The 105,309-nt window shown below is 61.8% G+C and overlaps 3 protein-coding genes across 15 annotated transcripts; 1 reads left to right on the top strand and 2 right to left on the bottom strand.

Annotated features, from left to right (window-relative positions):
- Positions 1 to 477: 477 nt before the first annotated feature.
- Positions 478 to 38,521, top strand: AGRN (agrin). Of its 6 annotated transcripts, XM_007981083.3 has the most exons (38): positions 486 to 729; positions 2,565 to 2,826; positions 18,097 to 18,144; positions 23,497 to 23,712; positions 23,964 to 24,188; positions 24,269 to 24,493; positions 24,794 to 25,000; positions 26,107 to 26,325; positions 26,407 to 26,601; positions 26,692 to 26,892; positions 26,978 to 27,126; positions 27,202 to 27,307; positions 28,066 to 28,182; positions 28,264 to 28,428; positions 28,637 to 28,780; positions 28,868 to 28,992; positions 29,064 to 29,169; positions 29,300 to 29,638; positions 29,725 to 29,862; positions 30,231 to 30,358; positions 30,478 to 30,592; positions 30,681 to 30,800; positions 30,915 to 31,268; positions 31,778 to 31,970; positions 32,154 to 32,369; positions 32,490 to 32,719; positions 32,821 to 32,955; positions 33,152 to 33,248; positions 33,343 to 33,507; positions 33,643 to 33,754; positions 34,171 to 34,287; positions 34,369 to 34,561; positions 34,643 to 34,730; positions 34,887 to 34,910; positions 35,841 to 35,873; positions 36,134 to 36,358; positions 36,829 to 36,932; positions 37,221 to 38,521. In XM_007981083.3, exons 1-38 carry the CDS (start codon positions 532 to 534, stop codon positions 37,376 to 37,378), a joined length of 6,192 nt encoding a protein of 2,063 aa, XP_007979274.3. In that variant the 5' UTR covers positions 486 to 531; the 3' UTR covers positions 37,379 to 38,521. The 6 variants fall into 6 exon arrangements, 5 of the variants coding, with proteins under 5 accessions (XP_007979277.3, XP_007979274.3, XP_072864078.1 ...); XM_007981086.3 differs by lacking the exons at positions 34,887 to 34,910; positions 35,841 to 35,873 and having other exon boundaries at positions 478 to 729; XR_012089836.1 differs by lacking the exons at positions 34,887 to 34,910; positions 35,841 to 35,873 and having other exon boundaries at positions 36,106 to 36,358.
- Positions 38,522 to 55,752: 17,231 nt separating this feature from the next.
- RNF223 (ring finger protein 223) lies at positions 55,753 to 63,058 on the bottom strand. 5 transcript variants are annotated; one of them, XM_073007974.1, is made up of 4 exons: positions 62,889 to 63,058; positions 61,842 to 61,901; positions 58,787 to 61,676; positions 55,753 to 57,366 (listed from the first exon to the last, which is right to left on the bottom strand). In XM_073007974.1, the coding sequence occupies exon 4, from the start codon at positions 57,355 to 57,357 to the stop codon at positions 56,608 to 56,610; it is 750 nt and encodes a 249-aa protein (XP_072864075.1). In that variant the 5' UTR covers positions 57,358 to 57,366; positions 58,787 to 61,676; positions 61,842 to 61,901; positions 62,889 to 63,058; the 3' UTR covers positions 55,753 to 56,607. The 5 variants fall into 5 exon arrangements, with proteins under 5 accessions (XP_072864075.1, XP_072864072.1, XP_072864074.1 ...); XM_073007971.1 differs by having other exon boundaries at positions 58,787 to 61,171; positions 61,573 to 63,058; XM_073007973.1 differs by having other exon boundaries at positions 61,842 to 63,058.
- A 107-nt stretch (positions 63,059 to 63,165) lies between these two features.
- C20H1orf159 (chromosome 20 C1orf159 homolog) lies at positions 63,166 to 97,620 on the bottom strand. 4 transcript variants are annotated; one of them, XR_012089835.1, is made up of 11 exons: positions 97,546 to 97,620; positions 77,390 to 77,502; positions 76,889 to 76,982; positions 75,765 to 75,840; positions 70,532 to 70,627; positions 70,167 to 70,232; positions 67,175 to 67,309; positions 65,865 to 65,890; positions 65,737 to 65,767; positions 65,313 to 65,509; positions 64,287 to 64,392 (listed from the first exon to the last, which is right to left on the bottom strand). XR_012089835.1 is itself a non-coding variant. In XM_073007976.1 (11 exons), the coding sequence occupies exons 3-10, from the start codon at positions 76,958 to 76,960 to the stop codon at positions 65,364 to 65,366; spliced, it is 648 nt and encodes a 215-aa protein (XP_072864077.1). In that variant the 5' UTR covers positions 76,961 to 76,982; positions 77,390 to 77,502; positions 97,546 to 97,620; the 3' UTR covers positions 64,288 to 64,392; positions 65,322 to 65,363. The 4 variants fall into 4 exon arrangements, 3 of the variants coding, with proteins under 3 accessions (XP_037841172.2, XP_072864077.1, XP_072864076.1); XM_073007976.1 differs by having other exon boundaries at positions 64,288 to 64,392; positions 65,322 to 65,509; XM_037985244.2 differs by lacking the exon at positions 65,313 to 65,509 and having other exon boundaries at positions 63,166 to 64,392; positions 97,546 to 97,619.
- Between the last annotated feature and the right edge of the window lie 7,689 nt (positions 97,621 to 105,309).

Here is a 105,309-nt window from a genome sequence, read left to right as displayed (position 1 = left end):
CCCGCGCGGGAGGGGCGCAGCCTGCGGGGCGGTATCGGGCCCGGGTCTGGGGACCCTCCCGGCGGCCTGTAAGCACCGCCGCCCGGCTCGGCGCCGCCCGGAACCCCTCGGCAGTCCCGTCACGTCTCCTCCAGATTAGGCATTAACTCGGGTGCAGCCGCACTTCCGGGGGGCCGCGGCGGGGGAGGGGCGCCTGCGGGATCCAGACCCCCCCTTCCCTCCCCGCCCCCTCCCGGGCCGCCCCCTCCGCGCCCCACCGCCGCGCGGGGCGCCGCGTCCCGGGGCTTTGTTCGCGGCCGCCGCGGGTCGCAGGGCTCCGGGCGGGCCGGGGGAGGGGGGGGGAGGGAGGGAGGGGGAGGAGGAGGGCGCGGGGAGGGGTGGGGGCGGGGAGGAGGGAGGGGGAGGGGCGCCGCCGGGGCCCCGCCCCCGCCCGCCCGCCCGCGCTCCGCCGCCTCCGGAGCCGCGTCCCGTCCTGTCCAGTCCCGTCCCCGGCGCGGCCCGCGCGCTCCTCCGCCGCCTCTCGCCTGCGCCATGGCCGGCCCGTCCCGCCCGGGCCCGCTGCGGCCGCTGCTGCTGCTGGTGGTGGCCGCGTGCGTCCTGCCCGGAGCCGGCGGGACGTGCCCGGAGCGCGCGCTGGAGCGGCGCGAGGAGGAGGCGAACGTGGTGCTCACGGGGACGGTGGAGGAGATCCTCAACGTGGACCCGGTGCAGCACACGTACTCCTGCAAGGTGCGCCCACCCTGACCTCTGCCTCCCCTCGCGACGCCGGCCGCCCCGCCGGGACCCCCGCCCCAGGCCGTGGGAACCAGCCCCGGTCGCTCCGCAGCCCCCGCTCCGGCTCCCTTGGCGACCGCCAAGCCCCGGGAGGGGGGGTCGCCGGGTCCCGGGAAACTCGCGGGCGCCGGGGAAAGTTGCTGCACCGCCGCCGTCCTCCGCCCGCCGCCCCCTCCCTCCTCGCGGAGACAAGTGCACCTCGCCCCGGGACTGCGGCTGCCTCACGCCCTCCCCACCGGCCAAGGAGAAGGAGAGGGGCCTGGGGCAAGGGGCCTTTGCCCGGGCGGGGAGCGGGGGCTGGGCCTGGGGTCCGCTTGTCCCCCTCCCCAGAGGCCTTTCCCAGGGCTGGAGGGGGTGGTCAGGAGAGAGAAAGGGGCTCACAGCCTGAGCTCCCCAACCAGGAGCCAGGTGGGGGGTGCCGCAGTGGCGGGGGGGGGGGGCGTGCAGGAGCAGAGAAGTGGGCGGGGCCGTTGCCTGGCCTCGAGTGCTTGGGGGCAGGGCCGGTGCCCCATCGCGCTCCTGCGGGAACCGGGGCTCCCCAGCCTGGGGAGGGGAAGTTTGCCCGGCTTCTCCTTCAGGTGCTTGTGGGAGCCCCCGGGGTAGGTACGCCGGGTCCCCCACAATCTTCTAGTAAGGACTCGGGGAACCCAGACCCGGCTCCCCTGTACCCCCCAAACCACCTCCTGGGACCAGAAATCGGCTCGTTTCCCCTCCGTGGAGGTGGAGAAGGTGGCAGCTTCTTTCAGACTGGCCGGTGCGGGCTACAGCTGGGCTCCCCCGCCGGCCCCGTCTCCTCCACAACGGCCAGGGCACTTTGCCAGGTCCCTGCAGGATTTTCCCGACTTCCTCCCCGCTGCTCCTGGGTGTGGCTGGGGTGGGGGAAGGCGATGAAAGCCACCAGGCCCTCCCCCGGCCTGGGTCATCTGCCTCCTGGAGCCTGCTGTTGGGGGGCGTGGAGGAGGTCTGCCTAGGCAACTGGAGGGGGTCCCTGCGGATGCTGCAGTCCTGAGGCTCCCAGCAGGGGCTGCGCAGTGGACAGGCCAACCATTGTCTCTCCCCCCATCCGGCAGCCCCAGCCCCCCAGATCTCCTGAGGAAGGGGCTTCTTCTCCTGGCTTTGTTCTCAGGGGAGTGCGTGGGTCCCTGACCCTGTGAGGGCCACCAGGTTGGCTGTAGGTTTTACCACAGGCAGCCATCAGAGCAGCTGCCCTCAGGGCCCCAGGAGCCGAGAAGGTGGAGGGTGGGGCACCGTGCGCTGCCCAAACTTGATTTCGTGGTTCACAGGCTGCCCTGACTGCACAGACTATAGGAGCCCTAGGAAGGGGCATCTCAGCCCAGCCACAGGGCCGAAGGAGCCAAGCGGGCCCCTTACCCTGAAGCCCCGACCCCCTCCTCCACTGCCCAAGCTTGCCAGGAGGAGGGCCCTGAGCAGTGGGCCGGTGGGGAGAGGATGGGAACGTGGAAGGCAGGCACCCCAAGCCAGGTGGGCCCCCTTCCCAAATTCAGCCTTAACTGATAGGGACATTATTGGAGCTGGGGTGGCTGAAAATGGTGACTTGGGGGAGGGAACGTGTTTACAGGTGATGCATCTCTGAGCGTTCCTGCACGGGCCGTGGTGGCCAGCTTGTGCTTCCCCCGGCTTCCACCCAGCGGGCTGACCCAGAGGTCTCCCCACATCTCTGCCCAGGGCTTGAGTCTGCTGTGGACATTTGTCCTGAGCAGCTAAAGCCCCCAGTCTAGCCCCTTCGCCAGGAGAGGACTAATGACACCCTACCCCCATGTCCACCCCAGGTTCGGGTCTGGCGGTACTTGAAGGGCAAAGAGCTGGTGACCCGGGAGAGCCTGCTGGACGGCGGCAACAAGGTGGTGATCAGCGGCTTCGGAGACCCCCTCATCTGTGACAACCAGGTGTCCACTGGGGATACCAGGATCTTCTTTGTGAACCCTGCACCCCCATACCTGTGGCCAGCCCACAAGAACGAGCTGATGCTCAACTCCAGCCTCATGCGGATCACTCTGCGAAACCTGGAGGAGGTGGAGTTCTGTGTGGAAGGTGCGTGGTGGGGGGCTCACGTGGGGGCTGCTGGGGGTCAGGGCAGCGGCCAAGGTGGACAGGTTGTAGGGGTCGCTGTGAGGGGCCCTTTCGTGCTCTGCTGGGGGCTGCAGCACAGGGTGTCTTGTAGACTGACCTGTGGTCTGACTGTGTCCCACCTTATTCTCTGCTTGCCCCTCCCCGGCTCTCCAGCTGCATCTCCAAGCCCTCACATTAGACATCTTTGGCCCTCGAAAAGATGGGCCAAAGGCAAGTCCCAGCACTGCAAACGGATGGCCTCCTGCCTCCTCCCCTCCTCCCAGCTCTCCACACTTCCTCCTGGAGGCCCCTTCTAGGGAGAAGCTGGACAGGTGAATGTCCCCAGCTGTTTAAGCGCCTGTGTTGGCCCAGACCTCCGTCTAGATGGGCCCACGAATCCAGCACCCCTTGCCGTGGGGGTCAGGCGGGAGGGCGAGGCTGTGCGGTGAAGGTTTCTGCGGATTTGGAGGGTGTGTGATTTGCCATCGAGAGTTCTTGCTGGCTGTTCCCATGGCTCTGCCGAATGGCCGAGGAGTGGCCCTCCCTGACCCCAGCCTGGTGGGGGCAGAAGTCCCATGACAGCCCCCCCAGGACAAGTCCCAGTTGGGGACTGAGATTGTTGGCTGGGGAATGTGGCAGGGAAAATATAGGAGGTCCCCGTCGCCCCCACATCCTGTCTGCTCCCTCATGGCTGCCTGGGAAGGGATGTGTTGGTGGGGGGTCCGGAGAATGCTTCCTTCCCAAGGCAACGGCAAGGGTCCTGACTTCCTGTCTCTTCGATTTGCTCCGTTGGCCAGCAGGAAAGCGCAGGAAACTGCTGCCCTGACGCTAGCCTGGCTCTTGAGGGGTCCTTGCAGGGTTCTAGACTGTCTACTGCTCTTGCCTTCTGGGGGCTGTGCAGGGGGAGGGGCAGCACCCAAAATAGGGAGTGCTGCGGCCTCTTCCCCAGCCTGTGGTCAGTGGCCCCCAACCTGCCTTCAGGGTCCAGGCCGCAGTGGAGCACAGAGGAGGGTCCCCTGGGTCCTCCACTGGAAGGACACGATAACCTTGGCCCTTTTCTGGGCACTTGTGGTCTGGGGAAAAGATGGGGCATTGTGAAGTCAGGATAGGCTGTCGGGAGCTGAGGAGGGGCTGCAGAAGGAGGTTAGGGCGAGGACAGGTTCCTATCCAGGGAATCATTAACCCCACAGCCAGGCAGGTCTAGCCTGAGGGTCCATGACTTAGTAACCGAGGACTTGCTGTAAGGTCAGAGGGCATGCGGCAGGAGAGTCACCCTGGCAGAACGAGGCTCTGCGTCTTAGCAAAGCAGCTCTACGCATGCCAGGCCCTGGCTCTGGAGCGAGTGCCCAGGCTGAGCAGAGCCAAGCGCTGGGAGGAGGGTCCATGGGGAGCCCCTGCCAGGAGGGTGTGGCTTAGCCCAGCTGTGCACAGTCACGCTCAGGGACAAGCTCCAGGTGGAGAGCCTGGGACCCATAGCCAGTATGCAGTTTGGGGAGCACCTGGGAGGGGCTGTGGTCACCGAACCCCCCTGGGGTGGGGCTGGCGAGGGGAGGGTGGGCCAGGGAAGAATGTCATGGGAGGGGCCTTGCAGATGAGCCAGGGGCCGAGGGGAGCCTCAGGAGGGAAGCAGCATGAGGAGTGGGGTCCACTGGAAGGTGCCGGGGAGCCCAGGAGCTTCCAGTGGGACATGTGGGGCTCTGCTTTGGAAACAGACCAGGGATATCTCGGGGGGCTGGGAGCACTGGTGCCAGGACAGCGTAAATGCCTCCCAGAAGCCCTGGGTGACCCCTGAGGGACAAGGTCCCTGGAGCTGACCTGGGAAGGGACAATCCTGGGTACCTACCCCTCTTCTCACACTGGGTGGGGTGGGAGGTGGGTCCACCTCCTGTTCTGTAGGAGATAAGGGTATTGAACCCCACCGTGGGCCCTCTGGTAGCCAAGGCCTCACCCTAGTGAGGGGGATGGATGGAGGGGGCTTGAGGCTAGCTGACCTCTCCCTGTCAGACTCTGACCCCACCTCCCGGGGCACAGGATGATGTCTGGGCAGTCCCTAGTCTTCGGAAGCTACCCCTGAGGCCACTGGGTCCCACCTTTTATGGGGAACCCCATGCTGGGGTCAAAGTTCCCTCCTCGATCCCCGGGTGGGGGAGGGCACGTCCTCCCAGGCCACGCCCCTCACCACCCCTGCCCAGACACCGCCTGAGGTGCACCTGCTGCTGGACCACACCTGGACTCAGGTCTACTGAGGACTTCTTTCCTCAGTTTCTCACCTGGCCCTGCCGGGTCTTCCTGGCCCTGCCCAGCCGAGGCCCCTCCCCCAGTCGATAGCCCTCAGGAAAGGCTCCTCCCCCCTTCTCTGCCTAGGGAGCCACATTCCTGGCATAGCTAAGACAGGTATGTGTCCCTCCCTCTGCACCACCTTTGGGCGGGGGAGGCCCATGCTCCCTCCAGAAGGAGGCCCCCCCCCTCCTCCCCGGCTTTGTCAGGGAAGTGGCCTGGCCTCCGCAGTGCTAGCTGCCCAAGGCTGGTGGCTGAGCAGGCGACTCCTCCGGCCCTTGCCACCCTGTCCTGTCTGGGCACTGCCCATGCCCTCCCACCCACCCCACGAAGGCTGGTCCTAGAGCCTCCCTGAAGCCCCCAGGATGGACTCCTGGCTGAGGGCCGGCCAGGCCGCCTGGGGCCCATCCCTGCCTGCTAGGAGCCAGGAACAGAGAAAGGAAGTGTTGTCTGCCCCTGCCGGGGCCTGGCACAGGGACAGGGCAGGGGGCCAGGGTCGGAGTGAGTCTGGCGCCTTCCCAGCCCAGCCCTGCCCAGCTCTGAATCGCGGGGTCCCGGCGGCCTAGTCCTGGCCCTGCCTGTATTCCGGCCTGCGCGCCCTCCCTTCCTCTCTGCCTGGCCAGCTGTCTAGGCCTCAGGACGGCAGTCCTAGGGGAAGCCCAGAGTCCCATGGCCCCGGGGGCAGCATCAGTGCTGGGGTTGAGGGGCCCAGCAGCCCCAGACCAGGCTCCCCTCAGTGTGGGTCAGTCGAGGAGATGGGGGAGGTTTCTGGGGTGCAGGAGGACCTCCCATAGGGCTGGGCCCAGCCCCCTCTCCTGCCCAGGGCTCAGCTCCTGCCCCCAACTCCTCTGCCTTTCTCCCTCAGAGTGGGGAAGGGGCTTCTCTGTTCCTGCCACCCTCTCGTCCCCCCTCCTGACTCCAGGTTCTCATCCTGCCCCCTGGTTCCCCCACCCCCACCCCATGAGCCCCTCTTGGGCCCTCCCCCAGGCAGGTCTGGGCCTGAGGCAGCAGCCCCAATCTCCCTCCTGCAGCTGGGAGGGGTCTGCCGGGTGGGAGGGCCCACCTCTGTCCCTCCCCACTCATCCCTGCCCCTCCCACTCACCCCTGCCCCTCCCCACTCACCCTTGCCCCTCCCCACTCACCTCTGTCCCTCCCAACCCAGGGGTTCCTGGTGGGAAGTGGGGGCTCGGTGCTTCCCTCCTGCGTGAATGGACTTGTCCTGTCTCCGACTTCACCTGGGCTTGCCCCTGCCTTGGCCTGGGGGGGCTTTGCTGGCTGAAACCAAAGGGAGCAAGGTGGTGGGAGGGGTAGAGGAATTGGGCTGGTCAGTTCTGTGGAGGTGACCTCTTTGAGAGGGCCGGGCTGAGCTGGTGGAAAGAACTGTTGGCTTTTTCCAGACCCCACCCCACCCCCTCACTCCCCACCCAGAGAACAGCCCTGGCTCCATTGTTCCTGCAGACTGGAGAGGGAAGGTTGTTCTGGAACTGGGCTCCCTCCCGCTTGTCCACACTAGCCGCTCTGGTGGGGCCTCTGTGCGTGGCGGTGGGGATGGCACCTGCTGCAGCCTCCGGGCCGAGGTGGGGGAGAAGGAGGTTAGGGCAAGGACAGGTTCCTGTCCCTGCAAGATCAGGAGAGGGAATCATTAACCCCACAGCTGGCAGAAGGCAGGTTGGAGCTGCTCTAGAGAGGGGGTGCCTGTGCCTCGGGGCCACAGGTCTGGCCTGAGGTCATTCCAGCCAGGCCCGTGCAGCTTCCTTCCTGAAGGGTTGACTCTGGCCCCCATCACTGCAGGGGAGTGGAAAACAACTGCAGAAGCAGACGCCCCACCCCCAGGGCTTTGCTTCCACCTGTGGGACCCCAGTCCATAGCCCCACAAGCGGCCTGGGTGGGGCAGGAACGGACCCCTCCCTGCAGTCCTAGTTCTGGCACCCCCTCCCCACTTGTACTGGGCTCCCCAGGGCCCCCGAGGCCCAGCTGGGCTGGGGCTGCAGATGTAAACACAATGGTGGCCCACCCACCTGAGGATGGGGTCACCCGGGGTCCCAGGAGGTACCTGCCCCTCAGAGATGAGAAAGAGAAAGCGCGGGGCTGAGTGTCGCCCCACGGACAGTCGCCCGCTGGAGGAGGAGGCTCAGTGCCCGAGCCCCTCCTGCCTGTGGGGGACTGCACTGGGGCTCGGAGCAGTCCTGTGTGCCCCCCAGGCTGTGGCAAGATTGGCTGGGATCTAGGGGATGAGGCAGGTCTCTACTGGAGCCTCCAGCACGGAGGGAAGCTCCCCAGAAGGGGCCTCTCCCCCCAGCGCAGATCCTGGGAACTTCCTCTGAGGAAGGCCCCCTGCCAGGGGCAGCTCACAGCGGGACCTGGGAAAGGGAGATGGCCCCTCCCAGCCCCCTCCTCCTGCAGTCCCCCCACGGAGCAGAGGCGTGGGAGAAGGGGCACGCTCTGTCCTGCAGGCAGCCGGCTGTTTCCAGCTGTGTGGCCTGTGTGTGTGCACGTGTTTGTGTGTTTGTACACGCATGTGTGTGCATGTGCCTGCAGCCTCAGATGTACCAGCCTGTGCACTTCAGAATTCTGGCTGGAGCCTCTGCTAGTGGGCCATCGTTCTTGCCACCCTGTGTCCCTGGGCTCAGCCCGGGCCGGTGCTGCAGGTGTGGGGCTGGTGGTGGGTGACCGTGGCCTGTCCTGGGGGCCTTGGGAGCTGAGCTCTGCCTCTGTCCTTGTGCACGTGTCTTGCCTCAGCTTGCTGTTGGTTGTCCAGTCTCCTGCCCTCCGCTCGCTGCATCCAGTGGGCTGCCCCGTGTCTGGCAAAGGGCCCGGGACCTTCTGCAGGTGCTGCCTCTGAGATGACCAGTGTGGTTTCTGAAGGTTTGAGAGGAAGGGACATGCTGGGTCCCTTGGGGCTGCAGTGAGGACAGGAGAGGGTCCTGGGTCACAGTCCCCTCACATGTCTGCTGAACCTTGAGGCTGACACAGATGCCCACCCCTGCCCAGATGGGGCTCTGTCTGGGGGCGGTAGGGCAGTCTGGGAGTCAGACCAGGCATGGTCAAGTCGGGGTTGGGGCTCTGTCACTGGCCTGAGCCTCCCTGCCCTGCCCCTTGGCAGCCCACCTTGGCCACCTAGCACTGGGCCCTAGGAGAAGCCCCTGTGTGTCCGCAGGTGGGAGGCTCCCATGCACCCCCTGCTGGAGAAGCGCAAACCGATGATGGCTGGTGGGGAGGGGCTGTGCCCCCTTCTCTCCCCAGAGGAGGGTGGAGCGTGAGCAGGGCTCACCTTGGCCTTCACTGATTTGATCATCAGTACCTTCCCCATTCACACACTCACCGTTGGCACCTCCACAGGGCTTCCCAAGGAAGCCAGGAGTCAGCTGTGCATTGAGGGGTGAAGGTCTGTGCAGGGAACGGTGGGAGAAGGAGGCTGTGGACACAGGCAGGAGAGAGGTCTGGGACGCAGTCGTCAGCTGCCATGACCCCACAGCTGGGAGCAAGCTGATTCCTGCCTCGGAGCTGCCATCTCCCCTGCTGGCCATTCCCTCCCCCGTGGGGAAACGCTCCCCCGCACCTGGCTGGCAGCACCTGAGAGCACTGACCACTCCATGCCAGCTCTGTTTTCCTTGGTTAGAGTTGGGGGCACTGAGCGCTCGAGTGTGCGTGCATGTGCGGTGTGTGGGCCGACGGCACCCATACTCAGCCCAGCCTTTCCAAAGGAACTGAGCCCCAGCCCCTCTGGGGCCTGCCAATTGCCAGAGAGCCCCAGTGCTCCACCCTCTCCAGGCCCCAACCCCCACCTTCTGAGGGCAGGATAAGTACCTGCGGGTGCCCAACCAGAGTGTGCCTGTATCCATGCAGGAACATGTGTGGGGTGTGTGGGGAACATGCCTTCCCATTGTATGGGTGGGGGTTGAGGGACAAAATTCATGTTGCACAAAGATGTGGGACGCCCAGTATCTATTTGGGTAGGTAGGGGCACATTAGTGTCTACACAGGCAGGTGGGGGGGAGGTCATCAGTGTCTATGCAGGCAGGTGGGGGGGGTCATCAGTGTCTATGCAGGCAGGTGGGGGAACATCCAGTATCTATGCAGGCAGATTGGGGGGATGCCCAGTGTCTATGCAGGCAAGTGGAGGGCCATCAGTGTCTATGCAGGCAGGTGGGGGGTCATCAGTGTCTATGCAGGCAGGTGGGGGGTCATCAGTGTCTATGCAGGCAGGTGGAGGGCCATCAGTGTCTATGCGGGCAGGTGGGGGGTCATCAGTGTCTATGCAGGCAGGTGGGGGGTCATCAGTGTCTATGCAGGCAGGTGGGGGGCCATCAGTGTATCTGCAGAGAGGTGGGGGGATGCCCAGTATCTATGCAGGCAGGTGGGGGGCCATCAGTGTCTATGCAGGCAGGTGGGGGGATGCCCAGTGTCTATGCAGGCAGGTGGAGGGCCATCAGTGTCTATGCAGGCAGGTGGGGGGTCATCAGTGTCTATGCAGGCAGGTGAGGGGACATCCAGTGTCTATGCAGGCAGGTGGGGGGACGCCCAGTGTCTATGCAGGCAGGTGGGGGTACGTCAGTGTCTATGCAGGCAGGTGGGGGGACGCCCAGTGTCTATGCAGGCAGGTGGGGGTACGTCAGTGTCTATGCAGGCAGGTGGGGGGCCATCAGTGTCTATGCAGGCAGGTGGGGGGATGCCCAGTGTCTATGCAGGCAGGTGGAGGGATGCCCAGTGTCTATGCAGGCAGGTGGGGGTACGTCAGTGTCTATGCAGGCAGGTGGAGGGATGCCCAGTGTCTATGCAGGCAGGTGGGGGGACATCCAGTGTCTATGCAGGCAGGTGGAGGGATGCCCAGTGTCTATGCAGGCAGGTGGGGGTACGTCAGTGTCTATGCAGGCAGGTGGGGGACGCCCAGTGTCTGTGCAGGCAGGTGGGGGTACGTCAGTGTCTGTGCAGGCAGATGGGGAGTCATCAGTGTCTATGCAGGCAGGTGAGGGGCCATCAGTGTCTATGCAGGCAGGTGGGGGGACACCCAGTGTGTATGCAGGCAGGTGGGGGGCCATCAGTGTCTATGCAGGCAGGTGGGGGGACATCCAGTGTCTGTGCAGGCAGGTGGGGGTACGTCAGTGTCTATGCAGGCAGGTGGGGGGACATCCAGTGTCTATGCAGGCAGGTGGGGGGACATCCAGTGTCTATACAGGCAGGTGGGGGGCCATCAGTATCTATGCAGGCAGGTGGAGGGATGCCCAGTGTCTATGCAGGCAGGTGGGGGGACGCCCAGTGTCTATGCAGGCAGGTGGGGGACGCCCAGTGTCTGTGCAGGCAGGTGGGGGTACGTCAGTGTCTGTGCAGGCAGATGGGGAGTCATCAGTGTCTATGCAGGCAGGTGAGGGGCCATCAGTGTCTATGCAGGCAGGTGGGGGGACACCCAGTGTGTATGCAGGCAGGTGGGGGGCCATCAGTGTCTATGCAGGCAGGTGGGGGGACATCCAGTGTCTGTGCAGGCAGGTGGGGGTACGTCAGTGTCTATGCAGGCAGGTGGGGGGACATCCAGTGTCTATGCAGGCAGGTGAGGGGCCATCAGTGTCTATGCAGGCAGGTGGGGGGGGCCATCAGTGTCTATGCAGGCAGGTGGGGGGACATCCAGTGTCTATGCAGGCAGGTGGGGGGACATCCAGTGTCTATACAGGCAGGTGGGGGGCCATCAGTATCTATGCAGGCAGGTGGAGGGATGCCCAGTGTCTATGCAGGCAGGTGGGGGGACGCCCAGTGTCTATGCAGGCAGGTGGGGGGTCATCAGTATCTATGCAGGCAGGTGGGGGGGTCATCAGTGTCTATGCAGGCAGGTGGGGGGACATCCAGTGTCTATGCAGGCAGGTGGGGGACATCCAGTGTCTATGCAGGCAGGTGGGGGGACGCCCAGTGTCTATGCAAGCAGGTGGGGGTACGTCAGTGTCTATGCAGGCAGGTGGGGGGACGCCCAGTGTCTATGCAGGCAGGTGGGGGGACGCCCAGTGTCTATGCAGGCAGGTGGGGGGACGCCCAGTGTCTATGCAGGCAGGTGGGGGTACGTCAGTGTCTATGCAGGCAGGTGGGGGGCCATCAGTGTCTATGCAGGCAGGTGGGGGGACGCCCAGTGTCTATGCAGGCAGGTGGGGGTACGTCAGTGTCTATGCAGGCAGGTGGGGGTACGCCCAGTGTCTATGCAGGCAGGTGGGGGTACGTCAGTGTCTATGCAGGCAGGTAGGGGGACATCCAGTGTCTATGCAGGCAGGTGGGGGGACATCCAGTGTCTATACAGGCAGGTGGGGGGCCATCAGTATCTATGCAGGCAGGTGGAGGGATGCCCAGTGTCTATGCAGGCAGGTGGGGGGACGCCCAGTGTCTATGCAGGCAGGTGGGGGACGCCCAGTGTCTGTGCAGGCAGGTGGGGGTACGTCAGTGTCTGTGCAGGCAGATGGGGAGTCATCAGTGTCTATGCTGGCAGGTGAGGGGCCATCAGTGTCTATGCAGGCAGGTGGGGGGACACCCAGTGTGTATGCAGGCAGGTGGGGGGCCATCAGTGTCTATGCAGGCAGGTGGGGGGACATCCAGTGTCTGTGCAGGCAGGTGGGGGTACGTCAGTGTCTATGCAGGCAGGTGGGGGGACATCCAGTGTCTATGCAGGCAGGTGAGGGGCCATCAGTGTCTATGCAGGCAGGTGGGGGGGGCCATCAGTGTCTATGCAGGCAGGTGGGGGGACATCCAGTGTCTATGCAGGCAGGTGGGGGGACATCCAGTGTCTATACAGGCAGGTGGGGGGCCATCAGTATCTATGCAGGCAGGTGGAGGGACGCCCAGTGTCTATGCAGGCAGGTGGGGGGACGCCCAGTGTCTATGCAGGCAGGTGGGGGGTCATCAGTATCTATGCAGGCAGGTGGGGGGGTCATCAGTGTCTATGCAGGCAGGTGGGGGGACATCCAGTGTCTATGCAGGCAGGTGGGGGACATCCAGTGTCTATGCAGGCAGGTGGGGGGACGCCCAGTGTCTATGCAAGCAGGTGGGGGTACGTCAGTGTCTATGCAGGCAGGTGGGGGGACGCCCAGTGTCTATGCAGGCAGGTGGGGGGACGCCCAGTGTCTATGCAGGCAGGTGGGGGGACGCCCAGTGTCTATGCAGGCAGGTGGGGGTACGTCAGTGTCTATGCAGGCAGGTGGGGGGCCATCAGTGTCTATGCAGGCAGGTGGGGGGACGCCCAGTGTCTATGCAGGCAGGTGGGGGTACGTCAGTGTCTATGCAGGCAGGTGGGGGTACGCCCAGTGTCTATGCAGGCAGGTGGGGGTACGTCAGTGTCTATGCAGGCAGGTGGGGGGACATCCAGTGTCTATGCAGGCAGGTGGGGGGACATCCAGTGTCTATACAGGCAGGTGGGGGGCCATCAGTATCTATGCAGGCAGGTGGAGGGATGCCCAGTGTCTATGCAGGCAGGTGGGGGGACGCCCAGTGTCTATGCAGGCAGGTGGGGGACGCCCAGTGTCTATGCAGGCAGGTGGGGGTACGTCAGTGTCTGTGCAGGCAGATGGGGAGTCATCAGTGTCTATGCAGGCAGGTGAGGGGCCATCAGTGTCTATGCAGGCAGGTGGGGGGACACCCAGTGTGTATGCAGGCAGGTGGGGGGCCATCAGTGTCTATGCAGGCAGGTGGGGGGACATCCAGTGTCTGTGCAGGCAGGTGGGGGTACGTCAGTGTCTATGCAGGCAGGTGGGGGGACATCCAGTGTCTATGCAGGCAGGTGAGGGGCCATCAGTGTCTATGCAGGCAGGTGGGGGGGGCCATCAGTGTCTATGCAGGCAGGTGGGGGGACATCCAGTGTCTATGCAGGCAGGTGGGGGGATATCCAGTGTCTATACAGGCAGGTGGGGGGCCATCAGTATCTATGCAGGCAGGTGGAGGGACGCCCAGTGTCTATGCAGGCAGGTGGGGGGACGCCCAGTGTCTATGCAGGCAGGTGGGGGGTCATCAGTATCTATGCAGGCAGGTGGGGGGGTCATCAGTGTCTATGCAGGCAGGTGGGGGGACATCCAGTGTCTATGCAGGCAGGTGGGGGACATCCAGTGTCTATGCAGGCAGGTGGGGGGACGCCCAGTGTCTATGCAAGCAGGTGGGGGTACGTCAGTGTCTATGCAGGCAGGTGGGGGGACGCCCAGTGTCTATGCAGGCAGGTGGGGGGACGCCCAGTGTCTATGCAGGCAGGTGGGGGGACGCCCAGTGTCTATGCAGGCAGGTGGGGGTACGTCAGTGTCTATGCAGGCAGGTGGGGGGCCATCAGTGTCTATGCAGGCAGGTGGGGGGACGCCCAGTGTCTATGCAGGCAGGTGGGGGTACGTCAGTGTCTATGCAGGCAGGTGGGGGTACGCCCAGTGTCTATGCAGGCAGGTGGGGGTACGTCAGTGTCTATGCAGGCAGGTGGGGGGCCATCAGTGTCTATGCAGGCAGGTGGGGGGACGCCCAGTGTCTATGCAGGCAGGTGGGGGTACGTCAGTGTCTATGCAGGCAGGTGGGGGGACGCCCAGTGTCTATGCAGGCAGGTGGGGGGCCATCAGTGTCTATGCAGGCAGGTGGGGGGATGCCCAGTGTCTGTGCAGGCAGGTGGAGGGACGCCCAGTGTCTATGCAGGCAAGTGGGGGGACGCCCAGTGTCTATGCAGGCAGGTGGGGGGACGCCCAGTGTCTATGCAGGCAGATGGGGGGACATCCACTATCTGCAGGTGGGGGGGGAAGGGGGACATCCCGTATCTATGCGGGCAGGTGCGGGGGGAGGACTGAGGCTGGGGCTGGGGACAGCAGTGGGGCTGAAGAGGGGGCTGAGGGGGGTCAGGGAGCGGGTGTGGTGCTGGGCAGGCCTGGAATACCCGTTGTGTGGCCGTGTGTGTGTGCAGTGCATGGTGCTGTGAGTGTGAGCTCAGGGACCGGGGGCTCATGCCTGCCTCTTTCCCGCACATGAGCCTGCATGGGCTGGTCAGAGCTGAATGATTTTGTCTGAAGATCCCAAAATAGCTCATGTCGCCTGAGCTCCCCTCCCTGGCTGGGCCTGGGGCCTCAATGGCCCTTTGTCTTTCTGAAGGCATCTGGGCCTCTGTGGGGGGCTCAGACACTGACTGGGGCTGGGTGGAGCCAGGATGCCTGCCTGGTTCCCCTTCCCCCTGGGCCAGCCCAGGGGGCCCTAAGCCTCATTCCAGTGTTGGCCTGGGCCAGCCAGGCCCCCCCATGTGACTTTCAGCTTGTTGGGCCCCCTTTACTGGCAGATCCCACGGTCTCTGTGTGGAGGCAAACTTCCCAGGCAGTCTTTGAGGCCCCCTCTGCCAGCCTGTACCTGGGGCTCCCCCACCCCACATCGTGGTATCTGCATGTCCTCCTCCTGCAGAGCCCACCAAGAGATCCCATGGCTGAAGGTGGTGGCAGCAGGCAGTCTGGCGCGTGACCTGGTAGCACGGCCTGGGTTTGACCCTGGCACTGCCCCTGGGACTCTGAGCTGGGAGGTGAGAAATGGGGAATGTGTGTGAACCACCTGCCTCTGCACAACAAGTCCTGTTCTGGGTTTTCTCATCCCTGGGCCACACCCTGTGCTGGGGAGATAAAAAGTCAGATCCTGCCGGGGCACCCACAGTCAGTGCCACTGGGACACTGTCAGCCTGGTGTGGACAGTGCCAAAGTCCAGCGGGGTGGGTGGGGGGGTCGGGGTAGGAGCTCCCCTGAGGAGAGGGTGAGGCCAGCAGGGGTGCGTCTCCAAGTGGTTCCTTTGACAGCTGCTCTGGATGGGACGTGGCTTGCGGTGGGTGGGTGAGACCCCTTGGCTGAGTTTGGATTTTCCTGCAAGGTTTCATTAGAACACCAGGTTCCAGGGCCATAGAGATGTGGAGGCCTCCTGTCTGGGTGACGGGGCATGGTGCTGGTCCCTGGCTAGGGGGTGGAAAGGAGTCCTAGGAGAGGGAACTGGCAAGACAGGACTTTCCCAGCTAAGGTGGGGGTGGTGAGATTTGGCTGGGGCCCTTGGAGGAGCCTGACCAGGAGGGTGAGACAGGGCACCGGAGGGAAGGAGGCGTTGGGGAGAGTCCAGATGGAGGCCATGGGGTCAAGGGGCCCACAGGCCAGACTGTGGGACTGCAGGAAGGCAGGTGTGGGCAGTGGGTCCTCTGGGGTGGACTGAGGTGAGACCTGGGTGTGACCACGCGGTGGCACTGGTGACTGCTGGCAGCTGTTGTCTGCAGAGTGGGTGAGAGTGAGTGTGGCAGATGGCTTGGTCTGCGGTGCTGGAGGGGACTGGCGGAGCAGAAGCGCCCTGGCGCCGGGTCCTTCCTTTCCTGGAGCTGGGGCTTGGGGGATGGGGTAGGTCGTTGCAGGGACAGAGGGTAAGGCAGGGTAATGGGTGCGCAGGGGTCTTTTCCAAAGGCTGCTGGTGGCCAGGGGTGTGCGGGGGACCGAGGTGCGGCCGCCGAGGGATTCTGGCCTCCAGGGTGGACAGACCTGGCGTGGACTCTAGGGGTGGTGCACACAGCGGACCAGATGGGCCCCTCGCTGATCCCCGGATCCCCCAACTGGGCAGCGGACAGGGAGAGGGGCGACCTTCGGGGGCGGGTGTGGGGACGCCGGACTACCGCGTCAGGAGTCCCAGATGGGCCGAGACCCCCATCCCCCGCCCCGGGCCGCAGTGACGTCAGGGCCCCGACGTTCCTGGAACGGCCTCTCGGGGGCGTTCCTGGCCCGCGGGCCCGCAGGGAGTCCCCGCCGCAATTTGCATGGGGCTCATTTGCATGACTCCGCCCCGCGCGGGAGTCGGGGGCGCTGGTGACTGGAGGAGCCACTGTCAATCCCCAGGGGAAAGTGGGCGAGGCGATTTCTGGGCCGCTCACCTCACTCCACCCTCCCGCTCGCCCCGCACCTGGGGCCCTCCCCCACCTACCCCCCCCCAGGGTGGGGCCGCGGGCGCAGAAACACTCGCGGGCACACGCACGACGACGCGCACACGCGGGCGCACGCGGCCCCCTGGGCCCCCCTGCGGCGACTCCGATTCACCCCAGCGGGTGCGGGGCGCGGACCCGCCCGGCCCAGCTCCTGCTCCCTAGGCGCTTCCTCCTCCCGCGACCTGCCCCGGCCATACTCGCCTCCGCTCCAGCACCCGACCCTGCTCCCCCGGCCCAGCCCTACCGCCGACCCCGTCTCGGTCCAAGTTGAACGCCCCCAGCCCCAGCCCCAGCCTCGGCCCAGCCCCAGCGCCCCCAGTCCCAGCCCCAGCCTCAGCGCCCCCAGTCCCAGCCCCAGCCTCAGCTCCCCCAGCCCCAGTCCCACCCCCGGCCCAGCCCCAGCGCCCCCAGTCCCAGCCCCAGCCTCAGCTCCCCCAGCCCCAGTCCCAGCCCCGGCTCCAGCTTCAGCCTCAGCACCCCTAGGACCAGCCCCAGTCCCACCCCCAGCCCCAGCGCCTTCAGGCCCACCCCCGACCCCAGCCTCAGCCACCCCAGCCCCAGTCCCGGCCCCATCCAGGGCCCAGCCCCAGCCCCAGCCGAGCGCCCTCAGCTCCGCCGCCGGCCCCGCCTGCCCGGCGTTCGCTTTTGTGCAGCGCTCTCCCGTCCGCGTCGGCCCGATCCTCTGGAACTCCCCGCGGACGCCGGGGTCCCCGGAGGCGGCTTCCTTTGTCTCTGCTCCCGCCCTCCCTCCGCGGCGCCCTCGCCCCTCACTCACCTCCCCAGCCCCGCGAGGACGAGGGGAGCTGGCGGTGCTCGCCCAGTGGCGGGAGCCCAGGAGCCGGCGCGGCCTCCGCAGGCGGCGCTTTCTTCTCGTTCCCGACGCGGCCGCCCCTCCTGCCTGCCCGCTCCCATCGCCGCTCCCGCCTTTGCCGGGGACAGGAGCTGCCCAGGCTCTCGGCGCCTGGACCCCGCGCACCTGCCGCGCACACCGCCTCTCCGGCCTGCGGGGCTCCGGGGCTCCGGGAAGACCAAGCGCTGGCGGCCGGCCCGGGGAGGCTGTGGGCAGCAAGGGTGACCGCGGGCTCCCCGTCCCTCCTCCGCCTGCCTCGGAGCCCACATTTGGGATTTCTACTCCGGGAGAATTCTGCACTCCTCCCACGATGAGCCTGGAGGGCTGGAACCGGGACCTGGCACCCCCAGGGCTGTGACTGGGTGAACTCTGAGGGCACAGCTGCGGTCCGCCGCCCCCGGGGTCCCAGGATGGGGCTAGCAGCCCTGAAGAGGCCCAAGGGCACCCCGTGAGGAGCCCCCACACTCTGAGAGTGGGGCACAGAGCCGGAGCCCCGGGCCATGCCTCCGCTGCCGCTGGCGCGGGACACCCGGCAGCCGCGTGGCGCCTCCCTGCTCGTGCGAGGCTTCATGGTCCCGTGCAACGCCTGCTTGATCCTGCTGGCCACCGCCACGCTCGGCTTCGCGGTGCTGCTGTTCCTCAACAACTGTAGGTGGCCACGGGCGGGGCGCCGCACTGGCCAAGCCCCAACCCGAAGTCCCTGCACATACAGGCTGGAGGCCGCGGCGCCGCAGGCAGCTTTAGGGGGATGGGATGGGTCACTCTGTGGACCCCTTGGTCCCTGGAGGCCTGTCCTTGGGCTCTCAGTGGGCCTGGCCTTCTCCCAAACTGCAGAAACACTTCCTGCGGTAGCTGGGGAGGGAGGGGCACCCGGCTACACTGAGAGCCGGCAGCTGGGGTTAAGGTGGGGCTTGCAGTGGACTCTTCCAGGGCAGCGGGGCCTGCCTGCACCCCTGTGGCTGGGGCCCCATCTGACAGGAGTCAGGCCATGACCATTTGGCTGTAGGGGCAGAGGAAAGCAGGGGCCTCTGTCTCAGGCCTCAGCCAGCCCATGGGGTCAGGGCTGGACCCTTTGGCACCCCTGCCTGGATCGCATGGGGAGGGGAGGGAGGTGGGTGGGCAGGGGTGCCCCTTTCCAGGCTGGGCAAAGGGATGGGACAGGGAGGGGCCTGCTCAGAGGGGCCTAATTTGGGGGTTTGTTTTCTTCCAGATAAACCTGGGATCCACTTTACTCCAGTGCCTCCGACGCCTCCTGATGGTGAGTGGGGCTGAGTTTGGGGGACCTGGATGGACTGTGGCACGCTTGGGAGTCAAGGGCCATTTGGAGGTGTGCACCCCAGATGTGTGGAGTGTGTCTGGAGTGCGGAGGAGGCTGGACAAGGGCACCTGGGTCTGTCCTGGGAGTCTGCAGCGGTAGGCTGCAGTGGGAACTCGCAGTCTGGAGGCCCCGGCCTGGCGGCACTGGAGCACGACTCTCACTTCTCTGGGCCTCAGCCCCCTCAGCCTCAAAATTGGAAACAAGTCCTGGGACCCACGGGTGGTGAGGAGATGTCAGATGTGTGGGGCGGGGCCAGAGTCTGGTCAGGGGGCTCCGCTCCATTGTCCTTCCTTCTCTCTGTTGAGCAAGGGGTGGGGCTGGACAGAGGCTGGAAGTGGACAGGAGGTCAGAGGGGAGGCTGGGCTGGGGGAGGGCCCTGGCCTGATCAGTGACAGCTATCTGGGGAGGGGCCTGGAAGGCCGCAGTCTGTGCCTGGGACTCTGCAGGCTGTCATGGGGGGGCACAAGTGATGGAGGGGCGGGTTGACCTTGTTGATCTGCTTTGTGAGGTGGGGCTTGTCCTCCTCGGGGTGCTGCTGGTGTTTAGGCTACTGCCATCGGGGTGTATGAGGGGAAGAGAGGAAGCGGTCAGCGCCGCAGGGGAGCACGGAGAGGAGGACTGGTGACACCCTTGCCAAACCTGGGGTCCTCTCCAGCAGGTGGGGAGGGAGCACCCAGGTTTTCTCTCAGCACCTGCCCCATCAGTGGGTCTCACTTGCGTTCAGTCGCGTGTGCAGGACTGTCTGTGCAAGGGCTGCGCTGTGAGGCCTTCCTGATCAGGACACGGGGTGGGGAGGATGACCTGGGGAAATCCTGAGGTGACCTGAGGACAGGGCCTTGGCTGCATAGATTGTCTGGGCCACTTTCCAGGTCTTGGGAGTGGGGGATGATGGCTGGAGGAGGTGGCCTGGCCTGGGCAGGGGGCCCTGTGATACCCACCTGTGCTGAGAGGTGGGGGCAGCTTGGGGGTCTCAGTGGTCTGAAAGATAGGGTGGGGTCTTCCCTGGGAGTGTGGAGTTTGGGCACCTGGGAACCAGTGCTGGATTGAGGAGCATGAGATGGAGGCACTCTGCTTCCTCAGCCGCCGGCCAGGCTGGCGTGGCCTGTAGTCAGCTGTGCTTTGCTCCTGAAGCCGCGTACCAGCAAGTGGGCAGTGGTTCTTCCACACTGAGCTACTCAACTCCTGGTCCCAGAGACTCTGGGCTGGGGCAGCGCTGGGCCTGGGGTGAGGAGCTGGGCAGTGGGAATGGGGAATGGTGGCTGTGCAAACCAGTCCTACCCCTGGGTTCTAGCACTGCGTCCTGTCTGTTGGCCCCCAGCCCCTGATGGCCCTCCAACCCCCGCCCCCCAGAACGTTCCTGCGAGATCCCAAAGGCTCCTCAGAGTGCCAGACTCCTCTTGGACTGTGGGGAGAGGAGACCGGTCTGCATGGCCAAGGTGACTGAGGCCTCTGAGGGGCTCCTCCCAGTGGGGTTGCTGTTCCCCTTCTTGAGACTCAGGAGCCCTGTGGGACAGGGCAGCACAGCACCATGGGCGGTTTGTGACCTGAGGCATTTGACAGGACCTGGGCTGGTAGAGCAGGTAGGTGAGCAGCTGGCTTGTGCTGGAAGACCCTCTCCCTCCTGGTAGCCCCAGGACTGGGGGCAGGAGGGTATGGACTCAGAGAAGGACCCGAGTCTTGCAGGAAGGGGCCTAAACCCTCCCAGTGGGCTGTGTCCTGGGGAGGAGACAGGTCTGTGCTGGTGGCTGGGGCTGGGCAGGGCCAGGGCAAGAACTGAGTTTCCACCACCTGTGAGCCACAGGCCTGGAGCCATCTGGATTTAAAGATGTGCTCCGGTGGGAGGTCCCCTCTCAGCATCCTCAGCCTCCTCTCCTGACACCCAGAAGGCTGGGAGTGTCTCCTTTTCTTTACATACTGCTCCCTGCACCCAGCCACAGCCCGCCCTGCCACACAGTCACGGAGGGCTCCACGCCAAGGCCATCGTGACCCACGCGCTACCTCACTGCCGTCATAGTTACGGGCCATAGCTCACAGCAGGGCTGGGGCATCCTCTCCATCCCCCAGCCTACCCAGGACCAGGAAGGGAGTTAAATATACCCACTCCTATAAAAAGCACTGCCGCCTCCAGCATTACACATGGTGGGGGGACCCGTCACGCTGCGGGAGAGTGGGTGGGGAGGCCGAGTGGCCGGGGAGGGGCTCCTGCAGGAGGCGGAGCTAGGACAGACGTGGCAGGACCCCCAAAAATGACCCATCGGGAACACAGGGCTCACAGGGGCCTAGGTGTGTCACCTGCATCTATGAGGGGCCATGTGGGCAGGTGACCGGACCACGGATGCATCTGAGCCCAGCGCTGGCATTTCTAGCAATGTGGCCTTGTCAGGCGGCCTCAGCTATGTCTCACCTTCCTCCTGCCAGCTGGCTGGGGAGACGAGTGGCCTGACGTCTCGGGGTTTGCTGCTGTGATGCTCTGTGCCTGGTGGGTAGATGCGTGTGTGCCGTCACCACGTGCACCTGTCTTCAGGTGATCTCGTGTGGAGCCTCTATGATCCCCTAGGCCTGTGGGGAAGCAAGTTGTGAGGTGGACTCAGCACAGTGATGGGAGCTGCCCCTCACCTAAGCCTGCAGTGTGAGTGGAGAATGGGGTGTGGGGTTTCCCGGAGGTGGTGATTCCTGAGCTCACTCTTGAGAGGCAGATGTGTTTCCAGCCTGGATGGGGATAGGAGGGAGGGACCAGCACTGTGACCTTTAAACTCTGGGCTGGATGGCAGTGTCACACCATCAGATGCTATGAGGGAGATCCACCCCCACTCCACAGCTGGGGCCATATCCCAAGAGGAGCGGACTCTCTAAGGCCCTGGAGGCAGAGGGGTAGGGGCCAGAACCTGGCCCTGCACACCAGACGGGGATGGGGGGCCCAGTGCTCAGCGTGGCTTCAAGGTCCCCCCCAGGTACCCAGAGTCTCTCCACTGCCCTGCCACATTGGTCCAGCAGCTGGTCGCTCAGAGCCTGTCCCTAAGGTATCTCTAGGCTCCCACCCCAGAGCCTGCTCTCCGTGTACCTCCATGCCCCTGCAGGCAGCCCAGCCCGGCTCATCCTGGTGAGCTGCCATCATCACCTTCTTCCCCGAGACTCTGTCTTGGGACGCAGCAGGACTGACCTCGGGCTGGACTATGGAGGGAGCTGCAGGTCCTGGTGGATGAGGAGCATGCCCGCCATCCAGGAGCAGTGCCCTTGGCCGTGGTGTCGGGGCCTTGGGAGAGGTCTGGCTGGGCCAAGGTGACCAGAAGGGGAGAAAGGCTCAGGAACCCAGGTGTAGGGAGGTGACTGGGTCCTTGACCGTGGGGATGGGACCTGGGGGGAACCATTAGTCCACAGGTCCAGCTGAAGCCCAGGAGAACAGCTGGTCGGGCATTGGCAGGTGCCTGTTGGATTTGGACTGGGAGTCCCAGGGCCTTGGACATGGCAGGGCCAAAGGGAGAGGGAGGTGCTGAGAGGAAGGAAGGGGAGCCAGAAGGGAAGTGAAGGGGCCAGGGGTGCATGTGGTTTGAGTTTGGTTTGAGCCGGGACGGTGGGAGGCCAGTGGTGATGGCAGCCCTCATGACTGTACTTATGATGGCAGCAGACGGGCCACAGAGTGCTGTGTGCTGGGCACCCTCTAAGCTTTGCAGATACTGGCCCATTTAACCCCACAATCCTGGGAGGTAGGTCCTATTGCTCCTATTCACAGAAGGGGACACTGAGGCCCAGGCAGGTGAGAACCTGCCCACAGTCCCACAGTGGGTAATGCAGAACTGAGCAGCCTGGCTGCAGGACCTGAGGTGGGAGAGGAGCAGAAGAGGGGTGGCGGCACAGCCAAGGTTTGGGGAGGAGGACAGGGATAGGGGTGGGGAGCACGGGTAGGTTGCAAGGATGGCAGGCTGATGGCCCTCACTCAGCCTTCTGGGGTGGGGGCAGGGATACCCAGACACAGAGTGCCAGAGCCTGGGGTGGGCTGTTGCCGTGGCAACAGCTGGCTCCAGCTCCCGGTGCACCCACCCTCCTTGGAGACAGGGGCGGGGGGGTTTCCTCCTGCCCCATTTCGCGAGCCTGCTGGGAAGTGATGGGTGGTGGCCACCCCTCTGACATGACTTATTAATGATAATTGGACCCAATTAAACATTTATTAAATCCAGACAGCTGCAGCCCCTAATGGGCCCTTCCCTGATCCTGGGTGGGCCATGCTGGGGGGTGGGGGTGCTCAGGATGGGCTGCCGCAGGGGCTCTGGGTTTTAACGTGCCTGAGGCAGCTTTGTTGGCCACGTTGAGGTCTGGTGATGGGATGTGTGCCAGGCGCTGTGGTCTGCAACAATAAGAACTAAAATGAGCAACAGTTCCTGCACCTCCCGAAGAAGGAAGATCACTTTGACAGAGAGTGAGGGGGATGGAGGACGCAGGGGTGAGGTGGGGGGCAAGGGGGACGCCCAGGGAGGAGGGGGCGTGTGGGTGTCCCAGGGATCCCAGGGAGCGATGGGAGGCTGCAGAAGGGCACAGGCCTGCCGCGGGTCGGGGACTGGCCAGGAAGAATAGGAGATTAAAGTAGAGGCGGCGGCCAGGAATTTGCACTTCTCCAGGGAAGCTGGGGAAGAGTTGGGGAGAGGGAGGCCGCTGGAAGAAGATCCACCACCCATCTTGGGTACAGGGAGCGAGCAGTCAGGGAGGCGCCAGAGGTGGGTCAGAGCTGTGACCTGGCCTCACACCCGCCCCCGTGGGGCCGTCAGGCGCGACCCAGGCAGGAGGCGGCAGGGCTCAGGTGTGCTGGACGCTGCAGCAGCGCGGGAAGGGGCTCCCCGGGCTCCATGGGGTGAATCGGTGAGGTGCTCTGGTGCGGATGTGTAAGGGGCCCCTGAGCAGAACTGGGGCCTGGACGGCTTTTGCCCGAGTTGGTTTCCAGGCGACTCTGCTTTTCGCTGGGGGCGCACGAGGTGGGTGGGAAGTGGGTGCTCGTCCGTCGCAGAAACAGTCGGGTGCCCTCTGCAGGAGACGCCCCTCTCCGCGGCTGCAGGGGCAGGGTGGGGGAGAATGTTCCCCCCTGGAGAGGCCCGGGGCTAGCGGGAACCCTCGGGGGGCGGGATCTGCGAGGGGCAGGGCTGGTCCTTTGAGCGCATGCACGCGTGTCCGTGTCCATGGTGAACCCCCGATGTGGCGCAGGGGGGTGAAGGCGCGGGCCGCGAGCACGGCAAGGTCTCGCGGGCGTGTGGACGTGGGTACTGGCGCCCCGGCACCCTGAGCCTTCTCCCCCACCCGCCCCAGCGTGCCGGGGAATGCTGTGCGGCTTCGGCGCCGTGTGCGAGCCCAACGCGGAGGGGCCGGGCCGGGCGTCCTGCGTCTGCAAGAAGGGCCCGTGCCCCAGCGTGGTGGCGCCAGTGTGTGGCTCGGACGCCTCCACCTACAGCAACGAATGCGAGCTGCAGCGGGCGCAGTGCAGCCAGCAACGCCGCATCCGCCTGCTCAGCCGCGGGCCGTGCGGTGAGCGGGCCGGGGGCGGGGCGGGGCGGGGCTGGGAGGGGCCATGGAGATGTGGGGGCGGGGCCCTGTGGCATGGTTGGCGCCCGGCGGGAAGGAGCGGGGCTGGGAGGGGCCTGGGGGGGGGCGTAGCGGGTCGGAGAGGGCGGGGCGGGGCGGGGGCGGGGCCCGGCGGGAAGGGGCGGGGCGGGGCCTGGGGGGCGGGGCGGGGCGGGGCGGGGGCGGCTCGTCTGACCTGCCAGCCCTGCCCGCAGGCTCGCGCGACCCCTGCTCCAACGTGACTTGCAGCTTCGGCAGCACCTGTGCGCGCTCGGCCGACGGGTTGACGGCCTCCTGCCTGTGCCCCGCGACCTGTCGTGGCGCCCCCGAGGGGACCGTGTGCGGCAGCGACGGCGCCGACTACCCCGGCGAGTGCCAGCTCCTGCGCCGCGCCTGCGCCCGCCAGGAGAATGTCTTCAAGAAGTTCGACGGCCCCTGTGGTGAGCGCGGCGGCGGGCGCACGGCTCGACCTCTGTGGGCGCGCGGCGACAGCGTCCTGACTCCTGCCCTCGACCCCCAGACCCCTGCCAGGGCGCCCTCCCTGACCCGAGCCGCAGCTGCCGTGTGAACCCTCGCACGCGGCGCCCTGAGATGCTCCTACGGCCCGAGAGCTGTCCTGCCCGGCGGGCGCCAGTGTGTGGGGACGACGGAGTCACCTACGAAAACGACTGCGTCATGGGCAGATCGGGGGCCGCCCGGGGTCTCCTCCTGCAGAAAGTGCGCTCCGGCCAGTGCCAGAGTCGAGGTGGGTGGCTCCCCTGAGCGAGGACTCTGGCCAGTGCCAGGGTCGAGGTGGGTGGCTCCCTAGGGGGAGGGCTCCGGCCAGTGCCAGAGTCGAGGTGGGTGGCTCCCCTGAGGGAGGACTCCGGCCAGTGCCAGGGTCGAGGTGGGTGGCTCCCCTGAGGGAGGACTCCGGCCAGTGCCAGGGTCGAGGTGGGTGGCTCCCTAGGGGGAGGGCCACCTGCTCCCCTGCTCCCTGCACATCCCAGGGCAGGGATGGAGGGTGCTCCGGCTTCTCCATGATCCCCTCACCCCTGCACCCTAGACCAGTGCCCGGAGCCCTGCCGCTTCAATGCTGTGTGCCTGTCCCGCCGTGGCCGTCCCCGCTGCTCCTGTGACCGTGTCACCTGTGACGGGGCCTACAGGCCCGTGTGTGCCCAGGACGGGCACACGTATGACAGTGATTGCTGGCGCCAGCAGGCTGAGTGCCAGCAGCAGCGTGCCATCCCCAGCAAGCACCAGGGCCCGTGTGGTGAGCGCCCCGGGGTGGAGGCCAGGCGGGGTGGGCTGTTCCTGCGTCAGTTCCTGCCTGGACATCACATGCCATCTTCATCCGTCATGCTCCTCTTGGGGTCCTGGGAGTGGGCCGGTCCCTCTGGGAAGGCTCTGGGGAGGGTGGAGGCTGTGTGTGTGGAGGGTATCTGGACACCTGGGGGCTGGTGAGGCAGAGGCAGGGCCTTGTGTGGGCTCCCTGGTCCCTGCCCTCGGCCATGCCCTCCCCGGGAGTCCTCTGGCCTGTCCGCGTCTCCCCACTCCGTAAGCACAGACTGCTGGGGTGGGCAGGCTGGACGCGACACCAGGGTCCTCACTCTTGGGACATGGGCAGCCCTTTTGGAGTCAGTGTCAGGACTTGAAGAGCCAGGGGGAGGCAGTGGCCATCGTATCCCGGCGGGCATGGCGGGCATGGCTGCCATGGCTCTGCCTGCCTGTGTTCGTCTTGGTCAGTTCGCCCATCTTCTGGTCTTTCTCTCTGCGTCTGTCTCTTTTCCTTGGTCTCTCCTTCCCTGTCGGCTCCGCCTCTTGTGTCTTCCAGCCTGACCTGCTGGCAGGATGAGGTGCCGTGCCTGCCCGCCGGGAGCCCGCAGCCCGAGGTCTGCCCCCGTGCGGCAGGGGGGGGCTTGCTGCTGCCTGGCCTTGTGGTCCTCAGAGCAAGTGGACAGACACCTCCTCCCCCGTGCAGCCCTGGGCGTGACTAGGGGTGCAGGCTCCTCCTACCCACAGAGAGCCCCCCACATGCATGGGTGTCCTGGGGATGCTGGTGGTCCCCTGGGGGTCCGTGGCCTGGGCAGGCTGGGGAAGCTTGGCCCCTCCATAGCCCACCGTGGACAGTCAGGAAGCCCTGAGCTTGGGGGCAGCTCCGCCCACGGCCACTGGGGACTCCTGGGTGTGTCCCGCTCGCCTCTGCTGCGTGTCTGTCCCTTTCTCTGCCGTGTCTGCTGTGCATCTGGCCCTTCTCCTGTGTTCTCTCTTCCTCCACCATCCCCTCCCTGGGAGAGGGACTGCTGCGTGGGGCTGGGGGCTTTGCCTGTAGCTGGCGGGGGTGCTTGTGGGCCCACTGAGCACCTGTGTCCTCCCCAGGCCAGGCCCCGTCCCCGTGCCTCGGGGTGCAGTGTGCATTTGGGGCAACGTGTGCTGTGAAGAACGGGCAGGCGGCGTGTGAATGCCGGCAGGCATGCTCCAGCCTCTACGATCCTGTGTGTGGCAGCGACGGCATCACATACGGCAGCACGTGCGAGCTGGAGGCCACAGCCTGCACCCTTGGGCGGGAGATCCGGGTGGCACGCAAAGGACCCTGTGGTCAGTGGCGGACGAGGGGTCTGGTGGGGGTCGGGGAGAGGGAGGTTCCTGGTCGCCATGGTGATGGAGCCCCCTCCCCAGACCCCTGCGGGCAGTGCCGCTTTGGAGCCCTGTGTGAGGCCGAGACCGGGCGCTGCGTGTGCCCCTCTGAATGCGTGGCTTTGGCCCAGCCCGTGTGTGGCTCCGATGGGCACACGTACCCCAGCGAGTGCATGCTGCATGTGCACGCCTGCACACACCAGATCAGCCTGCACGTGGCCTCGACTGGACCCTGCGGTGAGTGAGGCTGTGGGGCTGGGCAGTCCGGGGTCCTGTGCCTCCCTCAGCCTGGGCCTGCCGACCCCTGCCTGGCTCTGTCTCCTGCAGAGACCTGTGGAGATGCCGTGTGTGCTTTTGGGGCTGTGTGCTCGGCAGGGCAGTGTGTGTGTCCCCGGTGTGAGCACCCCCCGCCCGGCCCCGTGTGTGGCAGTGACGGTGTCACCTATGGCAGTGTCTGCGAGCTACGGGAAGCCGCCTGCCGGCAGCAGACACAGATCGAGGAGGCCCGGGCAGGGCCATGCGAGCAGGGTAGGCCAGGGACAGCTGGCGAGAACTGCTGGGCTCCGGCCTTGGACAAGAAGCCCTTGGGTGACTCGGCTCCCCTTCCCTGCAGCTGAGTGTGGCTCCGGAGGCTCCGGCTCTGGGGAGGACAGTGATTGTGAGCAGGAGCTGTGCCGGCAGCGTGGTGGCATCTGGGATGAGGACTCAGAGGATGGGCCGTGTGTCTGTGACTTCAGCTGCCAGAGTGTCCTGGGCAGCCCGGTGAGCCCTGCGCCCCTGGTCTCGGTGGGCGGCGAGGACGTGGCTGCAGCCGCTCACACTGACACCACCCTCTAGGTGTGCGGCTCAGATGGGGTCACCTACAGCACCGAGTGTGAGCTGAAGAAGGCCAGGTGTGAGTCACGGCAAGAGCTCTCTGTAGCGGCACAAGGAGCCTGCCGAGGTGAGCCGGCTGCACGTTGGGTCTTGTGCACAGGCACGCCGGCCTCTGGGTGTCCGCGTCGGGCATGTGGGCGTGTCTGTGTGCTGTGGTGGGCCCCTGCCACAGGTGGGCCCCTGTGGACATGTGGTGGTGTAAGTGGTGGTGTAAGTGGTCCAGTGTTGGTGCATGTGCACATTTGTGCAGCTGCGTGTGTGGGCGTGTGTCCATCCGTCGTGGGCGTGCACCAGGCCAGGCCTCAGTGCTGGAAGGCAGCATGAACCATGTGAGGCGCCACCCAGTGGGCACTGTCTCTGGATATATCCATCCAGTCAGTGTATCACATTAATTAGGTAAAAGTGGTGCCCAGTGTGTGTGATGCACGTGCACAGATGTGTGTCCGCAGGGGGACGTTAACCGTACGGTTTGGAGGAATGTGGGTGAGAATACATGCTGACGTCTTCACAGGTTTTTCGATTTGCGAGGACACTCATCTGCGTGTGCACAGAGCTGCGTGTCCTTGATCTTTGGGTGCTCTGTGTGTTCTGTGTTTCTGGACTTGCATTTACAGACATGTCCTTGTGTATGATGTGGGAGCCTCACCTGTGTCCTCAGCCCCAGGCTCCAGGGCTTCTCTGGGAGCTGGGATTGGGAGGGCTGAGTGGTGATGGTGGGGGTAGGTGGAGGCAGAGTGGCTGGGCCCAGGGTGGGTGTCCAGCATCTGGATGACCCATGAAATGGGTCTGAGTCATGAAATCTGAGTCCCATACCCTTCCCTGCAGGCCCCACCTTCGCTCCACTGCTGCCCGTGGCCCCCTCACACTGTGCCCAGATGCCCTATGGCTGCTGCCAGGACAATATCACTGCAGCCCGGGGCGTGGGCCTGGCTGGCTGTCCCAGTGAGTACCTGAGCTCAGCTCTGACCTCGGGCCTGGTGCGGCTGTGCGGCCACGTGACCTTGTCCTGCGCTGACCTTGCAGGTGCCTGCCAGTGCAACCCCCATGGCTCCTACAGTGGCACCTGTGACCCAGTCACAGGCCAGTGCTCCTGCCGCCCAGGTGTGGGGGGCCTCAGGTGTGATCGCTGTGAGCCTGGTTTCTGGAACTTTCGAGGCATCGTCACCGATGGCCGGAGTGGCTGTACACGTGAGTGACAGGGCCCAGGACTGGCCACCGGCTATGCCCTCCTACCTGTCCACCCCCGTCACTGTGCCCCTTCTCACCTGCCCAGACCCTGACCTGACCCACACCTGGCTGGGGGCTAGGCAGGGCCAGGGTTGGGGACCAGGCTCTGGAGGAGGTGGGGAAGCCTGTCCAGGTGCAGACATCAGATTCCTCCCCGATTTCCCCCAAGCCTGCAGCTGTGATCCCCAGGGCGCCGTGCGGGATGACTGTGAGCAGATGACTGGGCTGTGCTCCTGTAAGCCCGGGGTGGCTGGACCCAAGTGTGGGCAGTGTCCAGATGGCCGTGCCCTGGGCCCCGCGGGCTGTGAAGCTGGTGAGTGAGGGCCAGCACTACCCTGGGGCTTCATGGTGTGGGGTGGGGCCACCCGAGCTACAGGGGTTTCCCGTGCCTGTGCCCCAGATGCTTCTGCGCCTGCAACCTGTGCGGAGATGCGCTGTGAATTCGGTGCACTGTGCGTGGAGGAGTCTGGCTCAGCCCACTGTGTCTGCCCAGTGCTCACCTGTCCAGAGGCCAATGTTACCAAGGTATGGGGTGTGGAATGTGAAGGGGAGTGGGGAGGAGGCCTTGCCCTGAGCACCCTTATTCTCTCCCCCAGGTCTGTGGGTCAGATGGAGTCACGTACGGCAATGAGTGTCAGCTGCAGACCATCGCCTGCCGCCAGGGCCTGCAAATCTCCATCCAGAGCCTGGGCCCGTGCCAGGGTGAGGCCTGACGGCCACTGCCCCAGAACTGACCAGGAAGGCCTGACGCTGCCCTAAATCCAGCCCTACCTGCCCTGAGCCACCTGACCCTGTCCCAACCGGTCCCCCGCCAACCTCCCTCTCCTTGCAGAGGCTGTTGCTCCCAGCACTCACCCGACATCTGCCTCCGTGACTGTGACCAGCCCAGGGCTCCTTCCCAGCCAGGCACTGCCGACTCCCCCCGGCGTCCCCCCCCCGGCTCCCAGCAGTACCGCACACAGCCAGACCACCCCTCTGCCCTCATCACAACCTCAGACCACCGCCAGCGTCCCCAGGACCACGGTGTGGCCCGTGCTGACCGCACCCCCCATGGCACCCTCCCCTGCACCCAGCCTGGTGGCGTCTGCCTTCGGTGAATCTGGCAGCGCTGATGGAAGTGGTGATGAGGAACTGAGCGGGGACCAGGAGGCCAGTGGGGGTGGCTCTGGGGGTAAGCAGGGATCAAGGACTTGGGGTGGGCGGGCAGGCACAGAGAGGTTCCACCCCAGAGCCTGGGCTCAGAGCATGTCTCCCCAGGGCTCGAGCCCTTCGAGGGCAGCAGCGTGGCAACCCCTGGGCCACCCATCGAGAGGGCTTCCTGCTACAACTCCCCTTTGGGCTGCTGCTCTGATGGGAAGACGCCCTCGCTGGACGCAGAGGGCTCCAACTGCCCTGGTGAGTGGACGGCTGGGCGAGGGGAGTGTGAGGACCAGCCTGGGCTCGGCCGGGGTGCTGCCCCCTCGCCTGGGCAGCAGGTCAGTGCCAGGGTTATGGTCTTGGGACTCGGCCCCCTCAAACACGTGCGTGCCCGGGACACCACTCCTAACCCGTCTCTCTCGTTGCAAGCCGGCGTGGCACACTGCTCCGAGGAGTCTGCCTGGTAACCGACACCAGCCCCACCCTGGGGTCCCCACTAACCTCATGACCATCTGACTAACATCCACATTCCCGTGCGCCCGTGTAGCTTGCTGCTGGGGCCTGTGCCCGGGCCAGCCTGGATCCAGGCAGATGCCAGGCAGGGCCTCACTGCACCTCCCCCACAGCCACCAAGGTGTTCCAGGGCGTCCTGGAGCTGGAGGGCGTCGAGGGCCAGGAGCTGTTCTACACGCCTGAGATGGCGGACCCCAAGTCAGAGCTGTTCGGGGAGACAGCCAGGAGTATTGAGAGCACTGTAAGATGGGGGGCACAGCCCCCGCCCAGCCACTGGCCCTCTTCCCCAGATACCCAGAGCAGCACCAGGGCAGCCTGGCTTGGGTGGCCCCCCAAGTCCTTGCCTACCCCCCGCCACAGCTGGACGACCTCTTCCGGAATTCAGACGTCAAGAAGGATTTTCGGAGTGTCCGCTTGCGGGACCTGGGGCCCGGCAAATCCGTCCGCGCCATTGTGGATGTGCACTTTGACCCCAGTGAGACCCCCACCCCGGACCCTTCCTGGGAGGCAGTGGGTGGGGAATGCCTGGGGCTCTGCCATGCTCAGAGCTCGCTCCTCCCCAGCCACAGCCTTCAGGGCACCCGACGTGGCCCGGGCCCTGCTCCGGCAGATCCAGGTGTCCAGGCGCCGGTCCTTGGGGGTGAGGCGGCCACTGCAGGAGCATGTGCGATTTATGGACTTTGGTGAGTGCCAGGCCGTGTGCCACGGCTTACCTGCCCCTCCTCTGCCCATGCCCACACCCCCACCCCTTCCTGGCCCTGCTCCCAGGAAACCCTCACAGCTCCCTGTGCCGGCAGACTGGTTTCCTGCGTTTTTCACGGGAGTCACGTCAGGAGCCATTGCTGCCGTCGCCACGGCCAGAGCCACCACGGCGTCCCGCCTGCCGTCCTCTGCTGTGACCCCTCGGTCCCTGCACCCCAGTCACACAAGCCAGCCTGTTGCCAAGACCACGGCAGTCCCCACCACACGTCGGCCCCCCACCACTGCCCCCAGCCGTGTGCCCGGACGTCGGCCCCCAGTCCCCCAGCAACCTCCAAAGCCATGTGACTCTCAGCCCTGCTTCCACGGGGGCACCTGCCAGGACTGGGTCTCTGGTGGGGGCTTTACCTGCAGCTGCCCGGCAGGCAGGGGAGGCGCCACCTGTGAGAAGGGTAAGGACGTCCGCTGCAGGGGAGGGCAGGGAGGCAGCAGGGTTGGGGCAAGGATTGAGGGTGGGGCGAAGCCACCATCAGGCTTTCAGTTGGGGGCAGGAGCCTGGATTAAGGGGGGATTCCGGCCAAGCGCAGTGGCTCACACCTGTAATCCCAGCACTCTGGGAGGCCGAGGCAGGCAGATCACCTGAGGTTGGGAGTTTGAGACCAGCCTGACCAACATGGAGAAACCTTGTCTCTACTAAAAATACAAAATTAGCCGGGCGTGGTGGTGGGCGCCTGTAATCCCAGCTACTCGTGAGGCTGAGGCAGGAGAATCGCTTGAACCCAGGAGGCGGAGGTTGCGGTGAGCCAGGATAGCACCATTGCACTCCAGCCGGGGCAAAAAAAGCGAAACTCCGTCTCAAAAAACAAAAACAAAAACAAAAAATGCGGGGAGGCGGTTTCAGGGATAAAAGTGGGGAATCCTCGGAGCTTTTCCAGCTGGCCTTCCCGGTTGCCCTTTGCAGGGCTTGGTGCCCCTGTGCCGGCCTTCGAGGGCCGCTCCTTCCTGGCCTTCCCCACCCTCCGCGCCTACCACACTCTGCGCCTGGCGCTAGAATTCCGGGCGCTGGAGCCTCAGGGGCTGCTGCTGTACAATGGCAACGCCAGGGGCAAGGACTTCCTGGCCTTGGCGCTGCTGGATGGCCGCGTGCAGCTCAGGTGGGCGGGGAGGGGGCGGGGCCGGGGTAGCTCAGGGGGCGGGGCGGGGCGGACCCGGGGTAGCTCAGGGGGCGGGGTCGCGTACAGCTCAGGGGGGCGGGGAGGGGGCGGGGCCAGGGTAGCTCAGGGGGCGGGGCAGGGGCGGGGCCGGGCGACCGTCCTGAGCACCTGCTTCACCCTCAGGTTTGACACGGGTTCGGGGCCCGCAGTGGTGACCAGTGCGGTGCCGGTAGAGCCGGGCCGGTGGCATCGCCTGGAGCTGTCGCGGCATTGGCGCCGGGGCACCCTCTCGGTGGATGGTGAGACCCCCGTTCTGGGCGAAAGCCCTAGTGGCACCGACGGTCTCAACCTGGACACAGACCTCTTTGTGGGCGGTGTACCCGAGGACCAGGCTGCCGTGTGAGTCCCCTGGAGGGTGGTGTGGCCCCGACCCCGGACCCGGCCCTCTGGGGTCCTGGTGTGCAAGGTGGTTTTGCCTGTGACCCCTGAGCCCTGACCCAGCATCCCTCCTGGTGGCAGGGCGCTGGAGCGGACCTTCGTGGGCACCGGCCTGAGGGGCTGCATCCGTTTGCTGGACGTCAACAACCAGCTCCTGGAGCTCGGCATTGGGCCGGGGGCTGCCACCCGAGGCTCCGGCGTGGGCGAGTGCGGGAGCCACCCCTGCCTGCCCAACCCCTGCCGTGGCGGGGCCCCGTGCCAGGCCCTGGAGGCTGGGAGGTTCCACTGCCAGTGCCCGCCCGGCCGCGTCGGTGAGAGTGGGGCTGGGGCAGGTGGGAGTGGGACCATGGGGCCTGTGGGCAGTACCCAACCGGCACCTCCTGGGACCTTGGTCTTGTCTTCCTCCATCCAGGACCAACCTGTGCCGATGAGAAGAGCCCCTGCCAGCCCAACCCCTGCCATGGGGCGGCTCCCTGCCGTGTGCTGCCTGAGGGTGGTGTCCAGTGCGAGTGCCCCCTGGGGCGTGGGGGCACCCTCTGTCAGACAGGTCGGGGGCGTGGGGCTCTCAGGGCAGGGGGTAGGGGTGGGGTCAAACGTTTGGGTGGGTACGGGTTCCAGGTAGCATTGCAGTTAGGATGCGGCTCAGTCTAGTTTGGGTTTTGAGTTAGGCTCCGCACGCGGCTGGCATGGGGCGCAAGAGGCCCTGGGGGTCAGGACTGAAGCCTTGGTGACTCTCCCTACAGCCTCGGGGCGAGACGGCTCTGGGCCCTTCGTGGCTGACTTCAACGGCTTCTCCCACCTGGAGCTGAGAGGCCTGCACACGTTTGCACGGGACCTGGGGTCGGTGGGGCAGGAGCGGGGAAGGGCCGGCCTCCACCTCTGTCTATCCCGTGGGGAGAGGACAGCGAGATACCCCGACTCCCCATGACCCCAGGGAGAAGATGGCGCTGGAGGTCGTGTTCCTGGCACGAGGCCCCAGTGGCCTTCTGCTCTACAACGGGCAAAAGACGGACGGCAAGGGAGACTTCGTGTCGCTGGCACTGCAGGACCGCCGCCTGGAGTTCCGCTACGACCTGGGCAAGGGGACGGCGGTCATCAGGTGGGCCGGCAAGGGTGGCTGTGGGAGGCCTGGGGCACTGGCCCGGGGCTGGGGCACCAACAGGTCGGTCGGGCCCTGGGCGGCTGGGTGGCCGGTGGCAACCAGAGCCCACTCACACTGACCCCTCCTCACCAGGAGCAAGGAGCCAGTCACCCTGGGAGCCTGGACCAGGGTCTCACTGGAGCGAAACGGCCGCAAGGGTGCCATGCGTGTGGGCGACGGCCCCCGCGTGTTGGGGGAGTCCCCGGTGAGTGCTCTGGGCCGTGAGGGGACTCCCGCTGCTGCCTGCTCTTCCTCCTTGGGCGGCAGCCCCGCCCCTGCCGGCGCTCACGGAGCTGTTTTTCTGTCCTGTTCTCTTGGCCGCCTGCCCTGTCCTCTGCCTCCTCTGCCTCCCTGCTCTCTGCTCTCGCTCTGCAACCCCACCCACTCTTCGGAGGCTAGAAGTCCCGCAAGGTACTGTCGGCCTCTCATCCGCTCCCGTCTCTGGCGCCTCCACCCCTGGGGTAGCTCCTCACCACTAAGGACCCTGCCATTTCTGTGTGATTAACACCGCCCCCTAGATAGGCAATGGGCGGCTGGGTAGGGGGGTGCGTGCAAGTGCCTGGGCCCTGGGTCTGCACCGTGGGTGGGCTCTGCACAGCCCCTCACCCACTGTCCCCGCAGGTTCCGCACACTGTCCTCAACCTGAAGGAGCCGCTCTATGTAGGGGGAGCTCCTGACTTCAGCAAGCTGGCCCGTGCTGCTGCCGTGTCCTCTGGCTTCAACGGTGCCATCCAGCTGGTATGTGGGGGTGGGGCGTCCCACCGGCCTCCAGGGTGGGCCGGGTGGCAGGCGGGACAAGGCTCTCACTCTGCCCTGCAGGTCTCCCTGGGAGGCCGCCAGCTGCTGACCCCGGAGCACGTACTGCGGCAGGTGGATGTCACATCCTTTGCAGATCACCCCTGCACCCGGGCCTCAGGCCACCCCTGCCTCAACGGGGCCTCCTGTGTCCCGAGGGAGGCTGCCTATGTGTGCCTGTGTCCCGGGGGGTTCTCAGGGCCACACTGCGAGAACGGTGAGCCTGGCACAGGGCAGGGGGTAGAGGCTGGACGGGCCCAGAGCCCACGAGGCCCACCCTCACCTGCCTGTCTCACAGGGCTGGTGGAGAAGTCGGCAGGGGGCGCGGATACCCTGGCCTTTGACGGGCGGACCTTCGTTGAGTACCTCAACGCTGTGACCGAGAGGTAACGTACCATCCTCTGCTGGCTGCTGGTCCCGTCTGTGCCCTCGGGGCGGGACACCAGACCCCCACACACCTTCGTTCCGAGGCCAGGAGGGGACGGCCCAGCGCTGCCACCTCTGTCCTCCCACCTCTCACTGTCTGTCTCTTTGTTTCCAAGCGAACTGGCCAATGAGATCCCCGTGTGAGTAGAGCTCAGCCCCCGCCTGCTCCCTCTCACTCCCACCCCTCCATCCGTCCTGGTGGGGAGCACAGTCCTGAGCCCCCCAGTCCGTCCCCCGTGGTGGAGGATGGGGGTCTGGCGCTGTTTTGTGGCAAGAGGCTGTTTCCTGCCTCAGAAGTGTAGTCGCCCCTCCCAGGGCACAGGCCGAGGGTCGCCCCACAGCCAGCCCCCACCACGGAGGCTATACACATGTGTGCGCACATGCATGTGTGTCTGTGTCCGTATGTGTCTGTGTCCGTGTGCACATCCGTGTGTGTGAACATGCAGGTGTCTGTAGGTGCGTGTCTATGTATATGGGGTGGATGTGCAGGTGTACGTGTGTGAATATACAGCCATGTGTGTGCATGGCCCCATGTATATGTGTGCGTGGGGGAGACATGCAGCTGTGTGTCCGTGTGTGTGTATGTGTGTGTGCATGGGTCCGTGTATGTGCGTGTATATATGGGGGTATATGTAGATGTGTGTGTGTGAACAGGTGTAAGTGGGGAGCATTCAGGTGTGTCTGTGTTCATGTACACGTGTGTATGCGTGTGGACATGCAGGTGCGTGTGTCCGTGTGTAGATCTGCATGCATGCACATACGCATGTGTGTACTGGGGCATCTGAGCCCCTGGTCTCCATTCCATGCCACCCTACGCCTGCCTCCTTGATCTCTGTGCCCAGCCTTGGCCGTGCTCCTGCTGTCTGCACGTGGGTGTCTGTGCCCTCGCGTGTCTGCACACGCGTGTCTAAGTGTCCTTGCTGGGGCTCTTTGGTGGGCAGGCCTATGATCCTCGAGGTCATGTGTGTCTTCTGTGGGTGCCTGCTCCTTGCAGCCCACAGTGTTGGGGAGGGTTTGCATTGGCCCACCTGTCCCCTGCTCACCTGCCTCCCTCTCTTCCTGCTTCTAAGCCCCGAAACTCTGGAGTCTGGGGCCCTTCACAGGTGAGCACGTGGCAGCAGCGCCTGCAGACCCCCGGCTGGCCCATCTGTCCTCCCACTTCTCTCTCTGATCTCTCTCTGCCAGGCTGCCCCTGTCTCCATCCCTCTTCTCCCTCCCACTGTCGGTGTCTGCCCACCAGCCACCCCTGGGTCCCATCACCAGCCCTTGTGGCCTCTGCCGCCGGGGCCCTTGTCCTTCCACCTCCCCCACCCTGTCCTGTTGCCACCTTCCTAGAGGCCCTGACCTGCCCTCTGCCCTCCAGCGAGAAGGCACTGCAGAGCAACCATTTTGAACTGAGCTTGCGCACCGAGGCCACGCAGGGGCTGGTGCTCTGGAGTGGCAAGGCCACGGAGCGGGCGGACTACGTGGCACTGGCCATTGTGGACGGCCACCTGCAGCTGAGCTACAACCTGGGCTCCCAGCCCGTGGTGCTGCGTTCCACCGTGCCCGTCAACACCAACCGCTGGTTGCGGGTCGTGGCACATAGGTGAGTAGGGAACCTAGCGTGCCGAGAATAGTGGTGAGGGCTGCCCACACTTGCCCAGCTGGGCTGTGTCCAGCCACTTATGGCCGGGGGTCAGGGAGGACACGCCTTGCGGCCTGAGCTGAGGTCGCTGCCAGTGGGAGGAGGAAGGGCCGAGAAGATGCAGGAGAAGCAGTGATGAGTTTCCAGGTCTGAAAGGCATCCCGGCCCTGCCCAGAGCCTGCTGGGGGTCGCTCTGGTCCGAGCCTGGCCGTCGCCTCCAGCAAAGCTTGAGCTGCGGGAATGTCCCCCGCCTTGGCTCCCAGTGCCCTCCTTGGGGTCAAGGCCGCCCCATCCTTGCCCCCAGGGGTGACACCTGGGAGGTCCCCCAGGCTGAGGCACCTGCAGGGCATAGGAAGGATGCAGGGTTTCCAGTCTAGAGGAGGCAGAGGGAGCTCTGGGCCCTGATGGTCTCCCCCTGCCTGTACCCCCAGGGAGCAGAGGGAAGGTTCCCTGCAGGTGGGTAACGAGGCCCCTGTGACCGGCTCCTCCCCGCTGGGCGCCACGCAGCTGGACACTGATGGAGCCCTGTGGCTTGGTGAGTATTTTGGGGAGACTAGGGAGGGATACCCAAGGGTCTCATAATATCAAGGGACAGACTCCACCCCCCAGGGCCCACCTTGAATCAGGCTGCATGTGAGCCGGCGGGCTGGGCTCTCTCTTCTCCCGCTGTAGCCCCTGCAGTTCCCAGTGCCGTGGGGCCAGGAGGCGGGGGCCCAGGTGTGGTCCCCCTGCTGGTCACTTGCTTGTTGGGGTGCCCGTGGGTCCCTCTGCCCATCAGCATCACTGAGTCACAGCCGGGTGACTCCCACTGTCTGTGCTGCAGGGGGCCTGCCGGAGCTGCCTGTGGGCCCAGCACTGCCCAAGGCCTACGGCACAGGCTTCGTGGGCTGCCTGCGGGACGTGGTGGTGGGCCAGCGCCCGCTGCACCTACTGGAGGACGCCATCACCAAACCAGAGCTGCGGCCCTGCCCCGCCCCATGAGCTGGCACCAGAGCCCCACGCCCACTGTAATTATTTTCTATTTTTGTAAACTTGTCGCTTTTTGATATGATTTTCTTGCCTGAGTGTTGGCCGGAGGGACTGCTGGCCCGGCCTCCCTTCCGTCCAGGCAGCCGTGCTGCAGACAGACCTGGTGCCGAGGGACGGACAGGAAAGGTGGCATCGTGGAGGGCTTGGCGTGGACGGCAGCCTCAGGACACACACCTCTGCCTCAGGGCGCTGAGCCCCCCCTTGCACTGCGACTCCCCCACGGTGTCCCCGCCAGGAAGCAGCCCCGGCCCCTGAATTACCCTCGCTCTGTCAGGTGGGGCTTGCGTCCCGGAGAGGAAGGGGTGGCTGAGGTCTGAGGGGGCCCTTCCTCCGGGTGCCCCCACAGGGCCTTTGCAAGCCCTCATTTGAGCTCCTCCTTCCTGTGTGTGCTGTGGGCCCTGCCTTGGCCTCCTATGCCAATACTGTGACTTCGAAACAATGTTACTGCTGGGCTGCTCTGCATCCCTCCCGGTGCTGCCTGAACCAGCCCCAGGCTGCTGAGAAGCAGAGGCCAGACCAGGGCCGGTCTAGGTGCCCTGACCCTCAGCTGGCCCTGCCCAGCCACCCTGGATGCGGCCGTGCCCCTCTGCCACACCCCAGGCCCTGTGAGGGGCTATCGAGGGGAACTCACTGTGGGGTGCAGTTGACCTCTGCTGCTTGCCTGGGTATCTGGGTCTGGCCACCGGCCGTGTTCTTCGTGTATTGATTTTATTTGACCCCTGGAGTGGTGGGTCTCATCTTTCCCGTCTCGCCTGAGAGCAGCTGAGGGCTGCCTCACTGCAAACCCTCCCCACAGCATCAGTGACAGTCATCCTTGTCTCAGAACGACCAGGGGCCAGCCAGTGTCTGACCAAGGTCAAGGGGCAGGTGCAGGGGTGGCAGGGATGGCTCCGAAGCCAGAAATGCCTTAAACTGCAACGTCCCGTCCCTTCCCCACCCCCATCCCATCCCCACCCCCAGCCCCAGCCCTCGCCCAGTCCTCCTAGGAGCAGGACCCGATGAAGCGGGCGGCAGGGAAGCTGGGCGCCCTGTTACTAACTCTAGTACATTTCTGTGTCGATCGCTGTGAAATAAAGTCTGAAAACTTTAAAAGCATTGCTTGTGTCCGTCCTCACCAGCGCCCTGGCCTGGCTTGTGTCCGTCCTCGCCAGCACCCTGGCCTGGTGGCTTCTTGCTCAGCTTTGTGGTGGGAGCACAGACTTGGAGCTCCCTTGGGTGGCCCTGGATGGAGCCAGGCCCTGCACAGGGGCTCCTTGTGGCTGATGAGGCCCTGAGTGGGGAGCACACACCGCGGAGCACTGTGGGGGGCGGGGCCGTGGAGGCAGGAGGCTCTCCAGCGTGCACGTGTGGGTGTGTGTGCCTGCACACGTAATTGGCCCACGTCTGTGTCAGAACACAGGGCTGGGAGGAGGCTGCATCCAGGGCTGGAAAGGCCTGGGGGAGCCAGGGTGTGTGGGGCTGCTGGGCAGCCTTTTCACTGGCCCAGGTGTGCAGCGCCAACCCTTGGCATTGCTGGCAGCCTATAACCCCCAGCGTAGTTTGGCTCCTGGACTCCCTCTAACCTGCTTCCTAAATTAGTGTGTGGGTGAGAGCCCTGCAGAAGCTGAATCTCAGTGAAGAGCGCCGTGGGTCACACCTGTAATCTTAGCACTTTGGGAGGCCGAGGCTGGAGGATCGCTTGAGGCCAGGAGTTTGAGACCAGCTTGGGCAACATAGTGAGATCACATCTCTGCAAAAAATTTTCTTTAATTAGCCAGGCGTGGTGGTACACACCTATAGCTCCAGCTACTCGGGAGGCTGAGGCAGGAGGATCACTTGAATCCAGGAGGTTGAGGCAGCAGTGAGCTGTGATTGCACCACTGCGCTCCAGCCTGGGTGACAGAGCGAGAACCTGTCTAAAAAACAAAGAGCTGGCATCCAGCACCGGCAGATGTGAGCCCTGGGGAGAAGCAGGGGAAGAAGGGGTGGGGTGTGTGACCAGCTGGGTGGCCTTTGCAAAGTGCTGGCTCTTATGAAAAATAACTAAGTGTACTTTTCTATTCTGTATTAATGATTAAAAAAAAAAAAAAAAGGCCGGGTGCGGTGGCTCACACCTTGTAATCCCAGCACTCTGGGAGGCCGAGGCGGGTGGATCACCTGAGGTCAGGAGTTCAAGACCAGCCTGGCCAACATGGTGAAACCCCATCTCTACTAAAAAACACAAAAATTAGCCGAGAGTGGTGGCGCATGCCTGTAATCCCAGCTACTCGGGAAGCTGAGGCACGAGAATCGCTTGAACCCGGGAGGCGGAGGTTGCAGTGAGCTGAGATCGTGCCACTGCACTCCATCGTGGGCGACAGAGCGTGACTCCATTTCAAAAAAAGAAAAAGAAGATAATGCAAGTTCCACACCCAGGCGGTCCCATGAGTCTGGGTGTTTGCTTTCTGAGCCTTTCCTCACTCGGTCCTCTGGGGACGCGCTGAACGACCCTGTGTGCCTGGCAGGTGTCAGGGAGGAGAAAGTCCAGGAGTGGTGGCCACACACAGGTCATTGACGGTGGGGGGCCAGGGTGGGGGCAGACCAACTTTGGGCTCCAGGAAAGGTCCAGGGAAAACATGCCCAAACCCAGACCCCAAGCATGAGCGGGGAAGGGCAGGTGAGGAGGCCCGAGGGGGGGCATGTGGTGCGGGTCCACTGGATGGTGTGCAGGGCCCTGTGTCTTGACGAAGGGAGCTTTCAGCAGAAGCGGAGGCGTAGGAGTGGCCAGAGGCCGGCGTGCAGGACAGAGGCCACAGATCAGAGCGGCAGGGGCTGGACGCAGATGGGCAGGGCAGGTCCAGCGGGGCTGCGTGGGCCTGGGGAAGAGGGCTGGGGGCGCTGCCTGATGAGATGTGGGAGGCTCCCGGAGGGCTCCAAGCAGGAGAACACCAGAATTCACGAGGACGCCGCCGGCTGGGACAGGGTGCTCGGCTGCAGGGGGAGCAGAGGGAGGGATTTGAGGGAGAATGGGTGGGTCGAGGGGGGTCAGAAGAGGCGCTCAGTGAGGTGGAGACGGAGCTGCAGGCACCGAAGCTTTGCTTGGATTCGCCCTGATGCGTCTGGAGGGAGGGCCACCCTGGGGAAGCTAGGGTACCCTGAGTGGGGTCCAGGGGGCCGAGGGGTGCCAGGCAGGGAGAGGCTGGGCTGAAGCCTGGCGCAGGTGCCCCTGCTGGGTGTTGCCTAGCAGGGGAGAAAAAGCTCCGACGCCAGAAATGAAGGAGGGAGGAGGACCTCGGAGGGGAGGAAGAGGAGGCGCAGAACCAGGAGACGGAGTTTTGGGGGAACAACCGCTGCGGAGCGCGCAGGACCCAGAGGACTCAAAGGGGACCTGGAGGGTGACGAGGCCTTCGTGGCCGGGGGAGGAAACGCGCGGGCGGAGAGGCGCTGGTGGGTCCCAGGCTGGAGGCTGTGGGTCTGAGAGGCTTCGGAAGCCCAGGGCAGCCCGGGGCCACGCCTGAAAACGAGGGCAGCTGAGCGCAGGCCAGGGAGAGGCGCCTGCGTCCGGGACCGGCCGCGGTGGGAGCTAGACTCGCGAAACCGGCGGGCCTGAGGCTGGGACCTGCGCGGGGGCGGACGCGGCACAGCCGGGGGGGCGGGTCCCGCGGGCCCCGCCCCGCCCCGCCCCGCCCCGCCACGCCACGCCACGCCCCCCAGCCTGGAGCCCCGGCCCCGGTCCGCAGAGGAGACGGCCCCGGAAAAACCAGAGGGTCTTGGAAGGGAGCGCGGGACGGAGTCGGCTGCAGCGTCCGCGACCCGCGACCCGCGACCTGCGACCCGGCTACCCGCGGACCCGGCTCTGAGGCGGGGACGACCGGAGCTTCCGCCCGCAGCCCAACCTCCCAGGCGCCCGGCAAGACTGGCTGGCGCGGACCCTTTAAGGAAGCCGGGGGCGTGGCGTCGGGGCGTGGCCCGGGGCGGGGATTCAGGGGCGGGGCCCGGGCGGGGCCTTCGCGAAGCTGCCAGAGGGTGCGGCCCCCGAGCGCCCGCGAGCGGGGCGGTGAGACATGGCCTCGTGCAGGTGAGTCTGGCGCGCGGCGGCCCAGAATCCTGGACCCCAGGAAAAGCGCCTACGGCCTCGACGGGTGGGCGTGGCGAGATGCCACCCGGGACCTCCTCGCGCTCCCAGCTGGGTCGCCCCTCAGACCTGGGGTCCCGGACTCCTGCCCTCCCCCACCCTCAGGCCCTGCCGGGACACTCTGGTCCCTAGCCCGCCAGGCCTGGCCTAACTCAGGCGGGTGGAAAGGGCTACAGAGGTTGGGCCTAGGTGAGGGTCAGCAGCACCCCTACCCGGGGGAAGGTGCCTTGCGGGTGGCGGGCACAGCCTCTCCCTCTGTCCTCTTACCCCGTGCCCTGCTCCAGACTCCCTTTTTGGCCACCGGAGATGCAGTCTGTTGAGGGGTACCCCGCTTTTCCTAGTCCTGAAACTGAGGCAGCAACACCAGGGGATCCTGGAGGTGAAGCCTTCTGCCCTCCCCACCCAGGCGTGGCCTGCCCACCTACCAGGACCAGGTTCTCTCTGGAGGACTCACTTCCCTTCCAGACCCCCCGCGGCCCAGTGTAGAGGGTGGATCCCGGTCTGGTCGCGGGGCTCAGGGCCGGGGGTGCGTCAGAGCTGGGACGGGCCACAGGTCGGGCCTGCTTCCTGCCTCCAGGGAGAGGGGTGGTACGTGTACGGCAGCCGGGCACTTCCTGCCCGTTCTGCTTGACCCCTGCACCCTCCGCGTCTGCCCATGCATGCAGGCTCACCCTGCAGCGTGCATTGGCGGTCAGCCGGGAGCTTCCGAGGTGACAGCCACTCGTCACCACTTCCCAGGTCCAGGCGCAGCACCCAGAGCCCCCTCCTCTGGAGCTTGGTGAACCTGGAGCTCACAGCAGTTGCTCTGTGACCCTGAGTGACCCCCACGTCCATGAAGGAACCAACAGGGCTCACAGGTCTTCTCTCGGCCTGAGTTCAAGGTCCATAACCCAAAGTAGAGACCCTTGACCCACCCTGCCCAGCAGTGGCCCAGCAGTCAGGGGCCGGGATCGCTAGGGCAGAGGCCCAGGTGTGTGGGGGGAACCCAGGCAGCCTCCAGCAGGGTCTTGGGCTTCTCAGGCGTAGGAACAGTGGACTGAGTTGGATCACTGAGAATCTCTCCGCCCAAAGCCCCATGCCTGTCATGTTTAGCGTCCAGCCGGAACCCAGGAAGGAGGAGGCTGCCTGTGTACTGTCCATTTCAGGCACTGGTTGGCAGGACCCCTGGGAAGAGTGCTGGTGCCCAGGGAGAGCCATGTGCCTGTCATTGGCCTGTGACCCGGGGCCTGCCTGGGAAAGCCTGGGGCTGGACTCCGCTGCAACCTGCCACCTGCTCCGCGCCCCGCCCTGGGACGGCCATTTGGACTGTCACTCCTCTGGCCCCTGAGACCCTGCCCACAACCCTATCAGGCCTGGGCAGTCCCAGCCAAATCCCGGGGTAGATCCACCACGCTGTCCCCAGCCCCCTCCTCGTGGTCTGCCACGTCAACGTCACCTCTGTGAACACCACTCGGCCCTGGGGCTCCTATGCAGCGTGGCGGGGCTGGAGGGGTTGTGCCCCGTGCGTGTCTTGCAGCAATGATGGTGTCTAGGTCCTGGGTCCCTCAGGGGTGGACCCGCCGAGCTCCTGGGTTTCCTGTGCTTCGGGGGCTGGGGAGGGAAACGTGACTGTGGCTGGTGTCGGGGGCAGAGCCCACCCTGGTTGTGGTTCCTCTGGGTCCTGAGGGGTCAGCCCTGGGGGCTGCAGGCGAGACCTGGAGGTTCTAGGGAGGGAGGTGGAACGGGCACTTCCCGTGCTCTGAGACCCTGTCCCTGGTCTGCACACCTGCCACCATCAAGATGCAGGTGTGGCCAGGCCCCGGCGTGGGGGAAAGCAGCCCCCATACCATGTGTGTGTGTTTGTGTTTTTGTGTGTGTGTGTATTTGTGTGTGTGTGTGTGTGTTTGTGTGTGTATATGCAGCCCCCATACCGTGTGTGTGTACATGTGTGTTTGTGGGTGTGTGTGTGTGTATGCGGCCCCCCGCATACCGTGTGTGTGTTTTTATGTGTGTGTGCGTGTGTGTGTATACCGCCCCCATACCGGGTGTGTGTGTGTGTGTGTGTATATGCAGCCCCCATACCGTGTGTGTGTACATGTGTGTTTGTGGGTGTGTGTGTGTGTGTATGCGGCCCCCCGCATACCGTGTGTGTGTTTTTATGTGTGTGTGCGTGTGTGTGTATACCGCCCCCATACCGGGTGTGTGTGTGTGTGTGTGTATATGCAGCCCCCATACCGTGTGTGTGTACATGTGTGTTTGTGGGTGTGTGTGTGTGTATGCGGCCCCCCCCATACCGTGTGTGTGTTTTTATGTGTGTGTGCGTGTGTGTGTATACCGCCCCCATACCGGGTGTGTGTGTGTGTGTGTGTATATGCAGCCCCCATACCGTGTGTGTGTACATGTGTGTTTGCGGGTGTGTGTGTGTGTGTGTGTGTATGCGGCCCCCCCATACCGTGTGTGTGTGTTTTTATGTGCGTGTGTGTATACCGCCCCCATACCGGGGGTGTGTGTGTGTGTTTGTGTGTTTATGTGTGTTTATGCCGCCCCCATACCGGGGGGGGGGGGTGTGTGTGTGTATGTACATTGACAAGCCATTCACGAACCCTGCAACCCACACTTCTCCTCAGGGGGAGTCCCAGTGTCCCAGGGCTGGAGCCATCCCCACTACGGATCAGACACGAAGACCAGGGTCATGCCGGTGGCCAGTCTGGGTCAGGGTGACCTCTTGGGTGACCTCATCTGTCTGTTCTCTTGGGTAACCTCATCTGTCTGGTGTCATTAGACCTGTTGGGGGACCTTGGGGGTCTGAAACCCAGTGTGTCCTGCCCACGGCCAGTCCCCTCGCCCCTCCTGCTGTGGGCCCTGTCACCAGGGTAGAGCTGAGCCACTGGCCCACCATGGAGCCAGGACCCCTTCGGCACAGAGGTGACCCTGGGCCCTCTAGAGAGGGTCCAGGCCTTCCAAACCTCTCCTGCCTGAGCAGCACCACGAGAGGGAGGGATGGGAGCTGGGAACCTGGGCCGCGCCCTCTTCCCCCACGCCTGATGGGCACCCAGCCCCACCTCCAGGCCCAGGTGTGAGGCCCACGCTCAGCCTGGGATTGCACTGGGCTGGCCGGGAGCGGGGAGTGAGGATGTGGTGATGCTGGGGGCGGTGGTGTGATCTGCTGCATCTCGGGGCCCTGCCCCTGGAGATTTCCACGCGACAGACTTGGTGGCAGCTTTCGGGCAGGAGGAGGGGTTGGAAAGTGTGATGGAGGGGTCACAGAAGGTCTCTCCCCGGCTCTGTGTCTCCACCCCTGTCCCTGCCTCCACACCCTGGGCGTCGCCCGTCTTGGGGTGGAGGCTGAGGCTGTGGGGCTGAGGAGGGGCAGCAGGTGTGGGATGTGGTTCAGCAGAGTGGGCAGCCCAGGCCGGGGGTTGAAGCTGCCTCCTGGGTTCCCATCCGTTCCCCCAGCCCCGAAGCATTTCAGTGCTGGCCTGGGGATGCGCTTACCCTTTCCCGGTGGCCTCACCTGCTCTTCTGTGACAGCACACACCTCCAGAGGGGCCCTCCCGGGCTGGCCCTGCCGCCCCATCCCTGTCCCTGCTTCTGCATTCAGCGCTGATAATGGCAGGCAGCACCCACATTTGCATTCACTCTCTCCCTGTGTCTTCGCCTCTAGACAAGAGCCCGTGAGGTCGGCCCCCTTCCAGCCTCATGGCGCCCCAGGGTCTGCACACTGGTTCAGGGAGGCTCAGGAGCTCAGATGATCTGTGCAGGGCTCCATCTATACCTGGCCTGTGGGGAAGGGGGGCTCGCCAGCCAGGCACGTCCTGGGCACTTGCTGGGCCTGTCGCCCTAAGCTCCTTCCCATGAAACTGGCTCCATGGGGGAGCCAGACCTGGGGGCAGTTCCCACTGAGTGGCCGTGGGGGAGGCTACCAGGTAAGGCTTCCTGGAGGAGGAGTGCCGTACCTCATGGGGCAGGCCAAGCTGGCTGGCCAGGCCGGGGTGGACAGAATTTTGCGTTTCCCGAGAGCCGTGGCTTGGCTATGGGGTCAGAGTCAGGCAGAACGGAACCAATAGTCCCAGCAGGCCGAGGCGGTGGGGGAGAAGTGGTCAGCTCTGGGCACCTTTTTTTTTTTTTTTTTTTTTTTTGAGATGGAGTCTCTCTGTGTTGCCCAGGCTCTAGTGCAGTGGCGTGATCTCGGCTCACTGCAACCTTCGCCCCCTTCGCCCCCGCCCGGGTTCACGCGATTCTCCTGCCTCAGCCTCCAGAGTAGCTGGGATTACAGGTGTGTGCCACCACACCTGGCTAATTTTTGTATTTTTAGTAGAGACGGAGTTTCACCATGTTGGCCAGACTGGTCTTGAATTCCTGACCTCGTGATCCACCCTGCTGGGATTACAGGTGTGAGCCACTGCATGTGGCCTCTGGGCACCTTTTGAAGGTAGGACGAGAGGAACTGATGGATCGGAGCCAGTGGGGAGTGCCGAGGAGGGCCGGAGGCAGGGCTGCCACCCTTGCCTGTGTGGGGAAGATGAAGAACAGGGTGTGGGGGGCGGGGACAAGATCAGGAGCTTTGGGTTTTGAAGACGGTAGGAACGAGGTGCTGCTGGCTTTCCAAACGGAGCTGCTGAAACCAGGTGTCTGAGTTTGGAGCTCAGAGCAGAGGTGGCGCTGGACGGGCAGAGGCTGTGCAGACAGAAGAGCCAGGGCCTGTGGGCTCCCATGGAGGAGGAGGAAGACAAACGGCCCTGGCCAGGGCAAGGTGGGAAGCCGGGAAACGCAGCCTCCGCACAGCCATGCAGAGAAGGCGCCGTTGGAAGGAGGTGGCACTGATGACCTTGGAGGCTGCTGAGGACCGGCTGGGCCCCAGGGTCCATGGGACCCTGAGAGCCAAGTCCTCCGTGGGCTTGGAGGGCGGGACACAGCTCTGGAGACACGGGAGAGGACTGGCCGTGCCGACCAGCACCACAGTGTTCCTGAGTGGCTGCAAAGTTGCTGTTGCTGGCTGGGCGCGGTGGCTCAAGCCTGTAATCCCAGCACTTTGGGAGGCCAAGACGGGCGGATCACGAGGTCAGGAGATCAAGACCATCCTGGCTAACACGGTGAAACCCCGTCTCTACTAAAAAAATACAAAAATCTAGCCGGGCGTGGTGGCGGGCGCCTGTAGTCCCAGCTACTCGGGAGGCTGAGGCAGGAGAATGGCGGGAACCTGGGAGGCGAAGCTTGCAGTGAGCTGAGGTCCGGCCACTGCACTCCAGCCTGGGCGACAGAGCGAGACTCCACCTCAAAAAAAAAAAAAAAAAAAACTTGCTGTTGCTGAATTTTATTATTATTAATTACTTTATTTATTTTTATTTTTTGAGACGGAGTTTTGCTCTTGTTGCCCAGGCTGGAGTGCAGTGGCGCGATCTCGGCTCACTGCAACCTCCGCCTCTCAGGTTCACGTGATTCTCCTGCCTCAGCCTCCCGAGTAGCTGGGATTACAGGCACCACCACGCCCAGCTAATTTTGTGTTTTTAGTAGAGACGGGGTTTTACCATGTTGGCCAGGCTGGTCTCGAACTCCTGACCTCAGGTGATCTGCCTGCCTCGGCCCGAAGTGCTGGGATTTCAGGCGTGAGCCACCACGCCCGGCCATGAATTTTAATTCATTCACATTTACAAATCACACAGCCATACATGCTTCTTCCGGGAGAAGCTGTGCTTGGAGGGGAGCAGAGGTGCAGGAGCTGCAAGGAGTGGAGGCAGGGCCCGAAGGAGGAGGAGGAGCTAGGGCCCCGGGAGAGGGACCTGGCCAGGGTGGGCTGAAGCCAGGGATGGGGTCCTTCTTATCCCCTTCCCTCCCTCCCTCCCTGCTTCCCTCCATCCCCTCCTTCTGTCCACCCCTTCCCTCCCTCCCTCCCTCAGTCACTCACTCTTTTTTGCTGACATTCTGGCCTCTGGGGCTGCCACCCGAGTACAGTGTAGTCCTGGGCTCTGGAGTCCAGTGCCTCGAAAGTAAGGAGCAGTTGTGATCTCGGATGTGGGCTCCAGGGCAGCCCTGACCTCGTGGGGGGCTGTGGACGAGGAGGGTCCTGGGAACAGGGTGGCTGTTCACCAGGAAGGGGCAGGGCTGCAGCCTCAGCCTCCCCTCCAGGTGCTGGCAGCACCAGCCTCTGCCTGTGTGGGGCCCTGAGGTTTGCAGAGCCAAGGTCCAGCTCCTCAGTGACACCCCCAAGCTTCCTGACCTGCCCCACCTGAGACACAGAGCGAGGCTCCCTGGGGCCGCATAGGCATCTGCCGGCCTCTTGCCCCCCTCCCTGTGCACCCACCCGTCCCTCTGTGGAGTGTCTCAGTCCCAGTGTTACGGCCCCGTCCCTCTGTGGAGTGTCTCAGTCCCAGTGTTATGGCCCCGTCCCTCTGTCGAGTGTCTCAGTCCCAGTGTTACGGCCCCGTCCCTCTGTCGAGTGTCTCAGTCCCAGTGTTACGGACCTGGGACGCTGCAGTGCGGGGAACAGCTTCTGCCCTCCGGGAGATGAGAACCTGTCATCAGGCAGCTGGTGCTGAAACAGTGACCATAAGCTGGGCGGGCAGGCAGCTCCTTCCCTCAGCTCTGGAAGCTGGAAGTCCGAGACCCTGGCCGTGGAGGTTGGGGGGTGGAGTGGACGGGGCTGCTGAGAGCCTCGGGTGCGTGTGGAGAAGGAGGGAGCCCCACTGGCCCCAGGCCCTGCCACTTGGGGGAGAATTCCAGCCCGTCCGTGTCCCTGGGACCCCACAGCCCCTGGCCAGTGACCATTCCTGGCTTTGAGCACAGTGGCCTCAAGCCACCATCGTGGGTGTTACCATGGAAACAATGAGGGAGGTTTGTGTGGGGCCAGACTCCTCCTCTGGGCACTGACCTGCTCTCCCCACTCCAGGTGGCTCCACCCCGAGGTCCGCGGTCCGCGGGGTGGAGGCGGAGCAGCTGTTCCTATCCAGGGGTCAGTGTGGGAACTTCCTTGCCAGGCCCAGCGAGAGCAGCCCCGGGGGCTCATGGTGTCCGTCAGGGCACGGACAGGCTCTGGTTGAAGGCCTCATGGGGTCTGGACGTCCTCAGCTGGGGGCCTGGGGCAATTCACACCTGGGTCCTCCTGGAGGGCCGGTGGGCAGCTTCCTGGACACAAGGCCTTGGTGCAGGGGGCCGATGCGCTGGGAAGGTTGTGAGAGTTGGACGTGGTGCTGGGCAGCCTCTGGGCGGGAAGGAACTATTTGGAGAGGCTTTTGGGGAGGCCTCATTGAGTCAGGGGCTCCGCACGACCCTTTCCCGCCTATGAGGGGCCTGGGGACAGGCAGGGCTTCTGGGGCTGTGACTGTGTTGCCAGAGCCTGGGGGTGCAGCTCCGGTGCCTGCTGGGCTGCCAGGACCCCACGTCGGAGTGGTGAGCCCTGGCCCAGCATCCATGTGTCTGTCAGCACATGTGCATGTGTGCGTTCGTGTGTTCGTGTGTGTTCATATGTGTGCGTATGTTCGGGTGTGTTCGTGTGTGTGGTCTTGTGTTCGTGTGTTCGTGTGTTCATGTGTGTGCATGTGTTTAGGTACGCGTGTTTGTGTGAGTGTGTGTGTGAGTGTGCATGTGTGTGTGTGCACGAGCCTGCATCCTGAGGGACGGCATCTGCTAAGCACTGGTTCAGGGCACGGCTGCAGCAAAGCAAGAGGGTGCAGGGTCCTGCACCTGTCTCCCCCAGGCCTCCTTCCTTCAGGTCTCAGGCACTGGAGTCCAGGGTGACTCAGGGGAGCCAGTCCCTGCCCTGGCCCCATCCCTGCCCTCCTGGCTGTTGCCCTGGGCTGAGCCGGTTCCTCCAGCCTCGGTTTCCCCACTGCAGGGTCCTGTATCTACAGGGAAGGAGGCCTGGTCTGGGGAGGCCGCCCGGCCCCTCCTTGCTGTGGACCAGGCTGCCACCTGGTGGCTGCCCACCCCTGCAGCGCCCGCCTGCCTCCTGCAGGCTCCTGGGTGGGCAAGGGCCAGAAAGGTGTGCAGAGCAGCTCTGGGGCCTGGGTGGGGGCGCTGCCTGGACCCCCAAGGTCTGCGTATGTCTCACTGAGCCTTCTGCCCCATCTGTGTGGGTCTCTCCCCCTCACCTGGCCAGGCCATGGCCTCCAGCCTCACCTGAGCTCCCCTATGCCTGGGCCAGGTAGTACCAGGGGAGCTTGTCTGGCAAGGAGGCTGAGAAACTGCTGCTGCAGAAGGGGCGTCCGGGCAGCTCCCTGGTGCACGAGAGTCAGAGCAATCCTGGGGACTTCCCGCTGTCAGTGCTGACGCAGCGGTGGGACAAGGCACAGGGCGTGGGCTGCCAGCCACGGGTCACCCACATCTTGATTTGCTTCCAAGTGGGAGGTGGCAGTGGGCTGGGGCGGCCTCTGGGAAGGGCAGGCGGCCTTGGCCAGGCCCCTCACCGCCGCCCCCACAGCCAGATGAGAAGTACGATGTGGGAGACAGGGAGCACTTGGATACCCTTGGAGACCCGGTGGAGCCTGACGATGGAGAAGGCAGGGGCTGTCGTGCACCTCAAGCAGGTAGGCCCCTCCACAGGCACCAGAGCCGAGGGCACAGCCTCACCCAGGAAGGCAGCTGGGGGTCCACTGGGGTCAGGGACTACCCCTACCAGGGGAGCCCCCAGGCGCCTGAATGGCCACGGGAAGGAGAATCTGCAAACCCCTCTGTGTGTCCTCCTGGCACATGGCGACCTCTGTGACCCGATGAGGGTGCAGGACCAGGCCAGGGTGGCCACGTGCAGGGGCACAGGGCCCAGGACAGGGTGACCAGATGCAGGGGTGCGGGTCTGGGCCAGGGTGGCCAGGTTGTTGGGGGGGCCTGGGGCAGCTGCCCTCGGTGGTGGGGGGTGTGGTGGGGTCTGCAGGTCCCCGGGGGGCTGTGGTGGGGGCTGCAGGGCCCCGGGGGGCTGTGGTGGGGTCTGCGGGGCCCTGGGTCCCCCTGAACTTAGATGCAGGCCTCTCCCTGGCAGCCCCTCAAGGCCACAAGGATCAGTGCTCGGAGCCTGGGGCGCTGTGTGCAGGAGCTTAGCAGGGCCACCGATGCCAGTGGGAAGGCCAGGCAGGGCTTCTGGGTGGAGTTCGAGGTGCGTCCTGACTTCTACGACCCTCAGACTCTGTCCCCTGGGGCTGGGAGCACAGGGTCCGGGACTGTAGGGTCCAGCCCTGTGGGGCTTAGCGGGTGTTCTCCCGGTTTGTGGAGACGAGAGATTGTAATAAATAAAGACACAAGACAGCGATAAAGAGAAAGCAGCTGGGCCCAGGGGACCACTGCCATCAAGACACGGAGACTGGTAGTGGCCCCGAATGGCTGGGGGCGCTGATATTTAATGGATACAAGACAAGGAGGCAGGGTAAGGAGGGTGAATCTTCTAAGTGATTGACAAGGGTTAGCAAATCAAATCATGTGATCACGGGACGGGGGCCCTTCCCTTTTAGGTATCAGAAGCAGAGAGTGAAGGCAGCATACGTCAGTGTTTTCTTCTCTGCACTTACAAGAAGGATCAAAGACTTTAAGACTTTCACTATTTCTTCTACTGCTGTCTACTACGAACTTCAAAGAGGAACCAGGAGTACGGGAGGAGCATGAAAGTGGACAAGGAGCGTGACCATTGAAGCACAGCACCACAGGGAGGGGTTTCGGCCTCCGGATGACTGCGGGCAGGCCTGGATGATATCCAGCCTTCCACAAGAAGCTGGTGGAGCAGAGCGTTCCCCGACTCCTCCAAGCAAAGGAGACTCCCTTTCGCCGTCTGCTAAGTAACAGGTGCCTTCCCAGACACTGGCGTTACCACTTGACCAAGGAGCCCTCAAGTGGCCCTTACGTGGGCGTGACAGAAGGCTCACCTCTTGCCTTCTAGGTCACTTCTCACAATGTCCCTTCAGCACCTGACCCTATATCCACCAGTGATTCCTAGGTTATATTAGTAATGCAACAAGGAGTAATATTAAAAGCTAATGATTAATAATGTTTATAATAATGATTGATAATTGCCCATGATCATCTCTATATCTAATCTGTATTATGACTATTCTTATTCTATTTTCTTTATTATACTGAAACAGTTTTTGCCTTTAGTCTCTTGCCTCAGCACCTAGGTCCTCTTCTGTCCACACAGGACAAGGTGGGGTTGGCCATCTAGGGCTCTGGGAAGGAGCCAGGGCTGTGAACTGAAGGCTCCATCACCTCCAGATGCTGTAGCAGCAGGAATGCCGGTTCCTGTATCCTGGAAAGGAGGGGCAGAGGGTAGAGAACAAGCCCAAGAATCACTGTGAGGGCAGAGGCCAGGGCGTCACCCGTCGGGCCTGGGGAAGGTGGGGGGCAGGCCAAGCATCTGCCACCACTGACCTGAGGCTTCCCCTCCCACACCCTGGACCCTCCATCTCTGCTCACCACGGGGTCCGCAGGCAAAGAGGCAGGGTTGGGCCCACGAGCTCTGCCCTGGAGAACTGAGCGGCACCTCCCTTCCCAGTTGACACCACCTGAGTCATCCTGCTCGACAAGAATGACAGTGGGCCTGGAGCCGACTACATCAGGGTGGGTGTGCGCAGGAGGTGGGCCTGGGCCCATTGCTCCTGGGGGGCCCAGGAAGAACCAGGGTCCCCAGGGGAGGGGTGGGCAGCAGTCCCCAAGGGGTCCTCAGAGAGGCTGGACTGGCATAGGTCCTCAGCCCCTTGCTGGCCTGGAGTGAGGAGTGTGTTTGAGCCACCAGAGCTCCTTTGCTTAATATTTGCATAATATTTGCATAGCATTTGCATGGACTTGTTTGTCCTCTGGAAACAGCAGCAGTTGGCCTCATCTCCTTTCAGACTGACCCTGAGGAGGAGCCAGGCCACGGCGGGGGCAGGGTGTACATCGCCACGCAGGGCTGTCTGCAGGCCGTGGTGCACCAGGAGAACACGCGTGGCATTGTCACTACCAGCAGGGAGGTGGAGCGAGGCCGGGTAGGGGCGCGGTGCCAGCACTCCCAGTGCCCATCCCACCCTGTGCATCTTCAGCTGCCCAAGGCCCTTCCCGACCAGGCCAAGGAGCCTGTGGGACGCTGTGGGAGTGGGGAGGCTCCCACAGAGCCCTGTGGCTGCACGTACACGCCTGCATCTCTGCAGGGCGCAGGGGTGGGGTGCTGGGGGGCTGCCGGCAAGGCTGATGCGAACCACTCCCCCCAGAACAAGTGTTTCCGGGACTGGCCCAGAGTTCGGCTGGGTGCATGTGGGCATCCTGGGTGAGGGCCAGGCCCAGGGCTACTGCGTGCAGGAGCTGCAGGTGTGGCAGCCGGGCCAGGTGAGCCTGGCAGCAGGGGAGCGTGCCTACCATGGACCTGCACTGGGAGACCCCCACACCTGCCTGCATCCAACCCCACTGCCTTTGGAGGCTTCCACACCCCTCAACCCAGGAGGTGCAGTCCAAGCCTGGGCAGGGGTCACTGAGGTGGCCACATTCTCAGCCCCAGGCTGGCGGCCGCTCCTCCCACACACCTCTCAAAACTGCAGCTTTGGGCCGGGCGCGGTGGCTCAAGCCTGTAATCCCAGCACTTTGGGAGGCCGAGACGGGCGGATCACGAGGTCAGGAGATCGAGACCATCCTGTCTAACATGGTGAAAACCCGTCTCTACTAAAAAAATACAAAAAACTAGCCGGGCGAGGTGGCGGGCGCCTGTCGTCCCAGCTACTCGGGAGGCTGAGGCAGGAGAATGGCGTGAACCCGGGAGGCGGAGCTTGCAGTGAGCTGAGATCCGGCCACAGCACTCCAACCTGGGCGACAGAGCGAGACTCCGTCAAAAAAAAAAACTGCAGCTTTGGTCTCCGTTGCATACCAGCGGCGCCCTTTTCTGTCCCGGGCAGATTACCTCCTGCTCCCCCCAGCCCCCGCCCAGTGTGTGTGAGGGGGTCCTCCAGGCCGCCATGGAGCCCTCGCATTTGGTTTTTCCTTATAGAATCACTGTGCTCACAGCCTGCTTCTCCTGCCCCAGCTTCCTCTTGCCTTCCCCAGGCACCTGAGCCACCTGGGGCCATCTCGGCGCCCCTCCCCGTTTCCTCCCTCCTCCTGCTCGCCGTGGCCCCCGCAGTCCCTCCACCTGGGCACTCCCGGCAAACCCAGCTGTGCCTCAGCCTCGTCCTCCCTCCGCCCCTCCCCCCCGGGGGGTCGCACTCATCGCCTGCTCCGCCCGGAGGAGCCACCGCACAGGGCGCGGCACTTCCAGTACTTCGGCGGGCCAGACTACGGCGTCCTCGGCTTCCGGGACGAGGTGAACCGGGCCCAGAGCAGCGAGCGGGGGGCCGGGCCCGTGGGGGTGCCCTTCAGGTGCGGCGGGGTGGGGCCACGCGGGTGGAGCCATCGGGTGGCGCGGGGCGCCCCCGCCCCCCACTCCCATCGAAGGCCGCCTGGTGTGTCTTCAGCGCGGGCATCATCGTGATTGACATCCTGGCAGACGTCATCCGCAGGCAGGTGAGCTCCTCCTCCCTGGGTGCCTCCACCCTGCCCGGCTATAGCCCCACCCCTCAGGACGACCCCACCCCTGCCAGCAAGCCCCGCCCCTCATCCGTAGCCCCTCCCTAAGCGCGCGTGTTCCCGGGGCTGGGCTGCGAGATCGACGTTCCTATCCAGCTGGTTCGGCGGCGGGGCTCGGGGATGGTGCAGAGGGAGGCTCAGGACAAGCTCGTGCACCTGGCGCTGCAGCGGTACATCCAGGGCGGGCGACTGCGCCTGCGCGAGCAGGCGGGGTCGGGGCCCTTGCGGGGCGGGGCCTTGCTGGCGTCGCCATGGTGACCGGCGGCCCCTCCCCAAAGCTCAAGCCGCCCCAGGAGCGCGAGAACCAAAAAGTGGGTACCGCCCCCCGCGAATCGGGTTGCGGCCCCCGGCCCGCGTCTCCCCGGGCGCCCGCAGTGTGAGTGGAGAGCCGGGGCCGGGCCGGGGTCCTCCGGGAGGGACTGGGACGTGCGGGGCGCCGAGCTGAGCCGCTGCTCCGCGCGCAGGACCCCGCAGCCCTGGATGCGAACCTGCAGAGCCGCGGGTGTTTGAGGAACCCGCGTGGGGCCGGAGCCGCGGGCCGGGACTGTGTCCGGGACGGAGCCACAAGCTGTCCCCAGCTCAGGGAGGCCCAGGGGCGGCAGAGGGAGCGGCAGGCGGCAAAGCCCACCCGTGACCACGTGTGAACCCGTGTGCGCCACCAGCTGAGCCACTCAGTGCGGGTCTGAGCGGCCAGGACACCAGGCTGCCCTCACCGCAGCTCCGGTCTGCCGGCCCTGCCTGCTCCCGTGGTCTGGGATGTGGCCCCATCAGTCACAAGGTGGATTTTTGTGGAGTGAGGTGGGTGTGACATATTCATGTGGCCACCCGTGCAGCGTCACGCGCCTGGCCCTGCCGATGACAAGGGTGTGGGCCTGCGTGGGCATGACCGTGTGTGTGACACAGAGTGATGTCGCTGTGACCTGTGGCTGCACTCCCCACATCACCGGCTTTGCAGCCTTCCTGTGAAGTGCTGTGTTCGTTCTCCCTTCTGTCTTTGTTGGGACCTGGGGCAAGGGTGGGTGTGGTGCCCACAGCCGGAGTCAGCTTCTGTGGGGCCTTCCTGAGCCCTTCCCATCCTGGATCAGAGGCCCAGCTGGTTGGAGCAGGAAGTACCTGGGCTCTGGGGTCAGGGATGAGAAGGCCGAGGAGGCCTGCGTGAGCTGGAACTGGCCTGGGTCCTCCTGGCCGTGCCTGCCTGGTGGTGCAGGATTCCTGGGGCTGATGACAGACGGGGTAGGGCTGGGGTTGGCAAGCCTCCTGCCGAGGCCTCACGAAGCTGCACTCTGCCTCTTCCCCAGCCAGGCTGGCCCGGGAGTTGCCAGAGGGTCTGTGGATCTGCAGACTGCCGGCTGTTACCTTTGCTTCTGGGTTCCCACAGGGGTCATGGGTTCTGTGGCTCTCCAGTCAGGGACCCTGGCAGGGCCATGGGCATGAATTCCTGGAGGTGTGGCCTAGTATGGCCACAGTGGGGGATGGGGGAAGAGAAAGGCCCCCTTTGTCAGCCACTGGGCTCTGAGCCAAGCTGAAGCCCTCCCCCTGGTCAGGCCCCAAGCGTCCCGGGGGAGCCTCACACTGGTGAGTCTCCAGCCAACTCCAGAAACCCCCAGCCTGTCTGTAGCCAGAGGGGCTGGGAGTTGGACCCCCTGGAACTTTGGGCCCACCTGACCCAGTGTCTGCCGGGAGTCTAATCCTGTCAGGGTATCATCTGGGTTGAGGCTGCAGCAGGTGCACCCAAGGTGAGGCCCTCTTACCAAAGATGGATACAAATAATTTATTTTAAAATGTACAAGGGCAGCTGGAAGTTTCTGTGGTTACCTTGCACTGGGGGGCTGCCCTGCCTCCACACTCTCCCCACAGTCAGAGGGCAAGACTGGCATCCCCACCCAACGGTGGGGCCAGCCCTGAGGCGGCCATGTCGGCATGGGTCGAAGCATGGCAAGGCCCCTTCCTTCTTGGCAAGGGGCTTCCCTGGCAGGCAATTCACACTGTGTGTGGGTGGCAGGAGTGCTGACCAGCTTCTCTCCTGGGCGCTTCCTGTAGGACCCTGGTTTTTGTTTTTGTTTTTTTTCAATTTAAGACAGGGTCCCGCTGTTTCACCCAGGCTGGATGCAGTGGTGCAATCTTGGCTCACTACAATCTCCACCTCCTGGGTTCAAGCAATTCTCCTGCCTCAGCCTCCCAAGTAACTAAGAGACACCTGCCACAATGCCCAGCTAATTTTTGTATTTTCAGTAGAGACAGGGTTTCAGCACGTTGGCCAGGCTGGTGTCGAACTCCCGACCTCAAGTGATCCTCCTGCCTCAGCCTCCCAAAGTGCTGGGATGACAGGCATGAGCCACTGCGCCCAGTGAGCCTGTGGTTCCCGGAGGCTTTGGGGACCCTCTTGTCCACCCCATCAGGGCCCAGCCTGGAGAGTGAGGGGTGGACAAGCTAAATGGAGCCTGGTCTTGGTGGGGCCCAGAAGGAGTCTTCAGAGACGCCAGGCTCCTTTTGCATCCTCGGGGATCGATTTCCAGTGGCTGCTGCGCCCTTGAGCCCACCAGTGGGGGACCCACCCATGGAGCTGGGTGAGGGCAGCTGACCTGTGCAAAGGCTGGTGGCCCTAGCTGTCAGTCAGAGGCCTGCGGGGGGAGGCGACTGTGGTGGTGGCCGGGGGCCTGGGGGGCAGCGGCAGGCAGCGCAGGTTCCCAGTCTTGAGCGCGCACTGCACCGGCCAAAGTGCCACGCAGAAGAGCACCAGCAGCAGGGCACAGACCAGTGCCATGCGCCTCCAGTCCCTGCAGCGCATCCAGCAGCGGGCCAGGCGGCCCCGGCGGGGGGCAGGGTCCTGGGCGGGTGCAGGCGGCTCGGCAGGCTTGCTCAAACCCACATCCACACATACAAAGCTGGGCTTGTGGCCAGGTGTGGTGGGCAGTGGTTGGCAGCACAGCTTGGTGCCCTCCAGCCACACGGGTTCCTCGCGCCGCAAATGCGCTGGCATCCGGGCCTGCAACTGGCGGCTGGTGCGCAGTGCGGGGGCTCCGGCAGGCGGCACGGTCGTGGGCTGCCTGCAGAAGGGGCAAGGTACAGCCTCACCGCCAGGGCGGCCCACAGGCTGAGCAGCCGCCAGCCGGGCCAGGCACTCCAGGCAGAAAACGTGGGTGCAGGAGAGCTCCTTGGGCGTCTTGAAGATGTTGTCATAGCCTGAGAAGCAGATGGAGCACTCCAGGGGGGAGGCCACCTTCTCCGAGCCAGGGGTGCCAGGGGACCTGGGGCTGCCAGCCGAGCTGGGGGACCTGGGCATCGAGGCTGTGGAGCTGCTCCGGTGATGGGGGGGCACGGCCGTGTGCCACACCTGCTGGCCTGACGACATGTCTCGGAGCTGTGGGACAGGGACCCTGCTGAGCAACCACAGGCCGCCCCTTTCTGGTGGTCTTTTACCTCCCCCTCCCCTCTCTTGCCCGGAGATCCCCGGGAAGGGCTCTGTTCCCCGTGCGCCACTCCAGAAAGTTCGTCCGGTGCCCCTGGAGGTCATTCTGCCCCACGTGCAATCCTGCCCTCTCCACCCCATCACGCGGCTGCACCGGGTGAGCCTCCCACGGGACCCCAGGCCGGCTCCGGGAACGCAGGCCGTGTGCACGGGGGTCTCGCCGACTGCTTGGCAGACACCTCCTGTCAGCCCTGCCTCACCTGGCTGGCCGACAATATTCTGCCTGGGCAGAAATAATGGTGAGGATGACGATAGCCACAGTGGTCAGTGTTTATGTCAGGGCTCTGCAAGGCTGGGCCCACGTCAGGGGACTCACAGTGTGGAAAAGGCTGCCCAGAGCATGGGTGACTCAGCCAGGGCCACCCCAAGGGAGCCAGCAGGCCCTGGACCCTGGAGGATACGGCTCTCAGGCAGGCCAGGGGCTCCGAGTCAAGTGAAGTGAGTTTGAATTTGGATCCCAGGATGGGTGCCTGGCTTGGGCAGTGCAGGCCCGATTTGCAGGCAGCTATGTGAGGGTGGGGTGTGGGGGTCTCTGGGTCTGGGGACTGGGCTGAGCCCCGGCGGCTTCGGGACGACAAGGAGGGCCCAGGCAGGGGCAGGGGTCAGTGCCCGAGGAAGGTGAGTGTCAGGCACAACCTGGGGCCTGCAGGGCCAGCTTGTCTGGCTGCTGAGGGTCTGATGTGCATGGCGGAGGACTGGGACTTGGCTAAGCCCAGCCATTCCCTCTGGGCCCACTGCCTGATGGTCAGGTGATGGTCAGGGCACCCTCAGCCGCCCACTGAGTGGGTGTTTCTTCTCTCTGACCCACTCCCACTTCATGGCAGGGGCCCTGGGGGGTGGACACTGGGGGACGCTGCTCTCCCCCTGGGCGTGGCTCAGGTGGGCATCTCAGCTGACCTGGGACCCTGCTCCACCTCCCGCCCCTCCCCTGCACCCAGGATCCCCTGCAGGGGTCCCAGCTGGAGGGAAGTGGGCAAGGGTGAGAGTGAGCCTCAAGGGCCTGGCTGTGCGTCCCCTTGGGGCCCAGGAGGATGCCCCAGAAGTGACTCCTGGCACTGCCCTGGCCCGCCCCTGACTTGCCAGTGAGTCCCAGACAGGCTGGCGGGATGACACAGGCCACTGTGACCACCTGAGTCACGTACCGTCACGGTGAGGCCGTGAGTGCCCCAGGCACCGGGACCTGGGGACTGTGCTCTGTGGCCTGTGCACCCCACAGAACCGGTTCCTTGGCACCAGGCCCCACCCCTCCACGATGGTGCCCCACCCTGAGCCTGTGCAGGTGAGGGGTGAACACAGGCTGAGCTGACCTTACCTGGTGGCCGGGGGTCAGCGGGTCCTGGGCATGGTCCTCCTCACTGGCCACGGTTGGGCTCCAAGGCCCTGGGCTGCCCTGCCCTGGCAGAGTTTCCTTCCTCGTCTCCGGGCCCAGCCCGGCCTGTGCTTCACCTGGCAGGTATCCCTCCCGGGGCCAATCACCAGTAGCTGTCCCGGTGGCACTGGTCTGGCAGGTGTGGCTTCTGCTCCGTCCAAGACAGGTGGGGACACAGGGAATGTGTGGGCCCTCGCCCGCGCAGAGCTCTGGTCTGAGGCAGGTGTGAGTTGCCGGGTGTGGGCGCCCAAGCAGGTCTATTTATACCCTATGGGTCGTGCTGGCCCAGGGTGTGGCCACAAGCCTCAGGGATTGGCTGGCTTCCTCCTCTCCTTGGCAGGCCAGGCAGCTGGAGGGCAGGGAGTGGGGTGAGGGTCGGAGCCAGGTGGGGGTCAGCACACTCGCTGCTGTCTGGGCGGGTCTGGGCTGGGGTGTGTGCGTGGACCAAGCCCTGTCTCCCTGTAGCCCCAGGAGGCTGAAGCAACCGCTGGAAGCTGCTCCGCCGGGTTCCAGGTCCCTGTGGCCCCCGAGCTCCTGGGTGGGCTCCCAGCAGGGGCCCTCCCCTGAGCCCCCCACAACCTATGCCCAGCCTGCCCCTGCCCTTTGCTCATGGCTGCCTGACCTCACAGCCCATTCCTGCCACTTCCCTGCCCACACCCACCCATGTGCTCACCTGCCTCACCCACACACAAATGTAGCTGTTCTCACACATGGGCTGTGTCCACACGCTGTCACACACATGCCCCTCGTGTCCACACACCTCATCCCGTGTCCACACGCTCTCATGCTGTGTCCAGTCACACATGCCATGTCCACACGCTCTCATGCGTCTACACGCTCTCACAGTTGCTGTGTCCACACTCACACACGCCATGTCCACATGCTGTCACACACGTGCCGTGTCCACGCGCTCACACTTGTGCCGTGTCCAGACGCTCACATGCTGTGTCCACGCGTTCTCACACATGTGCTGTCCACATTCACATGCCATGTTCAGATGCTCACACATGCCGTGTCCACACGCTCTCACACGTTCCGTGTCCACACGCTCTCACATGCCATGTCCACACATTCACACACATGCCGTGTCCACATGCCCCAGCAGACTACAGAACTGGTCTGTGCAAAGACCAGGGCTGGAGCTGATGAGAGCCGGGGGGCTGGGATGGAGAGTGTGAGAGGCCCAGAGGAGCAGCCAGTGGCATGGGCTGCCCCCACCCCCCGCACACTCTGCTGCTTGCCCGAGGGCCTGGTATAGAGCTGCACCCCCAGGCTGTCCAGCTGCTGGCTCCCCACCTCACTGAGGTGTCTCTCCCCCAGCCCAGTGAACCTCATGCAAGGGCAGGTCTGACCCGGGTGCCACAGCCCCATCCCCGCCGTGAGGCCTGGGCTGGACCTGAGCTGGGACCCCACACATCAGCCTGGGGGGTGTCACACTGGGTGGGGCTGGGATTGAGGGGCCCACCCTAGTGGGAGAGCTGGCCAGGCCACCCCACAGGCTGCCCTCAGGCAACTCCCCCGCAGGTGCCCACTGACCCCTCAGTGGGGACCCAGAGGCTCCCCCAGTGCTGCCATGAGCATCCTGGAGCCCAAGGGATGCTGGGAAGTGGGAATCAGGACTGCAGAGGCCGGGCAATGCCCCGTGGAGGAGGAGGATGGGGCTTGGGCTCAGGAAGGGCGGGACCCCTGCCAGTTCCATGAGGACTCTCAGTGGGGGGCTGGGGGGCTCAGCAGGGGGTCGGAGCTCAGACAGGGAGGGGTGAATGCTCAGACAGTGGGGTGAGGGCTGGGGGTTCTCAGGCATGGGGGTTCAGAGAGAGGCTGGGGGTTCAGAGGGGGAGGGATGGGAGCTCTGTGAGGGGGTCCAGGGTGGCGGAGGCTATGGGGACTCCGTGTGGGGAGCCACTGTGAGGCCCAGCCCAGAAAGCGCTCGCTGGAGGCTCCTGCTTCCTGAGGGCCGTGACTCGGGTCACATGCCGCCTCCAGGAAGCGCCCGGGCCCCTGCAGCTCTGGGAACGTCCTCCCGACAGCTCCTGGGAATATCTGGGCACTGAGGTCACTCTGGGCTCCCGGCTGACACTCGTGCTGGCGGCAAAGGTGAGGGAAGGCCGGAGGAATGTGTGGTCTCAGGGCCAGGCCAGGCCTCCCTGTGTAGGAGAGGAGCCAGCAGCTCCACTCCTCCCAGCTCAGACCAGGCCGGGGTCGGGGTGCTGGGCTCTCGGGGGGTTCGGGATGGCAGCGGAGCAGCTTGGCTGGCCGTGTCCAGGGCATGGGGTGGGCCCGCCTGGTCCCCTCCATCGCAGGCAGTGGGCAGGCAGCTGGGTGAGCCTGTGGGCGTGTGTGTGATCACACGTGCGCATGCTTGAGACATGCATGCTGGCGTGAGCGCCTGACCCCTCACCTCCTTCACTTTCGGTCTCCTCACACCCTCTCAGGGACTCCTTCCCCTCCAGGTCCCTGGATTACAGGTCAGACCCGGCACTGCCAGGCCTCGGGACGCGGTGTGGCTGGCGTGGGGAGGGGCCTTCCGGGTCTGGGCTGCTCTGGGGCCCCCCCAGCCTCACCCCATCCCACCCCATGCTGGGCCATTGGCTCAAATGCAGCAGCTCTGTTGGTTCTGGGGCTGGACTTCTCTCCCAGGGGCCCAGATGTGCAGAGGGGAGGCCGGTGTAGGGATCTGGGACGTGCTGGGGCCAACCCTAGGCCCAGCCAGTAAGTCCCTCCCATACCTAGTGAGGAGGGTGCGTCCCTCGCTGCCACAGGTCCTTGCTGACCGCGTGCTGCCCACCAGGGGCCAATCACAAGTGCGCAGGTGAGGGACGCGGGGAGCCAGCTGAGGGGGATATATGGAGGTGGCAGGAGGACCCTGGGGTTTTGGTTTGGGCCACTCGGTGGGAGAGAGGAAGGGGACCCAGAATTGAGAGAGATGGGGCCTGGGGGGCTACTCAGAGGGTGGGCTGGGACGGTGCCTGTGTCTGGCCGGGCCTCCAGAGCCTACCTGGCTGAACCTGCTGTCCGTGCCTGTTTCCGATTTTATCCTCTAAACCAGACGCCCAGCCTGGAGCAAATGCAGGAGTGGAGTTTCCAGCGGGGCGTGGACTCCTTCCCTCCACCCCGCTCTCAGTCCAGCTCCTTCCCTCTACCCGGCTCTCGGTCCTGGGTCCGGCTCCTTTCCTCCACCCTGCTCTTGGTCTGGCTCCTTCCCTCCACCCCCACCTCCGTCCCTGTCTCCTTCCCTCCACCCCCACCTCCGTCCCTGTGTCCTTCCCTCCACCCCACTCCTCTCAGTCTGGCTCCTTCCCTCCACCCCGCTCTCGGTCCTCGGTCCCGCTCCTTCCCTCCATCCCCACCTCCGTCCCTGTCTCCTTCCCTCCACCCCAGTCCTCTCAGTCTGGCTCCTTCCCTTCACCCCTACCTCCATCCCTGTCTCCTTCCCTCCACCCTGCTCTCCGTCTGGCTCCTTCCCTCCATCCCCACCTCCGTCCCTGTCTCCTTCCCTCCACCCCACTCCTCTCGGTCCTGCTCCTTCCCTTCACCCCGCTCTCCGTCAGGTGAGGCTGCCAGGGCTGGGCTGAGAGTAGCCTTGGGCTGTCCAGTCCCTCCCTTTCTCCCCAGGACCAGGTGACCCTCCCAGCCCCAGGACACTTCTTGGGCCAGGGCCCAGGGCAGAGCCGATGCTCCCCCAGGCGCTCCCTGGCTGCAAACCTCAGGCTGGGGGTTTTCAGGGACAGGGAGGCAGGTGTCTAAAGACACAGCCCTCCAGGCAGCCGACGTTTCTGCCTGGGTGGAGGGCACGGTTACGAGCAGGGGCAGCGCTCTGGCGTCCTAATGCCCAGGCCCTCTGCCCCTCAAGGCCCGTCCTGCCCAGCTCAGCCCTCTCTGGCCGGGCCCATCACCGTCAGCAAACATGCCCCGACTGCTGGCCCCTCCAAAGAGCCACCCACTGTTGCCCCCTAATGGCCCATGGCAGCCCTCCCGGGGCCGCGTCCACAGCCCCATACAGCCCGGCCGGCCCAGGGAAACGCACGTCCGCACTCTGTCCCACCTCAGGTCCGAGCTGGGGGGTCGGGGGCCGCAGGTCCCACCTGCACAGCTTGTGTTCAGGGAATGGGCCTGTGGCAGAAAATGTGCGGGGGTGGGGGCACCCTGTGCTCGTAGCTCTCAGGGCCCCAACCAGGCAGCAGGTGGGGGCTCAACTCTCCTCCACCCCCGTCCCGCCTCCTGGCCCCCAGCACACGGTGGTGAGTGCGTGGCCCAGCCTGTTGGGGGTTTGCTCCCCGACCTGCACTTAGAGAACAGAGGATCCTACGGGAGAGGGCAGCTCGGAACGCTGACTTTATATCAGCACCCAGTGCCCCCACGTTCCCACTGGCCCAGGTCCCGGGGACCACGGCAACACCCACGGGGGACTTCACAGAGGAGCGTGGGGGCCCCGAAGGCCAGGCCACCCCTCGGATGGGGGCCCGACGCTGAAGCAGACAGTGCATCTGAGACCACAGTGGAGCCCGAGCCTGGTGTGCAGGGGGCGGCCACAAAGGAGCCTTTCTCCCAGGAACCCCGGGAGGGACCCCGGGACTCAGACAGCGCCAGGGCCGCCTGGCAGGTCCAGCGAGGCAGTGACTTGTGGGGGTTAGATGTGGGGTGCCCCGCGTGGGCAGGGATCAGCCAGACCCGGGGCCCAGGCGCGGGGTCCAGGCCCGGGGGTCCAGGCACGGGGCCCAGGGGGTCCGAGCGGGGGCCGCAGAGCTCTGGAGGACTTTCCTGCATGTGAATTTCTGCTTCAATACAGAAAGAGATCAAGAGGAAGCTATCCTGCAGCCCCAGAAATGGCTGGCTGTGTGCCTGGGGTCTCTGCCACACGGGAGGACAGCCCAGAGGCGCCCCGGTCTCAGGCAGCTGGTTCCCAGGCTGCGTCCTCCCCACTGGCCCGGCATCGGCTGCAATGGCACGAGGACAAGCCTCACTGTTCTCAGGGGTCTTGGTGCGGTGGTGCTGGAGGAGTCCTGCCCATCGTGGGCTCCGGAGGGCATGGGGCTCCAGAGGGCATCGCAGCAGAGCCCCTGGCTTCTCTAGGCAGAGTGGTGCCTGCCCCGTAGACCACACCAGCTTTGGCTGCCTGAGCCAGGCCTACATCTGGGCTGTAGGCGCTGGGGCCTCACTGTGTTTCCTGGGGGGGCCGGACCCCCCACGGCCTTGATCTGATGATGCTCTGAGGTCTCACGGATGCCTGCTCCTGGTCCCATCAAACAGACGGCTGTGGTGGGAAGGAGCCTCAGGCGGCCCGGGACCCCTCGGTGTCTGTGGCTGGGAGACAGAGGGACTCAGAGCCAGGGCTGTGCCCAGGCCTGTCCCGGGCGCTGGGCGATGCCAACCCTTTGTGCCGGGTTCCCGCCAAGGGGTCAGCCTCCGGGTCCCTGCTGCCAAGCGCATGGTGTGGTCTCGGCCTCCAGGTCAGACATTGCTGATACGGGCCTCCGCCGAGGAGAAGGCAGCGGGGTCCATGGCCCTGTCCAGGGGCCGCTCCCGCCTGACGTAGCGCGGCTTCCGTACTGAAATGGGTCAGAGACAGGCAGGGTCAGAGTGGGACCTGGACAGCAGGGACAGTGCAGGCCTCAGCCCCTACCGGAGGCTCTCGGGAGCAGGCATGGCACAGGCATCCGGGGCTGTTTACTCTGACCAGATGGGAACCCAGATGCCCCCTGCCCCGAAGGTGCCCTCAGAGCTCCGGCTCAGGAAAGGGACGGCTTCCTCCTGCCCTGCTGCATCCTCTCATTCACACCCTGGGCCCCGGGGCCGGGACGAGGGCCAGGCTATCCCTGAAGACAAAGACGTGGGTCATAGAGCACCATGTACCTCGGGGCGACAAGCAGGCCCTAGCCCCGAGACCTCAAATGTGACCTTATTTAGAAGGGGCTTTGCAAGGGGTTAACGTCAGGGTCTCAGGCGTGATCGCCCAGGGTTCCTGGGGCAGACCCTGAATCAATGGCCAGTGCCCACCTGAGAGGGAGGCGGAGAGAGAAGACGCAGAGGTGGGGGAGACACCGTGGGACCAGGGGGCAGAGACGGGCAACGCAGCCAGATGCCTGAGCCGGCAGGGGCTGGGGAGGCGGGCAGGGTCCTCCCCTAGAGCCTCGGGAAGCACGTGGCCTCGCCTGCCCCTTGGTTTTGGACTCTGAACTCTAGGACAGTCAGATTAAAGGTCTGCTGTTGAAGCTGGCAGGCTGGGGCACTTGGGCACCGTGTGGTTTGCTGGGCCCTTGCAGACACGGCTGCTTTAGGGACGGGCAGGTCCAGCCTTGATGGAGAACTGTCTGTCCCCTAAGGCACTGTCACCTGCCCCCATGAAAGACCTCTGCACAGGGGGATGGAGGCTGGGTGAGCCCTGCTCATGGCCTTGGAGCTGTGTGGCTGTGGGCCAGTCACTCAGCTTCTCTGTGTCTGTGGCCCCGCCTATAAAATGGGTCCTAACCAGGCTGACCCTTGGGTCCACCTGACCCAGCGCCACTGAAGCGACGGCTGCTCAGGAGGGCCTGGCGGAGGCCGGCTGCATCCGTCCTTGGGCGGAGCTGGACTTGAAGGAGGGGCAGGCATTGGGGGTCTGCCCTGTGGTGGGTCCTCCTTTCCTGCAGACCCCACGTCTCAGGAACAGGAAAGGGCACGGAAGTCCTGGGGATCAAAGGGGGCGGACAGGGTGTGTTGGCCAAATCTGGCTGAGATCCAGAGCAGGGGGTGCCAGCCAAATCCGGCCCTGGCCCAGCCTCGTGGGTCTCCTGGGGACCTGGGCAGGGGCGGCCGAGATCCAGAGCCAGGCAAATCCATTTGTTTGGGGACACACCCACGAGCACCCTGGGTCTGGCCCAGAGATGGGAAACCCCACAGGAAGATGCTGTTACCTGAGGACTGTGGCGGGGGGATCATTGCAGCCTTGAAAAGGAGAGAAAGGCAGAGTGAGGACTTGGGATGGCCCGGCACAGGCACACGCGGCCGGGGACGCTCAGCCCGGATGACACGGGTTACTTACGGCTTCGCCAGGCTGCAGGGCCGGGGCTGTGGGGAAGAAAGCGGACTGTCATCCTGGAGCCGAGGAGCTGCCTCAGCATCAGCCCAGCGCGGAGTCCGCGGAGCAGCAGAGGCGCCGGGGCTGTGGGGTCAGGCTGGTCTCACCCCACCTCTCCCTGCAGTGCGTCAGCCTGGCCCTTGGCCCTACCACATTCCTCCAGGGAACTCAGAGGTGCGGGGGCCTCCCTAGCACCCCAGGCGAGTCCCCTCTCCCCAGACCCACCTTCCCACCTCAGCAGAGGGGACGAGTCACCCTCATGAGAAGCATTTCCCTAGGCTCCAGGGTCCCAGAGGAAGGGCTGCCCTCCCACCCTCCCAGGACGAGCCTCAGGCACGAGGTGGCTTTGAGCCCCAGGGCCGTGGGCTTCTGCCTCCATGGTGCCCCCATGGCGGGGGTGCTGTGGCACTGTGGTCAACCTGGTTTCTCCTTGTCCTGTGGCCACCAGGGCTGACCAAGCCCTGAGCCCTGCCCTGCTCCGAGGGTGCCCACAGGCAGAGATGCTGAGCAGGCCGGGGCCTCTCGGTGCCTGGCTGTGCAGCAGCCCCTGGCAGCGGGCTCCTAACTGGAGGCTGAACCCTGGGACCCCAAGAGAGGTGGAAAGGGGTGGACAGGGGTCTCACAGCAGCCAGACGGGGCTGCCCACAGACCTGGGAGGAGGCCCCAGCTCAGTATGACAGTCTGGCCAAGTGCTCACCTCGGGGTCCGATCTGCCGGCTGGACCATCTGCCTGGCAGAGACCCCGCGAGGGCCGGCCTGGGACAATGAGGGCAGGTACCATGGACCCTGCTCAGAACTCGCCCCCACCTGAAGGCACCACAGTCACCACAAGGTCTCTCGGTGGGAGGGGTCAGTGCCCAGGCCTGCGGTGACCATGTGTACAGCATGGTGTAGGCTGGGGTGTGGGCCCTGCACCAGCCTGGCCGGCCCTGACCCCAGGAGAGGGGAGGGAGGGGCCGTGGCTACCAGAGGAGTCCCAGCAAGTCCAAGCTGCCGAGAGCCACCTGGCCCCGCTCCACTCGCCCCTTGTCATGCCCTGAGGGCCCCGGGGAGCCACCTCTGCCGGAAGAGGGCTCCAGCGGAGGCTCTGGGCCCGAGGAAGGCCCCTTGGTGTTTCGACCCTCAAATCCACACACAGCCGTTTCCGGGAAGTGACGGCTCTTCTCACAACTGGACCCAAAAGCCACGTGGCAGACCCTGGGGCGCCCCATCCCCACAGCTGGGTCCCACCTGCCTGTGTCCTCCCGTGGGGCACGCGCTGTACCAGGAGATACCTTTGCTTCTTCTGTAGAAGACCCTGGGGAGTTTACTGGAGCGCTTGAGGTAGAAAAACCCTGCTACGGAGAGGATGAGTCCGGAGCTGATGAAGAAGGTGCCCAGGAAGAGGGAGGCGGCCACGCGCGGAGCCCCTGCAGACAGACACCGCTGAGCGGGCAGGAAGGACGGTGGCCCTGGCTCCTTGCCTCCTCGCCTGGCCCCCGGAGCCACCAGCGCACGGCAGACTCGCTGCTCCCTGAACACGCCTGAGTCTCACGGGCCGGCTGTGGGTGCCGAGGGCTCTGCACTTGGCCTTGGGTCATCCCTGCAGGCTCAGCCATGCCTGGACATCTGGCTGCAGGGTCTGGGAAAGTTAGCACCTGCCCCGGCCTCAGCTTCTGGCAGGAGCTCAGATGTTGGGAGCGTTACAGGATCTGGCCCTGGCCAGGCTCTGCAGAGACGCCACCCCGATTCCAGTTGCCCCTGAAAGTCAGGGGATTCTCAGCCTTGTTCCTTCCTTGGGAATCAGCACAGGCCCTGGGGCCCCCACACAGGGCAGAGGCTCAAGCTGGCAGCAGATGCTCCTGCTCCCCACTCACCTCCACCTGCCTGGGCCAGGACCTCCCCACTCACCTCCACCTGCCTGGGCCAGGACCTCCCCACTCACCTCCACCTGCCTGGGCCAGGATGAGCCGGGGCTGCTGGCCTGGGGCTCAGGAAAGTTGGCGATGGCTGCTGGGTGTGCTCTGAGATGCTGGGGAGGGGACTTCCCAACCCGGAGACACAGGTGTGTTCACCAGGCTTGGGGGCCTTGCTCCTTCCGACCCTGGCACAGAGCCACAGGAGGCCAGGAGCCCATCTAGGCCAACTCTACCCTAAAACACGCCACTCAGGTCAGCAATGGACCCAGCTCAGGGCCCGGGTCCATGCTCTAAAGACATGAGGGTGTTGCCGTCTCAGAACACAGCAGTCAGCCCCGGCCCCAGGTCCAGCATGTCCTCCTCTGCTGAAGATGAGGGTCTGCAAGCCACGCCCACATCTCAGGTGGGTTCAGAGGCCCAGGAGATGAGTCCGTCTGGGAGACGGGCCCTGTGTCCTCCTGAGGATCAGGTGTCGATGGCCCCAGGACCAGGCAGTGTGGCAGCTATTCCTGTCCGGCCTGCGTGTCTGCGTCTCCTGGGGCCACACACCCTGGAAGAGCTGCTAGGCATGGTTAGCAGAGACCTCAGAGCACCTGCTCCTCCTGGTTCCTGGGACTGTGACCACAGGCTGGGGTGGGTTTGGGGCGAAGCAGAGGCAGGACCAAGCTGTGAGCATGCCCCTGAGAGTATGTGTGGTGTGGCCGTGTGAACCTGAGAGCATCCGGTGTGTCCATGAGCCGTGAGTGTGAACCTGAGAGTGTGTGGTGTGGCCATGAGCTGTGAGCGTGAGCATGTGCAGTGTGTCCATGAGCCATGAGTGTGAACCTGAGAGCATGCAGTGTGTCTGTGAGCCGTGAGCGTGAACCTGAGCATGTGCGCTGTGGCCGTGAGCGTGAACCTGAGCATGTGCGGTGTGGCTGTGACTGTGAACCTGAGAGTGCATGGTGTGGCCGTGAGCCATGAGTGTGAACCTGAGAGTGTGTGGTGTGGCCATGAGTGTGAACCTGAGAGGGTGTGGCCATGAGCCATGAGTGTGAACCTGAGAGCATATGGTGTGGCCATGAGCGTGAACCTGAGCGTGTGCGGTGTGGCCGTGAGCCATGAGTGTGAACCTGAGTGTGTGCGGTGTGGCCGTGAGCCGTGAGCGTGAACCTGAGCATGTGCGGTGTGGCCATGAGCCGGGAGTGTGAACCTGAGCATGTGCGGTGTGGCCGGGACTGTAAACCTGAGAGTGCACGGTGTGGCCGTGAGCCATGAGTGTGAACCTGAGAGTGTGTGGTGTGGCCATGAGTGTGAACCTGAGAGGGTGTGGCCATGAGCCATGAGTGTGAACCTGAGAGCATGTGGTGTGGCCATGAGCGTGAACCTGAGCGTGTGCGGTGTGGCCATGAGCCATGAGTGTGAACCTGAGAGTGTGTGGTGTGGCCATAAGTGTGAACCTGAGAGGGTGTGGCCGTGAGCCATGAGTGTGAACCTGAGAGCGTGCAGTGTGGCCGTGAACCGTGAGTGTGAACCTGAGAGCATGTGGTGTGACCGTGAGCCGGGAGTGTGAGCCTGAGAGCGTGTGGTGTGGCCGTGACTGTGAACCTGAGAGTGTGCGGTGTGGCCGTGAGTCGTGAGCGTGAACCTGAGAATGCATGGTGTGGCCGTGAGCCGTGAGTGTGAACCTGAGAGGGTGCGGTGTGGCCGTGAGCCGGGAGTGTGAGCCTGAGAGTGTGTGGTGTGGCCATGAGTGTGAACCTGAGAGGGTGTGGCCATGAGCCATGAGTGTGAACCTGAGAGTGTGTGGTGTGGCCGTGAGCCAGGAGTGTGAGCCTGAGAGCGTGTGGCCGTGAGTCGTGTGTGAACCTGAGAGTGCGCAGTGTGGCCGTGAGCCGTGAGTGTAAACCTGAGAGTGCGCAGAGTGGCCATGAGCCGGGAGCGTGAACCTGAGAGTGCGCGGTGTGGCCATGAGCCGTGAGTGTGAACCTGAGAGTGCACGGTGTGGCCGTGAGCTGTGAGTGTGAACCTGAGTGTGGCTGTGAGCCGTGAGTGTGAACCTGAAAGCGTGCGGTGTGGCCGTGAGCCGTGAGTGTGAACCTGAGAGCGTGTGGCTGTGAGCCGCGTGACCCTGAGAGGGTGCAGTGTGGCCGTGAGGGCCTCCCCTAACTACGGCCCTTTGGAGATGTGGTGGAGCCCTGGCGATGCCCCCACACCCCCACCCACGTCAGCTGACCCCAAGTCGCAGGGGCTGCCGCACTCTCCACTGGCCCTGTTTTGCAGACCCTGAGCCTGCTGTGGCCGCGTCAGTGGTCAGGGTCTGCACTGGCTCTGACAGCCCCAGCCCCCAGGACACCGGCAGAGGCGGCCATGGCCTGCTGAGACTTACCGGGATGTGGCCGCCCGGGGGTCCCTGAGCTTCTGTTCATGGGGAATGGCGCACCCCGGCCAGCGACTGTAGGAGAGCAGAGCCGTGGGAAGCCTGTGTGCATGGAGCCCACAGGGACACCCACGAGCACCCTGAAGGGGATCTCAGGCCGGAAATACGAAAGCAAGTGGCTGAGGGGGTGGAGCAGCCCTCACCACAAAGCTGTCCCGAATGGGCCAGAGGACTCGAGAAGAGGGGGCTCCCGGGGCCATTCCCCCAGTGGACAGTGGCTCTGGGGCAAGGTGGGGACACAGACAGCAACTCCCACAGTTTCTCCCACAGCTGGAGCTGTGAGAAGGGAGCCAGGGGCAGCCGGGCAGACCTACAGCTTCTACACTCGGAGCCATTGTAGGCTGGGAGGGTTCCGTTCCCACAGCGGACACAGCTGGCGCTCCCGTCCGCGTTCCAGTGCCTGTAGCAGCCTGCGTGGGGCAGAGAACAGGCAAGTCAGCCAAAGCGAAATCCACACCAGCTCGGTCTCCTGGGAATGATTCTCTGAGTTGGTGAGGTAACTTCCACTCCGGACACTAACACAAACGTGTTCTGGAGGGTGGGCAGGCGGTAGACAAGGACACCCCCAGGGAGCGTGGCGGGGCCCTGAGCACTGCACACTGTGCACTCCACACAGAGCACCCTGGCCCTGAGCACTCCACACTGCGAGCTCCAGAAAGTGGTAGGCAGCAGCATCCGGAATGAACAGGCCTGTGGTGGGGGCTTGTGCTCTGCAGGACTGGAGGATGGGCCCAGCTTCCACCACCCAGCTCTCGCCCCACGGACTCTTCAAGAACCCCCACTGCAATGCCTGCCCCATGGCCTCCCCCAGGACCCCCCAAGGCCTCCCCAGGAACCCCCACGGCCTCCCCAGGAACCTCCCCATGACCCCCCCTAAGGCCTCCCCCAGGACCCCCCACGGCCTCCCCAGGACCCCCCACCACGGCCTCCCCAGGACCCCCCCACGGCCTCCCCAGGACCCCCCACGGCCCCCCCCAGGACCCCCCCCACGGCCTCCCCAGGACCCCCCACGGCCTCCCCCAGGACCCCCCACAACCCCCCATGGCCTCCCCCAGGACCCCCCACGGCCTCCCCAGGACCCCCACCTGCAATGCCTGGAGCCGCTGCCTCGCATGCAGTGTTCCCTCTAGCGGTCCAGGCAGGACAGGCCCACCCCCAGCAACACAGCCTCCTGCCCCAAGCTGATCCTGACCCTTGGTCCGTCTGTCACCTCCACACCCTGGCGCCCTCCCCGGGGTTTCTCCTGGGGGATCCTGCAAAACCAAGCCTCATTCCCACCCCAGGCCGATGCTGCCCCGAAGCCTCATTTCTGCCCACCAGCCAGGGTGCCTTTAAGGACAGGACTTGACTCTTACCCCTCGACTTTCCAAGTATCTCCAACACTTAGCCTAGAGCTGAGCAGACACACGCTGGATGCTGACTACAGTGCTGATGCTGGTGTGGGCCACGGGTGGACCACACGCCTTGACCCTTCCTCACGGACTGACCTGAATACGAACTGGCCGTGGCGACACGGGGATCCCGCGCTGGAGAGTGGGCCTGGGCCGCGCGGTTGTGACAGGGGCCACTCTGCGGATGCACCTCTTGGGAGAATGGAAGCCCACCCACTCAGTCCTCCCAGGGCGGAGACGCGTTCTCCCAGCACTGGCGCAGCCTGTCTCCCGGCATCTCCTGGCACAGGGCTCAGGCGGACCTCAGTGAGGCTCACTCTGACCTGAGAGTCTCTTGCCCCAGAGGCTGAGGAATGGAGTCCACGGCAGGGAGCCCAACACCAGCTCTGCGCTGTCCCCAGAAGTGCCCACTGCCTCCCCGAGCGGAGACGTGACCGGGCTTCTCTGAGAGCTGCCAATGGTGGGGCCGTACACAGGGAGAAGTGCATCCAACACCGAGGCCTGGCCCCTCTCCACACGCGCCTGACGGTTCCCACCCTGCGCCCGTACATGGGGCCACCTCGGCCCTAGGAACTCACGACCTGCTGGCCTGGCCCCTCCATGGGCACCATGACTGCTGCATAGCTGCCTGCGCCCACGCAGTGCCTGGGGTGCACGACCCCTCACAGGAGACGCCGCGCCCCCAGCACGCAGTGCCTGAGGTCTCCCCTCACAGGAGACGCCACGCCCCCAGCACTCAGTGCCTGAGGTCTCCCCTCACAGGAGACGCCGCGCCCCCAGCACGCAGTGCCTGAGGTACAGGACCCCTCACAGGAGACGCCACGCCCCCAGCACGCAGTGCCTGAGGTACAGGACCCCTCACAGGAGACGCCACGCCCCCAGCACGCAGTGCCTGAGGTCTCCCCTCACAGGAGACGCCACGCCCCCAGCACGCAGTGCCTGAGGTACAGGACCCCTCACAGGAGACGCCACGCCCCCAGCACTCAGTGCCTGAGGTACAGGACCCCTCACAGGAGACGCCATGCCCCCAGCACTCAGTGCCTGAGGTCTCCCCTCACAGGAGACGCCACGCCCCCAGCACGCAGTGCCTGAGGTCTCCCCTCACAGGAGACGCCACGCCCCCAGCACTCAGTGCCTGAGGTCTCCCTCACAGGAGACGCCACGCCCCCAGCACGCAGTGCCTGAGGTACAGGACCCCTCACAGGAGACGCCACGCCCCCAGCACGCAGTGCCTGAGGTCTCCCCTCACAGGAGACGCCACGCCCCCAGCACTCAGTGCCTGAGGTACAGGACCCCTCACAGGAGACGCCACGACCCCAGCACGCAGTGCCTGAGGTCTCCCCTCACAGGAGACGCCACGCCCCCAGCACGCAGTGCCTGAGGTACAGGACCCCTCACAGGAGACGCCACGCCCCCAGCACGCAGTGCCTGAGGTCTCCCCTCACAGGAGACGCCACGCCCCCAGCACGCAGTGCCTGAGGTCTCCCCTCACAGGAGACGCCACGCCCCCAGCACGCAGTGCCTGAGGTACAGGACCCCTCACAGGAGACGCCACGCCCCCAGCACGCAGTGCCTGAGGTCTCCCCTCACAGGAGACGCCACGCCCCCAGCACGCAGTGCCTGAGGTACAGGACCCCTCACAGGAGACGCCACGCCCCCAGCACGCAGTGCCTGAGGTCTCCCCTCACAGGAGACGCCACGCCCCCAGCACTCAGTGCCTGAGGTCTCCCCTCACAGGAGATGCCACGCCCCCAGCACGCAGTGCCTGAGGTACAGGACCCCTCACAGGAGACGCCACGCCCCCAGCACGCAGTGCCTGAGGTCTCCCCTCACAGGAGACGCCACGCCCCCAGCACGCAGTGCCTGAGGTCTCCCCTCACAGGAGACGCCACGCCCCCAGCACGCAGTGCCTGAGGTCTCCCCTCACAGGAGACGCCACGCCCCCAGCACGCAGTGCCTGAGGTACAGGACCCCTCACAGGAGACGCCACGCCCCCAGCACGCAGTGCCTGAGGTCTCCCCTCACAGGAGACGCCACGCCCCCAGCACTCAGTGCCTGAGGTCTCCCCTCACAGGAGACGCCACGCCCCCAGCACGCAGTGCCTGAGGTACAGGACCCCTCACAGGAGACGCCACGCCCCCAGCACGCAGTGCCTGAGGTCTCCCCTCACAGGAGACGCCACGCCCCCAGCACGCAGTGCCTGAGGTCTCCCCTCACAGGAGACGCCACGCCCCCAGCACGCAGTGCCTGAGGTACAGGACCCCTCACAGGAGACGCCACGCCCCCAGCACGCAGTGCCTGAGGTCTCCCCTCACAGGAGACGCCACGCCCCCAGCACGCAGTGCCTGAGGTCTCCCCTCACAGGAGACGCCACGCCCCCAGCACGCAGTGCCTGAGGTACAGGACCCCTCACAGGAGACGCCACGCCCCCAGCACGCAGTGCCTGAGGTCTCCCCTCACAGGAGACGCCACGCCCCCAGCACTCAGTGCCTGAGGTCTCCCCTCACAGGAGATGCCACGCCCCCAGCACGCAGTGCCTGAGGTACAGGACCCCTCACAGGAGACGCCACGCCCCCAGCACGCAGTGCCTGAGGTCTCCCCTCACAGGAGACGCCACGCCCCCAGCACGCAGTGCCTGAGGTCTCCCCTCACAGGAGACGCCACGCCCCCAGCACGCAGTGCCTGAGGTCTCCCCTCACAGGAGACGCCACGCCCCCAGCACGCAGTGCCTGAGGTACAGGACCCCTCACAGGAGACGCCACGCCCCCAGCACGCAGTGCCTGAGGTCTCCCCTCACAGGAGACGCCACGCCCCCAGCACTCAGTGCCTGAGGTCTCCCCTCACAGGAGACGCCACGCCCCCAGCACGCAGTGCCTGAGGTACAGGACCCCTCACAGGAGACGCCACGCCCCCAGCACGCAGTGCCTGAGGTCTCCCCTCACAGGAGACGCCACGCCCCCAGCACGCAGTGCCTGAGGTCTCCCCTCACAGGAGACGCCACGCCCCCAGCACGCAGTGCCTGAGGTACAGGACCCCTCACAGGAGACGCCACGCCCCCAGCACGCAGTGCCTGAGGTACAGGACCCCTCACAGGAGACGCCACGCCCCCAGCACTCTTGCTGCCATGGGGGTGTGAGTGGAGTGGTTTTCACCTGGCCACCAGGGCTTCAGCATCAGAGCATGAGGGGCCCCAAGGTGCTCTGTTTCCTCCCAGTCCCTCTGTTCTCCCTCAGAGCTGTGCCACCCTCCTCCTCCTACGCCGCTTGCACCTCAGATGTCACCACTGCCTTCCTGCAGCCTCCCCAACTCCCACACCCAGCCTCGGGCCCCCATGCCCAGCCTCGGACCCCCACGCCGAGGCTCACTGGCTGCCTGAGCCTCTGTCTTGGCCATGCCCTCTTCACAAGGCCCCTGGGTCCCCAGGAGCAGCCCCTCTGGGTTCTTCCATCATGGGAGGGCTGGACGCCCAGGATGAGAGTGCCAAGGCCCTTGGAGGGACAGCCTGCGCATCTCAGCCCCAAGTCCACCATGGCCCCACTGGAGACCACCCCAAGGGCTGCCAAGGAGAGGACCTTGCACCTTCTCACTCTGTCCTCCCCTCTCCTGGCTGCTCCCACTGGCTGCCCCCACCAGCCTCGACCTCCCGACGTCCAGCTGCCCCCAGGCAGTCCCTTCTGCAGCCTCCCAGAACCTCCGATGCACACGGCCTGCCTGTGGCGCACTGACACAGGCATCCTCTGGCAGCATCCCACTCCACGCACCAGGCGCCAGCAGCACCTCTGCCCGAGCACGGACCAGCAAAAATGTCTCGGGCTTTGCCAAAGGCCCCTAGAGCCAGGACTGCCCCGTGAGAATGGCTGAGCTCATGGGCCACTCCCCCAGACCCTTCCCCCAGCACCTTTCTGTTCTCAGCTCCTGCCTCTGCTCCCAGCCCTGTGCCAGGCCAGTCTCCTCACTGGGCCGATGCTCAAGGCCACCCGCCAGGAAGGAGGTTCAGCTGTCCTTCCCCAAGCTCCACAGTCCTCACCGCCCTGTCCACTCCCCTGGCCCCGCAGTGCAGATGAGCACTGTCCTTGTCACCGAGGGGAGGGACCTCGGCACACACGCCAGTGGCTCAGTGACTGATCTGGAATCTGCTTAGGACAAAGTAGCTTACCTGGGCCACACAGGCTTGTGCCTGGGCAGCTGGCGTTGACACCCACCACATCCACACAGCACTCGGGCAGCTGGGCCTGGAGGGGACACAGCAGTGAAACTCCAGGACGCACCTGCCAGGCAGGCTCGTGCCCAGAGCAGCAGTGGCTGAGGGGTGCCGTGTGAGCACATCTCGACATCCACAGCTCCAGCCTCTTCTGGAGTCAGCATCGGGTGGCCCTCTGTCCCCTGTGGGCCTGGGAGCAAGGAGGGGATACTCATGGCCACAGTGCACATCCCTGTGGGACCCTGGGTGGGCGGTCTCCAAGGAAAAGCTGGGCCTGGAACAGAGTAAACCACCCCCACGAGGTGGCACCCGCAGGCCGTGGCAGTGCCACCGACATTCTCTGCAATTCTCTGGACACCCCTCCATCACAGGTTTCCAGCTTGACCCCACAGAGGAAGTGCCTGGGCCTGGCTGGCGTTTCAGGGGACGAATTCACACCTGGGTGCCCAGGTGCTGCACAGGTGCACTGGGTGCTGGCATTTACGGTGTGTGTGAGGGCCCATTCCTTAACCACAGGCAGGCTGGACAGGCCTGGGGGGCTCAGGGTGCCCTCGGCTTGTGTGTTGATCACAGCTGTGCTGTTGCTCGTCACCTGAATGCAGTGAATGGTGAGGGCGTTCAGGGGTGACGGTGGAGTACGGGAGAGAATCCACACCACCAGGGAGAGGTCCAGGTCCAGTCCCTCAAACGCCCCAGCCAGGTTGGCGAGGGGTCCCCACCCCCCACCCACTCGGACTGGGAGTCTGGAACCGCTGCAGCTACACTCCCCGATAGCAACGTGCGGCGGGCTGTGCCGTCACCGCTGGCAGAGCTGCTCCCAGTGCGGGTCAGGATGCCTCACCACGGGGACCCTGCCAGACCCAGCCATTCCTGAGCAGGTGCTCACCAAGCAGGCAGTGCAGGGCTCCCCTCTGCGAGGCACAGGCCCCTCTGACCCCAGCAGTGGACCCGGTCAGCACCTCTGGGGCTGGGACATCAGTGTCCTAAAGGTTGAAGGGTTAGACCCCTAGGGCAAGGGCCCACCGCCCTCCTCAGAGGCCCTGGCTTAGGCCGCGTGGACACCTGACGGGGGCACCTACCATGTTCTCCATGGACTTGCTTGCAACTCCCACCAGAAGGCCAGCCAGGAAGGTGAGGTGCCGCAGCGCCATGCCAGGAGCGGATGCGCAAGGCCTGCAACAGTGAGGAGTGCGCAGAGCCAAACACATGGGGTGGGGCCGAGGCAGCGGGGGTGGGGCCAAATAGAGATGTTGGCGGGGCGGGCTGAGGCAAGGAGGGTGGAGCCAAATGGAGATGAGTGGGGCTGTGGTGGGGAGGGCGGGGCCAAATGAAAGTGGGTGGGGCTGTGGCACGGAGGGTGGGGCTAAGTGGAGATGGGCTGAGGCAGGGAGGGTGGGGCCAAATGGAGATGGGCAGGGCTGTGGTAAGGAGGGCGGGGCCAAATGGAAGTGGGTGGGGCTGTGGCAGGTAGGGTGGGGCCAAATGGAGGTGGGATGGGGCGTGGCAGAGGCAGGGACGAAAGTGCGAGGGCTTGGGGCCTTTGGAGGCACGGGTGGGGCGAGGTGTAGGCGGGGCCTTACCTGCCCCTCCAGGATGTGGGATACCGACATCAGCCCTTTGCCCGCCCTGGTGGTCAGGGGTTAGCTCTGGGAGCTCATGGGTTCAGCTGAACCGTGCAGACCCGGGCCCAGTCCTGCAGATGAAGGCAGCAGGTGAGGCTGTGGTCACTCGAGGGCAACCCATGTGGGCTGTGGCCTACAGTGCGGGGTCTGGGTCCAGTCTGGGCCCTCTGTCCACACCCTTGCTGGTCCCTGGCTGTCGAGCAGAGCGTCCTGGAGGGGCCGTCCCTGGGCTGTGGGGGCCTTGGCAGGGCTGTCTCCACGAGCATTTCCCCCGAGCTGGCCTGCTGGCCTCCTGCGGGTGACAGTGCCTGGGATACAGGCCCTTGGCCTGGCCTTTGCTGAGGGAGCACGGACTCAGTGGCCCAGGCTGCACGCAGTGGGCACCGGTCCTCTCGCACAAACCCCTCTCTCTTGCACTTGCCAGCCACAGGACCTGGCACCATGGCCTTGCCTTCCTAAGTAAAGGGAGGAGACGCCTGCCAGGCGCACAAACCCTCAAGTGGTATCACTGCACTGGCTCAGGGGCCTCCCTGGCAAGTTACCCTGAGAGGGGCTGAGGCCGAGCCAGGCCTGTAGAGCTCCTCTTGATGGCCTAGGCCAGGGGTCCTTGGACAAGGGCTGTGAGCAGCAAGGAGACTGAGGCCCTGGAGGACACAGATCCAATCCCCTGCCACAGGGATGTTCCACTCTGTCACCCACTCCATGCTGGATTGAGGTCATGGCCTCACAAACGGACCAGGCTGCCTAGGTGTGAGCCTGCTGGAGGACTCTGGGAGGTGGGGGTGGTCGGAATTCTTGAACTCAGGAGTTGGAGACCAGCCTGGGCAACACGGCCAGACCCCATTAAACTTTACAAAAAGTTTAAAATTAGTTGGGCCTGGTAGCGGGAGCCTGAGGTCCCAGCTACTCAGGAGGCTGAGGTGGAAGGATCACCTGAGCCCAGAAGGTGGAGGCTGCAGTGAACCGAGACTGCACCACTGCACTCCAGCCTGCGCAAGGCGAACTCCATCTCGGAAGGAAAAAAAAAAAAAAAAAAAGGCACGCTCTCCTCTGATTCAGCTCCTCCTCTCTCTGACATGAAATCCTTCAGATGGAACGTGTTAAAGTCACAGACATGCTGCTCGCCCCACCCACAGAGTGTGATCAAGTCTGTTTTTCCTTTTGTCCCTTTAACATTTGCCCAGCAGAGTCCGTCTTCCTCTGCTTGGTGGAAAACTCCAGACATCACAGACCCTTCTGCTCCCTCTCTGGTTGAGGGCGTCCTGAGTACCACATTAAGTCACAAAACATCATTTTGATTCAGCAACTAGAAGACCAAGATTTCAACCAACACCTTCATCTGCTATTGAGTCAACTCTACAGAGGTGTACTTTACATACAATAAACCACATCCATGTCAGTACACAAGCGGGTGAGTCTGACCACCCCCTTGAAGCTGCCACCACAACTGGGACGGCGCCTGGTCCCACGCAGCTACCAGCGCTCGCTGCGGCCCCCAAAAGCCTGGGCTCCCGGCACCCAGAAGTTGACGGGACTGCAGCTGTATCTTCTAGGGTCTTATACAAAGGGGCTGCACACACTGACCTTCAGATCCTTCCATGTTGTTTTATCTGCACTTTCTTCCTTTCCACAGCCGAAGGATTTTTCCACCGTGTGGCCAAACATCGCCACCTTCACCCATCGTCTGCCGGTGGGTGCCTGGGCCGCTCCCAGTTCCTGGTGACTGGATGAAGCTGCGGCAGAGTCCCTGGCACATGTCCTCATGTGGGCATCTGTCTTCATTTCTCTTGGGAGCAGAGTGGCTGGCCCACAGGGAGGTGCACGTTTAACTTTCTGAGAAACTGCAGCCACCTTCCACAGGGGCTGCGCTGTTTGCCCTCCCACTGGCAGTGCGGGTGCACGCAGGGTGTCGTGCACGTGCAGGATCTTTGCCCTCCCACTGGCAGTGTGGGCGCAGGCAGGGTGCCGTGCATATGCCGGAGTCTGTGTTGTTTGCATTTCCCCAAAGACTAACGATGGCATCTTTCCATGCGCTTATTAGCCACTTATGTATCTTCTTTTCTGAAGTGTCTGCTCATATCTTCTGCCCATTTTGTTTAATCGGGTGGAGCTGTAACATACACTTTTTTGGCGGGGTGGGGTGGGGTGGCGGATAGGGCCTCACTCTGTCGCCCAGGCTGGAGTGCAGTGGCGCCATCGTGGCTCACTACAGCCTTGACCTCCGGGACTCAGGCGATGCTCCTACCTCAGCCTCCTGAGCAGCTGAGACTACAGGTGCGCATCACCACCGCGCTCGGCTAAAACACATATTCTTCATCAGATTTATGTGTTGCAAATATTTTCTTCCATCCTGTGGTTTGTCTTACTTTTTTTTTTTTTTTTTTTTTTTGAGATGGAGTCTCATTCTGTCGCCCAGGTTGGAGTGCAGTGGTGCAATCTCGGCTCACTGCAAGCTCTGCCTCCCGGGTTCACACCATTCTCCTGCCTCAGCCTCCCGAGTAGCTGGGACTACAGGCGCCCGCCACCTCACCCGGCTAGTTTTTTGTATTTTTAGTAGAGACAGGGTTTCCCCGTGTTAGCCAGGATGGTCCCCATCTGCTGACCTCGTGATCCGCCTGCCTCGGCCTCCCAAAGTGCTGGGATTACAGGTATGAGCCACCGCATCTGACCCGTCTTATCATTTTCTTATGGACATCTTCTGAAGAGCAAACATTTTTAATTTTAATGAAAGTTTTAATAAAATTGAATGCATCAATTTTTCCTTTTGCGGTTCTTGTTTTTTGTGTCCTAAGAAACCTCTGCCTTGACCTCACGGTCACTAAGATTTACTGCTTTCTTCCAGAAGTGTTACGGTTTTAGTTTTTGCATTTTGAGTCACCTTTGTGTATGGTGAAATGCAGGTCAAACGTCATTTCTTTCCTTATATATAAACAGTTGATAAAAAGACTTCTTTCCATGTGGAATTATGTTGATATCTTTATTGAAAATCAATGGACTATAGATGTGAGGTCTATTTCTGGGCTTTCTATTCTGTTCCACTCACCTGTGTGTCTCCTCTTCAGGGATACCATGGCTGACGGGATTACTGATGCAGTAATTAGAATAGAAACTTTGAAATCAGCTCTGCTTTCCTTAATTGCTCTGGCAATTCTAGGTCACATGTGTTTCCTATTTTAGACTCATTGTTTCAATTCCTACAAAAAAGCCTACTGCGATTTTGGCTGGGAGAGCTGAGGTGTGAACAGGATTGAGGCTTTTCATCAGGGACATGCTCTCTCTCATCATCCCTCCACGTCTTCTTCTGTGTGTCTCAGCAGTGTTTATAGTTTTCAGTCAATAGGTCTTGTATATCTTTCATCAAGGTAATTACCAAGTATTTTACTTTTTGTTATTACAAATGGAATGGAATTTCTGATTTCATTTTCCAATAGTTTGCTGCTACTATATAACGATAAAATTTTGCACATTAACCTTGATTTCTGGAATCTTGCCAAATTCACTTAATAGTTCTAGCAATTCTCTGTGGCTTTCTTAGGGTCCTCTACATAAACAATCATGTCATCTACAAATAAATAGTTTTACTTCTTCCTTTCTAATCCTTGTGACTTCAACTTGCCTTTTTTCTTACCTTATCGCAGTGGCTGGGACTTTGAGTATAATGTTGCACAGAAGAGTGAGAATGGGTGTCATCCTTGTTCTTGATTTTAGGGATAAACTGCTCAATGTTTCGGCATTAAAACTACCATGTCTAGTGTAGGTTTTTCATAGATGGCTGTGTATCAGACTCAGCCTGTGTATCAGACTCCTTCTATTCTTAGTTTGCTGAGGTTTATTTAAAAAAATCATAAAACAGGTATAAATGTTTCCAAATGTCTTTTCTGCACCTATTTCACTGTTTGTCCTTCCCTTCTTTATTCTAGTGACATGGTGGTGACAAAGATTGATTTATGAATCAAAACAACCTTGTATCACTGGGATAAACCATGCTTGGCCGAGGGGTGCTGCCCTCTTAGGCTATTGTTGGATTTCACTTGCCAATACCTTCTTAAGGATTTTTGCCTGTGTTCATGAAGGATAGTGGTCTATAATTTTTTTTTTAGATGTCTTTGTCAGGTTTTGGTATTGGGTTATATTGTCTCATAAAACCAGCTGGGAAATATGCCCTCCTTTTTTAAAGAGAGACAGGGTCTCACTCTGTTGCCAGGCTGGAGTGTAGTGGTGCTATCATAGCTCACTGCAGCCTTGAACTCTTGCGATCAAGGGATCCTCCCACCTCAGCCTCCCAAAGTGCTGGGGTTACAGGGAGGAGTCACAGCACCCGTTCCCCCTCCTATTTTATTTCCTGAAAGACTGTGTAAGAATATTGTGATTTCTTCTTTGAATGTTGGCTAGAATTCACCAGGAAACCATGTATGTATGCCAGGAGTTTTCTTGGTAGGTAGGTTCTCTGGTAATGAATTCAATTTCCTGAACAGAAAGAGGGCCATGCAGATTTCCATCACTTTTGACCAGTTACATTCTTCCAAGAGTTTATCCATTGCATTGAAATTGCTACATTTACTGGCCTAAAATCGGTCATAATAGTCACCTAATATTTTGAAACATGGTCTCGCTCTGTCACCCAGGCTGGAGCATAGTGGTGTGACCTCAGCTCACCACGGCCTCAGTCTCCCAGGCCCAGGTCATTCTCCCACCTCGGCCTCCCAAGTAGCTGGGAACACAGGCAAGTGCTGCCACACTTGGCTAATTTTTTGATTTTTTTTTTTGTAGGGATAGGGTCTCACTATGAAACAAAACTGAAGTACGATGTTGTCAGGGCTGGTCTTGAACTCCTGGGCTCAATCAATCCTCCTGCCTCGGTCTCCCAAAGTGCTGGGATTACAGGCATGAGCCACCATGGCTGGCAATAGTCTATTACAATGTTTATAAGATCCTTAGAAATAGTGCCTCTTTTGTTCCTGATATTGGCAATTTGTGCTGTCTTTCTATTTTTTTCTTTTGAGACTGAGTCTCACTCTGTCACCCAGGCTGGAGTGCAGCGGCATGATCTCAGCTCACTGCAACCTCCGCCTCCCAGGTTCAAGCGATTCTTGTGTCTCAGCCTCTCGAGTGGCTGGGACTATAGGTGCACGCCACCATGCCTAATTTTTGTATTTTTAGTAGAAACAAGGTTTCACCATGTTGGCCAGGCTGGTCTCCAACTCCTGACCTCAAGTGATCCACCCACCTTGGCCTCCCAAAGTGCTGGGATTACAGGCATGAGCCACTGCGCCCAGCCTATCTTTCTATTTGTTTGTTTGCTTTTCAGACAGGTCTCTCTCTGTCGCCTGGGCTGGAGTGCAGTGGTGCGATCACAGCTCACTGCAGCCTCAACCTCCTGGGCTCAAGCGATCCTCCCACCTCAGCCTTCTGAGTAGCTGGGACTACAGGCTCGAGCCACCACGCCCAGCTCATTAAATTCTTTTTTTCTTTTTTTTGTAGAGACAGGGTCTCCTTATGATTCCCAGACTGGTCTCAAACTCCTGGGTTCAAGCAGTCCTCCCGCCTATGCCTCCCAAAGTGCTGGGATTATAGGTGTGACCCACCTCGCCTGGCTCTCATTTCTTAAAATTGACCATTCTTGGTAGAGGTTTGTCAATCTTTCCAATCTTTTAGGGAAAAAATCAGCTTTTCATATTGTTAAGTTTCTCCATTTTTTCTTTCATGCTTTTGATGCCATTGATTTCTATATTTTTCTTTATTTCCCTTTTTTGGCTTTGGGTTTATTTGTTCTTTTTTCCCTAGCTTCCGGAAGTGAATCTCAGGTCTCTGTTTTCAGGCCTTTACATGCACTTACAGCTGTAGAGTTCTAAGTACTGCTTCAGCTACACCAACAATTCTGATGTTATATTTTCATTATCATTCCGTTGGAAATATATTTTCTTCTTCTGTTTTTTCCCCACCCGAGTTGGAAATTTTTTTTTTTTTTAAAACAGAGTCTCGCTCTGTCGCCCAGGCTGGAGTGCAGTGGTACGATCTCGGCTCACTGTAAGCTCCACCTCTTGGGTTTTTAAGCAATTCTCTGCCCCAGCCTCCCGAGTAGCTGGGATTACAAGTGTGCACCACCATGCCCAGCTAATTTTTTGTATTTTTAGTAGAGATGGGGTTTCACCATGCTGGCCAGGCTGGTCTTGAACTCCTGACCTTGTGATCCACCCACCTCAACCTCCCAAAGTGCTGGGATTACAGGTGTGAGCCACCGCGCCTGGCCCCAGCTTGGAAATATTTTCTAATTTCCCATTTGAGTTCTTCTTTGACCCAGGGTTGCTTCAAAAGTGGGTTCATTTCTAAACATTTGAGTTTTTCCTGTTTTATTTGTTGTTGATTTCTAATTTAATTCCTTTGTGCTCAGAAAGTGTACTTTGTATGATTCTTTTAAAATTGGTTGGAACTTGTTTTAGGACACAGCAGTTGGTCTGTGCTGGAAAATGTACCATGTGCACTTTGGTATTTGCTATGTGTAACTTTTTGTTTTTGTTTTTTTTGAGAAGAGTTTTGTTCCTCTTGCCCAGGCTGGAGTGCAATGGCGTGATCTCGGCTCACTGCAAGCTCCGCCTCCTGGGTTCACGCCATTCTCCTGCCTCAGCCTCCCAAGTAGCTGGGATTACAGGTGCCCGTCACCACACCCGGCTAATTTTTGTGTTTTTAGTAGAGATGGGGTTTCACCATGTTGGCCAGGTCGGTCTTGAACTCCTGACCTCAGGTGATCCACCTGCCTCGGTCTCCCAAAGTGCCTGAATTACAAGTGTGAGCCACCACGTGCAGCCTGATATGTGTAACTTACTATAAATACCACTTAAGTCAAGATGATGATAGCGTTATTCAGACCCTCCATGTCTTCAGATGTTTCTGGTCTACTGTTCTAAGAATTGGAGAGAGAAAGAGGTGAAAATCTCCTCCTATGAGTGTGGGATTGTCTATTTCTCCTTTTAATTCTGTTGGATTTGCTTCATGTATTTTGAGGCTCTGTTATTAGGCACATTCATAACTGATGTCTTCCCTCCCCTGTTTTCTCTCTGGTAACACTCCGTATCTTGAAACTGATTTCATGTTACATAAATATAGCCACTCCAGGCTGGGTGCGGTGGCTCATGCCTGTAATCCCAGCAATTTGGGAGGCCAAGGCAGGTGGATAATTTGAGGTCAGGAGTTTGAGACCAGCCTGGCCAATGTGGTGAAACCCTATCTCTACTAAAAATACAATAATTAGCTGGGTAAAGTGGTATGTGCCTGTTGTCCCAGCTCCTTGGCAGGCTGAGGTGGGAGAATCGCTTGAACCCAGGAGGTGGAGGTAGCAGTGAGCTGAGATCATGCCACTGTACTCCAGCCTTGGAGACAGAGACTCTATCTCAAAAAACAACAACAACAACAACAACAAAAGCCACTCCAGCCTGATTATATATATACACACACACACGTACATGTGTGTGTATATGTGTATGTGTGTGTGTGTGTGTATATGTGTGTGTGTGGTTTTTGCAGTCACTTTCAGCCTACCTGTGTTTTTTATATTTAAAGTGCATCTTTTAGCTGGGTGTGATGGCACATGCCCCTAATCCCAGAGACTCTGTATCAAAAAAAATTTTTTTTTAAATCTCACAGACTCAGTCTATCAGCTCACGGTCTATCGGCTTAGGGTCCGTCGGCCCAGGCTCTGTCGGCCCAGGGTCTGTCGGCTCAGGGTCTGTCAGCTCACGGTTTATCAATCAGCTCACAGTCTTCACAGTGCTGTGCTGTGTGTGATCTGTTATTTTTCTCTGGCTGCTTTCAAGATTTTAAAAGTTAATTTTTAGTTTTTAATAGTTTTGGGGCTGGGCACAGTGGCTCACACCTGTAATCCCAGCACTTTGGGAGGCCAAGGCAGGTGGATCACCTGAGGTCAGGAGTTCGAGACTAGCCTGGCCAACAAGGAGAAACCCCGTATCTACTAAAAATACAAAAATTAATTGGGTGTGGTGGTGTGGGCCTGTAGTCCCAGCTACACGGGAGGCTGAGGCAGGAGAATCACTTGAACCGGGAGGTGGATGTTGCAGTGAGCCGAGATTGCACCACTGCACTCCAGCCTGGGTGATGAGAGCAAAACTCCATCTCAAAAAAAAAAAAAAAAATTTTGAAGTGATAGGTCCAGGTATGGTTTTATTCACATTTATCCTGTTTGGGATTCTTAAAACTATAAATTTATGTCTTTCACCAAATTTGAAAGTTTCTGGTTACTGTTTCTTCAAGTACTTCTTCTATCAGCTGTGCCACTCCTCTCCTGGACCTCTGTAATTACCTGCGTGTTAGACATGTCCATATCTCCCTTCAGGTCTCTGAAGCGTTAGACATTTTGTCGATATTTCCCTACAGGTCCCTGAGACTCTGTTCATGGTTTTGTTTTGTTTTTTCCCTCCAATCACTTCCACCTTTTTTTTTTTTTTTTTTTTTTTTCACAGATTGGACAATTTCTATTCCTCTGTCTTTGAGGACTCTGCCTATTTTCTCTGTTATTTCCCTTCTGCTATATTCATTTGGTGAATTTTAAAATTTCAGATCTTGGCTGGGTGCAGTGGCTCACACCTGTAATCCCAGCACTTTGGGAGGCTGAGGCAGGTGGATCACCTGATGTCAGGAGTTTGAGATAAGCCTGGCCAACATAGCGAAACCCTCTCTCTACAAAAAAAAAAAAAAAAAAAAAATCGCCGGCCGTGGTGGCAAGTGCCTGTAATCCCAGCTACTCAGGAAGCTGAGGCAGGAGAATCACTTGAACCCGGGAGGCGGAAGTTGCAGTGAGCCGAGATCACACCACTGCACTCCAGCCTGGGTGACAGGGTAAGACCCTGTCTCAAATAAATAAATAAATAAATAAATAAATAAATAAATAAAATAAACAAAATAAAATTTCAGATCTTGGTTTTTTTGTTTGTTTTTGTTTTTGAGACAGTTTCGCTCTTGTCCCCAGGCTGGACTGCAGTGGCACAATCTCGGCTCACTGCAACCTCCGCCTCCTGGGCTCAAGCGATTCTTTGCCTCAGCCTCCCAAAGTGCTGGGATTACAGGTGTGAGCTACCACGCCCAGCCAGATCTTGTATTTGTTTGACCTAAAATTCCCATTTGGCTCATTTAAACATGTTTCCTCTGCTGAGATTTCCGGCACTTTGTTCATTCTGCGTGCATTTCCCTTTTCTTCACTGAGCACAGTCACTAAGCCTGCTCCAAAGTGCTTTTCTGATGACCCCAGCAGCTAGGTCAGAGCACGATTCATGTCTGCCATCTTTCCCTTCAAGAAGGGCGCACATTTTCCCGGCTCTTCATATGTTAGTTTGAACTGCATCCCACACATTGCAAATGTCACATTGTGGAGACACTGGATTCTGAGATATTCCTCTGAAGAGAATCCATGTTTCTACTTAGCAGGCAATTAATTTCATTAGATTCAAACTGCAAACGCTGTCACACCTGCGGTGAGCGGTGGCTCAGGTCACTACACGGCACGGAGTGCACGCAGGGGTCAGGGGTTTGCCAGAAACAAGTGGCATCTACACACAGGACTCCTCCTCTCTGATTCTTTCTGGGGCTTCTACTCTCATTTTCAAGTGGCTATGGGTGCCTCGCTCCTTCCCCTGCCTGCTCCTGGAACAAGGAAGGTAGTGTACTTTCTTTTTTGTTTGTTTGTTTTTTGGAGACACATTCTGCCTTGTCGCCCAGGCAGGAATGCAGTGGCCGCGATCCTCTCACCCCGGCCTCCTAAATAGTTGGGAATCAGGTAATGTTCTATTCTTTCGTAGAGACTGTGTTGCCCAGGCTGGTCCTGAACACCTGGCCTCAAGTAATTCTCCCGTCTCAGCCTCCCAAAATCCTGGGATTACAGGAGTGAGCTGCCCGGCCAGATAGTAGACTTTTTACTTTTTTTTTTTTTTTTTTGAGACAGAGTCTCGCTCTGTCACTCAGGCTGGAGTGCAGTGGCAAGATCTCAGCTCACTGAAGCCTCTGCCTCCCAGGCTCACGCGATTCTCCGGCCTCGGCCTCATAAGTAGCTGGGATTACAGGAGCCCGCCACCACACCTGGCTAACTTTTTGTATTTTTAGTAGAGACGGGGTTTCACCATGTTGGCCAGGCTGGTCTCCAACTCCTGACCTCATGATCGGCCTGCCTCAGTCTCCCGAAGTGTTGGGATTACAGGCATGAGCCACTGCGCCAGGCCGAGATAGCAGACTTTCTGTCGGTGCGTTAGTCACCTCACACTATCATGTGGGGACTGTGGCTGCCCTCAGGGCAAAGATGCAAAAACAGGAAACTGTGCTGGCTGCTTCCTTCAAGTCTAAACTTGCCTCCAAAATTTGCCCCTCTCCACGGCCCTCAGGGAGCTGTTTCTCACACTCTGTCCAGGGTTATAGTTGCGCCATGGCAAGGTCACTCTGTTAGAAGTTTATTCTTTCACACTGGAAGAAGAACCCCATCGTATGGCTTTCTGTATCCAGAAACCAAGGTGATTTTAGTTTCCAGACGGTGGGCACTGGTGTTGCTTCCCAGGGGCTCAGCTCTGGGCAGTAACAAGCCTGCGGTCTGGACATGTGGCTCACACCTGGAATATCAGCTGCCTGGGAGGCTGATGCGAGCGGACTGCTTCAAGCCGGGAGTTCGAAGCCACAGTGCAGGTGCATTCAAGCTGGTCGAGCCAGGAATGCACCTGCACTCCATCCTGGCAACAGAGCGAGGCCCTGTCTCAAAGGAGACAAAAAAGCTTTGGCAGCACAGAACGTGGAGAGCACGGGCTGAAAGGACGAGTCTCTTTGTGCTACAGATCCTGGGTCTCCAAGGGATGTAAACCTGTTCACTGTCCAACAACAGCAGCAACCAACACTTATAGAGCACTTGCCACGCGCCAGACCCCACGCGAAGGGATCTGTCTTCACTAATGTCAACGATGCCTCTTATCGCCCCACTTTAAAGATAAGGAAAAGACTTGAACAAGACCACACGGTGAGTAGGCGGCACGGATAGGCCCAGGCCAGGCCCTCTGACTCCAGAATAAACTGGTGTCTGACGGTTTTCAACTGCAACATTCAACAAATATGTTCAGCATGTCTGGCCAACTACCGTAAAATTGTATAGAAATTCTCAATTTAAGAAGTAAAGGCCAGGAGCAGTGGCTCACACTTGTAATTCCAGCACTTTGGAACGCTGAGGCTGGAGGATCAAAGGCAGGAGTTTTGAGACCAGCCCGGGCAACACGGTGAAACCCTTACAGAAATCAGCCAGGCGCGGTGGCACATGCCTGTGATCCCAGCTACTCAGGAGGGAGGTGGGAGAATCGCTTGAGTCCAGGAGGTTGAGGCTGTAGTGAGCCATGATCGTGCCACCACACCCCAGCCTGGATGACAGAGCAAGACCCCAACTCAAAAAAAAAAAAAAAAAGTGGGCCGGGCGCGGTGGCTCAAGCCTGTAATCCCAGCACTTTGGGAGGCCGAGACGGGTGGATCACGAGGTCAGGAGATTGAGACCATCCTGGCTAACATGGTGAAAACCCGTCTTTACTAAAAAATACAAAAAACTAGCCGGGCGAGGTGGCGGGCGCCTGTAGTCCCAGCTACTCGGGAGGCTGAGGCAGGAGAATGGCGTGAACCCGGGAGGTGGAGCTTGCAGTGAGCTGAGATCCGGCCACTGCACTCCAGCCTGGGCGACAGAGCGAGACTCCATCTCAAAAAAAAAAAAAAAAAAAAAAAAAGTAAACGCATTGGATTTAAAAAATAAATAAACCCTTAATATTAGACTATTAACTAAAGTAAAAATAATAAGTGTGGGCCGGGCATGGTGGCTCATGCCTGTAATCCCAACATTTTGGGAGGCCGGGACGGGCGGATCACGAGGTAGGGAGATCAAGACCATCCTGGCTAACACGGTGAAACCCCGTCTCTACTAAAAATACAAAAAAAAAAAAAAAAAAATTAAGCCAGGTGTGGTGTGGGCGCCTGTACTCCCAGTTACTTGGGAGGCTGAGGCAGGACAATGGCATGAACCCGGGAAGGTGGAGGCTGCGGTGAGCCGAGATCGCACCACTGCACTCCAGCCTGGGTGACACAGCAAGACTCCATCTCAAAAGAAATAAATAAAATAAAATTAATAATAATAATAGTAAGTGTGTTGTAGAATTTTCCAGCATACCTAGAAGTGAAATACATGCCGACGAGAGCACGGAGTGTAACTGGAGTCTGTTCGCTAAGGTTCTGTGAAGTACAGGAATATTTTTAAAGATGGATTACACTAAGCTAAACGTGCATATTTAATCTCCAGAGGGACCACTTAAAAAACAACACAAAGAGGCAGAACTAAAAAGTCAGCAGAAGAGATAAAATTGAATTAAAAAACACAACTCAATTCACCTACAAAAAAGGAAGGAAAAAGGAGGAGCAGGGAAAAGGAGGTGGAAAAATAAAATAGAACATAAAGATGGGGGACTCCAACCCAAACACTCTAATATCGGCATTAAATACAAATGGCTAAATACTTCAATTAAAAAGTATCGATTAATGTCACTAACTATTAGGGAAATGCAAACCAAAACCAAAATGAAATACTACTCCACACCCATGAGAATGGCTATTACCAAAAAAACAGAAATAAATGTTGGCGAAAGCATGTGGAGAGAATGGAACCCTTGTGCACGCTGCTGAGAATATAAAATGGTGTGAAAAACGGTATGTTAGTTTCTCAAAAACTAAACACACACACAGAATTAAACACAGAATTACTCTATGACCCAGGAACTTTACTTGTGGGTCTACACCCCAAAGAACTGAAAACCAGGACTCCAAGAGATGTTTGTACAACCATGTCTTAGCAGCACTGTTTACCACGGCCCCCACGTCTGCAGCATGGTCCACCACAGCCCCCACGTCTGCAGCATGGTCCACCACGGCCCCCACGTCTGCAGCATGGTCCACCACGGCCCCCACGTCTGCACCATGGTCCACCACGGCCCCCACGTCTGCAGCATGGTCCACCACGGACCCCACGTCTGCAGCATGGTCCACCACGGCCCCCACGTCTGCAGCATGGTCCACCACGGCCCCCACGTCTGCAGCATGGTCCACCACGGCCCCCACGTCTGCAGCATGGTCCACCACGGCCACCACGACTGTAGCATGGTCCACCACGGCCACCAAGTCTGCACCATTGTCCACCACGGCCCCCACATCTGCAGCATGGTCCACCACGGCCACCAAGTCTGCACCATGGTCCACCATGGCCCCCACGTCTGTCCACCACGGCCCCCACGTCTGTCCACCATGGCCCCCACGTCTGCAGCATGGTCCACCACGGCCCCCACGTCTGTCCACCACGGCCCCCATGTCTGCAGCATGGTCCACCACAGCCCCCACATCTGCAGCATGGTCCACCACGGCCCCCACGTCTGCACCATGGTCCACCACGGCCCCCACGTCTGCAGCATGGTCCACCACAGCCAAAAGGTGGGAGCAAGTGTCCACCCACAGATGAATGGATAAACCAAACGTGGTCTATACACACAGTGGAATATTCTATAGTCCTGAAAAGAAACTTTGGATGCATGCTACAACAGGGATGAACCTTGAAATCACTATGCTAAGTGAAAGCAGCTCATCACAATAGGAGAAACACCATATGATTCTACTCATGAGGTTCCCAGGGTCGTCAAATTCATGGAGACAGAAAAGACAATGGTGGTTACCAGGGGCTGGGGGCATGGAGGAACGGGGAGTTAGTGTTTAATGGGAACAGTTTCCTTTCCTTTCCTCCTTTTTAAAATGTCTTTCTTTCTTTCTTTTAGAGATAGGGGTTTGCTGCTGCCCAGGCTGGAGTGCAGTGGTGCGATCGCAGCTCACTGCCATCTTGAACTCCTGGGCTCAAGCAACTCTCCCACCTCAGCCTCCCAAGTAGCTAGGACTACATGCCTGCCACCACATCTGGCTAATTTTATTTTTATTTTTTGGTAAAAAGGGTGCCTTGCTGTTTCCCAGGCTGGTCTTGAACTCCTGGACCCAAGCGCTCCTCTCTCCTGCGTGTCTGAATGCATGTGCACTGGATAAACATGCGTGTAACGTAGGACCCATGTTCACTGAGAGGTGAGACATTTACATGTAAGACAATGAGGCCCTGTATGGCCAAAGGTGAGGCGGGGCCTGGAAGTCACGCCAGTCACGTCCTCCATGGACCTTCAGAACCAGTCCGTGGTCGGCCGTGTCTTACCAGAAAGAAGTTACGGAAATTGATGCTGTAGTTATGGCCGGGAAACAGGGAGTCAGTTAGTGCCTGGCAGCGAGCCATCACTGTTTCCATTCTGCTCATCTCAGGCCAGTGCCTGCTTAACTGCTAGAGAAAAGGAACTGGAGCCTCATTCTTTAAGTGTGTGTGTCGGGGTGTGTGTGTGTTATTTAACCCTTGCCTGGCACAGCCTTAGGTCCTGATTATAACTTGGCGTCTTATTGCCACAGAGTCTGTCAGTCTTGTGATCACCACTTTAACATTAATGCTGGTCAGTTGTGTCCAAACCGAGTATAACCAGGTGTGTCCAACTTCCCACCCTTTTATGGCCGGAAATTCAATTTTGAAGGTTTCTCTGGGGTCCCCTTGGCCAAGAGGGAGCTCGTTCAGTCGGCTGGGACTTAGGATTTTATTCTAAGTCTACAACACCAGTAATACAATGAACAGGCAAATCAAACAATGGGAGATATTCACAGTACACGTACCAAACAAAAGCCCTGTATATGGAATATATAAAGGACTTTCACAATCTGGTCATCAAAAATTGGGCAAAAGACGTCCTCGGACACTCAGAAAATGTGTGCGAATGGCAACAGGTGGGTGGAGTGCCCGACACGGGTGAGCATCGGGGAAATGCAAACTAAAGCCTCTACCACCAAACGGCACTCGGCCCCTCGACTGTGGGGACACACGGAACCACTGGGACTTTCACACCTGGGATGCCGCCTCCCCCGGGCACGTTCCCAAGAAAAACACCACCTGCCCACCAAACATGTGCACAAAAATAGGCCCAAGGTCTTCAGACACTGGAAACCCACCGGAGCGCCCTGAGAGACCATGAGCCCGCAACAGCGCGCCCCACAGCAGCTCCTCGTGCAGCGCCTCAGAGGAAACTGCAAAACAGTTCTCTGTGTGAACCGTGGTAAACGCAAAACCGCCCGCACATGTGACTCCTAACACTCAGAGTCAGCGCTCTGGTCCTGCGCGGTAGGCAGGCACTGGAACAGCCTGCCAGACGGCCTCCGTGGGTCTCAGGCAGATTCTCCATCACGACAGGAGTCTGGGCTATGCAGGTGAACCCTTTGTCAAAACAAGTTAACTGGACACAAGCTCTGTGTGTTTCACTGCATGTAAATTATGCCTCAGTAACTAAATAAATGCATTTTCTATTTTGAAAATCTCACTGGAGCCACAAAGCTACATAATGGGGTGAAAATTTCTACAAGTCAATGAAAAAGTTAGTGAGAATTTAAATTGTGCTACACACTGTTGCACCACTCTTATTTTCCCTTAGAAGAACTGGTTTCAGGGCAGGTGTGGTGACTCGGGCCTGTAATCCCAGCATTTTGGGAGGCCGAGGTGGGAGGATCGCTTGAGCCCAGGAGTTCAAGACCAGCCTGGAAGTGAGATCTCATCTCTACCAAAAAAAAAAAAAAAAAGCTGGGCTTGGTGGCACATACCCGTGGTCCCAGCTATTTGGGAGGCGGAGGTGAAAGCCTCTCTTCAGCCCCGGAGGTCAAGGCTACAGTGAGCCACGATGGCACCACTGCACTCTACCCGGGCGACACAGCCAGACCCCGTCTCAACAACAACGAAAAAGAATTCGTTTCAATGGAAAAATGATGCCTTAGGTCGCTGTGATTTTAAATAAGTATCATCGTGCAAAACAACCCTGTAAAAGCAACCTGTAAAAGGCTGAGGCAGTGGGTAGACCACACCCACGCTCACTGTAACGCCAGCCTCCAGGCAGCAGTCACTGAACAGGGAGGCGGGAGGGCCCACTGGCGGGCTTCTCACGCTGCCGAACCCCGGTAAACAGCACCAAGGGCCGGCTGGAGCTTCCGCTGCATCCGTGTAGCTAATGCTGGTCTTCTTCATAGCAAGCAAAGGAAGCCAACGTGAAACACAGCTTTAAGGGCCCAACGAGAACTGTCTGGGAGCCTTAAACGCAGGCCTCTCTATCTAAAGATCCCCTCTCCTGCTTTGATAGAAAACAAATACCGCAAACCCCTTGATGGGCTGTGAAGGAGACATCCCCCTTTGTTGACGTGCACGGTAGACGCTGCCCACCTACCCGTGGGCTCAGCACACCCAAGTCGGGCTGTTGCCGTAGGTGGAGCAGGGCAGGATCGGGCCCACCCCCACCAGGAAAGTCAGGCCAGCATCAGGTGGTCAGGTGGCTGTTAGAAACTGTCTCTCTAAAAGAACTGGTCGCAGCCAGCGCCAGGGAAAGGCAGCTCCCAATAGCTAGAAAACACCCGAAACCGGTAGCGTGTGCACTGAGAGGCAAAATGGCGGCGTGTAACTGGTCTATGACCTTCCAGGGACGTTTGACAGGCAAGGGAAGAACGCCTCAGGTGAGCATGAGCACTACTCCAGCGAACACACGGCCCATGCTCCCTTCCGCAAGGCGCACACGGCACATTCTCCCTCCCGCAGGGCACACACGGCGCATGCTCCCTCCCTCCAGTGAACACATCACGCATGCTCCTTCCCGCCAGGGACCACACCGCGCATGCTCCCTCCCTGCAGGGACCACACCGCGCATGCTCCCTCCCTCCAGGGAACACATGGCGCATGCTCCCTCCCTCCAGGGAACACACCTTGCATGCTCCCTCCAGTGACCACACGGCGCATGCTCCCTCCCTCCAGTGACCACACGGCGCATGATCCCTCCCTCCAGTGACCACACGGGGCATGCTCCCTCCCTCCGGTGACCACACGGCGCATGCTCCCTCCCTCCGGTGACCACAGGGCGCATGCTCCCTCCCTCCGGTGACCACACCGCGCATGCTCCCTCCCTCCGGTGACCACACCGCGCATGCTCCCTCCCTCCGGTTACCACAGGTTGCATGCTCCCTCTCTCCAGTGAACACACCGCGCATGCTCCTTCCCTCCAGGGACCACACCGTGCATGCTCCCTCCCTCTAGTGAACGCACCATGCATGCTCCCTCCCTCCAGGGAACACACAGCACATGCTCCCTCCCACGTGCAGCAGGTTGCTGCCTGGGTGGACAGCCCACCCTGAGGAAGGATCAGGGAAGAAGGGGCGCAAGACCCCAGACGCCTGCCAGCGTATAAAACCCCAAGTCAAAAGGTGAAACCGCGCACCTGATCTCTCACAGAGCCAGCCTGGCCCTCTTCCAAGGGTACTTCTTTTCATTCCTGCTCTAAAGCTTCAACTTTCACTCCTGCTCTAAAACTTGCCTCAGTCTCTCCTTCTGCCTCATGTCCTTCCACTGAATTTTTTCTTCTGAAGCGGCGAGATTTGAGGCCACCGCTCATACTTTGGTGCCGCGACTCAGATACATTCTGCAGGTAACAGAGCTCTGCGGGCTCACCTGAGCTCCATGCTCCATCTCAGCACATGCAATCCTCAGCTGGAGTGGTGAGAAGAGGTGGCTCTTTCTTTTCTTTGTGAAACAGGATGGAGTGCATCGTTGTGATCTCGGCTCACTGCAGTCTCACCTCCGGGGCTCAAGTGATCCTCCTGCCTCAGTCCCTCGAGTAGCTGGGACTGTTAGTGGCAGAACATATCCCACTTCTGACACCAAAGCACGTTAGCAGCAGTGAATCTCAGTTCTTCCCTCCTCCGAAGAAAGAATTTGAGCGGCAGGAGGCAGAAGAGACCCAGGCAGTTTTACAACAGGAGCAAGTTTATGAAGAAGCTTTAGAGCAGGAATGAAAGGAAATAAAGCACCCTTGGAAGAGGGCCAGGCAGAGGACCTGAGAGATCAAGTGTGTGGTTTGACCTTTGACTTAGGGTCTTCTACTGGCAGCCTTCCGGGGTGTGTTACTTCTCCCAGTTCTTCCCTCGGGGTAAGCCATCCTCACACACAGCTGCCGGCACTTGGAATGAAGTATGCGCAGAGTTTACTGGAGTTGTGCCCACGCTCCCTCTAGGCCTTCTTTTTTGAGACGGAGTCTCGCTCTGTCACCCAGACTGCAGTGCAATGGCGCGATCTCGGCTCACTGCAACCTCCCCCTCCCGGGTTCAAGCAATTCCCTCCTGCCTTAGTCTCCCGAGTAGCTGGGACTACAGGCGCAGGCCACCACGCCCAGCTAATTTTTGTATTTTTATTAGAGATGGGGTTTCACCATATTGGCCAGACTGGTCTCGAACTCCTCGCCTTGTGACCCGCCCACCGTCCCCCCCCCCCCCCCCCCCCCCCCCCCCCCCCGTCTCCCAAAGTGCTGGGATTACAGGTGTGAGCCACCACGCCCGGCCAAGGCCGCCTTCACTTACCAGCCAAATGTCCCTGGTAGAGGGGCCCTCTTCTGCCCTGCTCATGTCTGACTAGCAACCTACTTTAACGGGCCACAAGCGCTTGCCACCATGCCTGGATAATATTTTGTATTTTTTATAGAGACGGGGTCTCCCTATGTTGCCCAGGCTGGTCTCAAGCGATCTCACACCGCAGCATCCACAGCTGTTCTTTAAATGAGCTACCCAGTAAGTCAAAGCTAAGGTGGAGAGCAGCGGCAAGGCAGGGAGGTGCTGGGAGGTATCTCGGGGGTTCCCGGGATGCTGCCTGTGGACCCCAGCGCTGAGGTGACTGCGCGTGGAGACACCTGCCTGACCAGCTTTTAGGAGGCGTACTGGGGGCGGGATGTGTGTGTGTCAGGAAAAGAACGTTTCTGTATAATCCATAAACATGTAAGTTAAAAACAACGTGGCCGTGACGGATCCTGGCTGAACGCAAACGGGGAACGGAAACCTGAGTAATTGGGCGCATCACTGAACATCCCGGGCGGCCGCCCCTACTCCGGGGCTCGGAACCGGCGCCCTCTGCGAGGGCGAGGGTTTCCCAGGTTAAGCCATCAGGAAACGGGAAGACGCCTAAGAATGATACAATGGACTCTGGAGGAAAGGGTGGGAGGGGGCGAAGAATAAAAAACTACAAACAGGTTGCAGTTTGTACTGCTCGGGTGATGGGTTCACCAAAATCTCTCACAAATCACCACTAAAAAGCTTACCCATGTAACCAAACACCACCTGTGCAGTAACCTACGGAAAAATAAAAGAGGAAGACGCAGCTCTGCCTTCTCTGCACACTGTGGTAATACTAAGAAAAACGAAAACCAAAAACAGGGTGCCAAGTTTGACATCCTGAAATTTAACAGGACGAGGCGGGTAAGAATTCAGTCACAAAGTAGTTTCCCAGGGAAGAAGCCGCGTTTGCTTTGAAATGCGATAAGAAATGCACCCGAACACCTGGGCTTAAATTACACCCAAACTCAAACATCCACTCACTGCCACCGCAACGACGCGCTCCTGAAAAACTGCACCCCCACTAGCCCTCGGCTACTGCAGGTGACAAACGGACAAAAACAAATCCCAAAGCCTCGCGGGAAAAAGACCCCGAATCGTAGCCCACTTCTGGGACACCGGGGACCGCCGGGGCCCCCACTCCCGGCTGCGGGGAAAGAGAGGCGAGCGCGCCCCCTTTCTTCTCCCGGGGGCCCGTCCTGTCCCCTCCCCAGGGACCCCTTCCCCTGTCCCGGGAGCCCCTCCCCTCCCCAGGGACCCCCTCCCCGCCCCTCCCTGGGCTCCCCCTTCCCTCCTCAGACGCCCCTTCCCCTCCCCGGGCGTCCCGCTGGGCCTGGGCGCCTCTCCCCAACAGGACGCGGCCAGGCTTGCTGGGAGGCGGCGACGAGGACGCGGGCCCAGGCGCGGACGGCTTCTCCGCGCGCTGAACGATGGGGGACGTGCAGGGGGCGTCCCTCGGGCCGCGCCGGGGCCGCCGACCTTTGTCTGCCTCTCGCGCTCCCTGCGCCGACCCAGCCGCCCAAATGGACCCCGGCGCCCCCACCAGCTGCCTTCACGCCCGCCCCCAGCCCCTCACTCACCCGGGCGGCCTCCGAGTTTCTCTTTCGTACACCCCGCCCTCAGGCGGCGGCGCCGCGCCCCCTGGGACTTGTAGTCTTTCTTCCGCCCCGGCCCCGGCGCCAGGCCCCGCAGCTCCCATAGAAAACTACAACTCCCGGAGGCCCGCGCGAGAGCCGCCCTCGCCCGGTGGTACTGTCGCGCGAGGCCGTGGGTGGAGTGCCGGGGCGGGGCGCGGAGCGCCCTGGGAAATGTAGTCCTGGAAGACCCGGCGTACGTTTCGGGACCCCCCCCCCGATAGGGAGGGACTACATTCCCCAGGATTCCTCGCGCGCCGGCTGCTTGGCGTTGCCGGGAGACGGGGCGGGGCGTCGTCGGGGTCTCCCGGGCGACCGCCCAAGAGTCGGCGTCCTTCGTGTTCCGCAGGTTTAGGCGGAGGCGGAGCGTTTGGGGGCGGCCGGGGGGGTGGCTTCGGCTTCGTCTGCACCAGGTTTGGCCGCGGGCGCGCGGAGCCCCCGCCCTCCAGACAGACCCACGGAGCGTCCCGAGCGCCTAGCGAGCCGCCGCCAAATGCGCCCGAGGTCCGCGGCCGGCGCCTGTGCTGGGACCTCGGCTGCCGGGGTCGGAGCGCGGCGGGAGAGACCCCGGCTCGGGTGCGGGGCTAGGACGGCTGGGACCCGGAGGGCTCCCGGGGCTCCGCATCTCGGACGGGCCAGGGCCCTGCGGCCTCAGGACGCTCCCCCGTGAGTCTCGGCTGTCCCGGGGTCCGGGTGGCGTCGCTGCCGCACAGGCCGGGCGCGTGGGTTTCTCCGGAACTCTGCCTCTGAGCCACCCTCGGAGGAAAAGGACCGCTCTGTGCGTCCCGCGGCTCTCGCAGCTTTCGGCGAACACCTTTAAAGGAGCTCCCCGAAGGAACTGGGGGCGTCCGTCCGCTCATCAAAGGCTTGGGTCCTGTCGGTGTCCCCGGGCCCTCTCCTCGCTGGGCCAGCGCACAGGGTGGGGGGGCGCTGCAGGTGTCCCGGGGCCCCCTAACCTCCCCAGACCCCCCAACCCCCTAGGATCCCCCAGATCCCCCAACCCCTCAGACTCCCCCAAACCCCCAGACCCTCCAGCTCCCTTGGCTCCCGGGAGCTCCTGGGCCCGTCCTGCTTGCTCTTTGGGGTTGTTCCCCGTTGGTGGACGCCGCTTCCGGATTCCCTCCCAAGTTTAAATGCCAGAGATTTCAATGGAAATAAAGCTCCCATCTTAACAGCGTGAGGATGTTTTCTTTTTTTTTTTTTTTTTTTTTTTTTTTTTTTTGAGACAGAGTCTCGCTCTGTCGCCCAGGCTGGAGTGCAGTGGCCGGATCTCAGCTCACTGCAAGCTCCGCCTCCCGGGTTCACGCCATTCTCCTGCCTCAGCCTCCCGAGTAGCTGGGACTACAGGCGCCCGCCACCTCGCCCGGCTAGTTTTTTGTATTTTTTTAGTAGAGATGGGGTTTCACCGTGTTAGCCAGGATGGTCTCAATCTCCTGACCTCGTGATCCGCCCGTCTCGGCCTCCCAAAGTGCTGGGATTACAGGCTTGAGCCACCGCGCCCGGCCTGAGGATGTTTTCTAAACAGGAGTATTGGGGACAGGTGGGGAAGCCACGTTTGTATCTTCTCTTTAGGACAGTGTTCGCCTGAGGGTCCATCCCAGGGTTCTCTCGGGGCCTCTGTGGAGGAGTTGATGCCACCAGTGCCTCTGGCCGTGGGACGCCTGGGCGTGGACGCCCAGCACTAGGGGTTCGCTGACAGCTGCAGGGTTTCCGGCCATGCGCCCGCGGACATGCAGCTTCTGTGTGTCGGCCCCATTAAGAGGAACCTGTCCTGGGCGACGTTTGAGGACCACGGGGAGGACACAGTCGCGGTCCCCTTCTCGGAGTCGAGTCTGTGCCACGGGCTCTTGTCGTCTGCGGCAACTCATCGTGGAGCTGAGCCAGTGTTTCCACTTCCTTTTTGTTTTTTGTGTTTGAGACAGGGTATCACGCTGTCACCCAGGCTGGATGCAGTGGTGTGATCGAGGCTCACTGCAGCCTGGACCTCCTGGGCTCAAGTGATCCTTCACCTCAGCCTCCAGAGTAATTGGTACCACGGGTGTTTGCCACTATGCCTGGCACATATTTCTTTATTTTTTGTAGAGACGGGTCTGTTTTGCCGAGGCTGGTCACAAACTCCTGGGCTCAAGCAGTCCTCCCGTCTGGCCCTCCCAAAGTGCTGAGATTACAGGCGTGAGCCACCGTGCCTGGCGTCCACTTTCTTGACTATTTCCTGAAGACCAGCGTTTCACAGCTCATTTCACAGGTGCAGAAGCTGCTGTGTCAGTTTCAAGTCCCTACCCCTTGGCTTGGCCTGGGACTGTGACCCTGGGTGACCATGTCCTTATGCTGGAGCTTGGTGCATGAGCGTCCCCGCCCCTTGTTCCATCACTCACGGTGGTCTGCACCTCTCCACACATTGGCCCCTGTCAGGGGAAAGAGGGCAAAGCCCTGGGGCTGCAGGAAGCTGTGCAGTGCACATGTGTGTGTGCCTTGGGCCCGGGCTGCAGGCCCCAACAGGGCCCGCCCTGTACCTGCTGAACTGTGCTCTGAGACCGGCACCCACCCGACCTCTGGGAGCAGAGCCCCTACCGGCCTGGGCCAACCTGACAGCAGCTGCCTGGGCACTGGGCATTCCCTCGTCTGCCAGGCGGGCAGTGGATAGCTAGTCCTCTCCCTGGGGAAGGGAGATGAGGCCACACGAGATGTCCCTGGAGTCTCCTGAGGAACCCCACGGGGTGCACGTTCCCAAGAACGTGAAAGGGTGCAGGATTCCAGTAGGCCAGGTGGAAGCGTAAGGACATCTTAGGGTCACATCAAGTTGAACGACAATCTCTAGACTAAAACAGAAAGGACATTTACTACCCTAAGGGCCGCTTGGGCTGAATCCCATACTCAGGTTACAGCGGGGATGCTAGGTCTGAAGGCCACAGGGAAGCACACCAGAGACCCCACAGACGTCTTAGGGCTGGCTGAGGGCACCCACCTCTGCCGACTGGGCTGTTTGTGTCCCTGAACGGGACTTTCCTCCCTGCAGATTTCAAATTCGGTATGGGAAGGTTGGGGAACTAAGTTGTGCACTAGTATTTTTTCTATTAAAATAAAAATATAACCTATTTTATGTTTGTAATGTGTGGAGTTTTGTAGGGGCGGGTGTGTTTTTGAGATGAGGACTTGCTCTGTCGTCCAGGCAGGAGTGTGGCGGTGCCATCATAGCTCGCTGCAGCCTCGACCTCCCGGGCTCAAGGATCCTCCTGCCTTGTGAGCTGCCGTGCCCAGCCCAGCATTCATAGTGCTGAAGAGAACTTGTCCTGAGAGAGGGCCAGCTTTGCTGCTGAATCATCGTTCAAATGAGGAAATTATTTAGGCTCTGTAGTGGAAGTGGAATCTTACTACATTTATGTAGGGTCTTGAAAAACTTAAAAGATTTTAGGGATAAACTATACTTTTAATGAGTCTGGAGGTGTATCAGTGATTTAGTGGGGAAGATTTTGTTAATTCAAAGTGTTTGCAAAGGAGTTAGAACATATGCATTTGTAAATACAGTGTGCAATGTTGGCTAGTGGGCTGTGAATTCAGAGCACCAGGAGATGCCACCGTCTGTCCAGATGACCAGGATTTGACAGCCACAGCTGGTCCCTCATGCACTGCTGGGGTGTGGAGCAGTGCGGCCCCTAGAGAGCCTTTGGCAGTTCCTTAAAAATTGGAACATGCAGGTGCTGTGGAAGGCAGCAGTGGCATTCTGGGGCGTTCATCGCAGAGAAGTAAATACTTCACACACTCACTGGCAGCTTCGTTTTAGTAGTTCCACACTTGAAACAACACTCTCCCCCCAGGTGGGTGGTGAGCCCACCCCGTGCAGACAGCCTGAGGAGCGAGCACCGTGAAGAGGCCAGGATCCGGCTGGGCGCGGTGGCTCACACCTGGAATGCCAGCACCGTGAGATGCCGAAGCGGGCGGATCACTTGAAGTCAGGAGTTTGAGACAGGCTTGGCGACCATGGTGAAACCACGTCTCCATTAAAAATACAAAAATTAGCCGGGTGTGGTGACACACACCTGTAATTCCAGTTACTCAGGAGGCTGAGGCATGAGAATCACTTGAACCCAGGAGACAGAGATTGCAGTGAACCAAGATCACACCACTGCACTCAAGCTTGGGCCACAGAACGAGACTCCATCTTCAAAAAAAAAAAGAAAAAAAAAAGGAGGTAGCATCCGTATGTAGGCAACCCGCACAACTTCAAGGGCCTTGGGCTGTGAGAAAACCCTGCCTCCAAAGGGTGCATGCTTGGTGATTCCACAGTCTACCATTCCCTCTTAAACATTTTTTTAAGCAGAGACAACCTTGCTGTGTTGACCGGGCTGGTCTGGAACTCCCTGGCTTGACCTGCCTGCCTCTCGCTGTGCCTGGTTCTACAGCTCTTAAAGGGTAAAACGGTGGAGCTGGATCACAGATCACGGCGGTGAGCAGGGGTGGGGTGGGCGCCCCAGGGTCTGGAAGGTTGGACCACTCACGTGGGCCCGGATGCCTCCTGGTCGTGACACTGCCTTCCTCTTCTGCCGTTCTGCTGGGGAAAGCAGGGTTGGGGTCGGGGGTCCCTGAGCTCCTCGGCCCTGACTGGGCTTGATGGTCTTTTGGCCTTGACTTTGTCCTTTATTCTAGAACATGGCTGTTTGCACAAAGAGTTCAAAACCCCTAGAAGATGCCGGGCGCGGTGGCTCACGCCTGTAATCCCAGCACTTTGGGAGGCTGAGCAGGCAGATCACCTAAGGTCAGGAGTTCGAGACCAGCCTGGTGAAACCCCGTCTCTACTAAAAAATACAAAAATTAGCTGGGCATGGTGGTGGGCATCTGTAATCCCAGCTACTCGGGAGGCTGAGGCAGAAGAATCTCTTGAACCCGGGAGGTGGAGGTTGCAGTGAGCCGAGATCACACCACTGCACTCCAGCCTGGGTGACAGAGCAAGACTCTGTCTCAAAAACAAACAAAACAACCCCTAAGAGATGACTTCGGAAAGAGGGGAAACTGAGGTGGAGCTCCCAGCCATGCCAAACAGCAGCTCCTCCTGAGGGCTCCCAGGGACCTCAGCAAGGCTCAGTTTTGGGGGCCTCAGTGGGGCTCGGTTTTGGAGGCCTCGGTGGGGTATGGTTTCTGTTGCGTCACCTCTCTGCGGTCCCTGGGGTTGGCATGCCAAAGCTTGCTGGCTTCCCACTGCACTGGGACCCCAATTATCCACAGGCCATTCCCAGAAGGGTTGCTCTTCCCAGCAGGCTGGGCTGTGCCTCCCTGATGGGGGGTGTTCTTCAGCTCACGGGGAAGGGGCTTGGCCCCGACACAGCTACACCAGGATGTGCGTGGACGAGGGAGGCTCAGAACTGCGGCTGGGTGCCCCATACCCCTGGCAGTGCGGAGTCTTGGCACCTTGTCCACCCCTTCCCCCACACTGACATGGAGGGCCCAGAGGCCTCCCTGCCCAAGGGAGGAGCAGGTGGAGGTGTGAGTGGGCGGAGGTGTGAGCAGGCAGAGGTGTGAGCAGGCGGAGGTGTGAGCAGGTGGAGGTGTGAGCAGGCAGAGGTGTGAGTGGGCGGAGGTGTGAGCGGGTGGAGGTGTGAGCAGGTGTGAGCGGGCGGAGGTGTGAGCGGGCGGAGGTGTGAGCAGGTGGAGGTGTGAGCGGGTGGAGATGTGAGCAGGTGGAGGTGTGAGGAGGTGTGAGCGGGCGGAGGTGTGAGCGGGCAGAGGTGTGAGCGGGTGGAGGTGTGAGCAGGTGTGAGCAGGCAGAGGTGTGAGCAGGAGGAAGTGTGAGTGGAGGTGTGAGCGCTTCCAAACAGGCAGGTGCTGGGGGAGGCTCAATTATCAGCACACAGTTAATCCCCTAATTAGAGGAGGCAAGTGCTGTTCCCGGCCCTACCTCCTCCGCAGCCAGACTGCTGCCCTGCAACGAGGCCGAAGCCTCCTGGTCTGCAGCGGTAGACCCTGTGTTCTCCTGCGCAGGACAGGGCTGTGGCCACCCCCAGCCCCCCTTGGTGCCCATGCTACCTCTCCCCCTGTTGCCCCTGGAATTCCCCCCCTGCCTCGTCTGGGACTCCTGCCCCTACAGCAGCCATAGCAGGCCCAGGGGTGAGGCCAGCCCCACATGGTGCCCGCTCTGTGGGTGGGGAGGGGCCTTCCTTGCTCTGGGCAGAGGGGTGCCGGCCCTGAGGTCCTGGAGCCTCCCAGGCTGAGCTGCTGGCCCTGATGCTCGCTGGGCTCTCAGCTGATGGATGACTAGGAGACGTGGAGACCAGCGGGCTGGACTGTGGCTGCTCCCTCCTCAGAGCTTCAGGAACCCTCCGTGTGGGTGGGCATCTCCTCCCCAGAAACTGTCCTGCACTCGCTAAAGCGCCTCCAGCGGCTGTGAGACAGCCTCGCCCTCGCCAGGGCTGAGATGACCATGGTTGCAGCTGCCTTTGGAGCTCAGCTGCCCGGCTGAGCAGGTGGCTGAGGGGCCTCTGTCCGGCCACGGCCTCCGTGGGACCCTGCCCTCTGCCCTCCCCTGTGGCCTCAGTGGGCCTGGCACCTGGGCAGAGACTCTCGGGTTGGGTCGTGGGGCCCTGGGAGCACAGGCTGGGGTGTCCGCGGACCCTGGTCTCCCCAGTGCCAGGTCCCTGAGCCCGCCTGCAGGTGGCATCCCTCCCCCGTGGTCGCCGGGCCCGGACCTGGGCACTGCACCGGCGTTGCCGTCCCAGCTGCTCCGACTCCTGTCCGGGAAGTCAGGCAGTGTGGCTGGGACCTTCCTCAGGAGACCCTGAGCAGGGGTTCTCAGGATCTGGGGGATCCCTGGAGCTGATGGGAGGCAGCCCCGCCGGGCTGGGTGGGTGGCAGAGGGTCCCCGCCTCGGCCTGTGAGGCCAGCTCCCTTGGAAGTGAAGCTAAGGCACCTCGAAGCTCAGACCCCAGCCGTGCTCCTCACACCCCCGACTGCCCCCCCGTGCCTCATGGCCCCCCCTTCCTATCTGCCAGCCACTGAGCAAGGTGGGGACGTCTTCCCGTGCCCATGGCACCTCTCTCTGGTGCCAAATTCTACCTCCTGAATCAAAGGGGGCCCCTCGCCCGCGGGGAGATGAGGCCTGTGACCAACACCCTTGGGGCCATCGTGGGGCAGTCACCCCGGCCTCGAACCCCAGACACCCACCTGGGGCCCCATCCACCAGCCCCTCTGCCCCACGGGGGTCTCTACGCACCAAAGTCCTGCACCCACACAGGAAACCCTGGTTCACTGTAGGGACGCCAGTCACTCAGACTCGGGCCAGAGCTTTGGTTGTGCAAGGATGCAGTTTAAATATGATATAAACAGTGAAATAACTGCCAAACACGGAGCTGTGTCTGTGAAGATGAAGAGGAACGCTTTGAGGAGCGGCGTGAGCACAAGCCCCACACTTCTGGGGTTGCTGTTGGCCTCAGCTCTGCAGCCTCGGCACAGCCTTCTCTGCAATTGCTCTCCTGGCCCCCGCAGGGCCGTGTGCGCCCGCGTGTGCCTGCATGAAGCTAAAACAAAATGCAGATCTTCTCGAGACTGCTCTACTTCATTCCATGAACCAGCCACCGGTGCCAGCAAACCCGCGGATGGGACGCAGCGGCTTCCAGGAAAACAGCAACACCAAACCCACCTGGCGGGGGTCCTGGTCGCAGCCGCTCTACATCCGGGGCCTCCGGCAAGCAGCGCTCTACATCCGGGGCCTCCGGCAGGCAG

Source organism: Chlorocebus sabaeus, chromosome 20, assembly GCF_047675955.1.
Source record: "Chlorocebus sabaeus isolate Y175 chromosome 20, mChlSab1.0.hap1, whole genome shotgun sequence".
NCBI lineage: Eukaryota > Metazoa > Chordata > Mammalia > Primates > Cercopithecidae > Chlorocebus > Chlorocebus sabaeus.
Note: the sequence above shows the minus strand (reverse complement) of the source record. Positions and strands in the feature narration are given on the sequence as shown.

Coding starts and splice junctions, on each gene's coding strand:
- RNF223 (XM_073007970.1), bottom strand. CDS start 57,357: ATGTCGTCAGGCCAGCAGGTGTGGCACACGGCCGTGCCCCCCCATCAC.
- C20H1orf159 (XM_073007976.1), bottom strand. CDS start 76,960: ATGGCGCTGCGGCACCTCACCTTCCTGGCTGGCCTTCTGGTGGGAGTT. Junction 75,841..76,888: donor GCAAGTCCATGGAGAACATG/GTAGGTGCCCCC, acceptor TGTCCCCTCCAG/GCCCAGCTGCCCGAGTGCTG. Junction 70,233..70,531: donor TGGCTCCGAGTGTAGAAGCT/GTAGGTCTGCCC, acceptor GCTCTCCTACAG/TCGCTGGCCGGGGTGCGCCA.
- AGRN (XM_007981083.3), top strand. CDS start 532: ATGGCCGGCCCGTCCCGCCCGGGCCCGCTGCGGCCGCTGCTGCTGCTG. Junction 27,308..28,065: donor GGCACAAGGAGCCTGCCGAG/GTGAGCCGGCTG, acceptor CCTTCCCTGCAG/GCCCCACCTTCGCTCCACTG. Junction 31,269..31,777: donor AGGCGCCACCTGTGAGAAGG/GTAAGGACGTCC, acceptor TGCCCTTTGCAG/GGCTTGGTGCCCCTGTGCCG.